The sequence below is a fragment of the Salmo salar genome, chromosome ssa10 (assembly GCF_905237065.1).
Source record: "Salmo salar chromosome ssa10, Ssal_v3.1, whole genome shotgun sequence".
Lineage (NCBI taxonomy): Eukaryota > Metazoa > Chordata > Actinopteri > Salmoniformes > Salmonidae > Salmo > Salmo salar.
The window spans coordinates 79,182,599-79,316,264 of NC_059451.1; the positions used below are offsets into that span (position 1 = coordinate 79,182,599).

At 42.9% G+C, this 133,666-nt stretch overlaps 3 protein-coding genes and 2 long non-coding RNA genes across 8 annotated transcripts; 2 read left to right on the top strand and 3 right to left on the bottom strand.

Annotated features, from left to right (window-relative positions):
• Nucleotides 1-4,855: 4,855 nt before the first annotated feature.
• Nucleotides 4,856-23,737, bottom strand: LOC106561002 (mixed lineage kinase domain-like protein). Its single transcript, XM_014124525.2, has 11 exons — nt 23,616-23,737; nt 11,836-12,279; nt 11,529-11,615; nt 10,920-11,097; nt 10,726-10,826; nt 7,519-7,654; nt 6,402-6,486; nt 6,063-6,202; nt 5,850-5,899; nt 5,529-5,669; nt 4,856-5,401 (listed from the first exon to the last, which is right to left on the bottom strand). The coding sequence occupies exons 2-11, from the start codon at nt 12,275-12,277 to the stop codon at nt 5,352-5,354; spliced, it is 1,410 nt and encodes a 469-aa protein (XP_013980000.2). The 5' UTR covers nt 12,278-12,279; nt 23,616-23,737; the 3' UTR covers nt 4,856-5,351.
• Nucleotides 23,738-32,479: 8,742 nt separating this feature from the next.
• Nucleotides 32,480-44,568, bottom strand: mlkl (Mixed lineage kinase domain-like protein). Its single transcript, NM_001140293.1, is given in 11 exon segments — nt 32,480-33,554; nt 35,068-35,208; nt 35,382-35,431; nt 38,057-38,196; nt 38,309-38,393; nt 41,013-41,148; nt 41,308-41,408; nt 41,500-41,677; nt 41,963-42,070; nt 42,318-42,767; nt 44,540-44,568. Coding segments are annotated over 10 exon segments (1,437 nt in total). The 5' UTR covers nt 42,766-42,767; nt 44,540-44,568; the 3' UTR covers nt 32,480-33,504.
• A 7,095-nt stretch (nt 44,569-51,663) lies between these two features.
• LOC106561001 (uncharacterized) lies at nt 51,664-78,354 on the bottom strand. Of its 4 annotated transcripts, XM_045688128.1 has the most exons (5): nt 78,082-78,353; nt 65,179-66,788; nt 61,999-64,887; nt 61,831-61,893; nt 59,946-61,604 (listed from the first exon to the last, which is right to left on the bottom strand). In XM_045688128.1, the coding sequence occupies exons 1-5, from the start codon at nt 78,099-78,101 to the stop codon at nt 61,483-61,485; spliced, it is 4,704 nt and encodes a 1,567-aa protein (XP_045544084.1). In that variant the 5' UTR covers nt 78,102-78,353; the 3' UTR covers nt 59,946-61,482. The 4 variants fall into 4 exon arrangements, with proteins under 4 accessions (XP_045544082.1, XP_045544084.1, XP_013979999.2 ...); XM_045688126.1 differs by lacking the exon at nt 59,946-61,604 and adding an exon at nt 51,664-52,678 and having other exon boundaries at nt 61,999-66,788; nt 78,082-78,354; XM_014124524.2 differs by having other exon boundaries at nt 59,946-61,515; nt 61,999-66,788; nt 78,082-78,354.
• A 36-nt stretch (nt 78,355-78,390) lies between these two features.
• LOC123724449 (uncharacterized) lies at nt 78,391-82,205 on the top strand. Its single transcript, XR_006756999.1, has 3 exons — nt 78,391-79,960; nt 80,510-80,586; nt 80,665-82,205. It is a non-coding gene; the product is annotated as an uncharacterized lncRNA (long non-coding RNA).
• A 32,792-nt stretch (nt 82,206-114,997) lies between these two features.
• Nucleotides 114,998-117,639, top strand: LOC123724450 (uncharacterized). The gene is made up of 3 exons (XR_006757000.1): nt 114,998-115,326; nt 115,686-115,839; nt 116,539-117,639. It is a non-coding gene; the product is annotated as an uncharacterized lncRNA (long non-coding RNA).
• Nucleotides 117,640-133,666: the final 16,027 nt, after the last annotated feature.

The following is a 133,666-nucleotide window of genomic DNA, read 5'->3' on the forward strand; positions in this document are numbered from 1 at the left end:
ATTTAGTTCCGCATTGACTTGTTTTTTACATGTAAGCTATGATCTTATCAACCAAACACATCTACAACTTTTTTCATTCACCCCATTGTGTTACAATAATGATTTACAAAAAAAATAAGTAAATAGTTAATTGCATATTATGTCATTGTTGATTCGATTCTTTTTCATTATTTAGGCTATTTTCTCAACTGTGATCCACTTGCTTTTTGGTTTATAGGTATGCTCTGCTAGTCCTAAATCCAGACATAATCCATACATATGTGATTGTTATAAAGGGTCTACATTGTGGGGGAACAAACATATGTGTTCCTGGGAGGGTGAGCTTTCAGGAATGGGTCACAATAAATATGCTAGAAGCGATAGAAACCAGGATGTATTTCCCAGAAACTAATAGTGTATATCAATGGTAACTCACGTTATCATGGTTCTATGATACGTGGCCCATTCTGGGGACTGAGAATAAAATACTTTGCACAACACATACATTTAGATTATTATTTCAAGTAGAGTTGTAAAACTACCTGTAATTTATCAAAGGTTCTTGTTCTCTACAGTTTAACATTATGGTAGAAAATTTCAAGATTATGTTTTAATACTGTTTATGCATCAAATAGCTTTGATGAGTACTCTCTCATCTGTGTGAGTGTGACTGAGTTGGGCCTCTGGGGCTTGGCGCTGGCAATTGATTTATGATGGCTCGGTGATAAAACCTACAGCCTGCATTCCATAGAATGAGTTGGTGTTTCTGTGAGGTACCAGGGATTAGATGTCTCGTGTGGACAGTTGATGGGTGGAACCTTGTCTTTGGGGCCAAACCCTGATTTCTATACAATTAGAACAATCTTCATAGCAAATTTTATCTGGCTGGGGTGTTATTTCTTTCTCACATACAAAACCTCACCTTTGACAAATTCTACACATCTGTTGTGTGTCACGTGCTCAGAAGGATGTGCTTAGTCTATGAAGGTTGTAACCCAACTCTGCTCGTTGTTTTTCTCAACGGTCACCTCCTGGGGTGGTTGTCGACGGCTCCATTACTGCAGTAATTAACTAATAAAGGTCAGTTGTTTTGAAGAAATCTAAAAGTCTCTCTCCTTTGGTTAGAATAATTTCCATGACAACATAAACAATATTTCCCACCCCTCTAAAAACACACTTTTGGATTATAAACATGTAAATAATAAAAAAAGGATGACTAAAATAGCCAATGTATCTTATACATCATAACACAAGGGGGAAATTTCTGTTCAAATGTTGCATATGCATTTTTTAGTACCTAGGTATTGTCATATTCGTCGTATGGAGTGGACCAAAACGCAGCGGGTATGTGAATGCTCATCTTCCTTTTATTGAAGAAAAACCAAACAAACCACTTACACAAAACAAACGACGAAAACAGTCCTGTAAGGTGCTCAGACTATACACGGAAACAACCACCCACAAACACAAGAGAAAATAAACCCACTTAAATATGGCCTCCAATTAGAAGCAACAACAACCAGCTGTCTCTAATTGGAGGTCGTTCCCAAAACTAACATAGATATAGAAAAACTAGAAAACCCACATTGAAATAGAAAACATAGAACATAAACCAAAACCCCGAAACACACTAAACAAACACCCCCTGCCACGCCCTGACCACACTACAATAACAAACAACCCCTTTTACTGGTCAGGACGTGACAGGTATTGTGCTATATGTCAGAATGTCAAATAAAAAACGATATTGTATACATTAGAAATATTGTTTTGTCCAAAAAATATAAATATAATAATAATGTTTAACCTGCACCTGTATACAGACGATACAGTTGTGTACTCTATCGCCTACCCTGCTGATCAGGCTCTATCTGAACTACAGTATGCTTTCATTATTTTGCAGAAAACCTTTATTGACCTTAAATTATTATTGAAAATGTGTAAAACGAAGTATATGTTGTTTTCTAGAGTGCACAAACATGATTCTAATGATTGAAGTGTGTGTACCTAGTATGGTGTATTTGTATAGACGTTCAGCTGTCTTTAAAAAAAACATATTGATGAGTTAGTTACGTAGGTCAATGAATTGCTCTCTTTGCCTTTATAAAGCTCTTTGACATACTGTAAACTCCCTCTGTAACTAACTTCTACAATAACCATTAAACGTACGAGTCGGAGTTATCATACACCGTCTCAGGGATTGCTAGCTCTGGAAATTCCTTTGGTCTGTACAGAGTTAGGAAAATCAGCTCTTTGCACCTTACTTGTGGAATAATCTCCAAGCTTCTCTAAGCATTGATGTTTTGGTGACTCTAGGTTAATTCAGACTGCTGAATGAGGACTGTTACAATTTACTTACAAAACCTTTAAATGAGTTCATGAAACCATTCAGTCATGGATGTATGTAAACATATTTAATAACTATTGCTTGCTACAGATGACTACTGTTGTACATTGAATAGCCATTCATCACTGTTACACCTTCTTGATGTGATAGTTCCCTATGTCTGTACATGTTTATAATCCACATAGTGTGAATAGTGGTTTCCATAAAGTTATTACCCCCCTAAACCTGAATCTGAAACTACATTTATGATCTTTCTTACCACTATTACTTTGAGGTTCTAATCCACCTCTTTCAAAATCCCCACAGTGAACAAATCTTTAACATTCATGAACCTTCAATATATTTATCCCTAAACTACCAACAATAACTATTGTCTATTGTTATTCTCAATGACCTTACTGCCAATATGAACGTTTTATAGGTCGCTAAATACAATGTTAGAGCTGGTTTTTATGTCTTTGGTTATGCAAACATTTGTTTATTAGATTATATTTCTCATTAAGAATAATGTTGTTTTAATTCTATATGGGTCTTGCCTTGCTTTGGTCATGTGTTCTCTTATGGGTCAATGATTTTAATTACAATATAGCAATAATGTTCTTGCCTTGATTACTTAGAAGTGCATGTGGTCCCACCCCTCCCATGAGTGCCCAGGTTTATATTTGGTAGCCCATATAGAGTCAGGATGTAAGGCTTACTTAGTGATGGCAAATGTTAGGAAGATCTGGTTGTTGTAACATTTAAAAAAAATAATAATAATTCACATACGTTTTATTTGGGTATTTTTCATTTAGCGTGTTGAATGCCTCCAGCCAATGGAAGCTCAGTGCATGTGTAACCTTTATTTAACTAGGCAAGTCAGTTAAGAACAAATTCTTATTTACAATGACGGTCTACCCCGGCCAAACCCGGACGATGTTGGGCCAATTGTGCGCCACCCTATGGGACTCCCAATCGTGGCCGGATGTGATGCAGCCTGGATTCGCACCAGGTACTGCAGTGACCACCTCTTGCACTGAGATGCAGTGTCTTAGACATTGTACAAAGAAACATAATGCAATTCAACCATTGATGGATGGTGACAAAAATAATGACATTGTCATGTTAAGGTTTTCAATGCATGTGGCTGTGCATTATATGATGCCTGAATAGGAAAGAGGATCTGATCATGCCTACTGGTATTCTGGATCAATTCTTGATCCAAAAAGACACACAGCTGTTTTGGGGTTAATTCCACATCTGCTTGCATTGCTTGGTAGTGTATTCGCATGGTATGTGTCACGTCCTGACCATAGTAAGTTGTTATTTTCTATGGTAGAGTAGGTCAGGGCGTGACGGGGGTGTTTGTCTATGTTTTGTATTTCTATGTTCAGGTCTCCAGTTCGCCTCCATAGTCCGGTACACCCTGTGCTTCCTTCCCGAACTCGCCCTGAGGTGCGTGTTACCAATCTGGCGCCACCTAGGCCAGTTCCCCGCATCAGACCTCCAGTGTGCATGCCCAGTCCGGAGTGTCCTGTTCCTGCTCCCCTCACTCGCCCTGAGGTGCGTGTTACCAGTCTGGCGCCACCTAGGCCAGTCCCACGCATCAGACCTCCAGTGCGCATGCCCAGTCCGGAGTGTCCTGTTCCTGCTCCCTGCACTTGTCCTGAGGTGGGGGGTTACCAGTCTGGCGCCACCCATGCCAGTACCATGCATCAGGATTCCAGTGCACATTTCCAGTCCAGAGCTTCCGGCGACAGTTCCCCATCCAGAGCTTCCGGCGACAGTTCCCCGTCCAGAGCTTCCGGCGACAGTTCCCCGTCCAGAGCTTCCGGCGACAGTTCCCCGTCCAGAGCTTCCGGCGACAGTTCCCCGTCCAGAGCTTCCGGTGACGTTTTTTAGTCCGGAACCTACTGAGACGGCCTACAGTCCGGAACCTACTGAGACGGTCTACAGTCCGGAACCTACTGAGACGGCCTACAGTCCGGAACCTATTGAGACGGATCTCAGCCCGGAACCTCCAGCGACACTCTCCAGTCCGGAGCCTCCGGCGACGCTCCCCAGCCCGGAGCCTCCGGCGACATTCCCCAGCCCGTTCCCCAGCCTCCGGCGACACTCCCCAGCCCGGAGCCTCCGGCAACGCTCCCCAGCCCGGAGCCTTCGGCGGCGGTCCGCAGCCCGGAGCCTTCGGCGGCGGTCCGCAGCCCGGAGCCTTCGGGCGGCGGTCCGCAGCCCGGAGCCTTCGGACGGCGGTCCGCAGCCCGGAGCCTTCGGACGGCGGTCCGCAGCCCGGAGCCTTCGGACGGCGGTCCGCAGCCCGGAGCCTTCGGACGGCGGTCCGCAGCCCGGAGCCTTCGGACGGCGGTCCGCAGCCCGGAGCCTTCGGACGGCGGTCCGCAGCCCGGAGCCTTCGGACGGCGGTCCGCAGCCCGGAGCCTTCGGACGGCGGTCCGCATCCCGGAGCCTTCGGACGGCGGTCCGCAGCCCGGAGCCTTCGGCGGAGCCTTCGGCGGCGTCCAGTCTTTGCTCTTTTCGCCATTACCATGCTAATGATTTCAAATTGGATTTATTTGTATCTGTTAAGACACTGAATACATGTTTAGTATATTTACTACATTTAGTATGTTGTTTTTTCTCTGTGGAGTAAGTTCATTTTAAGTTATGTGACTTGTTTTATGTAGATACAACATTTCAATGTCAACACACAGCAACCAAAAACCGGATCTAATTTGCATATTCATATTGAGTTTGCAGCAAACAATAGAATGTTCACCACAAGTTTTCCAGGATTCTTTGCCAGAAGTTCACGCGTTGCCGCAAATTTACAGCAACAGTTTGCCCAAAAACTAATTTGCATTTGAAAATATGAGTTTGCTGCAAATTTGCAACAAACTGGCCGAAGGTTTGCCAGAAACAAAGGTTTTAGGCAAGGGGTTGGTTGGTCTTCCTTTGACCTGGGGAGTGGGGATGATAGCGCTTCATGTTTTTTCTCTTCTCCAGCCATGTTTCTGAGAACTCTGAAGATGGAGATGAACCTCTGTGTTTGTTAGTCCTCCTCTAACTGCTCCACCACATTGCGCAGCTTGTCAACCAACACTGTGGAACAGAGAAAGCTGATTAGGAAACAATAACTCAGAGGACAAATAGGAATCCATATCGAACAGCTAAATGAAATGTATGTTCCTGCACATTCATTATATGCCATTTAGTTGTGTTGCATTACCTCCCGCTGTCGGCCTGTAGAAGCTGTCGTAGGAGCGACAGTAGTTGATCAGTTCTCCCAACTGTTTAGGGCAGTCTTTAGGAAGAGGTTCAGTATATTTTTCTTTATACACCCTCTGATACACATCTTTGTGTGAGCAGTCTGATCAGAAGAACAAGAGAACAGACATTGAATGATATATTTCTAAATATGACAGAGCAACTACTGCATGCTTACAGCGAGAGAGAAAACCCAACCATACCATTTTCAGATATACAGTATCACTGTTATTGCTGATAGTGTTTGTTACACACAGCATTTCAATTAATGGAGTTGACACACCTTTGAAGGGAATCTTGCCGGTTGCGATCTCCCAAAGGACAATGCCAAAACTGCAACGAACACAACAATTTAAACAGAGTGAACTGAGAGTATACTTAGGGCCTGCATTACACCAACAGAGAACATTTGAACATAAAAAAATATTTCTGTGATTATGACATTCATTCATTTACAAAAGTGGAGAGTGTGTTGTAAGTGTGCTTGGAAGCAGACCTGTACATCTCACAAGCTTTGTTGTAGGGATGGTTGACACTCTCAAGCTGCTGAGGGGAGCTGTAGCACAAGGAGCTCCTCTTCCTGTCCTCAGTCCTCTTCAATGACGTCTCTGTTTGGGCCAGCTCAAAACCTGCCAGCTGACCACACACACACGCACAACAGAACCCAAAACAATTACATTGCGATAGAGTACTGCAACACTGTAAACATGGAACATCAACTACACATCTTCAAAACAACCTCTGCCTCTATTTAGCAGTGGCCTTACTTTCTGGGTCTATCGCTTAGTGGTGCCAACACATATGGCTGTGTAGAGGACTGCATTGAACCTCATACCTTCACTCTGTACCCAGCATCTACCAGGAACTTGCTGCTGTTGATGCATCCATGCACTTTAAACTTCTCCTCCGACTGGTGCAATCTATAGTGATAGAGATATTAGCTAGTCTTGACAGGGTAGCTCAATGTGATTAGGGTACACTTTCTAGTGCTGTGAACTTTGGTGAGAGAGGTACAGGGCACAGATCCAGTATACCTATTGTTTTAGTGAAGATGAAGCAGCACATACTAATAATGGTGGACATATGTTTTAGTAGGTGGATTGTAGACACATGAACAGGAATTTAACGTTCCTCTTTCGAATATGGCCAAATTGTACCTGCCGTGTTACCTGTGACACTTGGCCATGGCATGGCTATTAGAGGTGCGACATTATTAGCCAGCTATTGGCGTTGCTTTCCACCGCTCTGGTGAAGCCCTTTCGTGTGTGTACAGGACACATGACTTTCTACTTTTGGAGAGGTAGCGGGGTAGAGATTAGAAAGGGAAAGTACCCGACAGAGACATTATTCAAATAAAAGATTAGACTATAGATCGATTCGTTATTGTATCGACTTAACACATTTATGGCAACAATATGATAGAGGTGGTGCTCTTTGTGTCATATGCAATAGGTGTTGTGACTGGTTTACTTGTGTAGGGCACAGGGTAAAGACATTCATTTCTATGTTTGTATACCTGTAGAGGCCCTGTGCTGCATCCAGACTCATGACAATAAACATCAACCTGTTACCTGTAGAGGCCCTGTGGCATCCAGACTCATGACAATAAACATCAACCTGCTACCTGTAGAGACCCTGTGCTGCATCCAGACTCATGACAATAAACATCAACCTGCTACCTGTAGAGGCCCTGTGCTGCATCCAGACTCATGACAATAAACATCAACCTGTTACCTGTAGAGACCCTGTGCTGCATCCAGACTCATGACAATAAACATCAACCTGTTACCTGTAGAGGCCCTGTGCTGCATCCAGACTCATGACAATAAACATCAACCTGTTACCTGTAGAGACCCTGTGGCATCCAGACTCATGACAATAAACATCAACCTGCTACCTGTAGAGGCCCTGTGCTGCATCCAGACTCATGACAATAAACATCAACCTGCTACCTGTAGAGGCCCTGTGCTGCATCCAGACTCATGCGAGCCTTTCTGTCCCAGGGCAGCTTCCTTTGGGAATCCAGCACCTCTCTCAGACTGCCCTTCTCACAAAACTCCATGACAATGAAGTAGTTTGGATTGGGTCCTGCGGGACAACCACGGTAGAGAAGAGGATTATTAAATGCAACAAGGGCACATCATCATCCCATTTTGATATCATATTCTGAAATCACATGGTGATTTGGTGAATGGCGCTGGAAAGGATGGCTGACGTTTTACGTGCTCCCAACCAATTGTGCTATTTTGTTAGTTTTTTTCGTGTTATTTGTAACTTATTTTTTTACTTATTTTGTACATAATGTTGCTGCTACTGTCTCTTATGACCGAAAATAACTTCTGGGCATCAGAACAGCGATTACCTACCTCGAACTGGAAGAATATTTTTTCTTTAACTAGTCCGAAGCGAAGGAAATACTGCTTGTTCGGGAACGGGCCCCCGGAGAAAAAGGGGGCGGAGGTCGGCTGCCTTCTGAGAATTCGTAGGCGAGTGAGAAAACTCCCACTGCCATCCGTTCAGTTGTTCAACGTGCAATCATTGGAAAATAAAATGGATGACCTACTATCAAGATTATACTACAAACGGGACATTAAAAACTGTAATAACTTATGTTTCACCGAGTCGTGGCTGAACGACGACATGGATAATATAGAGCTGGTGGGATTTTCCATGCACTGGCAGGACAGAGAAGCTACGTCTGGTAAGACGAGGGGTGGGTGTGTGTGTCTATTTGTCAATAACAGCTGGTGGGCGATGTCCAATATTAAAGACGTCCCGAGGTATTGCTTGCCTGAGGCAGAGTACCTTATGATAAGCTGTAGACAACACTATCTACCAAGAGAGTTCTCATCTATTGTTAGTGGTGTGTATGGGAGGCGAAGTCAGGTGCAGGAGAGCAGAGTGTAGTAACAGGCGCACTTTTAATTCCGGTCCAAAATGATAGCACATAAGTACATAAACATGCCCAAAAAACACGGAGCATGAACAAAAGTATGGTGCATGACAAATACCCACATAACATAAAACAATTTCAGAGGGGAACAGAGGACTAAATACATTCAGTGTGATTAGGGAATGAAAACCAGGTGTGTATGGAACAAGACAAAACTAATGGTAATATGAAAAATGGAGCGGCGATGGCTAGAAAGCCGGTGACGTCGATCGCTGAACGCCGCCCGAACAAGGAGAGGAGCCGACTTCGGCGGAAGTCGTGACATCTATATTATTCGTAGCCGTCTATTTACCACCACAAACAGATGCTGGCACTAAGACCGCATTCAACCAGCTGTAGGCCATAAGCAAACAAGAAAATGCTCATACAGAAGCGGCGCTCCTAGTGGCTGGGGACATTAATGCAGGCATGGGCAACCAGAGGAAAGAAACTCTAGACCACCTTTACTCCACACACAGAGATGCATACAAAGCTCTCCCCCGCCCTCTATTTGGCAAATCTGACCATAATTCTATCCTCCCGATTCCTGCTTACAAGAAAAAACTAAAGCAGGAAGTACCAGTGACTCGCTCAATACGGAAGTGGTCAGATGACGCAGATGCTACGCTACAGGACTGTTTTGCTAGCACAGACTGGCACAGACAGGAATATGTTCCTGGATTCATCCAATATGTTCCCGGGATTCATCCATGGCATTGAGGAGTATACCATCTCAGTCCTTGGCTTCATAAATAAGTGCATTGACGACGTCGTCCCCACAGTGACCGTACGTACATATCCCAACCAGAAGCCATGGATTACAGGCAACATCCGCATCGAGCTAAAGGCTAGAGCTGCTGCTTTCAAGGAGCGGAACACTAATCCAGACGCTTGTAAAAAATCCCGCTATGCCCTCAGACGAACCATCAAACAAACAAAGCGTCATGGGCTGATCGTGGACTACAGGAAATTGTGGGCTGAACAGGTCCCCATTAACATCGACGGGGCTGTAGTGGAGCGGGTCAAGTGTTTCAAGTTCCTTGGTGTCCACATTACCAATGAACTATCATGGTCCAAACACAGCAAGACAGTCTTGAAGAGGGCCCGACAACACCTTTTCCCCCTCAGGAGACTAAAAAGATTGGCATGGGTCCCCAGATCCTCAAAAAGTTATACAGCTGCACCATCGAGCGTGTCCTGACCGGTTGCATCACCGCCTGGTATGGTAACTGCTCGGCATCTGATCATAAGGCGCTACATAGGGTAATGCGTACGGCCCAGTACATCACTGGGGCCAATCTTCCTGCTATCTAAGACCTATATACTAAGCAGTGTCAGAGGAAAGCCCCAAACATTGTCAGACTCCAGTCACCCAAGTTATAGACTGTTTTCTCTGCTACCGCACGGCAAGCGGTACTGGAGCACCAAGTCTAGGACCAAAAGGCTCCTTAACAGCTTCTACCTCCAAGCCATAAGACTGCTGAACAATTAATCAAATGGCCACCGGATTATTTACATTGACACCACCCCATTTGTTTTTTACACTGCTGCTACTCACTGTTTATTATCTATTCATAGTCACTTCACCCCTACCTACATGTACAAATGACCTCGACTATCCTGTACCCCATCACATTGACTCGGTACCGGTACCGCCTGTATATAGCCTTTTTATTGTTATTTTATTGTGTTACTTTTTATTTTATTTTTTACTTTAGTTTATTTGGTAAATATGCACTGTTGGTTAAGGGCCTGTAAGTAAGCATTTCACGGTAAGGTCTACACATGTTGTATTCGACACAGGTGACAAATAAAGTTTTGATTTGATATCATGTCCTGATTACTTTGCTCATTATACAGCAACTGTACTTCGCTATGCACATTGCTGCACATATGCGGTTGCCAATTTTCCCTCTGCCACTGACTGACTGCATATGTAGTTCCACTCCATTGCACACCATGGACTGTACATTTGTTTATACATCCATACCATGTACAATTATTCATTTTTGTTGTTGTTGCTGTTCATAGTATACAGACTGTATGTGGATTCATGTAAATTCTTCATCTATATTCTGCTTGTTTATTCTGTTTACTGTGGCAGCACCATTTCACAAAATCAAATTCCGGGTGTACATGGTGAATAAAGGTGATTCTGATTGTATCCAGTCTCCTATTTGTTCAGAAACTACAGTATTTCACATACTGCAAAAAGAAGCTCACTCACCGCTCTCTTCCTGGACACAGATCCCAAACATTCGCAGGATGTTTGGTGACTCAAAGCGTTTCATAGTCTCCACTTCCTTTTTAAAGATGCTTCTCACCTGACTGTGTGGGACAAACATAACCCATTAAACAAATATGTTTAGCACCGAAGCTGATATTACAAGAACTCTCTGAGACGTCTTGTATGCTATATACCTCAGGCTTGTGCTCCTTGAGTAGGTGTATCTTTTGATGGCCACTGTGAATTTGTTGTACTCTCCTTTGAATATCTCTGAATTGTCATTTTTGATGAAGGGCTCTTTGGGCAGGTTGTAGATCAGCTCCTCTGGCTTGATCTCTCTTATGTCTTGATCTAAAATCCTTGGCTTCTTTACTGTCAATGGGAAACACACAACAAAGTCAATGAGATAGCAAGTCATACGAGACTTAGGAACATAACACATCAATAACACAGATAACTAAAGGTCCAACAGGAAAACACACCATCATGCAAAATACAGTGAGACCATGCTTTCCTGGTGTAGGATGTAAACTATGCTGTGTTTTGTAGTTTGTATGAGTTTGTATGAGTGAAACTTGAGTGCTTGTAGTATCAAACAAAAATGGAGAAAGGTATAAACCACAAAGGAACGAAAACGCAAACAGACACACAGTCTCCTTTATCATCAGACGCTGGTCAAGGTCAACGAGAAATGAGAAACAGTTGCTCAGATTCCAAATTAAGTAGTACAGCTAGTAAACAAATAAAGACGAAACATTCTTAGTTTCATTAATTTGGACATTAATCTATAGAGGCTTACTTACAGGTTTCCAAAAAGGCTTTGATGTCTTTTGCATCTTCTTGGGTGGAGTCCACTTTCCCTAGCACTTCTTCCACTTTCTCATGTAGCACTGTGGGATAAATATGCACAATGTCACTTGCTTGAAATTGCCCCCAATCAAGCCACATATACACACACACACACACACACACACACACGGTGTAGTCAGCAGGATCAGTGACTGGCCATAAAACAGCCCAGACCTCCTGGCAGTGACCACAGTACACATATACAGGGAGGCTACATGATTAAGACCTTGCACTAAAAAGTGCATGGTAGAAGTGTCTCACATTTCTGCAGCTCCAGATGATCTATCTCCCTGTCCGCCTTATCCTCTCTCCATCGCGTCTCCTCGTTGAATCTCTGCTGTAGCTGCTCTCTGTGATCCACCTGCAGGGCTAGCGACAGCACCTGAGCTGAATCGTACAAGCGCATGGTCAAACTCTCAAACTCTTCTCCCTGCTTGTAGGCCTTCAAGACGCGGTTCATGTATTTTGCGCTAGCGTATTTCTCAACCATGTCCTGGGCATTTTCCAGGGTGAGTTTGAGCTCACGCAGGCTGTTCTCCACAGGGGCAGGGTCTTCCCCCAGCCCCTTTACCATACTCACCGTATCTGCCAAGACATTTACGCGCTGGGCCAAACGCTGACAGCGCTTTTTATTGGCTTTCACTTCAGCACATAAAGAATAGAGCTTCTTCGCTATGCCCAATATGGGCTTTATGATGTCCATGGCTGGGGAGAGAGGAGAAGAGACAAAGGTTTAGAAATGCATTAGACAAGTTTTCCCCCCAAACATATGTCTGAGAATGTCTCTAGCTACAGTATACATTTTGGGGGATTTTTTTAAGGGGGTAGATCATCTTCAATATTGCAAATAGATTGTGGCTTCTATCAATGTAATTGTCTGAATCATTTCCAATCCCCCATATATACTTTTTATAAATATATATTTTCCTTGAATAATTTCCCTTAACCCCACCTCCCCTCCCCAAATTGGAGTAAACTAATGTACAACAGCACATAGGCTTATACATCCAGCTTATACATACTATATACATTTTACGGACACAGTATATTTGACATTAGTTATCTTTTGTTTGTTTTTAGTCCCATCCTTCAGCTGCCATAAACCCCTCCCATCTATCTCTGAACACTATCCAGGTAATATTTGCCATATATTTCTCAACTGAGCTGTGACGTTTCACAAAATGTCTGAACCTTTCTATTCTCATAGTTTCTACATATTGTAAATTAAAAATAAACATTTTTGCTAAGAGTATTATTATTTTATTGATCAATTGACTATGACTTTTCAAATCACCCAGCAGTGCTATTTGCAGAGTTAGCGCCAGGTAAACAATTCTTCAGCCATTCCTGAACCTGCGACCAAAAACAAGCTACTTATGGACAGTACCAAAACAAATGATCTAACGATTCTGTCTCTTCGCAGCAAAATCTGCACAGCTGGGATTGTTGTATACCCCATACAGTGCATTCGGAAAGTATTCACACCCCTTCACTTTTTCCACATTTTGTTACGTTACAGCCTTATTCTAAAATGTGTATAGATTGGTAAGGGGGAAAAAAACAATCTATACACAATACCCATAATGACAAAACAAAAACAGGTTTTTAGAAATGTTTGTACATTTTATTAAAGTTAAAAAACAGAAATATCACATTTACATAAGTATTCAGACCCTCCACTCCGTACCTTTGGCAGCAAGTACAGCCTCAAGTCTTCTTGGGTATGATGCTACAAGCTTGGCACACCTGTATTTGGGGAGTTTCTCCCATTCTTCTCTGCATATCCTCTCAAGCTCTGTCAGGTTGGATGGGGAGCGTCGCTGCACAGCTATTTTCAGGTCTCACCAGAGATGTTCGATCGGGTTCAAGTCCGGGCTCTGGCTGGGCCACTCAAAGACATTCAGAGACTTGTCCAGAGCCACTCCTGTGTTGTCTTGGCTGTGTGCTTAAGGTAATTGTCCTGTTTGAATGTGAACCTTCACCCCAGTCTGAGGTCCTGAATGCTCTGGAGCAGGTTTTCTTCAAGGATCTCTCTGTACTTTGCTCCGTTCATCTTTCCCTCGATCCTGACTAATCTCCCAGTACCTGCCGCTGAAAAATATCCCCACCTCCCTGACCAAGGCCCTTCTCCCCCGATTGCTCAGTTTGGCCGTGCGGCCAGCTCTAGGAAGAGTCTTGGTGGTTCCAAACTTTTTCCCTTTAACTCTAGGAAGAGTCTTGGTGGTTCCGAACTTTTTCCCTTTAACTCTAGGAAGAGTCTTGGTGGTTCCGAACTTTGTCCATTTAAAAATGGAGGCCACTGTGTTCTTGGGGATCTTCAATGCTGCAGAAATGTTTTGAAACCCTTCCCCAGATCTGTGAATCGACACAGATCTCCCAAGTGGTGCAGCGATCTAAGGCACTGCATCTCAGTGCTAGAGGCGTCACTACAGACCCTGGTTCAATTCCAGGCTGTATCACAACCGGCTGTGATTGGGAGCCCCATAGGTTGGGGCACAATTGGCCCAGCGTCGTCCAGGGTCAGGGTTTTGTCGGTGGTAGGCCATCATTGTAAATCAGAATTAGTTCTTAACTGACTTGCCTAGTTAAATAAAGGTTAAAATATCTCTGAGTTCTATGGACATTTCCTTTGACCTCATGGCTTGGTTATTGCTGACTTGCACTGTTAATTGTGGGACCTTAAATAGACAGGGGTGTGTCTTTCCAAATCATGTTCAATCAAAAGTTTCTAAACCATACCATATTTCCTATAGTGTCACCATAATATTTCAATTGAAGAAGTTTGTTGTTCATAATCATTAGGATATTTTAGCACTCCACAGTACATCCTAAATTCCCCCCAGGCTTCAGATGTGAGCTAAACAGTGCAATTGCACTTAAGATGCATTTTAAAGTTAGAATTTAGAAAGATAACTTATAATTTCCAAACATTTAGGTCAGTTGTATGCATCTGATTTTCGATCTATTAACATCAAGAGTTGCATTAAATAGGCTTACTGATGCATTTGGCAATATTAAATTCATACACACAAAACATAAACAAAAGCATTCACTGTGAAACTTGATAGGCTGCATGTTTTTTTTACTTATTTTTTATTTAACCTTTATTTAACATGTAGGCTATTCATATTTTTTTATGTAGGCTATTCATATATAGCTTATGCGCATCACTTAGTTCAATGTATGGAATCAGTTATTGTTTTCTTGCCCAAACCGCGAGCATCACCTGTCAAACTCAGACAATTCTCTCAAAACAGAGGGATGTCGATTCGCACGGGTCTATTATCAGAATACATTGGAGTTCGCCAATACAACAGTAGGTTATTCTGGCTGGAATTGTTACTCTCCTGCCATGTACAAATTACTGACATTGCAGTTTCAGACCGGACTAAAATTACAGACGTGGTGTTTTGTGCTCGTGCACATAATTACATTACCTGACCTCCCACAGTAAAACGAATCCTGTCCGAATAGGGCACAATAGGGCCTGACCTATAGCCAGGACCGATATTTGCCATTCTGCCGCCATAGGCGAGACCACAAAATGACGCCCACCACAAAAATAGTATAGTACCAGTAAGCAAAATTACATTGAAAATACGTCTAAAATATGTATTTTCCAGACGTTGAAGTTAGATTAAATTTAGGTTCTGAATGAAAGGTGAAAATGTATTTTACGTATGGTTAAAATACATTGGCATCGTTTTACGGACGTTGAAAAATACGTATTTTACGGATGTTGAAATCAGGTTCATTTTCAGTTCTGAGTGAAGGTTGAAAATACTTATTTTCCTGGTGTTGAAAATAGGTATTTCACAGACGTTGACATTTTTGGGGGATGTTGGGGGGGATACCTTAAGGGGTCCTAAATATCAAAATCAAATAGTTAAGTGATCCTTGTTATGACCATCTTAAAACAATTCCAGATGTTAGCTTCTTAAACACAACTTCTGTTAATGATAGTAATGACACAACATTTATGACGCCCTGTGCGAGGAATCTAAAATAGGATGAGGCATTTATTTTGAATTAAGTATACAGTTGAAGTCAGAAGTTTACAAACACTTAGGTTGGAGTCATTAAAACTCGTTTTTCAACCACTCCACAAATTTCTTGTTAACAAACTATAGTTTGGGCAAGTCGGTTAGGACATCTACTTTGTGAATGACACAAGTAATTTTTCAAACAATTGATAACAGACAGATTATTTCACTTATAATTCACTGTATCACAATTCCAGTGGGTCAGAAGTTTACATACACTAAGTTGACTGTGCATTTAAACAGCTTGGAAATTCCAGAAAATGATGTCATGGCTTTAGAAGCTTCTGATAGGCTAATTGACATAATTTGAGTCAATTGGAGGTGTACCTGTGGATGTATTTCAAGGCCTACCTTCAAACTCAGTGCCTCTTTGCTTGACATCAAGCGAAAATCAAAAGAAATCAGCCAAGACCTCAGAAAAAGTCAGTCTGGTTGATCCTTGGGAGCAATTTCCAAATGCCAGAAGGTACCACGTTCATCTGTACAAACAGTAGTACGCAAGTATAAACACCATGGGACCACGCAGCTGCCATACCGGTCAGGAAGGAGACGTGTTCTGTCTCCTAGAGATGAACGTACTTTGGTGCAAAAAGTGCAAATCAATCCCAGAACCACAGCAAAGGACCTTGTGAAGATGCTGGAGGAAACAGGTACAAAAGTATCCATATCCACAGTAAAACGAGTCCTATATCGACATAACCTGAAAGGGCGCTCAGCAAGGAAGAAGCCACTGCTCCAAAACCGCCATAAAAAAGCCAGACTACGGTTTGCAACTGCACATGGGTTCAAAGATCGTACTTTTTGGAGAAATGTCCTCTGGTCTGATGAAACAGAAATAGAACTGTTTGGCCATAATGACCGGGGGAGGCTTGCAAGCCGAAGAACACCATCCCAACCGTGAAGCACGGGGGTGGCAGCATCATGTTGTGGGGGTGCTTTGCTGCAGGAGGGACTGGTGCACGTCACAAAATAGATGGCATCATGAGGGAGGAAAATAATGTGGACATATTGAAGCAACATCTCAAGACATCAGTCAGGAAGTTAAATCTGAAATAATTTATTCTCTCTACTATTATTCTGACATTTCACATTCTTAAAATAAAGTGGTGATCCTAACTGACCTAAGACAGGGAATTTTTACTAGAATTAAATGTCAGGAATTGTGAAGAACGGAGTTTAAATGTATTTGGCTAAGGTGTATGTAAACTTCTGACTTCAACTGTTTGTGTATATATATATATATATATATATATATATAAAAAACACACACATACATATATAAACACATATATAGCTACTGCTCCACTAAAGAAATCTCGGTCGTCCAACAGTCGTCCAATCAGCCCTAAAATCTACAGCGCTACATGGACTTGCTCCTATCTATCTCACCGATTTGGTCCTGCTGTACATACCTACACATACACTGCGGTCACAAGACCCAGGCCTCCGTCCATAGAATTTCGATGCAAACAGCGGGAGGCAGGGCTTTCTCCTATAGAGCTCAATTTTTATGGAATGGTCTGCATATCCATGTGAGAGATGCAGACTCGGTCTCGATCTTTAAGTCTTTACTGAAGACTCATATTTTCAGTAGGTCCTATAATTGAGTGTAGTCTGGCCCTGGAAGGTGAACGGCAAGGTCCTGGAATGACGAACCGCCCTTGCTGTCTCTGCCTGGCTGGCTCCCCTCTCTCCACTGGGATTCTCTGCCTCTGATTACGGGGGCTGAGGCACACTGGCTCACTTGTGCTCTTCCTTGCGGTCCCTAGGAGGTGTGTCATATTGTGCTAGACATTTTTTGCGCTATACTCGACTTGAGTGGGTTGAGTCACTGATGTGATCTTCCTGTTCTATCTTGTGCCCCCTCAGGCTCATGCGGTGGAGGAGATATTCGTGGGCTATACTCAGTCTTGTCTCAGGGTAGAAAGTTGGTGGTCTTTTGATATCTCTCTAGTGGTGTGGGGCTGTGCTTTGGCAAAGTGGGTGGGGTTACATCCTGCCTGATTGGCCCTGTCCGTGGTATCGTCAGATGGGCCACAGTGTCCCCCGACTCCTCCTGTCTCAGCCTCCAGTATTTATTCTGCTCTAGTCTATGTACCAGGGGGTTAGGGTCAGTCTGTTTTATCTGATATAATTCTCCTGTCTTATCTGGTGTCCTGGTGTCCTCTCTCCCTCCCCTCCCGGAGGACCTGAGCCTTAGGACCATACCTCAGGACGACCTGGCCTGATCACTCCTGACCGTTCCCAGTTCACCTGGTCGTGCTGCTGCTCCAGTTTCAACTGTTCTGCCTGTGGCTATGGATCCCTGACCTGTTCACCGGACGTGCTACGTTGTCCCGGACCTGCTGTTTTTGACTCTCCCTCTCTCTCTCGCCCCCTCTCGCTCTCTCTCTACCGCACCTGCTGTCTCGACCTCTGAATGCTCGGCTATGAAAAGCCAACTGACATTTACTCCTGAGGTGCTGACCTGTTGCACCCTCTACAACCGCTGGAATTATTATTTATTATTAATCTGGCCTTAATGGCCATGTACTCTTAAAATCTACACCTGGCACAGCCAGAAGAGGACTGGCTACCCCTCAGAGCCTGGGTCCTCTCTAGGTTTCTTCCTAGGGAGTTTTTCCTAGCCACCGTGCTTCTACATCTGCATTGCTTGCTGTTTGGGGTTTCAGGCTGGGTTTCTGTGTAAGAACATTGTGACATCTGCTCATGTAAAAAGGGCTTTATAAATACATTTGATTGAGTTCTGCCACATTTATGAACCTATTTAAAGCATGACATATGGTTATAGATGATTTTTAACACATTTATATAGCGTTTACGAAGGCTTTATGAAGCCTTTATAAGCTGTACGTCATTTAATGCGGGACCCTATATAAGATACTGTAAAACTTCACATTTAAACGTATGCTGATATAGACCCACTCATATCAATGGTAATTGCATACCACTTGCAGAAACAAGTTTGATGACCTTCATACTGTATGGTACAATAACTCTTTTAGAGGTTTTTTTTATCAGCTACATCCACCTTCACATGGGTGAGATTGAGAATCTGTGTCAACTTGGTGACTGCTGTAGTAAACTGTTAACTAATGTAGTAATGGTGAAAGGTAAGTCCATAGAGAATGCCGTCATTGTAAATATATACTTTGTTCAACTGACTCGCCTAGAATTTGTTCAGCTGACTTGCCTAGTTAAATACAAGTTAAATAAAATTAAAATAAAATATAAAAGGTCCTTGGGATGTCAGTCTCAGTAATACATTGGTGTTGAGTATCTCATACTGTAACACCATTACGAGATGTGCAGAGTTACTCAACCAGTATAGTACACCTGAAATACTCTATTATCTCGTATACACATGAACACTTTACTTGTGCAAATACTTATGAGATCTTCAAATTGGTGGGGGGGGGCTAGATACATAAAGTGCTTTAATATCTAAATGGTAAAACAGATATGAAACATTTGACCTCTAATCCAAAATGCTGAAGTATAGAGCCAAATTAAAAGTTTTAGCTTCACTGTCCAGATAAATACGGAGGGGGGCGTGTATATAAATATTTTAAATAATTCACAGAATTTTGGTAAGAATGTGCCCAAAAAGTTGTCAGAATGACTGATTTCTGAAGATGACACGATCAATAATTGCAATATCTAATCTTCAAACATGTAAAATGGATATGCAGATGTGAGTATTCGTAGATAAGATGATTAAAATTATATACAAAGTTATCTTATAACCTATACAACGTTATCCCATTATCCTATTCAAATTTCATAAAACAGAGGATTAAAAACTTGCTGCATTCCATAGGAATACCAATACATTTTAACCTAATATCTTGATGAGAGCAGCAAACCATTACACATAGCTATTCTAAATTAAGATGTATTCTTACTATGGGGCCATAGCAGATTGGTCTGTTACTAGAATGCCAAAAATATAGATTAATATAAGTGGTCTCAACAGGTGTCACACCCTGATCTGTTTCACCTGTGTTTGTCTCCACCCAGCTCCAGGTGTCATCCATCTTCCCCATTATCCCCTGTGTATTTATACCTGTGTTCTCTGTTTGTCTGTTACCAGTTCGTTTTGTTTCATGAAACCTACCAGCGTTTTTTTCCGCTGGTCCTGTCTGTTCTTGCTCCTGTTTTCTAGTCCTTCCCGGTTTTGACTGTTTTGCCTGCCCTGACTCTGAACCTGCCTGCCATTCTATACCTTGCCCCACCTCACTGGATAATTGACCCCTGCCTGCCCTGACCCTGAGACTGCCTGCCGTTTTGGACCTTTTACACCCTCTCTGGATTAATTACCTCTGCCTGCCTTAGACCTGTCATTTGCCTGCCCCTGTACTAGAAATAAACTTTTGTTTCTTTGACACTGTCTGAATCTGGGTCATACCTAAATCCTGATAACAGGTCCAACATTGGATTTGATAACATTGTAATGGAATGTACGAGGCAGGTTTATAGTTCTCAAAATTAAAACAGTTAATAGGATAACATTTTAATCAGTGCACATTCATTACTATTTTCATGTATAAACACATGATTGAAGATTAAATATAGCAAAAAAGGATCAAAGCATACTCAGAAAACACAGATTCTGACAGCTTTATTCTGACAGGACACATTCTTACCACATTTCTGTGAATAATTTAACATCTTTATATACCTCTGTCACGTCCTGACCATAGTAAGATGTTATTTCCTATGGTAGAGTAGGTCAGGGCGTGACAGGGGGTGTTTTTCTATGTTTTGTATTTCTATGTTTATGTTCTAGTTTTGTATTTCTATGTTGGTTTTGTTTGGGATGATCTCCAATTAGAGGCAGCTGGTCCTCGTTGTCTCTAATTGGAGATCAATTAGAGATCTCTCTATGACAACCATGACAGAATCTCCCACAACCAAAGGACCAAGCAGCGCGGTCAGGAGGACTTTATTAAGCAGCGTGCCCAGGAGGAGATGGCATCCTGGTCGCTGGAGGAGTTGGAGAAAAGGATAGACTGGACTTGGGAGCAGGTATTGGAGAGATACAACAGCCTGCCGGGGAAGCAGGTGGAGGCAGCGAGGGAGTCACAGCAACGACGGAAGCCCGAGAGGCGGGGGGGCACACGGGGAGATTGGCAGAGCCAGGGTGGAGACCTGAGCCAACTCCCCGTGCTTACCTTGGGGAGCGAGTGACGAAGCAAGCACCGTGTTATGCGTGTTATTCGTGTTATTCACAGCCCGGTGTGATCTGTGCCCGCGCCCTGCATTTGCCGAGCTCGGTTGAGCATTCAGCCAGGAAGGGTGGTGCCAGCTCAGCGCTCCTGGTCTCCAGTTCGCCTTCTCGGTCCAGGATATCCTGCGCCGGCGCTGCGCACTGTGTCGCCAGTGCGTATTCACAGCCCAGTTCGTCCTGTGCCAGCTCCCCGCGTTTGCCGGGCGAAAGTAAGCATCCAGCCAGGACGGGTTGTGCCAGCTCTACGCTCGAGACCTCCAGTGCGCCTCCACGGTCCAGTATATCCTGTGCCTGCCCCACGTACCCGGTCTCCAGTGAGTCTATCCAGCCTGGTACGCCCTGTTCCTGCTTCCCGCACTTGCCCTGAGGTGCGTGTTACCAGTCTGGTGCCACCTATGCCAGCCCCACGCATCAGGCCTCCAGTGCACCTGCTCAGTCCGGGGTGTCCTGTTCCTGCTCCCCTCACTCGCCCTGAGTTGCGTGTTACTAGTCTGGCGCCACCTATGCCAGCCCCACGCATCAGGCCTCCAGTGCACGTTCCCAGTCCAGAGCTTCCGACGACAGTTCCCAGGCCAGAGCTTCCGGCGACAGTTCCCAGTCCAGAGCTTCCGGCGACAGTTCCCAGTCCGGAACCTCCTGAGACGGCCCGCAGCCCGGAACCTCCTGAGACGGCCCGCAGCCCGGAACCTCCTGAGACGGCCCGCAGCCCGGAACCTCCTGAGACGGCCCGCAGCCCGGAACCTCCTGAGACGGCCCGCAGCCCGGAACCTCCTGAGACGGCCCGCAGCCCGGAACCTCCTGAGACGGCCCGCAGCCCGGAACCTCCTGAGACGGCCCGCAGCCCGGAGTCTTCAGCGACGGCCCGGAGTCTTCAGCAGCGGCCCGCAGCCCGGTGTCTTCAGCGGCGGCCCGCAGCCCGGAGTCTTCAGCGGCGGCCCGCAGCCCGGAGTCTTCAGCGGCGGCCCGCAGCTCGGAGTCTTCAGCGGCGGCCCGCAGCCCGGAGTCTTCAGCGGCGGCCCGCAGCCCGGAGTCTTCAGCGGCGGCCCGCAGCCCGGAGTCTTCAGCGGCGGCCCGCAGCCCGGAGTCTTCAGCGGCGGCCCGCTGCCCAGAACCTCCAGCGACGATCCACAGTCCGATTCCTCCTCCGACGATCCATGGTTCGGTGGTACAGAAGCAGAGGGATCAGCGGGCGGAGCGGGGGTTACACCCCGAACTGGAGCCGCCTCTTCTGTGGGAGGATCCGAGGGATGAGAAGGTTATGGGTACTGCACCAAAGCCGCCATAGATAATAGTTACCCACCCCACACTGCCCTCACTTTATTTTGGGGGGGGGGGTTGTTGTTGTTTTGTTTAGGTGCGGTCGGAGTCCGCACCTTTGGGGGGGTACTGTCACGTCCTGACCATAGTAAGATGTTATTTTCTATGGTAGAGTAGGTCAGGGCGTGACAGGGGGTGTTTTTCTATGTTCATGTTCTAGTTTTGTATTTCTATGTTGGTTTTGTTTGGGATGATCTCCAATTAGAGGCAGCTGGTCCTCGTTGTCTCTAATTGGAGATCATACTTAAGTAGGGTTTTTTTCCACGTGGGTTTGAGGGAGATTAGTTTTGAGTAGTGTCTGTTTCACCTCTGCGTCACGGTTTTTTTTTTTTTGTCATTCAAGTTTATTTATGTATTGCGTAGTTTCACAGTATAAATAAAATGTGGAACGACACACGCGCTGCACTTTGGTCCGCTCCTCTCTACGACAACCGTGACAACCTGGTACACTGGACTCATTTGGTTGTGTATTCTGCATCACTATGTACATTTTAAGATATTACTGGGCATACTACAATAATATTTCATGCTGGTATGGTCAGATGAGAACAGAGTTGTTTGGCGGCCATATCGGAAAAAGGCTTCTGTGGGGTTAATGCGTGGATCCTGTGTTGGTCCTATATCTCAAAATATTTCTAAAACCCTGTTCTAGCTGTGTGTGTGAAAAGTTATGATTAACGGGTGAGCAATAACTTGTTGTATACTGACATTGTTTGTCATAGGGTAAAATCCCTATGGGAAAACTGTATGGGATAGAGGGATGAAAGAAAGAGTGGTAACACAGAGAAAGCTACTGTGGAAGAGGAACATTTAATTTGGTATCTTATATGGCCTGAAGAAGGGACAGATCATAATTTTCTTCTTAATTTCTGTAAGATTGCTCTGTTCTCTGCTATGCTCTCAATCGTGTGTCCTTGGCATGATTTGTCTGTTGCCTATGGGACTGCTAACTAGGGATAAGCAGAAGTACCTGACTCATACGAATGGCATGTGAAACACCCCACCCATCCTGGGTCTGTATAAAATGTCTGTGAGAACTAAGAGCGAGTTGAATTGGTTTTCCCGTGCATATTTAAATAAAGCTTCTGTATATTGAGACTGGAATGTCTTACAGGTGTTTTTTCCACCACACTACCATATTGCTGCAATGCTATAGCACATTTCCCAAAATCACTATGAGATATCGTCACCCCAACTGAGCCCGATGGCCCAAATTTGGGAGCCTTGCTCAGGGATTTATGAGGAATGATTTGAACAGAATGCATTGCTCTCAACAGCAGGAAGCAGGCTTTAGGATACCCATACAGGTTCGCCATCAAGTATACAGTTAATTTGAACTTTTAAGTACAGTTAGTATAACAGTTCAGCGACAGAAAAGATCACACGCATCACAAGCAGTTACTGTTCTCTGTTCAACCTAAAATCTATTGTAAGTTTGAAATGAAACATACCTTGAGAGACTGTTGTTGTTGGTGCAGACTTCAATGACCTTTGAAACTAAAAGGAGATCACACCCTTTATGTTCACCGACACTGGTTTGTCTTGAGCTCCACCTACAACACCACTACAACTTACAATAGGCTACAGCTGTGCACTTCCTCGGTTTATTGCAGGTCAGGTCTGCTTATCTAATTTCTTTCTTAACAATAGTGATTGCCTGCTAAAAATACGGTATAGCATGCCATGTACCTACTTGGTTCAACAAGGGACCCCAAATGACCAAATATTTAAATAAATATATTTTGTCCAATCGATCAAAAGTGATGAAATATGTCAAACATGGCACTGAGTGTGCAGTGGGAAGGTGACAGTGGTGTAAAGTACTTACAGTGGCTTGCGAAATTATTCACCGCCCTTGGCATGTTTCCTATTTTGTTGCATTGCAACCTAGAATTAAAATACATTTTTGGGAGGTTTGTATCATTTGATTTACACAATATGCCTACCACTTTGAAAATGCAAAATATTTTTTATTGTGAAACAAACAACAAATAAGACAAAAAAATAAAGATATACTTCAGCGTGCATAACTATTCAGCCCCCCCAAGTCAATACTTTGTAGAGCCACCTTTTGCAGCAATTACAGCTTCACGTCTCTTGGGGTATGTCTCTATAAGCTTGGCATATCTAGCCACTGGGATTTTTTGCCCATTCTTCAAGGCAAAACTGCTCCAGCTCCTTCAAGTTCGATGGGTTCTGCTGGTGTACAGCAATATTTAAGTCATACCACAGATTCTCAATTGGATTGCGGTCTGGGCTTTGACTAGGCCATTCCAAGACATTTAAAAATGTCCCCTTAAACCACTCGAGTGTTGCTTTAGCAGTATGCTTAGGGTCATTGTCCTGCTGGAAGGTGAACCTCCGTTCCAGTCTCAAATCTCTGGGAGACTGAAACAGGTTTCCCTCAAGAATTTCCCTGTATTTAGCACCATCCATCATTCCATCAATTCTGACCAGTTTCCCAGTCCCTGCCGATAAAAAACATCCCCACAGCATGATGCTTCACTGTGGGGATGTGGATCTCGGGGTGATGAGAAGTGTTCGGTTTGCAACAGACATAGCGTTTTCCTTGATGGGCAAAAAGCACATTTTTTGGTCTCATCTGACCAGAGTACATTCTTCCATATGTTTGGGGAGTCTCCCACATGCCCTTTGGGGAACACCAAACGAGTTTGCAAATAAAACATTTTAAGCAATGTTTTTTTTCTGGCCCCTTTTTTCTGGCCACTCTTCGATCAGGTCACTGACCACCTCCCTGTATTGTCTCATCGTCATGAGTGATCAGGCCTGCCATTCTGTACCTGTTGACACTGCCCTGGATTACTGACCACTGCCTGCCCTGAACCTGAGCCTGCCTGCCGTTCTGTACCTTACGGACTCTGCCCTGGATTACTGACCTCTGCCTGCCCTTGACCTGTCGTTTGCCTGCCCCGTTTTGTAAATAAACATTTGTTATTTCAAACTGTCTGCATCGGGGTCTTATCCTGAGGTCTGATATATATATATATATATATATATATATATATATATATATATACACACACACACACATGTACATATATATATACTGCTCAAAAAAATAAAGGGAACACTTAATCAACACATCCTAGATCTGAATGAAAGAAATAATCTTATTAAATACTTTTTTCTTTACATAGTTGAATGTGCTGACAACAGAATCACACAAAAATAATCAATGGAAATCCAATTTATCAACCCATGGAGGTCTGGATTTGGAGTCACACTCAAAATTAAAGTGGAAAACCACACTACAGGCTGATCCAACTTTGATGTAATGTCCTTAAAACAAGTCAAAATGAGGCTCAGTAGTGTGTGTGGCCTCCACGTGCCTGTATGACCTCCCTACAATGCCTGGGCATGCTCCTGATGAGGTGGCGGATGGTCTCCTGAGGGATGTCCTCCCAGACCTTGATTAAAGCATCCGCCAACTCCTGGGCAGTCTGTGGTGCAACGTGGCGTTGGTGGATGGAGTGAGACATGATGTCCCAGATGGACATGATGTCCCAGGAACTGCTGACACACTCCAGCCACGAGGTCAAGCATTGTCTTGCATTAGGAGGAACCCAGGGCCAACCGCACCAGCATATGGTCTCACAAGGGGTCTGAGGATCTCATCTCGGTACCTAATGGCAGTCAGGCTACCTCTGGCGAGCACATGGAGGGCTGAGCGTCCCCCCAAAGAAATGCCACCCTACACCATGACTGACCCACCGCCAAACCGGTCATGCTGGAGGATGTTGCAGGCAGCAGAACGTTCTCCACGGCGTCTCCAGACTCTGTCACGTCTGTCACATGTGCTCAGTGTGAACCTGCTTTCATCTGTGAAGAGCACAGGGCGCCAGTGGCGAATTTGCCAATCTTGGTGTTCTCTGGCAAATGCCAAACGTCCTGCACGGTGTTGGGCTGTAAGCACTACCCCCACCTGTGGACGTCGGGCCCTTATACCACCCTCATGGAGTCTGTTTCTGACCGTTTGAGCAGACACATGCACATTTGTGGCCTGCTGGAGGTCATTTTGCAGGGCTCTGGCAGTGCTTCTCCTGCTCCTCCTTGCACAAAGGCGGAGGTAGCGGTCCTGCTGCTGGGTTGTTGCCCTCCTACGGCCTCCTCCACGTCTCCTGATGTACTGGCCTGTCTCCTGGTAGCGCCTCCATGCTCTGGACACTACGCTGACAGACACAGCAAACCTTCTTGCCACAGCTCGCATTGATGTGCCATCCTGGATGAGCTGCACTACCTGAGCCACTTGTGTGGGTTGTAGACTCCGTCTCATGCAACCACTAGAGTGAAAGCACCGCCAGCATTCAAAAGTGACCAAAACATCAGCCAGGAAGCATAGGAACTGAGAAGTGGTCTGTGGTTACCACCTGCAGAACCACTACTTTATTGGGGGTGTCTTGCTAATTGCCTATCATTTCCACCTGTTGTCTATTCCATTTGCACATCAGCATGTGAAATGTATTGTCAATCAGTGTTGCTTCCTAAGTGGACAGTTTGATTTCACAGAAGTGTGATTGACTTGGAGTTACATTGTGTTGTTTAAGTGTTCCCTTTATTTTTTTGAGCAGCGTATACACACACACACACACACACACACACACACACACACACACACACACACACACACACACACACACACACACACACACACACACACAGTTGAAGTCAGAGGTTTACATACACCTTAGCCAAATACATTTAAACTCCGTTTTTCACAATTCCTGACATTTAATCCTCGTAAAAATTCAATTTTAGGTCAGTTAGGATCACCAATTTATTTTAAGAATATGAAATGTCAGAATAATAGCAGAGAGAATGATTTATTTCAGCTTTTATTTCTTTCATCACATTCTCCGTGGGTCAGAAGTTTACATACACTCAATTAGTATTTGGTAGCATTGCCTTTAAATTGTTTAACTTGGGTCAAACGTTTCGGGTAGCCTTCCACAAGCTTCCCACAATAAGATGGATGGATTTTGGCCCGTTCCTCCTGACAGAGCTGGTGTAACGGAGTCAGGTTTGTAGGCCTCCACGCTCGCACACACTTTTTCAGTTCAGCTCACAAATTTTGGAAGTATGCTTGGGGTCATTGTCCAGTTGTAACACATATTTGCGACCAATCTTTAACTTCGGACTGATGTCTTGAGATGTTGCTTCAATATAGCCACATAATTTAGCTTCCTCATGATGCCATCTATTTTGTGAAGTGCACCAGTCCCTCCTGCAGTAAGGTACCCCCACAACATGATGCTGCCACCCCCATGCTTCACGGTTGAGATGGTGATTTTCAGCTTGCAAGCCTCCCCCTTTTTCCTCCAAACACAACGATGGTCATCATGACCAACCAGTTCTATTTTTGTTTCATCTGACCAGAGAACATTTCTCCAAAAAGTACAATCTTTGTCGCCATGTTCAGTTACAAACCGTAGTCTGGCTTTTTTGGCGGTTTTGGAGCAGAGGCTTCTTCCATGCTGAGCGGCCTTTCAGGGTATGTCGATATAGGACTTGTTTTACTGTGGATATAGATACTTTTGTACCTGTTTCCTCCAGCATCTTCACAAGGTCCTTTGCTGTTGTTCTGGGATTGATTTGCACTTTTCGCACCAAAGTACTCTCTAGGAGACAGAACGCGTCTCCTTCCTGAGCGGTATAACGGCTGCGTGGTCCCATGGTGTTTATACTTGCGTACTACTATTTGTGCAGATAGAAAGGTGGTAATTGCTCGCAAGGATGAACCAGACTTGTGGAGGTCTACAATTTTTTTTCTGAGGTCTGGCTAATTTCTTTTGATTTTCCCATGATGTCAAGCAAAGAGGCACTGAGTTTGAAGGTAGGCCTTGAAATACATCCACAGGTACACCTCCAATTAACTCGAATGATGTCAATTAGCCTATCAGAAGCTTCTAAAGCCATGACATCATTTTCTGGAATTTTCCAAGCTGTTTAAAGGCACAGTCAACTTAGTGTATGTAAACTTCTGACCCACTGGAATTGTGATACTGTGAAGTGAAATAATCGGTCTTAACAATTGTTGGAAAAATTACTTGTGTGATGCAAAGTAGATGTCCTAACCGACTTGCAAAAACTAAATTTGTGAAGTGGTTGAAAAACAAGTTTAATTGACTCCAACCTAAGTGTATGTAAACTTCCGACTTCAACTTTGTGTGTATATATATACACACACACACACACACACACACACACATACATACATACATACATACATACATATACACAAAAAATATATAAAAACAATTTGAGTTTTTTTTATATCTCCTAGATTTAGATTTATTTTTTGACTGTCCTTTTTGCCATTTATGAATGTGTTATTAATGTTTTTTTGTGGGCTTTAGTAGTAAAGGCCAAAATCAATATTTTATCAAATCATTTTTAATATATTTTTTTATACCTAAAGGGATACCAGAAATTACAAATCAAATAGCTAAATTATCCATAGTATGACCACCTTCAAACAGTGTATACATGAACCGGAGCACACGACTTGACAAGTAATTTACAGTTGACCAATCACCCCAAATGCAAGCCTACTGCCTAGCCTAACTGTAGCGCAAAGCTCAACAGGGTTGCCAGATTTGGAGAAACCATTTTAGGGGTGGGTCCCTGGGGGGGTAGAAGTGGGGAAAGGTATTGTGGGGGGATATGATGCAGGAAATATTACTATGATGGGGGATTTATCAATAAATCAATAAAAAAATGTACTTTCTGAACTGGCAACCCAGAGTAACAATAGTTACAATCTAAGTCAGTCAAGTGAACCATCCCTTCACCTCGTTTTGTTATAACATCTTTGGTCTGACAGACGTTTATGTGACAACATGAATGAATTGTATGATGTGAACAAACATGGTGCCACACATAGCTGGCATTTAGCTTAGCATTAGCTCATTATCTGAATGTATGATTGGTTACCAGTACTTGAAAACATGAATAAAATACAGTAAATACATTATCCTCCGTACATACTGTACATACGGGTTGCTACAGTAAAGACGACACCATGATATACAGAAACTAATGATAACATAATAAGGCACTTACTTTGATAGGAATGCACACGTCCAAAGTTAATATTATTAAAAAACTATAAAGAAGGCAATGCGGGCGCTAGACGGAAAATGCGCGAGTGCGGAAAAGTTTGTAAGTTCTGTTCTGATTGGAGATGTGCAAATGCCTGCATACTGGATCTGGGAAACACTGGGGAAGTGTTTGGGTTCTCACTGAAGAGAAAAGTTTGTCTGGCTCAGTAAAGCCTCAAACATACATTTTCCAAAAAAGTTAAATGGGCAACTTTTATGTGAATTCACGTGGAAGCGGAACACACCTCAATTCAAACTGTTAGAAAATAAAACTTGTCAATTTCAAATTATTTTCTAACAAGTTGAAACATAACTATCTATAGGCTAACAGGCAGCGTGCCTTGGTTGGAGGGCAGCGCGGTTAACTGTCCTATTGAGTAACAATCACAACTTACGCTGGGGCGACCATTAGAGATATTTGGAACTCACAAGTGAAAAGGTTAAAAACCTTACTCACGTCGGCCTCGGAGGGCAAGATCACCCAGTCCCCTGGGTTAACGGTTGCCCTTGTGCACGGCTCGGTATTGTTTTTGTCAAAGCATACATAAAAAGCATTGAGTTCATCTGGTAGAGGGGCATCGTTGGGCAGATCACGACTGGATCTTCCTTTGTAATCCATAATGGATTGTAGCCCCTGTCACTTGCGTCGCAGCCCGTGTAATAGGCTTCCACTTTGTTCCTATATTGTCCTTTTCCTTGTTTGATGGCTCCGCAGAGGTCGTAGCGGAACTCCTTGTACTTGTTTGTGTCCTCAGCCATATCCTCGGGGTTGGCGGCGATAGTCCTGTTTGCGGTAGCCCTGCAATTTAGTTTAGCGCCAACCTCAGTGTTAATCCAGGGCTTTTGATTGGGGAAGCAGCAAACCTGCACTGTGGGGACAACGTCGCCGATGCATTTCCTAATGAAGCTGGTGACGGAGGTGGTTAGCTCATCGATGCTATCGGCGGAGTCCCGGAACATATTCCAGTCAGTGCTAGAAAAGCAGTCTTGTAGCATAGCCTCCGATACGGAGGACCATTTCTCAACGGAGCCAGTCACGGATACTTCCTGTTTGAGCTTCTGCTTTTAGACAGGAAGCAGGAGTATAGATATGATATGATTTGCAGAAGCGGGACGAGAGAAGGCCTTGTATGCTTGCTTGTGGGTAGAGTAACAGGGGCTTAGGACTTTATCGCCCCTAGTGGTGAAGGAGACGTGTTGATGGAAATTAGTCATTACGTGTCGCAGCCCGTGTAATAGGCTTCTACTTGGAATTGAAATCACTGGCAACAAGGAAAGCTGCCTCCGGGTGCATGGTTTCCTGCTTGTTTATAGCCTCATACAGTTAAGTGCCAGCAGTCACGATAACAGATGAAAACTCTCTCGGGAGGTAGAAGGGTCGACATTTGACCATCAGGTATTTCAAAATGGGTATTGATGGGTCAAGACTTCCACTGCACTAGTCAGCACACCATTTGCTGAAGATACATACCCCTTCCCCTCTTGATTTCCAGTCATACAGTACAGTGCCATCATCCTCTAATAACAACTAATAACCCAATAGTCTCAACCCACCTCCTCTCTCCAGCAAGCTATCTTGAGTAACCCTGGAGTATCACAGGGCAAGAGAGTATTTGATCTGGTGTGTGGCTCGGAGACTCAGCTAGTATTGCGTTGCCACACCTCCAAATTCCCATTGTTATCACAGAAACCTGGTTCGCAATGAGGCTAAGCCTCAGATATAGATATTGGTGGCAGGTAACCTAGCAATTATAATGTTGGGCAAGTAACCAAAAGGTTGCTAGTTCAAACCCTTGAGCTGACAAGGTGAAACATCTGTTGATGTGCCCTTGAGCAAGGCACTTAACCCTAATTGCTCCATGGTCGCAGTTGAATGGCATACCCTGGCCGTAACTCCTCTCCAAGTGTGTCTCAGAGAGAATGTACAGTGCCTTCAGAAAGTATTCACACCCCTTGACCTTTTCCACAATTTGTTGTGTTACAGCCTGATTTTAAAATGGATTAGACGGAGATGTTTGTCATCACTGGCCTACACACGATACCCCATGATGTCAAAGTGGAATTATGTTATTCAAAAATGAAAAGCTGAAATGTCGAGTCAATAAGTATTCAACTCCTTTCTTATAGCAAGTCTAAATAAGTTCAGGAGTAAAGATCTGTTTAACAAGTCACATAATAATTTGTTTAACATGAATTTTGAATGTCTACCTCATCTCTGTACCCCACACACAATTATCTGTAAGGTCCCTCAGTTGAGCAGTGAATTTCAAAACGATTCAACCAAAGACCAGGGAGGTTTTCCAATGCCTCGCAAAGAAGGGCACCTGTTGGTAGATGGGTAAAAAAAAAAAACATACATTAAATATCTCTTTGAGCATGGTGAAGTTATTAATTATACTTTAGTGGTGTATCAATACACCCAGTTACTACAAAGATACAGGCGTCCTTCCTAACTCAGTTGCCAGAGAGGAAGGAAACCGCTCAGGGATTTCACCATGAGGCCAATGGTGATTTTAAAACAGTTAGAGTTTAATGTCTGTGATAGGAGATAATGGAGGATGGATCAACATCATTGTAGTTACTCCACAATACTAACCAAATTGACAGAGTGAAGAATAAAAGTCTTCCAAAACATACATCCTGTTTGCAATAAGGCACTAAAGTAAAACTCCAGGGTCGCCATTGGAGTTTGGGATAATGGGATATGCAAAAAAAACACTGGACAAATATAAGCACCCACCACATTATTATAGCTGCGAAGCTCAGCGGTGCTTCTCATGTAGTAGCCAATGATGTCGACCCTGGTAAAGTATTCTGCATGCTTCCCAGCCGGAAGTGTTCTTGCATATATTATGATTACATATTGTGATGTTATGATAACATTTTGTGATGTTTTTTGTTCGTTTTGGACTTCGGTGAGTTTTTTTCCCCCAGTTGTTCGGGAACACAAGATTTCTTCTGGAGGCAAGCCAAAGTCTACGCCCCTTCATCGGTGATTAGTCAACTTTGTCATTCAACGAGAGACGACTCATTTTCTTGCTAATCTTTTCATTGAAAAATACTGCACCAAACATATTAGTTAGATGTAAAATTGCGTGACTAAGACCTCCTCAGCAAAAACATCAAAATTAATGACAGATTTCTTGAGTCATCTTAGATTAATTCTGACTATTACGCGCAAGGAGTCAGGAAACACGTGCAGTTAATGAGTTTAATAATAATGAACAATACAAAACAAGAGAAGCACCTGACATGGAAACATAAACAATACTACCTGACGACTATTAACAGAAGATTACTATATAAAAAGGGTGAGTAATGAAGTCCAGGTGTGACTGATGAGATGCAGGTGTGCGTAATGAGGTTTGCCTGGTGTGTGTAAAGATGGGTTGCCAGGACTGGTGGTTAGTAAACTGGCGACGTCGAGCGCCAGTAGAGGTGACAGAAGTTTATACTGACTATAGCGTCTCAAAATGGACAAACAGTACTATTGCTGTTTTTTTCTTGGTTTTCCAAGTGAATTTTCACCTAAAATGACATACCCAAATCTAACTGCCTGTAGCTCAGGCACTGAAGCAAGGATATGCATATTCTTGATACCATTTCAAAGGCAACACTTAAGTTTGTGGAAATGTGAAAGGAATGTAGGAGAATAACACATTAGATCTGGTAAAAGATAATACGAAGAAAAAGTTTTGTATGTTTTTGTACTATCATCTTTGAAATGCAAGAGAAAGGCCATCACGTGCAATTTAGATTTTGTATGTAGCAGTGCATGTACAAAGTTTCAGACTGAGCCAATGAATCATTGCGTTTCTGTTCAAAATTAAGTATCAAGAGTGCCGAAATGTGCCAAATTTGTTTATTAATAACTTTTCATGTTCAAAATTGTGCACTCGCCTCAAACAATAGCATGGTATTCTTTCACTGTAATAGCTACTGTAAATCGGCCAGTGCAGTTAGATTAACAAGAATTTATGCTTTCTGACAATATCAGATATGTCTATGTCCTGGGAAATTGTCTTGTTACTTACAACCTCATGCTAATCGCATTAGCCTACATTAGCTCAACCGTCCCATGGATGGGACACCGATCCAGAAGTTATTTTAAATCCCATAAAGAATGAGACAGTAAATTGGTCTTCCTTTGACCTGGGGTTGATAACCGGTCTTGCTTGTCCTCTTTTCGGGGGAGTACTCTGGGGATGGAAACCTCTGTTTGTTAGTCCTCCTCTAGCTGCTCAACCACTTTGCGGAGCTTGTCCACTAACACTGTGGAACAGAAAAAACTTGATTACTCAATCTGTCCTAGGTATGATAACCTCTTAATGATGATTATAAGGATGGAAATAAGAACTGGATAACTGAGGACAAATAGGAATCAACATGGACAGATGAAATTGTATCTAGGCCTACAGTAGATTATACAGTGCCCTCTGTAATGATTGGGACAGTGAAGCATTGTCTCTTCTTTTGGCTCTATACTCCAACAGTTTGGATTTACAGACTGTCAGCTTTAATTTGATGGTATTTTCATCAATATCAGGCAAACTGTTTAGAAATTACAGCACTTTTTGTCCATAGTACCCCCATTTCAGGGCACCAAAAGTATTGAGACAAATTCACTTGTATTAAAGTAGTAAAATGTTAAGTATTTGGTTCCATATTCATAGCATGCAGTGAATACATCAATCAAGTTGGTATATTTGTGCGTCTAACTTTCTCACTCACCATTATTCACGATAAATTCATGATCATGGTAGCATCCACAATGTAGAAGTGTTCAGAAACATTCTATTCTTATGTACAATAAAAAGGGACTCAAAATGACAATGCATTATTTACCATTCATTTCTATTGAGTACAAAATAATCTGAAACACAACCAAAACAAACAGCAAACGCATCCAACAAATGTGTAGAGTCACAAGCTTCATGCAGTCATTGCATGCTAGGAATATGGGACCAAATACTTAACTTTTTACTACATCAATACACATACAGCAAGTGAATTTGTCCCAATACTTTTGGTGCCCTAAAAAATGGGGGGGGTTCACCTAATATGGATGAATACCCTCAAATTAAAGCAGACAGTCTGCACTTTAACCCGTTAGGTTCTGAACAGAGTAAAAACTCAGACGATTAGAAAAAGCTAAAATTAAGTTTATTCACCCACTGGGTCATATAGCTTGCAAAGACATGTCTACACAAGCATATATATTTATACCTTCCTACTAGGCGGAGTCAACTCCTTGCACATCTAGACAGCCAATACATCTCGGTTGCTAATCAGGAACTTAATTGGTTCCTCTCACTGGTGTAGTCCTGGCCCTGCCTTTGAGTGTGGAAGTATGTGGGTGTGAGACAGGACTGTTCCTTCTCACTTCATCTGACTTGACCTCGGACCGAATTCTTTGCGTCTCCCTAATCCTCGACTGTCCTACTTTATCAGTGACTTAAACCTGACTGTTGCCTTCCCCTCAATCCTTAGGAGCCATGAGATTTAATAATAACATGTTGACAGAATGTAAACTTTCTGCACTCCCTCGTCAAAGGCCGTAACTTTCCATAGACTTAGTTCTTATCCATCCTCCATTGACCCCAACATATACATTCCTTACACATGTACAGTAATCAATAAGTTCTAGTCTGGTAACATGAATAAGTATATTTCAAGCTAGAATCCAACACCCGGGAGTAAAGAAGAAAGACTGCATCACTGTTCCAATAATTAAGGAGGGCACTTTATGTCTAGGCCTATTAGTTGTGTGTGTTGAAGGTATTACCTCCTGCCGTTGGCCTTTGGAAGCTGTCATAGGAGCGGCAGTCGTTGATCAGTTCCCCCAACTGTTTAGGGCAGTCTTTAGGAAGAGGTTCAGTATATTTGTCTTTACACACCTTCTGATACACATCGTTGTGTGAGCAGTCTGATCAGAAGTACAAGAGAAAACAGAAATGTAATGATACATTTCTAAATATGACAGAGCAAGCATATGCTTAGGAGGGAAAGAAAACCCAAGCATGCTATTTTCAGATATACAGTGTCATTGATATTGCTTATAGTGTTTGTTACACACAGCATTGTCGCTAATTGACACACCTCTGAAGGGAATCTCGCGGGTTGCAATCTCCCAAAGGACAATGCCAAAACTGCAAAGAACACAACACTTTTAAACAGAGGGAAATTGCAGTAGACTGAGACCTGAGGGGCCTACATTAGAACAACAGAGACCATTTCAACATAAAAAAAATTGCGTTGCCTTCAGAAAGTGTTCATACCCCTTAGCACAATGTGGAATAAGTTACAGCTCGAATTCAAAATTGATTAAATATATTATTTCGCTCAAACTACACACAATACCCCATTATGACAAAGTGAAAACATGTTTTTAGTTCATTAACATAAGTATTCAGACCCCTGAGTCAATGTTAGAATCTCCTCTGGCAGTGATTACAGCTGTGAGTCTTTCTGGGTAAGTCTAAGAGATTTGCACACCTGAATTGTACAATATTTGCACATTATCTGAAAAGTTCTTCAAGCTCTGTCAAGTTGGTTCTTGATCATTGCTAGAACGACATTTTAAAGTCTTGCCATAGATTTAAGGCGATGTAAGTCAAAATTGTAACTAGGCCACTCAGGAACATTCAATGTCGTCATAGTAAGCAACTCCAGTGTTAATTTTGCCTTGAGTTTTAGGTTATTGTCCAGCTGAAAGGTGAATTTGTCTCCGAGTGTCTGTTGGAAAGAAAGCAGGTTTTCCTCTACACTCTTATAAAAAAAACTTTTAAAAAAAAAGGTTCCATAAAGGGTTTTTCAGCTGTCCCCATAGGATAACCATTTTTGGGGTCCAGGAAGAACCCTTTTTGGTTCTAGATAGCAATTTTTTTTCCTAAGAGTGTAGGATTTTGCCTATGCTTAGCTCTAGTCTTTTTTTTTTACTCCCTAGTCCTTGCTGATGACAAGCATACCCATAACCAAGGGTTGGAACCAGTTCAGGAAACAGAACCAAAAAATAACTGAGGAACAGAGCCTGAAACTAAAGTGATCTAGACAGTTCCGGAACAGAACCATTATTTTAAAAGCATGGGAACCAGTTAATAATGTTATTTTACGCTCCAGGCAAGCTTCCTACAAAATGTCAGTGTGTGTGTTTCTTTTATTATGATTAAACCATGATGTTACAGCAAAATACAATTTGCTCTCAACAACTTTACTATGCAGATTAAATTGCTTACCCGCTCCATAGTACATTTACGTCATTTAGCAGACGCCCTTATCCAGAGCGACTTACAAATTGGTGCATTCACCTTAAGCTGCTCTATCTGCACTGATTGGTTTAGTAATTTAATGTCGAGCTAAATGTAAAAATGTAAATAAATTCATAACTTCATTTTTCTGGTCGGAACAGTAACGTAACACAAATAATGGTTCTGTTCAGAACAAAACGATTGGAAAATGATTTTGGTTCCAACCGCTGCCCATAACATGCTTGCAAATATGGAGTGGTACTCAGTGATGTGTTTTGTTGGATTTGCCCCCAAACATAACATTTTGTATTCAGGATATAAAGTTCATTTCTTTGTCACATTCTTTACTTTAGTGCCTTATTGCATACAGGATGCATGTTTTGGAATATTTGGATTCTATACAGGCTTCCTTCTTTTTACTCTGTCATTTAGTTTAGTATTGTGAAGTAACTACAATGTTGTTGATCCAGCCTCAGTTCTCTCCAATCACAGTCACTAAGCTCTGCAACTGTTTTAAAGTTAACATTGGCCTCGTGATGAAATCCCTTTGCGGTTTTCTTCCCCTTCGCAACGGAATTAGGAAGGACACCTGTATCTTTGTGTCACGACTACTGCCCGAAGTCGGTTCCTCTCCTTGTTCGGGCGGTGTTCGGCGGTCAACGGTCTTCTAGCTATCGCCAATCCATTTTTCATGTTCTATTTGTTTTGTCTTGTTTTTTCACACACATCTGGTTTCAATTCCCTAATTACATGTTGTATATTTTCCCTCATGTCCTTGTCGGGAATTGTTTATTTTGTAAGTACTCGTGCTGTGCGTTACTGCTGCGCAACGGGTTTTATTCCCATGTGTTTGTTGTTTTGTATGCCGTTAGTTTTAGATATTAAACTGCTCCGGCTATTCACCAAGTTCTGCTCTCCTGCGTTTGACTTACCCTGCCACCAGTTACGCACCCCTTACACCATCCAAAGTGTAATTAATAACTTCACCATGCTCAAAGAGATATTCTGTTTCATTTTTTACCCTTCTACCAATAGATGCCTTTCTTTGCGAGGCATTGAAAAACCTCCCTGGTCTTTGTCGTTGAATCAGTGTTTGAAATTCACTGCTCGACTGAGGGACTTTACAGATAATTGTATATGTGGAGCACAGAGATGAGGTAGTCATTAGTCATGTTAAACACAATCATTGCACACAGATCGAGTCCATGTAACTTTTTAAGTGACTAGTAAAGCAAATTTTTACTCCTGAACTTTAGGTTTGCCATAACAAAGGGGTTGAATACTTATTGACTCAAGACATTTCAGCTTTGATACATTTCTAACACAATTCCACTTTGACATTACGGGGTATTGTGCGCATGCCAGTGACACAAAATCTCAATTTAATCCATTTTAAATTCTGTAACACGACAACATGTGGAAAAAGTCAAGGGATGTGAATACTTTCTAAACGGTACTATAATGAGTTTGTGATTTTATATTCATGGTTCAATGGTTGAGAGTGTAGTATTTTGACTTGAAGCTGACCTGTACATCTCACATTCCTTGTTGTATTTATGATTAATACTCTCAAGCTGCTGAGGGGAGCTGTAGTAGAAAGAGCTTCTACTGCTATCCTTAGTCCTCTTCAATGACGTCTCAGTTTTGGCCAGCTCAAAACCTCCCAGCTAACCATGTACAACAAAGGACAGAAAATTACATCCAGATAGAGTACTTAACCTATCACTTTGTAGTGTCAAACACACATGGATGTGTACAGGACTGCATTGAACCTCATACCTTCACTCTGTACCCAGCATCTACCAGGAACATGCTGCTGTTGATGCATCCATGCACTTTAAACTTCTCCTCTGACTGGTGCAATCTACAATTAGAGAGGGATTCACTAGTCATGACAGCTCAAAGTGATTAGGATACACTTTCTTTTATGTGAACTTTTGTGAGAGAGGCGCAGAACACTGATACAATGTACCCACTATTTTAGAGAAGATGAAACGCCACAGCATACTGTATAGTACTGGTGGATAGAAGTTTAAGTGGTTGAATCATAAGCTGCATGAATAGTTTCCAACGGAAAAGCATTCCTCATGAAGCGGGTTGAGAGAATGCCAAGAGCGTGCAAAGCTGTCATCAAGGCAAAGAGTCGCTACCTTGAAGAACCTCATATATAAAATGTTTGATTTGTTTAACCCTTTTTTGGTTACTACATGATAACATATGTGTTATTTCATAGTTTTGATGTCTTCACTATTATTCTACAATGTAGAAAATAGTAAAAAGAAAACACTTTGCATTCTCTCAACCAGCTTCATTAGGTAGTCATCTGGAATGCATTTCAATTAACAGGTTTGCTTTATTAAAAGTTCATTTGTGGAAACTCTTTCCTTCTTAATGCATTTGAGCCAATCAGATGTGTTGCGACAAGGTAGGGTGGTATACAGAAGATAGCCCTATTTGGTAAAAGACCAAGTCCATATTATAGCAGGAACAGATCAAATAAGCAAAGAGAAATGACAGTCTATCATTACTTTAAGACATGAAGGTCAGTCAATACGGAACATTTCAAGAACTTTGAAAGATTCTTCAAGTGCAGTCGCAAAAACCATCAAGCGCAATGATGAAACTGGCTCTCATGAGAACCGCCACAGGAATGGAAGACCCACAGTTACCTCTGCTGTAGAAGATAAGTTCATTAGTTACCAGCCTCAGAAATTGCAGCCCAAATAACTGCTTCACAGAGTTCAAGTAACAAACATCTCAACTGTTCAGAGGAGACCGTGTGAATCAGGCCTTCATGGTCAAATTGCTGCAAAGAAACCACTACTAAAAGGACACCAATAAGAACAGACTTGCTTGAGCCAAGAAACACAGCAATGGGTATTAGACCGGTGGAAATCTGTCCTTTGGTCTGATGAGTCCAAATGTTGTATTTTTGGTTCAAATTGCCGTGTCTTTGTGAGACGCGGTGTGGGTAAACGGATGATCTACGCATGTGAATTTCCCCCATAAAGCATGGAGGACGTGGTGTCATGGTGTGGGGGTGCTTTGCTGGTGACACGGTCTGTGATTTATTTAGAATTCAAGGTACACTTAACCAGCATGGCTACCACAGCATTCTGCAGCGATACACCATCCCATCTGGTTTGGGCTTAGTGGGACTATCATTTGTTTTTCAACAGGACAATGACGCAACACACCCCCAGGCTGTGTAAGGGCTATTTTACCAAGAAGGAGAGTGATGGCGTGCTGCATCAGATGACCTGGCCTCCAACAATCCCCCAACCTCAACCCAATTAAGATGATTTGGGATGAGTCGGACAGCAGAGTGAAGGAAAAGCAGCCACTAAGTGCTCAGCATATGTGGGAACTCCTTCAAGACCGTTGGAAAAGCATTCCAGGTGAAGCTGGTTGAGAGAATGCCAAGAGTGTGCAAAGTTTTCATCAAGGCAAAGGGTGGCTACTTTGAAGAATCTAAAATGTATTTTTATTTGTTTAACACTTTTTTGGTTACTACATGAATCCATGTGTGTTATTTAATAGTTTTGATGTCTTCACTAATATTCTACAATGTAGAAAATAGTAAAAATAAAGAAACTCATGAATGAGAAGGTTTTCTAAAACTTTTGACCGGTAGTGTATATGAATGAAAGAAAGAGAGCGAGCAAGCGAAAGAGAAAGACTTATTCAACTAAATAAAAAATGTATGATAGACCGATTCCTTAGTTAAAATTGTATCAATATAACACATTTATGGCAAAGATATGATAGAGATGGTGCTCCGTGCATCATGTCATGTGTAATAGGTGTACTGTCTGGTTTCATGTGTGTGGGCACACATTTCTATAGTGGTACTGTACAAATGTAGGTAGGTTGGCATTTATTGTCATGAATTTTGCCCTGGAGGCAGCTCTGCAGTGGTCACTAGCTGGAACAGCCACAAAGACATTAAATCAGATTTTAAACCTAACCTTAACCACACTACTAAACCTAATGCCTAAAAAAAATACCTTCAATCAAGACCAAAAAGCAGCTTGCACATCTAGCCCATCATTACTGCCTTCAGGTCAAGATTCATGACAATAAACATCAACCTTCTACCTGTAGAAGCCCTGTGCTGCATCCAGACTCATGACAATAAACATCAACCTGTTACCTGTAGAGACCCTGTGCTGCATCCAGACTCATGACAATAAACATCAACCTGTTACCTGTAGAGACCCTGTGCTGCATCCAGACTCATGACAATAAACATCAACCTGTTACCTGTAGAGACCCTGTGCTGCATCCAGACTCATGACAATAAACATCAACCTGTTACCTGTAGAGACCCTGTGCTGCATCCAGACTCATGACAATAAACATCAACCTGTTACCTGTAGAGGCCCTGTGCTGCATCCAGACTCATGACAATAAACATCAACCTGCTACCTGTAGAGGCCCTGTGCTGCATCCAGACTCATGACAATAAACATCAACCTGCTACCTGTAGAGGCCCCGTGCTGCACCCAGACTCATGCGAGCCTTTCTGTCCCAGGGTAGCTTCCTTTGGGAATCCAGAACCTCTCTCAGACTGCCCTTCTCACAAAACTCCATGACAATGAGGAAGTTTGGATTGGGTCCTATAGGACAACAAGGGTAGAGAAGATCATTATTAAATGCAACAAGGGCACATCATCACATTTTGAAATATACTGCAATCACATGGTGATTTGATCCTGTCCTATATTTCTTCAGCAATTACTACACATACTGTAAAACAAATACAGACGCTTACTCACCGTTCTCTTCCTGGACACAGATCCCAAACATTCGCAGGATGTTTGGTGACTCAAAGCGTTTCATAGTCTCCACTTCCTTTTTAAAGATGCTTCTCACCTGACTGTGTGGGACAAACATAACCCATTAAACAAATATGTTTAGCACCGAAGCTGATATTACAAGAACTCTGAGAAGTCTTGTATGCTATATACCTCAGGCTTGTGCTCCTTGAGTAGGCGTATCTTTTGATGGCCACTGTGAATTTGTTGTACTCTCCTTTGAATATTTCAAAGTTGTCATTTTTGATGAAGGGCTCTTTGGGCACATCGTAGATCAGCTCCTCTGGCTTGATCTCTCTGATGTCTTCATGAAAAATACTGGGCTTCATTACTGTCAATGGGAAACACACAACAAAGTCACTGAGATGGCAAGTCACATAGGCACATCAAACCAATAACACAGAGAACTGAAGGCATCACAGCACATCGTCACGCAAAATACAGTGTGGACGGAGAGACCATGGGATGCTGGCCTGATGTAGGATGCAAAACTGTGCTGATAGGACATACTCACAGTCTCCTTTATCATCAGGCGCAGGTTGAAATCAGTAAGAAATTAGAAACAGCAACAGTTACAAGTACAGTTTGTAATGACAATCTATAGAGGCTTACTTACAGGTTTCCAACATGGCTTTGATGTCTTTCACATCTTTTTCGGTGGAGTCCACTTTCTCGTGCACTGTGTCCACACTTTGCTTTGTGTCCTCTGCCAGAGACCGTAGCACTGTGGGACATAACAGTAACACACACACACACACACACACACACACACACACACACACACACACACACACACACACACACACACACACACACACACACACACACACACACACACACACACACACACACACACACACAAATTTGGCGTAGTCAGCAGGATCAACAACTGGAGCTTTCCCTACCTGCTCATACAGAGAGGCCATTTGATTATGACCTTGCACTGAAACGGCATGGTAGAGCTGTCTCACATTTCTGCAGCTCCAGGTGATCACTCTTCCTGTCAGCCTCATCCTCTCTCCATCGTGTTGTCTCTCGAGCCTCCTGAACTAGCTTGTCACTCTGATCCACCTGCAGGGCTAGCGACAGCCCCTGAGCCGCATCATTCAGACGCTCATTTAAACTCCCAAAATCATCTCCCTGGTCGTAGGCCTTCAGGATGCGCTCCAGGTAGCTGGCGCAGGCGTATTTCTTAACCACGTCCTGGGCATTTTCCAGGGTGAGTTTGAGCTCACATAGGACATTCTTCACAAGGGAAGGCTTTTGCCCCAGTCCCTTCACCTTGACTTCTCTCACCAGCTCTTCCAAGGCTTTTATGCGCTGGGCCAAACGCTGACAGCGCTTCTTATTGGCTTTCACTTCCCCACATAGAGAGTAAAGCTTCTCCGCTATGCCCAAGATGGGATCTATGATGTCCATGGCTGGAGGGAAAAGAGTGGATTAGGAAATGCATTAGACAAGGTTTTCCCAAACCATAGCTCTGAGAAAGTCTATCAACCATAGCAGTACACTAACCTGTCGAACTGACCATGTTGTTGACAGCACCAAACTAGTTCAATAATTCATGTTGAACGCTGTGTTGTCATGTGTTGCTGCCTTGCTATGTTGTCTTACATCTCTCTTTATGTAGTGTTGTTGTCTCTTGTCATGTGTGTTTGTCCTATATTTATATTTAAAATAAATAAGGCCTCCTTATGTGTTTGAGGAGGCCTTTTGGTAGGCCGTCATCGTAAATAAGAATTTGTTCTTAACTGACTTGCCTAATTATATACAACAAATAAAAAAATACAGTCATACAAGTTCTGGGGACGTCTCTCTCACTTCAGCTAGACATTATATGTGCCGATTGTGTGTGTGTGTGCGCAGGGAAGGCATTGTTACCACCTAATTACATAAATAATATAATCTGAAATGGGTACATCAGGTTTTCTGGTCATTTTTAACCTTAACTTCTTATTTCCATAGCTACTTTGGCACTGAGTAATGTCAGTTAATGTCTTTCGAACATTAGTCTGGTAGAGGAAGGGAAACTTGCTTATCCCTGAAACACATCCGATGTGAGACTAATGTGCAGTTTTTAAGTTCTTGTGATAGCTGAGGGAAGTTTATTTCATTTGGCCTTGATTTTTAAGTAATGTTCAGTTGAGCAATCAATGACAAATGAACAGCAGCAGTTATGACAAACAATAAGGTCTGATTTCCCAGACCCAGGTTAAGCCAAGTCCTGGACTACAATGCACTTTCAATGGGTATTCAATGAAGAAAATTGCTGGTGATGGCATGGATATGATGTAGCTACCCCTTTGTGTTGGCTGGCAACCCCTGCTTAGGATCATTCAAAGCAATAGCATCTGTCTTAGCCATTCCAAAATCACAGAACTGTATAATTCTACAACCTAAACTGTTTTTCTATTGCCTCTAGGAGGCAACTGAATAACAAGTGCTGACAAGGAAATAATTCGTAAGCAGCTAATTTCAACAGACTGCCTTGCTCTCGAGAACCCAAGGGGGTTTACAGCTTTCCCGTATTGGGTTCTCAGCTCAATCTCTGCGAACTACTTTACCTCCATATCACATCAAAAATAATTTCACAAAAGCTAAATATACACTTACTGTAAACTGTTTTAACACAGTTGCAGCTGACAGTATTTTTCAGTTACACACAGGTGATCATACAGGGATGATTTCTGTATTTTGAAAGTTACATATCTTGAAAACTTGATTGCTGACAAGCTAAACATTTTGGGACTGTCAAGTCAACAACGGACTAAAGAAACAAATACAAAAATATAGTTTTTGGGTGGATTGCAAGCGAGGCGTACAGACGTTAAGACAGAGCATCTGTGCAGCGTCGGGGGAATTTCCCTCAGGCGGCAGACAGCTTCGTGAATAGACGGTATATATTTACCGTCTATTGAATGGGCTATAGAGCCCCCATATCACTAGTATGAGTCACATCTGTCGATTGGTTGTAGTATGAAATGTTTCACACTTGCCAGCATCTATCAATGACAACCAGAAGTTCTCGCCTTTCAGAGGAGACAGACACGCTAGTGAGAACTTTTGATGAATGGTTTGAGCAAAAGGCATTGTTCTCAAAAGCAGGAAGTAGGCTATAAGACAAATCACACAAAACAAGCATTTGTTAATGTTCTCAACCTAAAACCTATTGTACGTTTGAAATGGAAAATACCTTGAGAGACTGTTGTTGGTGCTGTGACTCTGACATCTGAAACCGAAAGGAGATCGCACCCTTAGAATGCACAGGTTTCTATGGACCTCCTCCTACACCCCTACCGCTCACAGAAGAGCTTCTTATTTTTCTTCTGTGGGTTTTATGGCAAACTACACTCAAAAAGTTGTATTGCCACCACCAACTGGACGGTTTGAAAAAAATACAAAATAATGATGAGATAAAAAAAAAATCCATACGTAATCCACCCTAATAAACATAGTACATTGCCAAAGCAAACAAAACTCCCACTTCTTCCTTTTAGTTCTCCATATCTCCCCTCTCAGGCTTTAGAGGGTGGTACAGCTTGTGCCAATGTTGCATGTAACTCCTTCGCTGAGAAATCTTTCAGCCCCAGGAACCTCTCCGCCGCAATCACTATGATTTCTATCTTCCTGGACCTTCTCTCCACATTGGCAGTGCCATTGATTACCATAGCTATAAATGCCACAAAGTCCACCTTCCTAACCTTTAAAATGTCAGGATCCTGCTGGTGAAAGGCAACCCCTGCATCCTGCAGTGTATGCCTATCCACTACCTTGGACTCTTCATCTCGGCTTCTCCCTTCTGCAAACACTTGCTACATGATCAACATCGTTACAATTATCACACTGCATTGGTCTTGGGATAAATTCTCTGACTCTGTAGTTTATATACCCCATCAGCACTTGAGTAGGGAGAGACTGCATATCAAAAAACAAAAGAACAGTTAGACTTCACTTTTTCACCATACGATTCAACCGACGTGCTTCAATCACTCCAGGAATATATATCTTCAAAATCAGATACTGAACAGTCAGCAGCTATATAATTGGTAGACGCGTTTTTTAATGCTTGCTGTGTGATTTGCTGGCTAAGTAGATAGCTAAATATCCAGTGGTGGAAAAAGTACCCAATTGTCAAACTTGAGTAAAAGTAAAAATACCCTAGCACAAAATGACTCAAGTAAAAGTGAAAGTCACCCAGTAAAATACTACTTGAGAAAAAGTCTAAAAGTATTTGGTTTTAAATATACTTAACAGGGCTGTCAACTTTTGAAGAAAGAAAATCTCACTTTAAGGTATGTGAATTTCCTTGCCCCCTAGCACAACCCCTAGATGGGGTAGGTGTGTCTATTTGTCAATAACTGCTGGTGTGCGATGTCTAATATTAAAAAGTCTTGAGGTATTGCTCGCCTGAGGTAGAATACCTCATGATAAGCTATAGCCATCTATTTACCACCACAAACCGATGCTCGCCCTAAGACCGCACTCAACGAGCTGTATAAGGCCATAAGCAAACAAGAAAATGCTCATCCAGAAGCGGCGCTCTTAGTGGCCGGGGACTTTATTTCAGGCAAACTTAAATCCCTTTTACCTCATTTCTACCAGCATGTCACATGTGCAACCGGAGGAAAAAAACTCTAGACCACCTTTACTCCACACACAGAGACGCATACAAAGCTCAACCAGTTCTCCCCATTAAGCAATGGGTCGGAGTCAGAGGTCGAGCCTTCTCTGGTCTCTCCTCCTCCTGTTACGGGGTCTGAGACTCCGAAGCCTCCCACCATTAGCTCTGAAAAATTGAAAACCCTAGTCATTGGCGACTCCATTACCTGCAGTATTAGACTTAAAAAGAATCATCCAGCGATCATGCACTGTTTACCAGGGGGCGGGGCTACCGACGTTAAGGCTAATCTGAAGATGGTGCTGGCTAAGGCTAAAACTGGCGAGTATAGAGAGCATAGGGATATTGTTATCCATGTCGGCCCCAACGATGTTAGGATGAAACAGTCAGATGTTGCCAAGCGCAACATAGCTTCAGCGTGTAAATCAGCTAGAAAGATGTGTCGGCATTGAGTAATTGTCTCTGGCCACCTCCCAGTTAGGGGGAGTGATGAGCTTCTCAGCAGAGTCTCACAACTCAATCACTGGTTGAAAACTGTTTTCTGCCCCTCCAGAAAGATAGAATTTGTAGATAATTGGCCCTCTTTCTGGGACTCACCCACAAACAGGACCAAGCCTGGCCTGCTGAGGAGTGACAGACTCTATCCTAGCTGGACGGGTGCTCTCATCTTATCTACGAACATAGACAGGGCTCTAACTCCGCTAGCTCCACAATGAAATAGGGTGCAGGCCAGGCAGCAGGCTGTTAGCCAGCCTGCCAGCTTAGTCTGCCACTAGCACAGTCAGTGTAGTCAGCTCAGCTATCCCCATTGAGACTGCATCTGTGCCTCGATCTAGGTTGGGCAAAACTAAACATGGCAGTGTTCGCCTTAGCAATCTCACTGAAATAAAGACCTCCATTCCTGCCATTGTTGAAAGAAATTGTGATATCTCACATCTCAAAATAGGGCTAGTTAATGTTAGATCCCTCACTTCCATGGCAGTTATAGTCAATGAACTAGTCACTGATCATAATCTTGATGTGATTGGCCTGACTGAAACATGGCTTAAGCCTGATGAATTTACTATGTTAAATGAAGCCTCACCTCCTGGTTACACTAGTGACCATATCCCCCGCGCATCCTGCAAACTCACTAAAAGTGACAGTAATAAAGCCTCTCTTGAAAATGCCAAACCTTGACACAGAAAATATAAAAAACTATTGGCCTATATCGAATCTCCCATTCCTGTAAATTGTTTTTGAAAAAGCTGTTGCGCAGCAACTCACTGCCATACTAAAGACAAACAATGTATACGAAACGCTTCAGTCTAGTTTTAGATCCCATCATAGCACTGAGACTGCACTTGTGAAGGTGGTAAATTACCTTTTAATGGCATCAGACCGAGGCTCTGCATCTGTCCTCGTGCTCCTAGACCTTAGTGCTGCTTTATACCATCGATCACCACATTCTTTTGGAGAGATTGGAAACCCAAATTGGCCTGGTTTAGATCTTATCTGTCGGAAAGATATCAGTTTGTCTTAGTAGATGGTTTGTCCTCTGACAAATCAACTGTAAATTTCGGTGTTCCTCAAGGCTCTGTTTTAGGACAACTATAGTTTTCACTATATATTTTACCTCTTGGTGATGTCATTCAGAAACATAATGTCAACTTTCATGGCTATGCGGATGACACACAGCTGTACATTTCAATGAAACATGGTGAAGCCCCAAAATTGCCGTCCCTGGATGCCTGTGTTTCAGCCATAAGGAACTGCATGGCAGCAAATGTTCTACTTTTAAACTCAAACAAAACAGAGATGCTAGTTCTAGGTCCCAAGAAACAAAGAGATCTTCTGTTGAATCTGACAATTAATCTTGATGGTTATACAGTCATCTCTAATAAAACTGTGAAGGACCTCGGCGTTACTCTGGACCCTGATCTCTCTTTTGACGAACATATCAAGACTGTTTCAAGGACAGCTTTTTTCCATCTTCATAAAATTGAAAAAAATCTGAAACTTTCTGTCCAGAAATGATGCAGAAGAATGTATCTATGCTTTTGTAAATTCTAGGTTAGACTACTGCAATGCTCTACTTTCCTGCTACCCAGATAAAGCACTAAATAAACTTCAGTCAGTGCTAAACACGGCTGCTAGAATCTTGACTAGAACCAAAAAATGTGATCATATTACTCCAGTGCTAGCCTCTCTACACTGGTTTCCTGTTAAGGCTAGGGCTGATTTCAAGGTTTTACTGCTAACATACAAAGCGTTACATGTGCTTGCTCCTACCTATCTTTCTGATTTGTCCTGCCGTACATACCTACACGTACGCTACGGTCACAAGACGCAGGCCTCCTTACAGTCCCTGGAATTTCTAAGCAAACAGCTGGAGGCAGGGCTTTCTCCTACAGAGCTCCATTTTTATGGAATGGTCTGCCTATCCATGTGAGAGACGTAAACTCAGTCTCGACCTTTAAGTCTTTATTGAAGACTCATCTCTTCAGTAGGTCCTATGATTGAGTGTAGTCTGTCCCAGGAGTGTGAAGGTGAACGGAAAGGCACTGGAGCAACGAACCGCCCTTGCTGTCTCTGCCTCGCTGGTTCCCCTCTCTCCACTGGGATTCTCTGCCTCAAACCCTGTCACAGGGCCTGAGTCACTGGCTTACTGGTGCTCTTCCATGCTGTCCCTAGGAGGGGTGCGTCACTTGAGTGGGTTGAGTCACTGATGTGATCTTCCTGTCTGGGTTGGCACCCCCCCTTGTGTTCGTGCCATGAGGAGATCTTCGTGGGCTATACTCGGCCTTGTCTCAGGATAGTAAGTTGGTGGTTGAAGATATCCCTCTCGTGGTGTGGGGGCTGTGCTTCGGCAATGTGGGTGGGGTTATATCGTGCCTGTTTGGCCCTGTCCGGTTGTATCGTCGGGCGGGGCCACAGTGTCTCCCGACCCCTCCCGTCTCAGCCTCCAGTATTTATGCTGCAATAGTCTATGTGTCGGGGGGGCTAGGGTCAGTCTGTTATATCTGGTATATTTCACCTGTCTTACCTGGTGTCCTGTGTGAATTTAAGTATGCTCTCTCTAATTCTCTCACTAATTTCTCTCTCTCTCTCTTTCTTTCTTTCTTTCTTTCTTTCTTTCTTTCTTTCTTTCTTTCTTTCTTTCTTTCTTTCTTTCTTTCTCTCAGAGGACCTGAGCCCTAGGACCATGCCTCAGGACTACCTGGCCTGATGACTCTTTGCTGTCCCCAGTCCACCTGGTCATGCTGCTGTTCCAGTTTCAACTGTTCTGCCTGCGGCTATTGAACCCTGACCTGTTCACCGGACGTGCTACCTGTCCCAGACCTGCTGTTTTCAAGTCTCTAGAGACAGCAGGAGCGGTACAGATACTCTGAATGATCGGCTATGAAAAGCCAACTGACATTTACTCCTGAGGTGCTGACCTGTTGCACCCTCTACAACCACTGTGATTATTATTAATTGAACCTGCTGGTCATCTATGAACATTTGAACATCTTGGCCATGTTCTATTATAATCTCCAACCGGCACAGCCAGAAGAGGACTGGCCACCCCTCATAGCCTGGTTCCTATCTAGGTTTCTTCCTAGGTTCTGGCCTTTCTAGGGAGTTTTTCCTAGCCACCGTGCTTTTACACCTGCATTACTTGCTGTTTGGGGTTTTACGCTGGGTTTCTGTACAGCACTTTGTGACATCAGCTGATGTAAGAAGGGCTTTATAAATACATTTGATTGATTGATTGACAAAATTATTTTCATAGTTACAAATCAGGTCACCCTACCAAACTTCCCTGCCTTTCGTTGTCACAACCTAAATGTCAATCACCAGTCGAGGGGACTAATGCAAGTGTGGATTAAATCTGTTTTAGTGTTTTAGTACATGCTGTCAAAAGACTGCATTCTGCAATAGGAGTAAAATAAATCTTATTTTGTTGACAATTGTACATAAAACACTATTTTTACAGTTTTATAAACTCAGCAGAGGAAGTTCTCGCTCTCCATTCAGCTCCACTCTTATCTTGAGGAGTGTTTCTTTAAAATATCCAACATATCAAGCAAGTATTTTTATATTCCACAAGTGTAATATATGGAGCTATACACCTTTAATGATAGTCCATAACTCCCATGTTTAACAGCCAATCAGTATCACTCTTGAGGTTGAAGGTCAAGGGGATATGTAAATGAGCGGTCTTGCAGTTTGAAGTGAGCAGTGTTAATTCTTACCATGCTTCAGATTCTGGCAGTCCGATGGACGAATCTGGGTTTGGCGGATACAAGGAGAATGCTACCTGCCCAAATGCACAGCCCCAGACAATTATTTCTCCTCCACCAAACTTTACGGTTGGCACAATGCATTCGGGCAGGTAGCGTTCTTCTGGCATCCGCCAAACCCAGATTTGTCCATTGGACTGCCAGATGGTGAAGCGTGAGTCATCACCCCAGAGAACATTTTGTGATAGAAATTAATTATTTACCTGATTTATTTGATATTAATGGTGAACGATTCATATTTAACAATAGTAAGACATTTATGTTCTAATAATGCTGTGTTTTTATGGTCTCCACTCTAGTTTCCTGCAGCTAATCTGGGTGTATGGTCTCTAGAGATGGCTTGAGCTGACAAATGAGTTAAAGACTGCATTCTATAGACAAGATGTGGTGGGTGTAACCGAGATAGAGATAGCCAGGAAGAGTTTAGAACAATCCTTCATTGTCTCTAAATCCTCCTGGCATCTGTGAAACTTAGCCAGGGTGGGGTTAAGACCACAACCCCTATGCACATAACGACAGAACATAATTTAAGTCGTAGAGCGCTATGTAATTGTATTACATCACATTGTCATATTGTGTTGTACAGTAAAGTACTGTATTGTAATTGTATTGACCACCTCTGTTTACAATACAATATAGTAAAAACATGAGCTGTTGCACACTAGATAATGTTGGCAGATGTGCTGACAAACAATAGTAAACGGTGTAAAACACTTTACAAAGTATATACAAACTATATTTTTAAACACAGATATGGTTACTTTTGGTAGTTAATAAGTACAAGGGCAAGACACAGATGCAGACACGGGAGGCAGATGGTTTGAGTCTGATATTTATTATAATCCAAGGGACAGGCAAAAAGTCATAACAAGGTCAGAGACCAGGAGGTACAGAGTGGCAGGCAGGCTCGAGATCAAGGCAGGCAGTATGGGCAGGCAGTATGGTCAGGCAGGCGGGTTCAGAGTCAAGGCAGGCAAGTGTCAAAACGAGGACTGCAAAAGAGAGATAAGAAATAGCAGGAGCATGGAAAAGAACACTGGTTGACTTGACAAGATGAACTGGCAACAGACAAACAGGGAACACTGGAATAAATACCCAGGGACTAATAGGGAAAACGGGTTACACCTGGAGGTGGGTGGAGACAATCACAAAGACAGGTGAAACAGATCAGGGCGTGACAAATAAGTACCCTCTGTGTAACGATCGTCTGACAAAGGGGACCAAGATACAGCGTGGTAAGTGCTCATATTAACTTTAATGACACTTGAAATAAAACAAGAAAATGAAAGCCAACAGTTCTGCCAGGTGAATACACAAGACAGAAAACAACTACCCACAAAACCTCAAAGGAAAACAGGCTGCATAAGTATGGCTCCCAATCAGCGACAACTATGTACAGCTGTCCCTGATTGAGACCCATACCAGGCCAAAACAAAGAAATACAAAGCATAGAAAAAAGGACATAGAATGCCCACCCTAGTCACACCCTGGCCTAACCAAAATGGAGAATAAAACCCTCTCTATGGCCAGAGCGTGACAGTCTGAGGTGATTTCTGATCACGTTAGGCTGCGTTTCATTAGATTTTTTATGTCAGTTTGATCGCGGGGGAGGCACTAGTAATGTCTGCAGGTTTCGGTTTGGCTATTTGTTTCAAGTGTATTAGTCTAAATAAATCTCTTTGCCAAAATTCGTCATCTCTCCTATTCGACTAGTAGTTCTGAAATGTTTATTGCTTGTCTACATTTTACTCCCTCCTATGTTTAATATAACACACATACATTATTAATTTTGGTTGCCTATCCTGATGTGAAGTTTGTTCTATAGAAAATATTTCACTCTAATGTGTCACAGAAAGTATTTGACTCTAGCCACAAAATTAAGGAAATTAGAAGGGGGGGGATTTCGGCAAGGCCATTTTCTTGCCTGCTGAAATTCTCCCCTCCCCTTCTGTCTTGGGACTGCAAGGCCTGGCACACTAAAGAATCATTTTCGTAGCTCATCATTTTGGTAGCTGACCAGTAGTGTGTGCCACAGAAAGAAAAATTAGAGTATAAAGAAACATTAACATTTATTTTAGAAACATTTTGTAATGTTTAAAATAAAGATAATACACAAATATTATCACCCAATAACACAAAAACATCACAGAAAGTTAAGTTCGTTAACAAACATTAAATAAGAAATACAAATTTTGATCTTTGCATAATAAGATATAAAATTACAATAAATCAAATATAAAAAGACAATAACAAAAACAAATATTGGAAAGCGACAACAGCTTGACTGAACATTTAGTCCACTTTTTATGGAAAGTTTTCCAGGTGATACCGTCGCCTGGAACTCAAGCCTAACCTAGTCCTGACAGGCAGCGCAGACATAATCCTCCAATGATGGGATGGTTTTCATACAGGACTGGTGGAACCATCCTGGGCAGCGGTCACAACCAATCTGAAATTTATAATGAAAAATGTTAATACACTGCTCAAAAAAATAAAGGGAACACTTAAACAACACAATGTAACTCCAAGTCAATCACACTTCTGTGAAATCAAACTGTCCACTTAGGAAGCAACACTGATTGACAATACATTTCACATGCTGATGTGCAAATGGAATAGACAACAGGTGGAAATGATAGGCAATTAGCAAGACACCCCCAATAAAGGAGTGGTTCTGCAGGTGGTAACCACAGACCACTTCTCAGTTCCTATGCTTCCTGGCTGATGTTTTGGTCACTTTTGAATGCTGGCGGTGCTTTCACTCTAGTGGTTGCATGAGACGGAGTCTACAACCCACACAAGTGGCTCAGGTAGTGCAGCTCATCCAGGATGGCACATCAATGCGAGCTGTGGCAAGAAGGTTTGCTGTGTCTGTCAGCGTAGTGTCCAGAGCATGGAGGCGCTACCAGGAGACAGGCCAGTACATCAGGAGACGTGGAGGAGGTCGTAGGAGGGCAACAACCCAGCAGCAGGACCGCTACCTCCGCCTTGGTGCAAGGAGGAGCAGGAGGAGCACTGCCAGAGCCCTGCAAAATGACCTCCAGCAGGCCACAAATGTGCATGTGTCTGCTCAAATGGTCAGAAACAGACTCCATGAGGGTGGTATGAGGGCCCGACATCCACAGGTGGGGGTTGTGCTTACAGCCCAACACCGTGCAGGATGTTTGGCATTTGCTAGAGAACACCAAGATTGGCAAATTCGCCACTGGCGCCCTGTGCTCTCCACAGATTAAAGCAGGTTCACACTGAGCACGTGACAGACGTGGCAGAGTCTGGAGACGCCGTGGAGAACGTTCTGCTGCCTGCAACATCCTCCAGCATGACCGGTTTGGCGGTGGGTCAGTCATGGTGTGGGGTGGCATTTCTTTGGGGGGCCGCACAGCCCTCCATGTGCTCGCCAGAGGTAGCCTGACTGCCATTAGGTACCGAGATGCGATCCTCAGACCCCTTGTGAGACCATATGCTGGTGCGGTTGGCCCTGGGTTCCTCCTAATGCAAGACAATGCTAGACCTCATGTGGCTGGAGTGTGTCAGCAGTTCCTGCAAGAGGAAGGCATTGATGCTATGGACTGGCCTGCCCGTTCCCCAGACCTGAATCCAATTGAGCACATCTGGGACATCATGTCTCACTCCATCCACCAACGCCACGTTGAACCACAGACTGTCCAGGAGTTGGCGGATGCTTTAGTCCAGGTCTGGCAGGAGATCCCGCAGGAGACCATCCGCCACCTCATTAGGAGCATGCCCAGGTGTTGTAGGGAGGTCATACAGGCACGTGGAGGCCACACACACTACTGAGCCTCATTTTGACTTGTTTTAAGGACATTCCATCAAAGTTGGATCAGCCTGTAGTGTGGTTGTCCACTTTAATTTTGAGTGTGACTCCAAATCCCGACCTCCATGGGTTGATAAATTGGATTTCCATTGATTATTTTTGTGATTTTGTTGTCAGCACATTCAACTATGTAAAGAAAAAAGTATTTAATAAGATTATTTCTTTCATTCAGATCTAGGATGTGTTGTTTAAGTGTTCCCTTTATTTTTTTGAGCAGTATATTTAAAACATTAAATACATTTTCTTGAATTACAATTATTATTTCATTATCAGACAAAGCAGATGATACTACCTCTAGAAATATTACTGCTTATACAAATTCGTACTCGTAAAAATGTGCCTTTAGAAGAGAACAAGCAATTACCCAGTCTTCCTCATTATTGTCCACCTCCCCACAAAAGTGGCACATTTGGCTCAGGTCATCTAGCAAAACATAATGTCAAGTAATCTATACATCTTTACATTTATTTTTCTGAGCAAACAGGGAACAAGGGAATAGTAAAGGTTTCTTGTAACATAAATATTTAAATACATGTTTTAGTGGCCATCTAGTCAGAAGTTGGATCAAAGATAACCTTGAAAGATCCATATAAATGTTTATTTATCTCCAATTATTTTAAATTAGAAATTGAACATACCAGTGTTTTGGAGGAGAGTGACTGCTATTTCTTCTCTCATGATGTTAACATCTTTGTCTGTATTTAAAAAGACAATTTAGTCCTCCTTCAGAGCACATTTGTCACGACTTCAGCCGAAGTCGGTTCCTCTCCTTGTTCGGGCGGCGCTCGACGGTCGGCGTCGCCGCTCTACTAGCCATCGCCGATCCACTTTTCATTTTCCATTTGTTTTGTCTTTGTTTCTGCACACCTGTTTTTCATTCCCCTAATTCTTTTTCATGTATTTAACCCTCTGTTTCCCCCATGGTGTTGTGCGGGATTGTCTTATGTCATGTTCGGTATGTTGGTGACTGGTTATTTCGACGGGTGCTGTTTATTTATTTATACAATTTCATCCTTCCTTATGACATAGTCCCGACACATCTAGATTTGCTACCCAAGGTGGCTGGTCTTCTTGTTCTGTATCTATGGATGCGACCCAGATGTTCATTCTAAATATTCCATTGCCATACTGGCCGTAAACGTTCTTATCCCTTGCTTGCTAGCTAGCCAACTACGTCTAATTTACAGTCACGTCAAAAAGTGCAGCCAGAATAACAACAAAGTAGCTGCCCTTGCATTTGCTTAAGCTGTTTTCTAGTGACATTTATTTGGAACATTCATAACAATGAGCTAATGGCATAGAAAATGTGCTCACTCGTCAGGTCACTGTTCAGAGAAGCTAGCCAACAACACAGCTAAATCAATCACTTCAAACTGAAGCTGGAAAGACTGCAAACTAGCTGCACTTCGTTTACCGAGGTAAAGACAGTTTCAGGTTGGATATTCGACGGATATTCGGCTAGTTTTCCTTACGTTCACCGACAGCAGTTAGGGACTGTCAATATGGTGACAAATCACATTTTTCAAATGTCAATAGCTCTTTTTAAAACCATTACTCCTAAAACTCTCCTAAAACTTTCTAAACTGGTTGTAGCTAACCCGATGGCGTAGACAATACTGCCCCATTGTCATATCCATTCTGGATAAAATCATAGCTGAAAAATGCCTCTATGAATGTGTATACTGTATGTGGGAACATCTTATGTCCGTCCTACATGTAGTGTTGATACATGGAATATTCCTCAACTGCATATCATAAATTGCTATAGCAAATAGAACTATTATGTTCAACAACTGACATTTTCAGATATTATTTTGACAAACACACTTTGGTGCTTACAATTCATTCTCTAATGTCATAGAGTTGATGGTTCACTGTCATCTGTGATCTTTGTGATATGACTTTAATTAAGCACGTACTGATGAAACTGTCACTTAATATTTTTTTGTTAAAGTCTACAAACGCTCTACATTTATTCACTCTGTGATAGGGTTGAATCCTATATGCTACTTCTATTATTGTCCTGTAAATGGTTCAGTGCCTATAATCTAGGCTGTGTGTAGAATGGGGCATAAAGGAAATTTCCTCTACTAGATTATAGTGATAAGGAAATCGGCATACAGTTTTGGCCTGTGTATTCATTTGCTTATAACTAATCAGAATTCCATTATGTTTACATAAAAAAGAGAATACTTCAAAATGAGAAGATCCTGCCAAGGAAAAGACGACTGGGTGGACATAAAGTGGAAAGGAGGGAAATAACTCACACCATGCAGCACGACACCTTCAGCTGAGGGGTCTTTGTAATGCAGGTTTGATAGTTATATTTTCAATAATGAATGGTTATATCACGTCCTGACCAGTAAAGGGGTTATTTGGTATTATAGTTTGGTCAGGACGTGGCAGGGGGTATTTGTTTTATATGGTTTTGAGTGTGGGTTTGTTTAGAGGGGCGTTTGATTTATGTATTCCGGGGTTTTTGGTTTAGTTCTATGTTGTATAGTTCTATGTTTGTTCTAGGGTATTTAGATCTATGTTTAGGTAATTGGGATTGGGGCCTTCAATTGGAGGCAGCTGGTTATCGTTGCCTCTGATTGAAGGTCCTATATTTAGGAGTATGTTTGTTATGGGGATTGGGAGGTTGTTCTTAGCACTGCTGTATTTAGCATGCAAGACTGTTAGTTTGTTTTCTTGTTTTGTTTAAGTGTTCACTAATAAAGTTAAGATGAGCACTCGACCCGCTGCGCCTTGGTTCACTTACTACGACGATCGTGACAGGTTAGCTGTTAGGTGACAATTAGGTCAAAAACTCTATTTTATTTTTGGGGTGTAGATGGCCAAGGAAGTTGCACAGAACTTCCCCAACATCCCCTCCCAAATTGATATAGAACCTTCACAAAAACACATGGAGCAACTGCAAAAAGAAATGGCTGAGGATATATTAAAAATGTATGTTATGACATTTAATTCAAAGTAAATGTAAATTCTTTATTTTTATGTAGTTGTGTGGGACAGCCATATGTTCAGTTCATACCTATGATTTCAGAGTTCAACAAAGCCAACAACTGCTTCATGTGTGCCACTGATAAAGAACCTGGATGTGGCCCAAAGACTGACTGGGTTAGTAACTTTATTTAACATGTTTATAATCTTTTGACAACAGTGACAGCATGTAAGACAATGTATAATATAACACAATGGATGGCTAATTTGTCATACTGCATTGATATTTGATATTTATAACATGTTATGCTTTATTTTGCATGCCAACGGTGGTTCCATGTGCTGTAACTAGGAATGAAGACGAGTTCAGAGTGAAGAACACAAACTGGAAGATCTGTCTTTGTTGTTGAAAATGTATGCTATACCCCATCCACAAGAGGCTCTGAAATGTACATCAACCAGGGATAAAGAGAAAGTTAACACTGTGAAATATGTTGTACTTATTTGAAGTAAAGTGTTGACATGTTGGAAAATATTAAAGGTCTACAATTTCTGTTTAATATGTCAATATTACATTTTTATTCATAGATTTTTCTGGCCATCATTACTGTGGTTAAATGTTCAGTATATGTATTGACCAGCAAACCCATTGCAGCCTACCTCACTAGCTCACTCTCCATCCCTGCTTTTGTGATGACCCTCCCACTCTGTCTGCCGTATTCTCTCTCTTTGTTCTTGTTTCCTTATTAGGATGCCGGTGGGCGGAGTTGGAAGGGTCGTCAGCTACATGGGAAACACCTGGATCCGGGTGTGTCCCAGGATAAAGGCACCTCTTCCACAGTCATTGGGGAGACTCTCTCCACGCAGACACCTTGTTGTTTTTGGTTGTGCTAGTTGTGGTATCTAATAAATATATATTTTTGATACTCCTTGTCTCCACGTTGTCTCCCTTTTGTTGCGAACTTTGAGCAGGTTCGTAACACTTTGGACAATTAATAACATGACTCTCGTACTTTGCCATTTTCATTTATGGTTGACCAAGGAGCTATTGAAAGTTAGAAAAATGTATGTAAAAACGTGTGAGATGAAAATTGACAAACTAAAGGATGTGCAATGTGAAGGCCAACTGAGTGGACATTCTGAACCTTATTTGAGTCCAGTAGGTCACATGACCAAGGAGCTATTGACATTTTTAAGTTTGAAAAATTCATGTAAAAACGCGAGAGATGAAAAACGGACAAACTAAAGGGTATGAAATGTGTAGGCCCACTGACTGGACATTCTGAACCTTATTTGAAGCCAGTAGGTCACATGACCAAGGAGCTATTGAAATGAGAAATTTTGAAAAATGAATGTAAAAACCTGTGAGATGAAAATGAACAAATCAAAGGTTGTGCAATATAGAAGGGTAGTCAGTGGACATTCTGAACCTTGTGTCATGTAGGTCACATGAGCAATTGAAATTCAAATGTAAAAAGTTTGTACTTTGTTTACACTCCATTACTAATTCAACTAGTAATACAAAATGCTGCTCACATTTCCACGTTTATTAGCTTTGGAAAGCAAATTAATGACCAAATCGTGAAAATAAGACCTGTGCAATTTTTCCAACATCTTGACACTTATTTGGAGTCTGTGGCTCGAAAGCTATTGAGGTTTGAAAGCACGAATATCCGTTGAATATCCAACTTAACTGTTTTTACCTTGGTACTTCGTTTCACCTTTTTTCGACATTTCTTTGTATATATCCATAAAAATTAAAGCAGCCGATTGATGATTTAGACAGGCAGCGTTTCTCAGCCAGTCTGTCTATTCCCGACTCCGGACAAATTCATTACCATGGTACAGTTGGAGCATAAACAAAGGAATGTTCGGGTGTCGTGTGAGCATTGTTGTGGAAAATTGTCTTAAGAATATAATACTCTTGCAAGAACTTGTGAATTTAATACAGACTTTAATACAGAGTAGCAAAGCCGAGCTGGTCCATGGAACAACTTCCCTGAGCATCGGCTCTTCTTTTATGCACATACAGCATATGGGTACATCCCCTATGTTAATGCAATTACTCCTCTTAGTCTTTCCGCCACCATTATCTTCCAACTCCTCTGACATAGTATACATGCAATATTAAATCACATGGTTACTTTGGATACAGTACATTTCATGTGTCTTAGTAAAAAAAAAAAAAAAATCTTTCCATGTGTTCAATATCTTTGAGATCAGCACCAGTCCATGCGAGAAATTGCCAAGAAACTGAAAATCTCGTACAACGCTGTGTAATACTCCCTTCACAGAACAGCGCAAACTGGCTCTAACCAGAATGGAAAGAGGAGTGGAGGCCCCGGTGCACAACTGAGTAAGAGGACAAGTACATTAGAGTGTCTAGTTTGAGAAACAGACGTCTCAAGTCATCAACTGGCAGCTTCATTAAATAGTACCCGCAAAACACCAGTCTCAACGTCAACAGTGAAGAGGCGACTCCGGGATGCTGGCCTTCTAGGCAGAGTTCCTCTGTCCAGTGTCTGTTCTTTTGCCCATCTGAATCTTTTATTTTTATTGGCCAGTCTGAGATATGGCTTTTTCTTTGCAACTCTGCCTAGGCCAGTATCCTGGAGTCGCCTCTTCACTGTTGACGTTGAGACTGGTGTTTAAAGATGATTAACTTTGAAACAAAAGTACAAACCTCACACACATGGTTATGGGCTTTAAAAAAAATAAAAAAATACACCTGTACCATGTCAGATATTTAGAATTTCAGATTAGAAATGTATTACATTTTGAGTTTGCATCCCAATACTACACTTTATATGGTCTATATAGCCTTCTTTTAACCATAAAAAGGGTTAGCATTCACACCTAACCAGACACGTCTGGTAAGAATGTACCCTGCCTGTCTTACTTTAGTCCCCTATAAAATCAACAAGAGCCAAGTGAAGGATGCTGCTGACAATATATTTTTAAGTGTACAAAAATATTTAGAAACAAATAACATACACCAACATAAAGAAATAACACTAGGTCGAACAAACATATGAAAATATAATGTAAATGCACCAGGTCAGTGGTTACTACAAACATACAGGTTTCCTGGTATATGCATCCAGAATACTGCAATGGAACCTTGTTTCAGCTGGCTTAGTATCTCTAAATCATACAATACTGTTCATCCCGTGTAAACAAACGGAATCGGTTTAAACTCCAGAAAAATATCTATTGGTAAGGTACCCACTTGTTATAAGATTGTAAAAGGGAACGGTAGAGAGGTGGGCAGAATGATAACTTACAAATTCATACAAACCGCAGTGAATTTGGCATAGTTCACATTCTGTGATACAGTAAACATGAGGTTTGCATAAAATACTGTTTACCCCCCAAAAATGTCAGACAACACTGACAAGAAAATAAACATTAAAATACAGCAATCCAATGACACACAAAAAACTTTAGGGTTTTTTAAATTAGATGAAGTTTCGCAATGTTGCCTGTGATGGGGTCATGATAGGGGCTGCACCAAATGTTTGATGTATTATAATAATTGGTTATGCTTATGTTGTATTAATAGAAGGGGAAGGGTTATAAGACCTGTCCCCCCTTACATTTATAGGGTCCTAGACTACAAATGAACAATATATATATGCATTATAAGGTGTAATATTGTTCCACAGTTATTTTATAGTCTGCTTCTTATAAGAAACGGTCTGAGAGCTGTGTGAGTTATTGCAGTCAAAACAGGGTGTCTGAGAAAGCGCCTCAAAGATAAAAGAGATTCATAGACACAGAACCCTGCAGGGGAGTGAAAGAGATAAGAGACTAGTCAGACATACCACCATAAATCAACTTGGGGAGTGGACATGTACTGCTGAGCCTTTAGAAAACACTGGAACTCAACATTATGTGTAAAGCTGTGTATGCATGGGCTTGGTCTCATGAGTAGAGGGTAATGACGTAGGCATTTACATCACTAGGGGTTGACTGCAAGCATATTAAAAGCAACTTGGACTTTTCCTATTTAGCAGAACACAGGAGAGACATCAGTTGTATGTGTGATGTTTGATCTTTGACTTCGGTCTACAGCTGTATTTTGATGAAAATTGTTCTAATTTATAAGTGCACATTGAGTGTTCCTTATTTGTTAAGTAAATAATGGAGCCAAGAAAAGTGGAACCAACACCTGTCAGGCCTGAGGTAGAGAGGACACTGTCAGATAAATTCTCAGTCACTTAAGAATGTAAACAATAACTACAGTAAATAATAACTGTATTATGAGCTGCCCAACCTTGCCACAATGAGGTCAATTTCTGCATTCCCAAAGAATATACATTGGTTATGAATATTTGTCATTAAAAACAAAAATTGTACATATATTTCCATGGGAAACAAGTTACAAGAATCAGATTGTCATGCGACAGTCCTCACTCCACTCCCCCAGTCCATAACTGGAGACAATACAATTTGTCGTGGGTTAGCTGCCAGGCCTACTTCTTCTGCTTGAATTTCTTCTGAAACTTCTGGAAGGTGGTGGAGGAAGACTTGGGAACTTTAGTGGTCAAAGAGGTGAGAGGACAATATCTCTTCTGAATGCCAACAGACCATACACCTAAATGGAGTAATAATTCATTCGTAACAATAAATGTTACAACAAATAAAACAAAAACCTACATCCTCATATTTGACAGAAAGGAATACATGGAGATGGGGAACAAACTGAATAGATACAAGAAATGCTTTCCTTACAAAGATATGGAAAATGCAATGTAGGTAGCGGACACATTACATACAGTACATTTTCAACACATGGTTGAATAGACGGCATGCTTTATTACCTTGGGATTTTTGGACTATCGTCTGAGGACTCTCAGCCTTCGCAGCAACCGGACCAGCCATGTCTGATGGGAAAAGTGTTTCAATGTGAAAAGAGCAGGAATACATGTCTAATTACAGGTAACATTAACTGAAATAAGAGCAAATGTGTTGGTGTTGGTATTACTTACCATTCATTGAACCTGTCTGTGTCGGAGGGTCCATGACGTCTTTGAAGTTGAACGACTCCGGCAGCACACTAAACATAAGACTGTTCTGCTCATGAGGCAAAGGAGCTGGGTTTCCGATCTCATATTTACTTTGTTCCACTAGATCAGGGATACTGGATGGCACTGCCTCAATCCTAGATTTCTTTGGTCCGAGTTTCAGGCCGTTTAAGATTCTTTCTCTTTCAACACGCCGCAAAGTCTGCTTGGCCTTTACAGTTCTTTCTGGTTTGGCTCGCCTTTCAGAGGATAATGCACCTCTATCTGTGTTGGTGAGGGCAACAGTCTTTTTGGCCATTTCAGCACAAATAATCTTTGGAGCAAAGCCTCTTCTGTTTTGTAGTTTTGACACTTTGCCCCTGGACTTTGTCTTTGTCGGGATAAAACTATTATTCCACTCGTTTAAGATCCATTGTTTGATTGGGCTTTCCGCTGGAGGACTGGTCCAGGAGTTGACATTCACACTGAGGGTTATAGGAGGTGCTGGAGCATTGTCTGCAAAAGGTCTTGCTCGAGAAGTATTATGGTCCTTGCGTTGGTCAGTTGTTAAAGCCCCATTTTTCCTCTGGAGCGCGGAACCAAACAAGGCTAGACTTACTGTGCCAACCCTCCAAATGTTGTTCCCAATTCCATGTTCTGTTGGCTTCTGGAGATTGCTACCTTTTGAATGTTTCTCTTCTTCCAAAGATTTAGAAGTAGTTGTATTGGGGGGCTCAAAAACATCATCATCAGTCAAGTTGACCTCAGGAACGAGTTGAAAGGAGGGACCTAATCCATCCCTCATTTTCCTTTGCTTTCTTGGGACAGGCAAATTTGAATGCGGACTTTCAACACATCTTCTCTTGAGTCCAACCCCTTTTTGTTTAACCTTGTAGCTACAATTTGTTTTAGGAGAGAGATGTTTGTGACATCTTTGTGCCAAGGAAAGTGATGTAAGGAAACCGATTTTGTCTGTTGGTTGGGGTTGCAGATTAGAAGTAGGAATGGGAACTGTAGGAACGACTTCACTACCTCTAGGGTTTCCTTCTTCCAAAATGACACCAAGTTCTTGTACACATTCTATACGTTTCTGGAACAGACCTGGTAGTTTCTGCTTTGGCTGTACATCGTCCCAAACTATCTCCGATATTGGGGTGTCTACTTTAATAAAGTCTTCATAACGGGAGAAGACCTCTTCAATTTCAACAATGTTTGTGTGGTTGATGGGGAGTTGCAGTGCTGGGGCTTTTGACAAAGGCAAGCTCTTCACCCAATTTGTGTATATGCGAGCAGTCTCAGATTTGCTATCAGACAAAACAATTGTTTGGCATTCTTGAATGCCTGTAGATTTCCAAGATTGAGGATTCAAATTTTTTACAGGATTCTCTTCCCTCTTTTCTTCTGCTGTGCCATTTGATTTAGACAATTGCAGGCATTCCCTTTGTTCTGCTTTTGTTGTGTTGGGTTCAACAGACAATGTTACCTCAACCAACGGCGTCGCATTCACAGTGGCCTTTGCTGAACCCAATTTAGTCTCGTATTGGCATTTGCAGGACGAAGAATTGGTGGACCCACTGAACACTGCCATCCAACGAGAGAGGCAACAGTAATCTTCTGATTGGGCATCCCCTTTGTTTTCGAGTTTTAAATCAGTCAACTTCACATCTACCCTCTCAGATGACTTATCCTCCACTGAGTAATCTTTCAACTCAATCAGCTCCGCGTCCATTTCCATTGGCAATTCCAACAGGTCTTCTTCATTCACTTTATCTTGTGGTAGCTGCCCACTGAAAAACATCAAAGCTTCTTCTGGTGTCAGCACGTTGATCTCCAGGGAGGAAAATGGGTCACTAAAAATGATACCTGCCTCTCTCTTAACCAGTGAGAGGGTCTGGGTGGAACCGTGTACCAAACCTGACCCTTGAATTTCTTTAGCATCAGAATCAGAGGGTGTTGGTCTCTTCGTCTGAGCCACCTCAGTCTGCATGTCATTGGCAGAGTCCGCAGATTTTTCATTTTCGGTACAAATCAGTTTTGTTTGTTCATCTCCTCTATGAAGAGTCTTTTGGTCATATCTTAGTGACCATGGGAATCCAAACTCCTTGTCTATGTCATCAAGCTGCTTATTTGTGTTCAACCACGATGACTCTTGCGCTGGGAACTCGGGGTGAACAGAATCATGTTTAAGAATGGCACATTTCTCTTCAACTTGACCCCAGTTTTTGCGCCTGGCTTGTGAAAATATGACAGACTGTGATGACATATCGTCATCGTCGCCACACACAGATCTAACCTCTTCCATTATATTTTGTAACATACCAGATCTTGCAGCATCCATAAGCTTTGGCCCATCTCCGTCCCAATAGAGGCTTAGTATTTTGCTTTCAACTGGTGTGGCAGTGCATTTTTGACTTTGCACAGTATCTACCAACTCCTTCAATTTACCAAGGGTCCATTTGATTACAGGAATGGAGGACAATTCAAAAATGTCCTCATCGGAATCGACTTTTTCATTCGTTTCCTCACTCAATTGGTTAACATGCACATGAGTGGTCATTTCTGTGTCAGCTAACTCTTTTCTCTGAGTGGCTTGACATTCCACATTAGGTAATGGTTGAGAATCAAATTTCTCTGCACATAACCCGTTTGATAATGACCGTTGAGGCTTAAAACATGAATATATCTTGGCCATTTCAACATCAGAAGTTTCTGAACCCTTGGTCAATGTTTTATCAGCCCCTGATTCTAGTCTGATCTTGGGGACCTCTTGTTCAGATTCATTTGTCAAAGAAGCAGATAGAATAAGGGTTGTTTGGGCTTGTGATGGACTTTGGTCACAAGATTCTTCCCCAGGGTTGCTCACATTTTTGACACCTGTTAAGAAAGACATACCTTGGGTAGTCAAGGAGATTTTATCAGCCACATTTAGAGGTGTGTTTGTCTGCATACACTGCGATAGTGGTTGTACAACTGCAACGGCCTTCTGTGTCGTAAGAACAGAGGGGGCATTACTTGCAGATGATCCTTGCAGGACCAGAGCACTTTCATTAGGTTTATCTCCTATGAAAATAAAATTTTCTGTTCTAAATCCATTTCCACTTTTGTCCTCTGTTACTGTTATGTAATAGCCCTGTCTTATGGGGTGTGACGGAGTCACAGACTCACAGTTTTGCTGGCCTGAAGACAGCATACCATGGTTTGGCACAGATGAAGATGGTCCAGTGTTGGATAACTGAACATAGGTGTTTTTTGGCTTGTAATGTAGGGTAGGGGCTGCACCTTGGTTAGGCACGTGTTGCAGAAAATGCGCTCCTGCCCCAACCACATGTTCCGTCTTGTTCAGCACGGGTCCATGGGAGTGCTGGCCTGGGTATGGTGGAGGCGCGGACTTACGCTTGTGCTGGACTGGGTATGGTGGAGGCGCGGTCTCACGGTTGTGCTGGACTGAGGGCTGTATACTATAGTTTGGCACAGATGAAGATGGTCCAGCGTTGCCTACCAGAACATTGGTGCAGTCTGGCTTGTAATGTAGGGTAGGGCATGTGCCTTGGATATGGAGCCTAGGATGAGAGGCATAGTGTGCATTATTTCCAATGGGCCCTGCCTGACTGTTATTATTTGCACAATAAGATGGGAGTCTGTTCTGTTGTGGTGGGATGGGAAAGCTTTTAGGGCAGATGGGGACATGTCTTGGAGAATTATTAAAAGGAGGGTTATACATAACATTGTACTGAGGATTCTGGCTAATGTTATGCATTGGCATTGACTGCCCCACTGTAGCATTTGATACATTGACCTGGTTGTTGCTGCCAGTGAGAAGTTGAGAGGGATACATTTGACTGTGGTTTGATGAGCCAGTGTGGACAGGTGCTCCATGTTGGTGCACCCTGTTCATCTCAGCCCTGCTGTCATTGTTCTGATTTTGAAGTAAATACAACAGTTGGTTATATGTTGTCTCCTGTCCACTTTGCAAAGAGTTTGGTGTTTGTGGGTTTCCCTGATGAGGAGCTTGAACTGCTATCCTTCTTGAATCCTGCCCACTCACTACAGTCAATTTATGATTTACATGGTTGGGGCTCCTACCCATTGCAAGAGAAGCAGAGGTACCACTGGAGGCCCCCTCTTGTCTGCCAAGTACAAGCTGCTGACTGCCACTCACTGGGCTTAGATGATACATAACATTTGTATTCAGTGGTGCATTAATATGAGGGGGGCAGTGAATGGTTGGACCCTGACCATCCTTTACGAGCCTCTGTGGATTGTTTTTTTTAACACCCAAAAACCTCTGTCCCTGCTGAAAAGTGGGCTGAGCTGCACTGTTAACCCTTCCGGGCAAGGTGTGACGGTTTCCACTTTGTGATGTAACACCAGTTGATTGAGCAGCCGCTGCATTGTTAGTCCAGAGTGATGTCAAAAGGGGACTAGTACCCGTTAGAACTTGCTCTTTGGTGGGTGAATGCTGAGATGAGTTTATGTACACCATTGAAGCCTGTTGATTCAGGTTCGGTCCACTCCAGTAACCTCCACTGGTTACTTGTCCGCTGTGTGGTAGGCATCGACCACCTTCTATATACAGGACAGCTGGTCTGACTGGCCCATATTGACGAGAATAGCTGCAAGGAATCTCACTCATCTGACCACTGGTAACTTGGGGACTTGATGATTGTCCAGCGACGGATCGATCCAGTCCACTTTGGGTCCAGGTATAGGTCTGCATTCTCCTTGTCTCATCAGTGTCGCCTACTGCCTTGTAGTATTTCAGAATTAAACCATTTCTGAAAAAAAAACGGGGGAAAAAAAACGTGATTAACAGGGCAACACACACACACACACAGTAACCAACATAGCCTGTATCAAAAATAATGGTATAGATTTAAAGTATGGCAATCTGGAACTACAAAGCCCTCATCATATTCTCTGGCAGCATAGTCTTATGACAGATAGGCTAGTGTGGGAGATCATTCGATGTCACCTAGTGCATTTGCTGTTTCTGAGCAAAACTCATGCCAATGATTACATTAGCTAATGTACATAACTACATTTGCTAATGTACATGACTACATTAGCTAATGCCCATAACTACATTTGTTACACCTGGACATACTAATGTCAGGTGAACATGGAAACAGGATGGTAACAAAATGACCAATACGTGAAACATATGTATACAATAAATGTATTATTTTTTGTATCACATAAAAGGTCCTGCCACCATTATAATTTAACTCAAAGCAGATGTGGGCGTGAAAAAGCAAGAACTGGGACTGAAAGATAAATGGTGGAGAAAGGACAAGGGGAGTTATTTCATTTGCATATGGGGAGTACCCATATGCGTTATGTAAGGATGTAATGCTATAAAGGGAAAGCTCTGTGCTGAGAAACACGGTTGTTCCATGGAATAGCACGACTTCGCTACTTTGTAATAAAGCCTAAATTGAATTTACAAGTTCCAGTAAAGGTGTAATATTTGAGTCAATATTCCACAACACTAGCTGATATGTTTTACCAGTGGAGTACACTACACTATGAATCAGGTTTGAGGAGTTAGTGAGGTAACTTTGGTCAACTCCGAGATCAAATCGGGATAACCGGTCTGATAGATCTGACTCAACATGCAATAAACATACAGTGCATTCGGAAAATATTCAGACACCTTGACTTTTTCCACGTTACAGCCTTACTCTATAATGGATTCAATAGTTTTTTCCCCCCACAATCTACACACAATACCCCATAATGACAAAGCGAACAGGTTTGGACATTTTTGCAAATGTATTATAAAAAAAAAAAAAAATATGAAATACCTTATTTACACAAGTATTCAGAACCTTTGCTATGAGACTCGAAATTGAGCTCAGATGCATCCTGTTTGCATTGATCATCCTTGACATATTTCTACAACTTGATTGGAGTCCACCTGTGGTACCTTCAATTGATTGGACATGATTTGGAAAGGCGCACGCACACACACAGAGAGCATGTCAGAACAAAAAACTAAGGCATGAGGTCAAAGGAATTGTACGTAGAAAGGATTGTGTCGAGGCACAGATCTGGGGAAGGGTACCCAAACATTTCTGCAGCATTGAAGGTCTCCAAGAACACAGTGGCCTCCATCATTCTTAAATGGAAAAAGTTTGGAAACATCAAGACTCTTCTTAGAGCTGGCAGTCTGGCCAAACTGAGCAATCAGGGGAGAAGGGCCTTGGTCAGGGAGGTGACAAAGAACCCGATGGTCACTCTGACAGAGCTATAGACTTCCTTTGTGGAGATGGGAGAACCTTCCAGAAGAACATCCATCTCCGCAGCACTCCACCAATCAGGCCAATCAGTTGCCAGACGGAAGCCAGTCCATAGTAAAAAGAGGTACATGACAGCACGCTTGAAGTTTGCCAAAAGGCACCTAAAGACTCTCAGACCATGAGAAACAAGATTCTCTGGTCTGATGAAACCAAGATTTAACTCTTTGGCCTGAATGCCAAGCATCACGTCTGGAGTAAAGGCACCGCTCATCACCTGGCCAATACCATCCCCATGGTAGTGGCAGCAACATGCTGTGGGGATGTTTTTCAGCAGCAGGGACTGGGAGACTAGTCAGGATCGAGGGAAAGATGAACGGAGCAAAGTACAGAGAGATCCTTGATGAAAATCTGCTCCAGAGTGCTCAGGATCTCAGACTGGGGCGAATGATCACGTTCCAAAAGGACAACGACCCTAAGCACACAGCCAAGACAATGCAGGAGTGGCTTCGGGACAAGTATCTGAATGTCCTTGAGTGGCCCAGCCAAAGCCCGAACGAACATCTCTGGAGAGACCTGAAAATAGATGTGCAGCAACGCACCCTATCAAACCTGACAGTGCTTGAGAGGATCTGCAGAGAAGAATGGGAGAAACTCCAAATACAGGTGTGCCAAGCTTGTAGCAAAAGTTGACACACCTACTCATTCAAGGGTTTTTATTTTTAATATTTTCTACATTGTAGAATAATAATGACGACATCAAAACTATGAAATAACAAAATTGTTAAACAATTCAAAATATATTTTATATTATAAAGTAGCCACCCTTTGTATTTATGATAGAACCCCAAGAGTGTGCAAAGCTCTCAACCAGCTTCATGAGGAATGCTTTCCCAACAGTTTTGAAGGAGTTAGGGTTAGCCTAGTGTTTAGAGTGTTGGACTAGTAACCGAAAGGTAGCAAGATCGAATCCCCGAGCTGACAAGGTAAAAATTTGCGTTCTGCCCCTGAACAAGGTAGTTAACCTACTGTTCCTAGGCAACCATTGAAAATAAGAATTTGTTCTTAACTGACTTGCCTAGTTAAATAAAGGTAAAAAAATAAATAAAAAAATATGCTGAGCACTTGACTGCTTTTCCTTCACTCTGCGGTCCAACTCATCCCAAAACATCTCAATTGGGTTGAGGTCAGGTGATTCTGGAGGCCAGGTCATCTGATATATCACTCCATCACTCTCCTTCTTGGTCAAATATCCCTTACACAGCCTGGGGGTGTGTTTTGGGTCATTGTCCTGTTGAAAAACAGATGGTCCCACTAAGCGCAAACCAGATGGGATGGCGTATCGCTGCAGAAGGCTGTGGTAGCCATTCTGGTTAAGTGTGCCTTGAATTCTAAATAAATCACTGACAGCGTCAACAGCAAAGCACCCCCACATCATGTATGTTATGTAAACATGAAACTGTATAAAAGGAGTGTGCTGAGACTGGAAAGATCAGTTGGTCCATGGGCCAGCTCTGCTTGTTACTTTGTAATAAAGTCTATTTGAATTCACATGTTCCAGTATCTGAGAAATATTATTGGACAAATATTTTCACGACACTAGTCGGAAGGTATAAAATTGTGCTTGTGTGACATGTACAGTTGAAATCGGAAGTTTACATACACTTAGGTTGGAGTCGTTAAAACTCATTTTTTAACCACTCCACAAATTTCTTGTTAACCTGTCTGGGCTAGGGGGCAGTATTTTCACGGCCGGATAAAAAAAACGTACACGATTTAAACTGGTTACTACTCTTGCCCAGAAATGAGAATATGCATATTATGAGTAGATTTGGATAGAAAACACTCTGAAGTTTCTAAAACTGTTTGAATGGTGTCTGTGAGTATAACAGAACTCATATGGCAGGCAAAAACCTGAGACAATTCCAAGCAGGAAGTGGCCCGTCTGAGAATTTGTAGTTCTTCTTTTGATTCTCTATCGAAACTACAGTATCTCTGGGGTTACGTAGCACTTTCTAAGGCTTCCATTGGCTCTCTAAAGCCTTCAGAAAGCGGATTGAGGCGTCTCCTGTCTCTGGGCAGAGTATAGTAGCTCAGTTTCTCAGTGGTCTGCCTGGTGACAAAGAGATTGGATATGCGCATTCACAAGACCACGCTGTTTCTTCTTTTCCTCTTTGAATGAATACACTATTGTCCAGTTGGAATATTGATACAGATCTATCTAATATTGATACAGATCTATTTTTAATTAAGTCCCACAAAAAACACAACAAAGCGCCTATGCACTCTGTCATTAGAAACATATTCCAGTGTCTGCCCGTCTGCTGAAAATCTTTGCCTATGAGTGTGCGCGTGCGTAGGCTACCTGCCCCTCCCGAAGCGTAAGCAACAGTACTGATGTTACAAGCGTGATTCAGAAGATAGAGTTTAAATTATTTATGAATGGATTAACTTTTTCTATGCTAGTTCAGGATATTATTGTTCTCATTTCACATTAGATGCATTAACAAGAAGAAAAAAAAAAAAAATTTAATTCTGGTACTGCTCTGCACACACAAGCTTTTTAGCTAGCTAGCTCTAGTCCAGCGTTAAGCCAACTAAAGTTCCTCCATATGTAACAGTGTAGGTTCCGTCCCTCTCTTCGCCCCAACCTGGGCTCGAACCAGGGACCCTTGCACACATCAACAACTGACACCCCACGAAGCATCGTTACCCATCGCGCCACAAAAGCCGCGGCCCTTGCAACGCAAGGGGCAACCCTACTTCAAGTCTCAGAGCGAGTGACGTCACCGATTGAAACGCTATTAGTGCGCACCACCGCTAACTAACTAGCCATTTCACATCGGTTACACATAGAAGCCGATCCTCCGTAGGTATAATTCTGTGGGCCTAATTCAGATATTTAAAACAAAATGTTGGTCACATCTTGTGCCCTACACTCATCTGTAAATCACACATGTAAACATCTAAACTTGTCCGCTTCAGAGCTCTCCAGCTTGTAGTCCTAAAACACAGAAATTAGTTCTCTGGTTCATTCAGACATGATGATGGGAAACCGAGGCTTTCTGAAGCCTTTGGGTCTTTTACCAAATTGTGCCAAAAAACGGTTTATTACTCTGAGCTTTTAACATAATGCACATTTGTGACATGTGCTGGTCAGCATTGAAAAGCAGTGTGATGTTCATATAGAGGTTTTTGTTACACAGTAGTCATCAAATCTCCATGGCACGGCAGCTAGTCGCAGGTCTTAGTAGCCTACTATCAGTTACCATACAAGTTCACACCTTCCACTGTGAATCTATGGCATTATTTAGGATGCTTAAGACAGAAAATTGTATTGACTAAATAAAACTAAATTGTTGGAACAACAATGCGCAGAAAGTGTGGTTTAACAAAACGATTTTCAAAATAATATGCAGTCGCCAGGATTCGACCTTGTTCCCTAGTTCTGGTCCCTGAGTACCTAGCTGTGTTCGAATACTCAAACTAACCTCACTATTTGAAATGTAAATTGAGTATGTAGTATGCTTATTGGTCATAGTATGGATATAGTTAGTATGCCAAAAGTTCCCGGATGTCGTACTAAATATGTCAAAATACGAAGTATACAAGCAGTGGACACTACTTCCGTGCTTTATGGGCCCATAACGCAATTCATAAAATGGCCGTGGCTTCGCGGTTTCAGATTTGAAGACAACGGCAGAAAATATGCAGCCGATTTCAACAAGAGAGGATACAAACTCATTGCTTTAACAAATTATGACAAATGTTAAAATGTTGAGCAATGTAATAAAGTAAATTACATTTCAAATAAGTTAAGTTACACTTTGTTGTTGGCTGACAATTTGTTAGCTACACCATCCTTACAAACCGCATAGCATTACAGCAGTATGTACCGGTATGTTACCTGTATGTACTTAGTTACCTAAGGTTAGTTGGCTACTAATACATTGAACTTGCTAGGCAGTATATTAACTAACTACCCAACGTTTAGACTTAATTATTCGCATCATTCTTAGCTAAGCGGTATAGTTGTTGTGCGATCTCAAAGGACATTGTTAATTCTGGCTATCTACTCAGGTTTCAGAGCACTCTCATCTGAGTGTGCCAGAACACAGAATAACTGATGAATTTACGAACGTGCAACACCCGTTGAATATGGCCGGTGTCAGTAAACGTCGCCAAAAAAAAAGCATGAATTACTAACTAGCCATTTCACATCGGTTACACCAGCAACACAATTACAGTAACCAACACTCTGGATAGCATGAAAACAGCCTAACCAGCTCTGCTAGGGTGAGTAAAATGGTGAGAACACCTCACTCTGACATTTGTGTCTGGAAGTATCTAGCCAACATTAGCCAGTTACAATGGCAGTCAAGCACTCAAGCTAAGGTCAGAACGCTCAGATCAACCCTACGAATGGACAATCTGACAAAGCTCTGAATTTATGAACGCTCAGAGCGCACTCTGAGAGCTCTCTGGCACTTCAGATTCGAACACACCCAAAATTGTAAAATGTCTAGCTAGTCATTTGTTATGCTAACAAGCTAGCAAGAGGTTGCATAGCAACAGCATCAACTTCTGGTAGACAGACGAAGCGCTAGTACACTCAACTGAAACGATACCGTTTGTTTACAGTATACTAAAATGAACTAATAGTATGTAGTATATACTCATTATGTAGTATACAGTATGTTATTATGGATATCTGAACACAGCTCCTGACTACCTGCTCAGCTATCGTTCAGGTGACGCTACATGAAAAGAAATCCTAACTACATTGTACAGTGTCCGTTAGAGGATCGATGTTTGAAAGCCACTTTGAATCGAAGAAAGCACCAAACCACAGCGAAATCAGTGGGATCTTGCCACAGTTTGAAAAACCGTGACAATGTTACTTTGAAACGAGCATTGGTACATTGTGTCGGATCAGTAGTGCTTCGAAAACTGTTGGCGCTCCGGAATCAATCGTCCAATCACTAGGAAAATTAATAGGGCATTGGGATAAACGCCAAAAATAAGGTCTGAAGGTTAACATAGACCTAGGAGATCTTGTACATTTTGTTCTAAGAGATAATGTCAATCAACATGACCTTTATCATTTATGAAGCCTTTGTGCTTTTAAAAAAATGTATATAAATGCTTCAAAATAAACATTAGCTGATTAAGATTATCTCACAGAACAAAGCACGTAAGACCACAGATCTTATTTATCAGCGTTTATCTAAAAACAGCCTTAATTTCCCCATAAGTTTTGTCCAAAGAACTATGGACGGAGTTGAGGCGTCAGCATGCTTCAGTTTGGCTAGCGCCTAGATAACAAGAAATCTGTCATTAATGCTTAAAAACATTGAGACCTGTCCGTTAACACAGGACTAGTAAAGGCCTAGTGCCCTACTTTTGTGGGGAAAAATGTTAACTGAATATATTTGTATTCAAGTGTTTAACAGCATTTGTTACTTGAGTCTGATAATTATCTGTACAAAACAGCTAATACTTGTGGAATATAAAAATACTTGCTTGATATGTTTTCCAGTTTCCTGAAATACTTTGCAAATGAAACTTATCCTTTTGCAAACGTATTAACTTATCCTGAGTAATTTACAGTGGTGAGCAGTGCTCGACTTTGGCCAGAGCGCCATACCGGCACAGCAACTTTTTTAGGAATTGCATATTTGTTCCTCTATAAAAACGAACAAAAGTAGCCTTTGGCTGGCCTAGATTCACACATAGACAAAAAAGGTTGATCAAAGCGAAATGAAGATGGGATCTGCATTGAATAGCAATGGAGAGTGGACATTAATTCCCTGATTCCACTTTTCAGGTTTATTTGCCGCCAGTCTGAATCTGAGTGATCGCAGGCTGTTCGAGATTGCACATATTGAAAATCCGTCAGCCAATGCCCATGATGCGCTGTTTCAAACTGTAAAATTAGGGTTTGTAAGGTCATGAAAAGTCATATATAATTTTTGTTAATGTAATTCATGAAGGCACGCTTTTATATCAATCACTTAAAAAGCTACATATCAGCCATTATCGGAATGACCCTTCAGTGCGTGTCTGTGTGTGCTGCGTGGGTGCCAGTGGGCAGTTGCCTGAGGAGAGAGTGCAGCATTTCAGCAGCAGGTATAAAATAATGACAGACTAACTAGATAGCCAATCCAAAACATTACTTGTAGCAGTTCTCACTAGTTAGCTAAGCATTAATGTCGTTGTTGCTTTTCCACCGGCACTGTAGAGCCTAAATAAATCTACACCGTTGGAAAGCTGGGATTCCTGTATTAAACAGTAGCCATGTAAATGCGACAACATAAAAAAATATATATGATAAAAATAGCCTAATTGGCCAAACTTGATGTGCATTGATCTCCTGTCGTGGAAATTCAACACAGGGACACTATTTTCTATTGTGTTATTGACTGTACATTTGTTTATTGTGTAACTCTGTTGTTGTTTTTTGTGTCGCACTGCCTTGCTTTATCTTGGCCAGATCGCTGTAGTAAATGAGAACTTGTTCTCAACTGGCTTACCTGGTTAAATAAAACTCAGTCAATTTTAAATGAATCAGTCTTTATTGTCGGCAATCTGGAGAGGTGTAAGAGTAAAATTACAAGATGTTATAATATTGTTTATTTGTCAAATCAGGTTTGATGAGTACTCTCTCATCTGTGTCTGTGGGTTGAGTTGGCCCTCTGGGGCTTGAACTGACAGTTGACCTGATGATAAAACCTAAAGACCACATTCCAGAGACAAGATGTGGTGGGTGTAACTGAGATAGCCTGGAGGAATAGAACAAAACCCTTATTGTGTCTAATCATTCTTGCATCTGGGAAACAGCACCGGGTGCAGATGACCACAGGATGGCTTGTGGTGCCCCTGATCAGCATTGGAAGGGTGGAACCAGTCATGTCTAAGCATTTTTAGTGTCAGCTATATAAGAACTCTGCATTGTCTGTAAAGGTTAAGCTCTCGGCAACACACTCAAGAGTGTGGTGTCGACGGCTTCATGATAGCAATAATTAATCGATATTAAATAAAGATGATTGTTTGAAGAAATGACAGTCTCTCTCAGTATGAATATCCATGACAGAGGTTGTGGGTATTTTCCAGTATCTATACTGTTTTCTTAGAAGTAGTAAGCAGAATCAATATAGGGTTAACCATTAGACATGTGTAAGCAGAATGAAAGCAGAATCCATATGATTGTGCAAAGCTGGATCAACACAGGCCTAGTCATTCTGGGTCATACCTGGTCTTGTGAAGGCCATTGGACAGACACATTAGTTAATCAGTTACAGGCACAATTAGACACGCACCTGCATTAGGAGTGCACGCCACCAATAGAATCTACGCCAATAAGAGAATGGAAACTAAGCTAAAATGAGTGCAAGGCAAAAAGATAAGGGTGGCCAAGGCTAAAGGGTATAAGTCACTCCACTTTATGTAAATGTTTATGTATGTTATGTAAGGGTAAAACTGTATAAAAGGAGAGTGCTGAGACTGAAAAGATCAGTTGTTCCATAGAACTGCTCGGCTTGTTACATTGTAATAAAGTCTATTTGAATTCACAAGTTCCGGTATCTGAGAAATATTATTGTCCTAATATTTATACGACAAGGTCACAGTCAAACTCAGATGCATAAAGTACCAGTCTGAAGTGAGCTCTAAAAAAGGCGTTCCTTACATACGGCTACATAAAAACATACATAAACATGATTCATTGGATTGGTTCCTACATGATGGCCTCTGTTTCCTATCTTAACTTAAAGAACATATTCATATTCTCAAGCCCTGGTCTAACCATATTGTCGCCTAAACATCAGCTGATCAACAGGACCTTAAGAAGAATTGAGCTTTTCAGGGCTGGATCAAAAGCCAAGCCTCCACACCCAGGAGCTCTCCAGATGGCATGGCGGGTTGACCACATGTGACTGACAGTGCAGTTCTACTTTGTGGGGGGTTAAGTGCCGTCAAGAGCACGAAGGCAGTAGATGGTAGGCCTACATTGCATTCAGAAAGTATTCAGACCCCTTGACTTTTTCCACATTTTGTTATGTTACAGCTTATGAAAAAATGTATTAAATAAAAATGTGTTTCCTCATCAATCTACACACAATACCCCATAATTACATTTTACATTTTAGTCATTTAGCAGACGCTCTTATCCACAAGCGACTTACATTAACCGTACATTTCATGCAAAACATTTTTTTTTTGTACTGGCCCCCCGTGGGAATCGAACCCATAACCCTGGCATTGCAAACACCATGCTCTACCAACTGAGCCACAAAGAAAAACAGTTTAGACAGTTTTGATAATTTGTGACTCACCACCTGGATTCAGTTTTATGTAGCAAAAATTGAAATGGTGTTTATTTACATTATATAAAAGTAGATTCTCAGAGCTACAAAATAGTACACCATACACTGCATTTGAGGAACAATGGGAAAGTAATTCTGCTTTGAAAGTTGATCAACTTGTAAACTCACTTTTGAGAAAAATCACCTTTGAATATTTTACTATCTAGTGAAGAGCTCTTTTGCTACACGCTGTCAGCATAACTCACACCCTCACCAGCTCTGCTGGCAACAATTTTGTCAGGTCGCGTCAATTCGAATCTGGTATCAGAACAAAATAGTCAGCACATAGTAACTTCTGATTTCTTTGTAGTTTAATTAATGCAAACACTTGAATGGTAAATATGTGGTTCGTATATACGGGCTCCCTGTAACACCACGCAGGGCAGACAGAGAACTGGAATGACATTACAAGTTCTTCTTTAAATACTTTGACAGACTTAGTTCGCTCTCCTTGAGGGCCTGTCATAGTAGAGGCTAGAATATGGTTTAGACTTATTCCAGCCTACCGTTGGCGTGCAGGTTGGTCCCAACCTCTAGACGCACTCCAGCTTCCTGGCGGATGTCTCAACTTGTGACTGCACAATGCACAGTCCTCTAAAACCCTTACACCCCCCGCGTATACCTTTCACCCATATCCTGTTATTGCTATTATTCTACAGAAAATCCTGTTTCTACATCATCAGCATTCTATCCACATGACCCACCATCACATGAGCAACTTCCTCTTAACATATAGCTGTACTCAATTATCTATAGTTTATATACTCATTATTATAGCATCTGTGTTATATTATATAGGTTATGCAAACAAATTGTTATATTATATGGGATATGCACTCAAATAGTTGGTCAAACCCTAACAATTTCATTAGGTTTTTTGGAGACGTTTACTGACACCGGTCATATTCAACATGTGTTGTACATGTCACGTTAGTTAACGAGCCAGCCAGCCAGCCAGCCAGCCAAAGTTAGCTAGTTAAACAATAAACAGTGGCAACAATGCCACAGTGCTGGGAGCTAACTAACCATTTTCAATGTTAGCGAGCTAACATTAGGCTCTAACTTGAACAGCACACGGCTCTGGGAAACGAATAATAACGTCAGCTAACGTTAGCTAGCTAGTTATCAGTACACTTTAGCTTAAGACATATAGTTTGCTAGCTAGGTAAACAAAGTGTAAGTTCACACACATCACGTTAGCTAACGAGCCAGCCAGCGAACGTTAGCTAGTTAAACAACAATGAACAGTGCCAACAATGCCATAGTGATGGGAGTTAACCAACCATGTTCAATGTTAGCTAGCTAACATTAGGCTCTAACTAAAACAGCAAACGACTCTGGGATAATAACATCAGCTAGGGAGACAACCAGCTAACGTTAGCTGGCTAACAGTACACTAGCTTGAAATGAAACCACTTTCTGTCAAAATGAGAAAACGTGTAATATCTGACAATGTAACGTTAGCTTACCTGTATACATCATAGTGCATGGACGCGTTGTGTCGAATAAATATTGGTTCAATAATATCTCAGATACCGGAGCTTGTGAGTTCATTACAGACTTAATTACAAAGTAACAAGCCGAGATGGTCCATGGAGCAACTGCCAGTCCCAGACTCAGAGACCTCTGTATATACAGCTTCAGTCTGGCATAACATACATAGTCACTCCTCTTTATCTAAATGATCCACACCGTTTAGTATTCAGACCTTTTGCACAATGTAGCAACGCCCACTTCCGCTCAACTTCCTACCACCCGATATATAGCTTCCTCTCCCGATCGCGTCCTGTCAGCCTGTTTGTAGCCATACTAGCCTCGTTTTATCTTTATCTCAGTATATTAATATAATCATATTTCTATAGTGTTTTTTAATCATTCTTGTTGAAAATTCTGCTTATCCGTTCAGTTAGTGATTTTTGTAATTCGATTATTGTGTCAAGGCGCTTGCAAGAGCTGCCAAAGATAACAGTGACGGATGTACATCGTCTGGCCAAGACAAGTAGCAAAGCACCGACCTCCAAGTTGGAAAAAGGATTCAAACTTTGTATTCAGTTACCTTTTCAACTATGAAGGTAACTTAAGTATAGCCAAGTTGCCTATCAGACCAGACAAGGACGTTTACTGAAAGCTGTAACGTAGTTTAAGACATGCCTTTTACAGTAGATAGCTAACATTATGATTGCTCATTATTTTTATTCCAAACCGTTTCGAACAGGGACAAAGTGACGAGAGGTCAGCGTAAGGGCTTGCTGCTACAGGTCCATGAGGAAAAATGAGAAACCACACAGTTTGAGTATAGTGTGAAAAGTCAGCTGTTTGTGACACACTATATGCCGGTTACACAGTCAGAGATGAAGCCTAGTCTTAGACTAAGAAGTTTCTGTCAATGGAGATCTGCATTAAGAGGCATTGCTTTGTCTAGGACTAGGCTTAACCCATGTCTATGAAACCGTTCTTAGTGTAGTAATTGTTCAGTTGTCTTTGTCGTTGAAATATTCAGTCAATAATATTTCTCAAATATCGGAGCCTGTGAGTTAAAATAGACTTTATTACAAAGTAATAAAAGCCGAGCTGGTTCATGAAGAAACTGCCTTCCCAGCCTTGGCACACACTTGTTATACAGTTTTCATCCTTACGTCACACACATAGTAACTCCTCTTTATGTTAATGATTCATCCACTCTGGCATGTAGCCACCATTATCTTTTTGCCTTGCACTAATTTTAGCTTGACTTCACATTAGGGCATAGATTCCATTGCTGGTGTAACCATAGCAACAGTAAATATTAGGCCATAACAATAGTACAAAAATAAACAGACATGCAGACTCCCAAGACAGGTGCATGTCTAATGGTGCCTAATGACCTAGACACACATATAGAGTGCACTTATTCTGCTTACTACTCTAAGATGTCACACATGGACTGGAAAGTTTCCAATATCTTCCTTGCTGTTGATGTAAGCTCTGTTATGTTGGACGCATAAGATCAAATTTAAACAAGGGCATATACCCTTAATAGAAAAGTTTAAACCTGTATTGCTGTAATTAATTTAGTGGCTGTTGCATGTTGCGCCAGTCACTTCTGTTTGCTGGTCGTGACTCATGTTGAGGGATTTTATAGTCTAATCATTTTCTTTTTATATCCCCACATATGTTGTACTGAAGCCCTCTGAGCCAGTAACAATGACACAACATCACTGTTCATGTGTTGCTGGCACTGCATTATGCAACCACACAGTTGCATTACTATTCCAGTCTGCACACTATTCCCAAATGGGAACACTAGTCGTCCCACCTGTGCACAGCTGCACAGAGGCCGAGCAGCAGTGGTATAAGCCAAGGACTATGGTATGTTTTAATAGCTGTACCACATATCAACATTTACATTTACATTTAAGTCATTTAGCAGACGCTCTTATCCAGAGCGACTTACAAAATGGTGCATTCACCTTATGATATCCAGTGGAACAACCACTTTACAATAGTGCATCTAAATCTTTTAAGGGGGGGTTAGAAGGATTACTTTATCCTATCCTAGGTATTCCTTAAAGAGGTGGGGTTTCAGGTGTCTCCGGAAGGTGGTGATTGACTCCGCTGTCCTGGCGTCGTGAGGGAGCTTGTTCCACCATTGGGGTGCCAGAGCAGCGAACAGTTTTGACTGGGCTGAGCGGGAACTGTGCTTCCTCAGAGGTAGGGGGGCCAGCAGGCCAGTGGTGGATGAACGCAGTGCCCTTGTTTGGGTGTAGGGCCTGATCAGAGCCTGAAGGTATGGAGGTGCCGTTCCCTTCAACATCATATGGTTATAATCACATCATAATGCTAATAAATGATTTAATGAAAACTTAAATCGTCTCATGATTAGATTTAGAATAGTGCCCTTGTACTGTCTTTTTACAGGGTCTGCAACCTGGGCCCATAGACAAAATGACCATCACCGAGCCCACCAAAAATCGCATGGCAGAAGGAGGGATTAGGTGAGTATTCCCTAATAGCCAGTATAGTAGGTAGTAGCTGCTATTACACTTTGACTATATGAATGTTTTTAATTTCAGGTGGTTTCAAGTACATTGTTTAGATTGGGAAACCACAGCGGCTGCTTTGCAGAAGTACACTCTACAGTGCCCTTCTTGGAACGCTCCCTGACCTCTCAGTTCTCCAGATAGAAGAGGCATACAAAAGCTTTGACCCTCTATCCAAGCCATTGATCTGCAGCATGGGGATGTCTGCTGAAAAGCTTTTAGTCGACTCCCACTTTGGAAAGGTACAGGTGGGGAGCCTTCTGTCTTACCAGCAGCCTCCAATCACAACGTGACACATAGTTCACCATAAGGAGACACCACCATTCCCTTCACTGCCCGGAGAGCAACTTTCAAGGCTGCACATTTATGCTCAGTGAAGAACACCAGCTTCACATAGTCTCTTCAGGTGAGAGAATGCATAGAGTCCCAGTGGTGTTCTCACTAATTAGAGAGAAGGGTGACTGGTACTACTTATGTGTACATGCAAAAGTTCTTAGGCAGGAAAGACTAAATATAAAGGGGCATGCTCCTTTATCTTTCAATTAATGAAAGAGAAACAAACCAACAAATCTGTCTGCAATTAATTAATGAATCATTTAAAATAATTCAGTTACATTTTTCTGTTCTCGTCACTGTAATTAAAAACTCTTTGTAGCATTTTGTTTGGAGTATAAGCAGAGGTGTTTATTATCAATAAATGGACTACGGGGTGTTAGACAATGTGGATGGTCACAGTAAAAAAAGGAAAGATGCATTGCAGTAGTAGCTCATTGCTTCTTGGCCCATGCCTTCACAAGAGGCCCACACCGGTTGTTTTGTGAGAAGGCAAGCTACAGCCCAGATGCATTTGATGCTTCCCATCAGTGACATAAGGATCTCTTGGACATGGTAATATTCCACTGGAATAGCAAAGGTACTGCTCCCTTCTTCAGATGTCAACAACCACTAGAAGGTTCAATGAAAACTTCTTAATTTCCTAACTTTCAATAAAGATGCCGCACCAACTAATAACGTTAACGTCATTAGCACTAACGTTAGCTAGGTACTGGTAGCTAACGTTTACTGGCTAAAGAGACAAAAAAAGACAGAACACAATCGAATTACAAAAATCACCAACTGAACGGATATACAGAATTTTCAACAAGAATTATTAAAAAAAAACGCTATAGAAATATGATTGTATTAATATACTGAGGTAATGATAAAACGAGCGACTTCGAGGCTAGTATGGCTACAATCAGGTTGACAGGACAAGATCGGATAGGAAGTTGAGCAGAAGTGGAGCGTTGCTACGTTGTTCAAAGAATGATTGCCATTTCTTCAAACAAACTCTCTCCCACTTGATTAGAATTTTCCACCACAAGGTTCACCTTCCAACAGGACATCAACCCTAAGCACACAGGCAAGACAACGAAGGAGAGGATTCATGACAAGTTTCTGAATGTCCTGAGTTGCCCAGCCAGAGTCTGGACTTGAACCCATTTGAACATCTCTGGAGAGAACTGAAAATAGCTGTGCAGCAACGCTCCCCATCCAGCCTGACAGAGCTTGAGAGGATCTGCAGAGAAGAATGGGAGAAACTCCCCAAATACAGGTGTGCCAAGCTTGTAGCGTCATACCCAAGAAGACTCGAGGCTGTAATCGCTGCCAAAGGTGCTTCAACAAAGTACTGAGTAAAGGGTTGGAATACTTATGTAAATGTGATTTAAGTTTTGTAATTTTACTACATTTGCAAAAAAAAATGGAACTTGTTTTTGCTTTGTCATTATGGGGTATTGTGTGTAGATTTTTTTTCCCTCAATTTAATTATTTTTAGAATGAGGCTGTAACATAACAAAATGTGGAAAAAGTCAAGGGGTCTGAATACTTTCCGAATGCACCGTACATGGGATCAGGCACAGCAGCCTTCCAGTGTCAATAATGGTTACTTTTTCCATGTAAGCTATAAGTCATGAAAATTAAATTAAGTCATAGAAAAATGTTTATGAACCCTTAACAGTGAATTATCAAAGGTCTCTACAGCATAATGTCATTTGTGAATGTCGGTGAACAACTGAGCCACATCATCATATTGTAATTACTTCGCTACTATGGCCTATTTATTGCCTTACCTCCTCACGCCATTTGCACCCACTGTATATAGACTTTCTTTTTTTCTATTGTGTTATTGACTGTACGCTTGTTTATTCCATGTGTAACTCTGTGTTGTTTGTGTCGCACTGCTTTGCTTTATCTTAGCCAGGTCGCAGTTGTAAATGAGAACTTGTTCTCAACTAGCCTACTGATAGAGGAATTTAAATGTTAAGGCAGGGGCGGAAATCCCGGGGGGGACACGACCCCCCATCCTGGGAAAAATATGATTTGTCCCCCCCAATATATCACTGAAACATAACTATGTAATTTAAATAATATTAATAATACGCAATGAAAGCAATTGTGCTGATTATAGACACTTAATAGCGTGTTTTTAAGTTTCAAAAGATTGCGACCCCCCCACCCTTTGCCTCACAATGGTTTGATCCACTGCCAGTTCCTTAGTTGGCAAGGTAACAGAGGGGTCGTGTCTACTGTCTGAAAGGCACTCAATGAACGTAACTGACTTAAGGTTAATCCAGTCAATCGCGCACACACACTAGCTGAATATGCAGAGCTAGCGCGCAAATATTAACTATTAAGCTAGGTAGTACCTATTCCATTTATGTGGCGTCGTCAAAGATGGAATCTTTGCTATCGTCAATTTATTCCAAGATCAGCATGCAGATGATGTAAGTTAGTGCGTCAAAGTCCCTGTGATAAGGTTAGCGATAAACTGAAGTCCAAACTGAACTACACTCTCTTCTACCAATGTCTTAAATATATTTAATGGTCTCGTTGCAAAAGCTAAATTGTCGCAAGGGAACTTTTATTTATTTATTTTATTTCACCTTTATTTAACCCGGGTAGCAAAGATTATAGCAAACACCACTGAAACTGAATTGGTGCTCGCTAGCTTTGCAAATTCAGCTATTGTTGGAAGCCAGCCAATATGAAACAAACTATTACAATTACAAAAGGTTGCAGCATATGTTGTGTAAATGGTGCATACAGCTGTCAACTCTTGTCATTTTAATCCGTTTCACATTTGCTAGCTACCTTTTAGATCGAAGCCCAAATAGAATGATAGAAGATGATAGAAGCCCATCTCCTACTGTAAATAACCTACAGACTGTGTGTGTGTGTAGCCAGCCAGCCAGCCAGCCAGGTAGAAAAATGGCAGAAAAATAAAAGACGGACATCAGAGTATTTTTCAATACACCAAAGTAAGAACTCTAGTAGCCTAATATCTCAAAGACTAGTTGATAAAATGTTCATAAGAAAGAAATGAAATTCTAATGGAAATGTTTCACAATGATGTCATTAGGCAGAGCAGGCAACAGATGGCACACAGAGAGCAGAGTTGGGGACAGATATACAGGGACAGACTGGCAGAGACAGGGAGTCTCAGGTAAGTTTGTTGAGTCTTTGTTTGGCAACATTATGAAAGGTTCTCAATTTTTTTTACTTGTAAAATAGGAACATAATTGGAAAATGCCATGGATACTGTAATAAAGATAATCTAACGTTTTACCTAATGATATATAAGGAGGGCATTTGCACAACATGTTTCACAACAGCACACAACAAAATTCCAGAGACATATTGAGCAACCAAGTGATACCAATCACGACCACACCCAGAGGACAGATGGCAGACTTAAGAACTCACACAAAAATGTCAAGACATGAAGGCGCCCTAGCCACACGAACTGACCACTGGTGTAAAGAACAACATTCCATGAATATCGCAAGCACCCAGACACGAATTACCAGAAATACACACACACACACACACACACTTAGGTGTGTTGGACTCCGAGGACAAAGGACACTGCCAAGGGCCAATGGGAAGTTGACACCACCTGGAGAATGGACCGTCCACCGTCCACTCATCGACCAGTCAGGAGAGAGGACCTACTAGACTCAACGTCAACACACTGTTATTTCATTGTATAAATTGGATGTACACTATGTTTCGGGGCTCTCTCTTCTGCTAGTTCCCTAAGAGCTAAACGAACGAGCCTGTGCACGCTCAGCCAAATATCTTTGTCTCATAATAAACTGCCTTACTATATACTGAATCCACCTGGTCCATCGTCTTGACTTGGTTTCCTTCTCAAATAACTAATCATCAACAAAATTGGTAGCAGAGGATGGTTTCATACTTCTGAAATTCGGTCCATTTAGTGGTTGATGTGAGAGGAGAGAAGTTTGGGACAATTTCGCAAGGACGGGTGACCTGTTCGCAGGAGACATCGGCGATTCTGCCCGCCCCAGGAAACTGATCAACGAGCTCGACTATATAAGGTAAGCAGAGCCTGTTAAAACAAAATCTGCATATTGTAATATAGTTTTATTCAAATTCTGATCAGTAGTACTGGGAGTGAGTATGAATTGTTGTCTAAATTGTAATAAATGTAATTAAAATGTTAAGGCCGAACACAAAGATATTTGACTGAATAGATTTTAAGTTATTTAAGAGCCTGTGTGCCGTCCTGTGTGGACCCGTCCTGTGTGGACCCGTCCTGTGTGGACCCGTCCTGTGTGGACCCGGCCTGTGTGGGCCCATCATTGATAGAATATATCTGTTGACTTGGGGGACGACTGACGTGGCAACCAGTTGAGTCCACCCATATTATTCAGATCAATTAAAAGTAGATAAAGAGTCTGTGTGACATACTTTTGATAGCATAATCATTTGTGACATTGGAGGACGGCTGGAGTGGCAACCTGCCGGGACCACCAATGAAAAGTCGGATGAATTTAAAAATAAAATAATATTGTTATAACTGTTTAGCTATGTCCCGGATGTCAGCGAACTATTCTCTGCCCGGTAGATTGTATAGGTGACACAATTTGTTATATTGTATTTGTGATATCTGATGGAACTTTATCTTAAGGGTCCAATAATTATTCTCTGTCTGGTAAATGGGTGCGAAATAAGGGTTTGTTCCATGAGACATAAACAACTAAGTCGATAACCGATTAGGACTGAAACAATTCTGAAATAAAGTAGAGGGGCCGCCGTGCTGTCGGGATTGGGGTGTATTAGACAAACCATTTGGCAATTATTAACACTTTGTTTACGAGGGTGAGGCACCAGAGTTAAGTCGGTGTCCGCACCGAGAATACATCGCTGGTCCCAACCAGCGACGGGCTAAGTTTACAAAGCTAGAGGGACTAAATTGTAAAACATAATGGCAATAAGCCAACCAATTAAACTTAAATTTTGTGAATTTTTGGATAAAAAAATACAGGATAGAGCAGGAGGTAAGGAACAATATAAGGCAATACGGAAAGTGTGGGAGGAAGTAAAGTTGAGATGGACACAGGCAGGATACTTTAGCGGGGGGGCTCCGACTAAAGGCCAATTGATGGAGATGGAGGCAGGTTTAAAGGAGGGAGTTAAAAAAAGCACAGAAAATGAAAAGGAAAGAAATAAAACGTATATGTTTAAAAAAGAAGGAACCAAGAACAGAGAGAAGGCGGAGGCAGAGTTGAGAATAGGGACCTGGGCGATAGAGGAGACTAGAAGGGCACTCCCTTATAAAAAACCAGACATGATGGGGATTGTGACTTCTACAGAGACCGACTCAAACACAGGACCAAAACAAGATGGAGAGACCCCCCTGCCGACGACCCGGTTATATCCGGAACTACCAACCGAACCACCACCCTACACTCAAGGGCCCACAGTGGGGGGGAAGTCGTTGAACCCTTTCAGAACGGGACCATTCACCCCGCCACCTGCTGTACAGGCTCCGGTATTCGCCGTAAAGGGTGGAGAATTAATGGGGTCCGTCACAATGGGTGTAAAGGGTGGACACTTGGTCTGCGAGGAAGTTGAAGAAGAAGGAGAGGGAAGTGAAGGAACCTCCTCCCTCATGACCATGCCGGGAGGAAAATACAGCTCAACCCCAAGACCGTTCACTCCTGACTTCAACCCACAACACTATGTGAGATGTGGGTTCACTTCCCCAAAGACTAGTTTGGTATCCCGTAACTCGCACGACAATCTACCAAGCGAGAATGAAGAAGGAGGAACGAGTCACACCCCCAGAGACATGGAGATCGACAACCTACGAAGGGAGGTGAATGAGTCACTAGCCCTGGCGAAATCCCTGATTGAAAAATCTGAAAAGGAAGGAGGAACTTTCCATGTGGAGGGGGTGATGACTGGAAAGATAACGGACCTGGTTGACCCGGTCAGAAAGTCAGTCCGTCTGGAGAACCTAAGGGCTCAGGGAGTGACTTCAAGGACAGACTGGGATCAGAACGGGGGTTATAGCTCCGCCATGCAGCTACCACTCAGGCCCACAACAGACCCCCGATTCGAAGAGTACCAGCCATGGAAAATGACAGATCTCACCACCCTGATGGAACAACTGCCTAGCCTTCATGGAGGGGCTTCTGCGTGGCTACTCCAGCTCCAGACACTTACCTCTGGTCTGCGCCTGTGCCTGGGAGACATGAAGGCTCTACTGGCCAGGGCAACAGACCATGTGACCATGTCCTCATTGGTAAAGGAAGCAGATCTGGACAAAGCCCCTCCCACGGCACCACTGGAGGACATTCGTCAGGCACTATGGGGTGTGTTGCGTCGGGCATATCCAACTGAGAAGAACCATGCAACCCTGTCCTCTTTTACCATCACTCCGGGGGAACAACCTGCGGCTTACTTGGACAGGGCAAAAACAACATGGAGGACTGTGCATGAGGAACCATATGACCACACTGAAACCACGCTCAGCATGTGGAAAGAGATGGTGGTGAATGGGTGCCCTGGAGAAGTGAAAGTGAAACTCAGGAACACTGTGGGACTGATGGCACTTCCCCTGCCACAGTTCAACTCTCACACTCACCACCACCTCACCCAATACTACAAAGACAAGGGGGGCGCGGACACTCAAGTCCAGTCCCTTCAAGTACAACTACTGAAATTGCAATTGAAAGAAGCCCAGAAGGGTGATAAAAAAAAACAGATGATGGAAAAACCAGAAGATTTGTCTCAGGTCATCGAGAAAACCGTAACACAGATGATGCAGCAACAGCAGACTCAGCCGACTCCCGTCGCCGAGGGGGTCCCTCAAGTGATGCAGCCCATGCCCCAACCCATGCCTATGGCAGCCCCAGGGATCTACCCACCACCACAGCTGGGTTATCCAACACCATGGATGACTCAGCCGGCCTATCCAACACAGTGGCGAGGGGGTCAATGGAGGGGGGGAGGTATGCAATGCTACAATTGCAGACAACATGGGCATATGGCTCGAAACTGCCCGCAGGCACTGACCCAATCTACTCAACAATGGCTGGCTAACAGAGGAAGCTCTCAGTTCATGGGTAGGGGAAGAGGTGGGCCCCGCCCACAACGTTACCCTGGACCACAGCCTCATCCTGCATATAATCACGCCAACCCGGATCCCGGTCAACAATCGTCCAGCTTCCAGGGTATGGCTGATGAATACGCACCATGGCCATGAAGATGCCCACCACCACCTGACGGGGGAGGACGGGAGCTCTTTCCACTCCACACTGAACCCACTGTTCTGTGTGAAGTTGAGGGAGTAACCCATCAATTTCTAGTTGACACTGGCTGTACATACTCCGCAATCCGATCCCGTCAACAACTATCTTCGGAATTCATTCAGGTGGTGGGGGTGACTGGTAACCCCGAAGCTCAAAAGAAAACAGTTCCCTTAACCTTCTCGTGGGGAAGTATGATGCATACTCATCAGTTCTTGTACTGCCCTAACTGTCCAATCAATCTGTTGGGAAGGGACCTCTTGTGCAAACTACAATGCTCCATATATCTTACACACAATGGGGTAGAAGTCACCACGGGCCCCGTTCCCTCCACCATGGCCAAACCGGTTAAAGTCCTCATGCTTCCAATTTTACCAGCCCCTGTCCTGTCGGCTACACAAGAAATCTATTGGCTTAAGTGTGTCCAGACAGGAATAGGGACCCCACGCATCCAGTTCCAATTTAATCAGCTGAAACCAAGAATCTACACGCTACATCCATACAAGACACCACTGGCAGAGGTACACTGTACCCTGAACGTCACAGAAAATGACGACAACCCATACACAGATGACTGGGATGAAAACATGATGCCCCTCACGCCTACCATTAGGTGCTGCACCATTGTTTGTGGACAAGAGGGGGTAGCAGCCCCAGTCATATTACAACCTCACCTGAAGTCCTGGTATCTGTTGGGAGCAGAGTCCGCACCACACGTCACACTTGCTGTCGGAAACGGCTTTGAGGCCCGAAGTCTGGGTCCAATGATAAGACGTGCATCCAAACTTCAGTGGGAACCTACATCTACTCCGGGCATAAATAAGACTACAACCGAGAACGTGGGGAATCTGCAAGCCTGAACGCCTCACCCTACCAAGACACCATGGTAAACCCTACACAGATCACCCATCAACTGCGGCACTGCTCTCAACAGTAGACGAAAAGATTTGGACAACCTCCCCATTTGACGTCGGACAACTCCAGGTGGAGCCAGTTACCATCACTCTGCAGGACCCAGGACAGCAGCCTGTTTTCCGGACTCAGTACCGTTTGAAGCCCGAACAGATCACCGGGATCAAACCAACTATTGAAGGACTGCTAGGTGCAAGAGTAATCTACGCAACCGTCTCTGCATGGAACACACCGATTCTGCCTGTGCTGAAGGCAGGAGGAGAAACCCACCGGATGGTCCAAGACTTCCGAGCAGTAAATGACGTTACTGTACCAATTGACCTTCCTGTACCAGATCCTCATATTACCCTGAGGAACCTGTCTCCGAAACACCAGTACTTCAGTGTTGTGGATCTGGCCAATGCGTTTTTCAGCATTCCGTTGGATGTGGCATCTCAACCACTCTTTGCGTTTACATACGAGAACCAACAGTATACGTATTCCGTTTTACCACAGGGTTACAGGTGTTCACCTGGAATCTTCAATCACATCCTGAAAACACACCTGGGAGAACTGAAGATTCCAGACGGGGTGGTTCTTATCCAGTACGTGGACGACCTACTCTTGGCTGCCCCAACCTCCGACCTCTGTCTCCAGATGACTAAGACTCTGCTGGACTTCCTTGCAACGAAAGGATACAAAGTCAAAAGAAGCAAAGTCCAGACCTGTCGCAGAACTGTGCTCTTCCTCGGAAGGGAGATATCAGGAGAGGGGGGCGGGGCTTTCCAAAGGCCACGGAGACTCTATCCTCCACCACCCTCGACCTCTGACGGTCTCGGGCATGCTCTCATTTTTAGGGCTTACTGGATACAGTCGAACTCACATCCCTGTCTACACAGCAAGAACTGAGCCTATGAGAGAAATGGTTCGACAATCGGGTGCAAGGAATCTGCACGCCTCTCTAGCCTGGACGCCGGAAGCTTCCGATGCATTCGCGCTTTTGAAAACAGACCTATCCGTGGCCGCAGCTCTCACTGCTCCTGACTACAAGTCCAAGTTCCATCTGGATGTTTCTGAAAAGGAAGGATTTACATCGTCCATCTTGTTTCAGAAACAAGAGGGGGAAAGGAGAGTCTTGATGTACCACTCGTCAAAACTGGACCACATCGAATTAGGACAAACAACATGCTCAAGGTATGTGGCAGCTGTGGCAAAAGCCATAGAGAAGACAGCCCACATAGTGATGTGCCACCCGTTGGAAATCCACACCCACCATGGAGTGGCAGCATACTTGAAAAGTAAGGAGTTCACGTTCAGTTCTGAAAGAAAAAACAAAATACAGAACAAATGCACCCAATCACACATCACATTTGTCAACACAGACAAGAACATGGCAGATGCACTCAACACAGAGGAAGGCTTACCTCACTCGTACTCTTGCTACTAGGCTGATCACCACCGCTATTGACCCTGGTCAGGCTGATAGGGGCATAATGTTTCCTTTGCTTCAGTTGGAAGACACTGAACCCGAGTATGCATTTGAATAGTTTAGAATTCTCGCTTGCCATGCGGGAGGCCCGTTGTTCGGATCCCAGCCCATGCACCATGGGACTAAAATGTAAGAAGATACAGGTGGAGTTAATTTTAAATTAACAGGGAAGGTGCACATTAAACACAGTTGTGTATAATGGCAGGGTATTCCTAACAAACAGAATGGGTAGGTTTGCAGACAAACTGAAGGGGTTTTAACGTTTTAAGCAATCTTGGGTCAAATTGGTTAAACAGTACGTTAAAATATGGGGTTTCATAGATTGAAGTACAGTATTGTATAAAAGGGTAGCGCATGTTCAATTAAGTTTAAAACTAATGATTGGGGGGAATACAATGGAAGTATAAGCATTTTTAGGTTTTGTTTGTAGGTAACTTTTGGGTTTCTGAATCGGTGAAGTATGAGGAAATGCTGACCAAATGGTTATTTTATGGAATATGGAGCGCTTAGCTCTTTGGGGAAAAATTCCTAGGGACAGGATATATTAAAGGGGTAGACACACATGACATTTTAAAGTTTTATTTTCGGAGTTTTAATTAAACACGTGAAATTCTTTTGATAGGGAATGTTCTGGGAACTTGAGATACAAAATGTAGATAAGGTTATTAGCTTTCATTTGTCTAATGTAGTAAGAAAGAAAAAACGGTTCTGAAAAGGCGGTATGACTTTTTGACTCCACTGGTGACTTTTCCTTTTGTGGTCTGATCAGCCGCAATGAAAAGCCATTGGATGATGAATTTAAGGTCATTTGGAGAACTGATAATTATGATGAAGTTAAAGTTCTTAGACACAATTGATAATTTGAACCAATGAGAAGACAAAATGACGAAAAGGGTACAATAATTTTTCTTTGGGGAGTAATTTAGATTAGTCATTTTGATCTGATAATGTTACGTGAATATAATTTGGTAAAAAGGGGTGTTTAAAAATAACAAATAAGCATAGCAAATGGGTAGAAGTGTTCCCAACTTACTTGGTGGACAAGAATATGGTATAAAAAAATAAATTAAAAAAAGAAAAGAAAAATGAAGACAAGATATTATCCCTAGTGTTGATACTGGGATCTATCTCTTTAATTGATGGATGACATTTTAGCTAATTAGGTAGAGCCTATAGAATGCCAGAGTTAGAGATACCAGAACAGGTAGACATAGAAGTGAAGAAATACTAGCAGAACACATGAGAAGACTGTTTTTTAACCAAACCCGTATGTCCAAGATTTTGTGTCCAACAGGTGAATTACAAGAGAAGGTGATTCACTCAATCCAACCAGGAGACTGGGTGTGGATCCAGTCCCTGAGGAGAAAAGCAGGGAAGCAGCCCCGTGGGGAAGGCCCATACCAGGTTCTGTTAAACCATTGCCTTTGCCATTAGAAAAGATGAGAGAGTCACTTGGGTCCACGTTACCCACTGCAAGGAGGTATGTACTCATATGACCACTGCTGATCACACACAGAGTTAGGAGAAGAACCGATACCAACAGGGTCCGGGGGTTACCTCCTTAACGAAGATTCCCTATCCCGACCGTTCATCACTGTGTGTGCTCCTAGAGGTGTGAGTATGGGGTGGTACCAAGCAGAGAGACTAAGGGCAGGAGAGGGTTGACGGTTTTTGGGAAGAGTAGAGACTCTGAGCTGCATCATAGTCTAATCTTTCTGATACATTCAGATCCAACACCTACGGGTACTAAACATAGGTTACCGTTGTCATTGAGAAGAAGTAAAAGATAAACTATATAATACACTGATGAGTGACGTACAGAATAAGGAATCAAAGAAGATCAAGATGTAGAATTGAAGGTAAACATTAAACAATTTCCTGGGGAAGCAGACAACTTTACAGGAATTGGGGTTGGCCAGATTGTACTCAGCCAACCCACCTCGGTTCACCTAAATTCCGGATGAATACCAGTGTTATAGATACAAGAATGGTACCGAGAACTAAGATGATTTTAATGGCTGAAAGTAATCGTTAATGTGACTAACTTAGGTTTGAGAGATGAATAGAACATTCTTAACCTCACAGCACCTATAACTGATGAAGGGTGGGCTAGTACCAGCAAAGGACGCATACGACAGAAATTACCACAAAGGGTGGTTAGGAATTGCGCCCTGGGGTTATTGGTCTAACCAGTTCGAGTTAGTCATCAGAGGCCAGTTATAGGAGGCTAAAGTAGGCACAGGAGGAGTTTTGACCAGGATGGGAGTAGCTTTACAAGATGGATGCTATTGGCATCCTCAGGGAAGTTCCAGATGAATACAAAGCTATGAATCAAATATGTGAAGGCTTTAACACTACATTATTTTGGTGGTTAACAATAAATAATAATGGGGATTGAATTAATGACATCTTTTAATCAACAGAGATTCATGAATGAAACAGGGGATGCAGTAAAGAGGTTCTCTGACCAATTATCCGCCACCTCCCTCATGACCTGGTAAAATAGACTGACTCTAGATAGGTTACAGGCAAAGAGGATGGTGTAGGTAGAATGATTAGGTTCATTGCTGTACGTACATTTTTGATAACACAGATCATGTTTGGGAAATGGAAAAGTGTTGCAAGAACTGTAATATGGGCTGCTTTCACCTGTATGAGTGTGTTTGGGTTGTGTGGTTGTTGTTTGGTCCCGTGTGCAAGAGGTTTAATCACCAGAACTCTAGAGAGATGGATAACGGAGCAGATGGTGAGCTACGGACCGAGTCAAAGTTCAGATCAATGAGACGACAAGTACCTACCGCCGAGCAAGCCTGTTTCCCTTTTCCTTTGTCACGTCTTGCAGACGTGAAGAGGGGGATTTGTAATAAAGATAATCTAACGTTTTACCCAATGATATATAAGGAGGGCATTTGCACAACATGTTTCACAACAGCACACAACAAAATTCCAGAGACATATTGAGCAACCAAGTGATACCAATCACGACCACACCCAGAGGACAGATGGCAGACTTAAGAACTCACACAAAAATGTCAAGACATGAAGGCGCCCTAGCCACACGAACTGACCACTGGTGTAAAGAACAACATTCCATGAATATCGCAAGCACCCAGACACGAATTACCAGAAATACACACACACACACACACTTAGGTGGGTTGGACTCCGAGGACAAAGAACACTGCCAAGGGCCAATGGGAAGTTGACACCACCTGGAGAATGGACCGTCCCTCCACTCATCGACCAGTCAGGAGAGCGGACCTACCAGACTCAACGTCAACACACTGTTATTTCATTGTATAAATTAAACGCACACTATGTTTCGGGGCTCTCTCTTCTGCTAGTTCCCTAAGAGCTAAACGAACGAGCCCGTGCACGCTCAGCCAAATATCTTTGTCTCATAATAAACTGCCTTACTATATACTGAATCCACCTGGTCCATCGTCTTGACTTGGTTTCCTTCTCAAATAACTAATCATCAACAATACCCGCACTCTCAACTTAAACTGGTGACTGAACTAAGATTTGTTAAAGGCAATGGTATTGCTGTTGTGTAGTTTTGGGTACCGGTAGTTAGGAGTACGGCAAACACCTTATTTCTTTGGTTCCTGTAATAAAGATAATCTAACGTTTTACCTAATGATATATAAGGAGGGCATTTGCACAACATGCTTCACAACAGCACACAACAAAACTCCAAAGACATATTGAGCAACCAACTGATACCAATCACGACCACACCCAGAGACAGATGGCTGACTTAAGCACTCACACAAACATGTCAAGACATGAAAGCGCCCTAGCCACAAGAACTGACCACTGGTGTAAAAAACAACATTCCATGAATATCGCAACCACCCAGACACGAATTAGCAGAAACACACACACACACACACACACACTTAGGTGGGTTGGACTCCGAGGACAAAGGACACTGCCAAGGGCCAATGGGAAGTCGACACCACCCGGAGAATGGACCGTCCCTCCACTCATCGACCAGTCAGGAGAGAGGACCTACTAGACTCAACCTACGTCTACACACTGTTATTTCATTGTATAAATTAAACGCACACTATGTTTCGGGGCTCTCTTCTGCTAGTTCCCTATGAGCTAAACGAAGGAGTCCGTGCACGCTTTGCCAAATATCTTTGTCTCATAATAAACTGCCTTACTATAAACTGAATCCACCCGGTCCAGCATCTTGACTTGGTCTCCTTCTCAAGTAACTGATCATCAACATTCCTCAATATACATTTACCATATTACAATGTAGGCTATGTGTTACAGCACTACTTTTGGTGTCCCCCTCAGGAATTGCTGTTGAGAAAATTTCATGTAATTGTCCCCTCCAAAGTTGATATCAGATTTTCGCCCCTGTGTTAAGGTAATGACTAAAGTATTCCACCCCGAAACTGTACAACTGTGTGAAATGTACTGTGTGAAATGTATTAGAATCCTAAAACTATAATCTGATGATGTGTGTAGTTTTAGTCAGAATTAGAACTAGGACATTTTGTTCCGTTTTAGCTATGTAAGCAGGGTGCAAGTGTGAAACAAATGATAAGAGGAACTATTAACAGACAAGTTGTGCAACTGTGAAACCAATAACAGGACGATTCTGTCCCCACCCAGGGAATGGAGAAACAAAGAGGCTTGTAGAGCTTGGTGAAATATGGTAACTATGTATGGGTCTAGTGGAAAAATACTGTCTGAGCAGGGAGTAGCCTATGATAAGAAAATGTGTGTGTGTGTGTATAAAAAGACTGGCTCTGCACTAGGGGGGCAGAGCGCTCTCTGAATAAAGAACTGATCATTTGTATGCTGAGACTCTATCTGTTTCTTAATACTGGAGATGTACAACCTCCAGGATACAGATAGAGTTATCAAATAGTTTAGTTAGAACATTGAGATAGAAATTCTTGTGACACCTACCTGGTTAAATAAAGGTGAAATAAAAAATAAAAAAATATTTAAAAAATCACAAACCACTTGATGTCTTAATGTACTCAATTACTGTATTGAACATTATTTTTCTTCATGGTGATGGAAAGTCTACAGGTACAAACCTAGATGACCAGCCTATGTACAATACAGTAATGTACATTTACATTAAGTGGTTTGTATGGATGGTAAATTAATACTGCACAAAAAGTGGTTGTTTTCCATGTTATTTGATCAAGAAAAATATATAATTTAATGTGGATGTTTTGGGTCTTTGCCCATAACTTTGAAACTTTTGATGTAAATTTTTAAGGAAAGGGTTTTGTTCTTTCTGGAATCCATTAGAATGATGTTATCAGAGAAAAGGGACAAGGCAACAGCCCTTACAATTCCAACTATTGAATCCTGCAAGATACAACTACCTTTTTTTCCAAAGAGGAGATGCTGAAAAAAACAATGTGGCCCTTGCTGCAGGTGTATATCGATCGGTCCACTAATACAGAACTAGTAAAGGCCACTTTTGTAGTGCACTTGACCTTTAATTAGAAAATATTTAATCCATCTGTTTAAGAAAAGAGTCAAATAAATGGAAATTATATACATAGATGTGAATAAGCCATTTGTAACTTATTATTATTTATTTTTTTACACAATACAGTTGTCGCTAAGTATTGTGTCATTACCACCAAATTACATTATAACTTATTTTTTTTTAAGTTTGTGTACTTGGTCACCATGGAGGGAGATTCAAATGTTGATTTCCCGGGAAATTATATAAAAATGAAAGGTATATGACTTGAGAAGATAATCATTTTATTGTACGTCATTACCAAATAGACAATAATGTTATCAAATTGCTAGTTTAAAAAAATGTATGTTTTAATAGTGTATTTAGGATACATTCTATGCTAGCACTTCAACTGGAGTTAACATAGAAATCTCTTCTATTTATGACCGAATACTGTAAAAATGTAATTCCCACCATAATGAACTGTGATGGTAAGGACAAAATGTATTAGTTCATACATTTTAACTTACCTTAAGCCCTGAAAAGACAAACATTACATATGATCATGGTTAACTTGAAATCCAACACTTATTTGCTCAATAAAACCATAAAATTATGGATTATGTTAGGATGATTGAGTGATTTTGATGTCTATTTATGTGACTTACTATGGTTACTGACTTCAATGATGAATGTTTTATTTTTCTAAATCAACCAAGGACAGGACAAGGACATACACTATGCAAAAGTATGTGGACACCCCTTCAAATTAGTGGATTCGGCTATTTCATTGCTGAAAGGTGTATAGAATCGAGCACACAGCCATGCGATTTCCATAGACAAACACTGGCAGTAGAATGGCCCGTACTGAAGTGCTCAGTGACTTTCAACTGGCACCGTCATAGGATGCCACCTTTCCAACAAGTCAGTTCGTCAAATTTCGGCCCTGCTAGAGCTGCCCCGGGCAACTGCAAATGCTTTTATTATGAAGTGGAAACGTCTAGGAGCAACAACAGCTCAGCCGCCAAGTGGTAGGCCAGACAGGCTCAGAACGGGACCACTGAGTGCTGAAGCGTGTAAAAATCGTCTGTCCTCGGTTGCATCACTCACTACCGAGTTCCAAACTGCCTCTAGAAACAACGTCAGCACAATAACCGTTCGCCGGGAGCTTCATGAAATGGCTTTCCATGGCCGAGCAGCCGCACACAAGCATAAGATCACCATGCGCAATGCCAAATGTCTGCTGGAGTAGTGTGAAGCTAGCCGCCATTGGACTCTGGAGCAGTGGATACACTTTCTCTGGAGTGATGAATTACGCTTCACCATCCGACAGACTAATCTGTGTTTGGAGGATGCCATGAAAACGTGTCGTGGAAATTCAGTACTGAGAGAGACTTGGTCTTCAAACAATCATCTTTATTTAATATTGATGAATTATTGCAATAATGAAACTGTCATCCCAACAGTCTTGAATGTTAGGCTGAGCCTCCCCTTTACAGACAATGCACAGTTTATATAACTAATATCCAGAATGCTTGGTTCCACCCCTCCCATATAGATTGGGGGGCACCATATGCCACTTTGGGTTCATCCTCTGCTCATCTGCCTCTGGTGCTGTCTCCCAGATGCCAGTATAATTAGTAATACTGAGGTCTTTGTTCTGTTTCTTCAGGCTATCTCTCTCAGTTACAACCACCCCACATCCTGTCCATGGAATACATCTCATCTCCCTTAGTGCACCACTGATCATAGAATGGAATGTGTCTGTAAAGTTTTATCACCCTCTAGTAAAACCCATTTCCTCAGTGCCCAGACTAGCTGCAGGAAGCTAGAATGGACACCATAAAAACTCAGCCTTAGCAGGCCAGTCTTACTCTTAGTTAAATATATAATCGTTTACTATGATTATCAAACAAATCAGGTAAGTATGTAATTTTTCTATCACTAACGCAACCTGCCCGAATCCATAGCACCAACTGTAAAGTTTGATGGAGGAGGAATAATGGTCTGAAGCTGTTTTCATGGTTCGGGCTAGGCCCCTTCGTTCCAGTGAATGGAAACCTTAACATTACAGCATACAATGACATTTTAGACAATTCTGGGCTTCCAACTTTGTGGCAACAGTTTGGGGAGGGCCCTTTCATGTTTCAGCATGACAATGCCCCCGTGCACAAAGTTAGGTCCATACAGAAATGGTTTGTCGAGATCGGTGTGGAATAACTTGACTGGCCTGCACAGAGCCCTGACGTCAACCCCATCAAACACCTTTGGGATGAATTGGAACGCCGACTGCGAGCCAGGCCTAATCGTCCAACATCAGTGCCCGACCTCACTAATGCTCTTGTGGCTGAATGGAAGCAAGTCCCCATAACAATGTTCCAACATCTAGTGGAAAGCCTTCCCAGGAGAGTGGAGGTTTTTAAAACAGCAAATCCATCTCACAACTTTCTCAGTGAGAACAAAAGGAGGCTATAGAAAATCAACCAAAGAAACAGAAGATCAACTATCCAGAAAATTGTGGTTATGGAGTCATACCTGTAAAGGAACACACCACCACATTCACCTGAAGTCTTACTGCTACAGAATGATGACATAACTGCCCCTCAAATGACTCTACATCTATGCGATTGTTTTGGCCCATGCACAAACCGTGATAATTCAACAAACAGAGGCAGACAAAGCACAAACTTCCACTTCCACAGCCATCTCCTAGCACAATACAGCCCATTGCAGACATACATGAGGGACTGATTTGAAAGTCGTGTTGTGAAATATGATGAAGACCCTTACCCTCGTATTATACAAGATGTTGATGCAGAGCGCTGCACTTTACTCAAGACAATGAGTTGTGTGGGAGCCAACTGATTCTTTTGGCCAATGAGAGAGGACATTGTATGGTACCAACCAGAGAATGTGCTTGAGCTTCTCCCTGAGCCTCATCCAGCGACAAAACAGTATATGATGCTTGATGGCGCAGTCTGGGAGGAAATTCTCTCTCTCGTTAAGCAATAGAGTGCATTAAAGGCAAACCTAATCTTGAGTGAGCACACACCTGTCTCATGAGTCTGAATCAATAGACTGCAGCCAGTGAACAATCATTTGTTTAATGTCAACCAGTTTCCAACACTACATGCATTTCTGCCTAATGCATTGAATCCCAGAATTGTTCCAAAAGATGCTTAAGTTATTGAGGCATCAATTTTATTTTGTTTGGTTTTGAATGGTGTGTTCTATGTCTTCAATAAAATTACAACTGTGATATTAAAATGTTTAATGGTACTTTTCTTCAGTTGTTTTGTATGAAATGTCATTTCCACCACTGTCATTACCACAGCGCTAAGTCATTACCATCATGGTACAGGAAAAGGTATATTAAATTACAATTGATATTGATGATTTTTCCCATGTCTGAACCTTGCATGCTTGTTATTAAGAATTCCTAAAATAATGTAAAATATTGAGATTGATGTGGTAAATACATGTTTCTGAATATCATCCAGGCATATATGGGTATTTAGACATGACAATGATGAATACATATAATTAAGACAACTTCAAAATAGTAAAGAAATATGATTTAAAAAATAATAATGTAATATAAAATACCTTAGGCACAATTTCTGTAATTTCCTTTTCAACTAAAATAGCTAATTTTATGTGGTGGTAATGACGTTTCCCCTCTAGGATTTGGGGGAACCGATAAAAATCTTTATATTCTTAAATAGTATGGTCTCAGCCACTATTAGATCTTGTTTGCAGACAGAGTGAAGAAAGTATTCAGATTTTTCAGTACCTTGAGAACTTTCCAGTACCTATACTGTTTTCTTAGAAGTAGTAATCAGAATCGATATAGGGCTAACCATGAGTCAATACAGGCTTAACAGTTCTGGGTCATCTCTGGTCTTGTGAAGGCCATTGGACAGGCACATTGGTTAATCATTTATAGGCACCATAGGCCTGGACTTGTGAAGGCCATTGGACAGGCATGTTGGTTAATCATTTATAGGCACCATAGGCCTGGACTTGTGAAGGCCATTGGACAGGCATATTGGTTAATAATTTATAGGCACCATTAGACATGCACCTGTATTAACAGCTGCATGTCTAATGGTGCCTATAAATGATTAACCAATGTACCTGTCCGTTGAAGTCGGAAGTTTACATACACTTAGGTTGGAGTCATTAAAACTCGTTTTTCAACTACCCCACATGTCCTGTTAAGAAACTATAGTTTTGGCAAGTCGGTTAGGACATCTACTTTGTGCATCACACAAGTAATTTTTCCAACAATTGTTTACAGACAGAATATTTCACTTATAATTCACTGTATCACAATTCCAGTGGGTCAGAAGTTTACATACACTAAGTTGACTGTGCCTTTAAACAGCTTGGAAAATTAAAAAAATTATGGCATGGCTTTAGAAGCTTCTGATAGGCTCATTGCCATCATTTGAGTCGATTGGAGGTGTACCTGTGGATGTATTTCAAGGCTTATCTTCAAAGTCAGTGACTCTTTTCTTGACATCATGGGAAAATCAAAAGAAATCTGCCAAGACCTCAGAAAATAAATTGTAGACCTCCACAAGCCTGGTTCATCCTTGGGAGCAATTTCCAAACGCCTGAAGGTACCACGTTCATCTGTACAAACAATAGTACGCAAGTATAAACACCATGGGGCCACGCAGCCGTCATACCGCTCAGGAAGGCGACACGTTCTGTCTCCTGGAGATGAACGTACTTTGTAGCGAAAAAGTGCAAATCAATCCCAGAACAACAGCAAAGGATCTTGCGAAGATGCTGGAGGAAACAGGTACTAAAGCATCTATATCCACAGTAAAACAAGTCATATATCGAGATAACCTGAAAGACCGCTCAGCAAGGAAGAAGCCACTGCTCCAAAACAGCCATAAAAAAGCCAGACTACGGTTTGCACAATGGAACGAAGATCGTACTTTTTGGAGAAATGTCCTCTGGTCTGATGAAACAAAAATAGAAATGTTTGGCCATAATGACCATGGTTATGTTTGGAGGAAAAAAGGGGGAGGCTTGCAAGCAGAGGAACACCATCCCAACCGTGAAGCACAGGGGTGGCAGCATCATGTCGTGGGGGTGCTTTGCTGCAGGACGGATTGGTGCACTTCACAAAATAGATGGCATCATGAGGCAGGAAAATTATGTGGATATAATGAAACAAAATCTCAAGACATCAGTCAGAAAGTTAAAGCTTGGTCACAAATGGGTCTTCCAAATGGACAATGACCCCAAGCATACTTCCAAAGTTGTGGCAAAATGGCTTAAGGACAACAAAGTCAAGGTATTGGAGTGGCTATCACAAAGCCCTGACCTCCATTCCATAGATAATTTGTAAGCCGAACTGAAAAAGCATGTACGAGCAAGGAGGCCTCAGTTACACCAGCTCTGTCAGGAGGAATGGGCCAAAATTCACCCAACTTATTGTGGGAAGCTTGTGGAAGGCTACCCAAAATGTTTGAGCCAAGTTAAACAATTTAAAGGCAATGCTACCAAATACTAATTGAGTGTATGTAAACTTCTGACCCACTGGGGATGTGACGAAATAAATAAAAGCTGAAATAAATAAAAGTAACAAGCCGAGCTGGTCCATGGATCAACATTTCCCAGCCTCAGCACACTCCTTTTATACAGTTTCATCCTTACATCACATACATAGTCACTCTATGCAAATGATCGACTCTTTCTGGCTTCGTGCCACTATTGTTTTCCCACCCTAAGTTCTTCTTTGAGGGAGAAGCCCCTGACTGCAGTGTGCAGTTCGGGGCCGGGCTCAATGTGGGCGGAGTCAGGGGTACTTGCTTTGAGGCGGGCTTTTTCCCGCCTCTACAAATCATTTAACGCTCTACAAATCACTGAACCGATTATATTGGTGGCGCAACTGTGGCAGTTTGGTTAAAAACATAATAGGGGCCCCTACCAGGCTGTAGTCATAAGTACATTCATTATATTGATTATGACATTTCTTATCCAGGCGTGCATCTGGATTACAATGTGTGTCTATTTTCTTTGTATATTGGCTTTTCGTATGCTATACAGGTGTGGTTACAGTATGTTCCATGTACTTCTGTTGTAACAAAACGTCTCGATTAGACCGACAGTTTTTTCTGTACACCAGAAGTACATTCATTTCCAATGGTACTCTGCGTTTGCCTTACAGCAATGCGTTGCACAGGAAGTTGCAGTTCGTTCTGTCCCACTCTGCACGTGACGTCATGGACTTCGAATTTTGGGCATATCATATCTGTTTTGGCCTCTTTTTCCCCCCAAAAATGTCCTCCCAAATTCGTACAAATTTAGCCTAAGATCAGCTGGACACCTTGATCACACAAAATGTTATGCAGCATCATCTGGATATGTGTGCAACAAAAGGTCAACATTCACCTTCAAATCAAATGTATTTATTAAGCCCTTCTTACATCAGCTGATATCTCAAAGTATTGTACAGAAACACAGCCTAAAACCCCAAACAGCAAGCAATGCAGGTGTAGAAGCACGGTGGCTAGGAAAAACTCCCTAGAAAGACCAGAACCTAGGAAGAAACCTAGAGAGGAACCAGGCTATGAGGGGTGGCCAGTCCTCTTCTGGCTGTGCCGGGTGGAGATTATAACAGAACATGGCCTAGAAGTTCAAATGTTCATAGATGACCAGCAGGGTCAAATAATAATAATCACAGTGGTTGTCGAGGGTGCAATAGGTCAGCACCTCAGGAGTAAATGTCAGTTGGCTTTTCATAGCCGATCATTCAGAGTATCTCTACCGCTCCTGCTGTCTCTAGAGAGTTGAAAACAGCAGGTCTCGGACAGGTAGCACGTCCGGTGAACAGGTCACAAGGTTCCATAGCCGCAGGCAGAACAGTTGAAACTGGAGCAGCAGCAGGGTGGACTGGGGACAGCAAGGAGTCATCAGGCCAGGTAGTCCTGAGGCATGGTCCTAGGGCTTAGGTCCGCCAAGAGAAAGAAAGAAAGAAAAAGAGAGAGAATTAGAGAGAGAATTGGAGAGAACATACTTAAATTCACACAGGACACCGGATAAGACAGGAGAAATACTCAAGATATAACAGACTGACCATAGCCCCCTGACAAAAACTATTGCAGCATATATACTGGAGACTGAGACAGAAGGGGTCGGGAGACACTGTGGCACGTCCGACAATACCCCCAGACAGGGCCAAACAGGCAGGATATAACCCCACCCACTTTGCCAAAGTACAGCCCTACACCACTAGAGGGATATCTTCAACCACCAACTTGCCATCCTGAGACAAGGCCGAGTATAGCCCACGAAGATCTCCCCTATGGCACGAACCTGAGGGGGGCCGCCGACCCGGACAGGAAGATCACGTCAGTGACTCAACCCACTCAAGTGACGCACCCCTCCCAGTGACGGCATGGAAGAGCACCAGTAAGCCAGTGACTCAGTCTCTGTAATAGCGTTTGAGGCAGAGAATCCCAATCGGGGAACCGGCAAGGCAGAGACAGCAATGGCGGTTAGATGCTCCAGTGCCTTTCCGTTCACCTTCACACTCCTGGGCCAGACTACACTCAATCATAGGACCTACTGAAGAGATGAGTCTTCAATAAAGACTTAAAGGTTGAGACCGAGTCTGCATCTCTCACATGGATAGGCAGACCATTCCATAAAAATGGAGCTCTATGGGAGAAAGCCCTGCCTCCAGCTGTTTGCTTAGAAATTTTAAGGACAGTAAGGAGGCCTGCGTCTTGTGACCGTAGCGTACGTGTAGGGCAGGACCAAATCGGAAAAATAGGTAGGAGCAAGCACATGTAATGCTTTGTAGGTTAGCAGTAAAACCTTGAAATCAGCCCTAGCCTTAACAGAAAACCAGTGTAGAGAGGCTAGCACTGGAGTAATATGAGGACATTTTTTGGTTCTAGTCAAGATTCTAGCAGCCGTGTTTAGCACTAACTGAAGTTTATTTAGTGCTTTATCCGGGTAGCAGGAAAGTAGAGCATTGCAGTAGTCTAATCCAGAAGTGACAAAAGCATGGATACATGTTTCTGCATCATTTTGGACAGAAAGTTTCAGATCTTTGCAATGTTACATAGAAGGAAAAAAGCTGTCCTTGAAAAATTCTTGATATCTTCGTCAAAAGAGAGATCAGGGTCCAGAGTAACGCCGAGGTCCTTCACAGTTTTACTTGAGATGACTGTACAACCATCAAGATTAATTGTCAGATTTAAAAGATCTCTTTGTTACTTCTGACCTAGAACTAGCATCTCTGTTTTGTCCGAGTTTAAAAGTAGAACATTTGCCACCACGCACTTCCTTATGTCTGAAACACAGGCTTCCAGGGAGGAGCATTTTGGAGCATCACTATGTTTCATCGGAATGTACAGCTGTGTGTCGTCCGCATAGCAGTGAAAGTTAACATTATGTTTCCGAATGACATCACCAAGAGGTAAAATATATAGTGAAAACAATAGTGGTCCTAAAATGGAACCTTGAGGAACACCGAAATGTACAGTTGATTTGTCAGAGGACAAACCATCTACAGAGACAAACTGATATCTTTCCGACAGATAAGATCTAAAGCAGGCCAGAAGTGCAGACCATTTTGGGTTTCCGATCTCTCCAAAAGAATGTGGTGATTGATGGTATCAAAAGCAGCTCTAAGGTCTAGGAGCACGAGGACAGATGCAGAGCCTCGGTCTGATGCCATTAAAAGGTAATTTACCACCTTCACAAGTGCAGTCTCAGTGCTATGATGGGGTCTAAAACCAGACTGAAGCGTTTCGTATACATTCTTTGCCTTCAGGAAGGCAGTGAGTTGCTGCGCTACAGCTTTTTCAAAAAGTTTTGAGAGGAGTGGGAGATTCGATATACGCCGATAGTGTTTTATATTTTTTGGGTCAAGGTTTGCCTTTTTCAGAAGAGGCTTTGTTAGTGCCACTTTTAGTGAGTTTGGTACACAGCCGGTGAATAGGGAGGAGTTTATTATGTTCAACATAGGAGGGCCAAGCACAGGAAGGAGCTCTTTCAGTAGTTTTGTTGGAATAAGGTCCAGTATGCAGCTTGAAGGTTTAGAGGCCAAGACTATTTTCATCAATGTGTCAACAGATAATAGTATTAAAAAACTTGAGTGTCTCCCTTGATCCGAGGTCCTGGCAGTGTTGTGCAGACTCAAGACAACAGAATTTTGGAGAAATACTGTCACGATTCCCACCGACGGTGGCGCCCCCTCCTGCTCGGGTGGCACTCGGCGGTCGTCGTAACCGGCCTATTAGCTGCCACTGTTTCCCTTTTTTGTTTTCCCCATGTTTGTGATTGTGTGCACCTGTTCTTAGTGGGGGTGATTAGCGGGGCTATTAGTGTTAGCTGGTCCGCTTGTTCATTGTGCGGGATTATTTTCCTGTTGTGCTTGGGTTTACGCTTGTGCGTTTGTTTTTGCGCCGCATGTTATTTCCCCTGTGTTTGGGACACATTATTTTGTGTGCGCATTATTTCGCTGTTTGGGGTGGCTTGTGTGTGCTCACCTGTTGCAACTATTAAAAGCCACTACCCTGTGCTCGCTGCTTCCTGCGTTTGATTCCTCACTACGACGCCCGAGCCTTACAGAATCCCGCACCAAGATACTATGGAATCAGCAGGAGCAGCGGCCAACCCCCTTCCGTCGATGGAGGAACGCGTACTCCACCACACTACTGTCCTCCACCGAATCGGATCCGCAATGGACCAGATGATGGAGAGGATGGACCGATGGGAGAGGAGTGGTCTCCTCTCTCCACCTCCGGCTCCTCCGACGCAGCCACCTCCGCCTCCCACTGCATCTGGCTCTGGCGCGCTTCGTCTGTCGCTCCCGAGGGAGTATGATGGATCGGCGGTTGGGTGCCAGGGATTTCTGCACCAGCTCGAGCTGTACCTGGCCACCGTCAGACCTGCTCCCTCGGTAGAGGAGAGCGTGAGTGCCCTCGTTTCCTGCCTGACGGGCCGAGCTCTGGAGTGGGCAAATGCTGTCTGGAATGATCCATGCTGTCTGGAATGGTCACCCGCAGCTTTCGGGCCGTGTTCGACCACCCTCCGGAAGGAAGAGCGGCGGGTGAGCGGCTGTTCCACCTCAGGCAGGAGACGAGGAGTGCACAGGACTTCGCGCTGGAGTTCAGGACCTTGGCTGCTGGGGCGGGGTGGAACGACAGGGCCTTATAGCCCATTACCGGTGTAGTCTCCGGGCGGACGTCCGCAGGGAGCTAGCCTGTCGAGACACCACTCTATCCCTTGATGAGCTCATAGGTATGTCCATCCGTCTGGACAATCTGCTGGCTGCCCGCGGGCGTTCGGAAAGGGTCCACCTCCGTTCCACCTCCATGCACCCCCGCCCCTACTCCTATGGAAGTAGGGGGGGCTGTGCCAAGGGGCACCGGAGGAGGTGGCTCCTCCTGCACCAGCTGTGGTCGGAGAGGACACACGGCCGACCGGTGCTGGAGGAGCCAGTCTGGGAGTCGAGAGGGCAGGCAGAACACTTCTCGGTCACCCCAGGTGAGTCAGCACCAGATTCACCCAGAACCCCCTGTTGGTCACGTATTCTTACCTATTTTGTTTTCTGATTTTTTCCCCTCTTCCCAGCATAGTGCGCTAGTCGATTCAGGCGCAGCTGGGAACTTTATGGATCGCGGACTTGCCATTAAGCTGGGCATTCCACGAGTGCCGATAGATTCCCCCTTCCCCGTGCACTCCCTAGATAGCCGACCATTAGGGTCAGGGATAGTCAGGGAGTCTACGGTTCCACTGGACATGGTAACGCAGGGGAATCATAAGGAACGGATTTGTTTTTTCCTTATTGATTCGCCTGCGTTTCCGGTGGTGCTGGGGGTCCCCTGGCTGGCTGATCACAATCCCTGGATTTCGTGGAAACGGGGTTCTCCAGGGGTGGTCAGAGGAGTGTTCAGGGAAGTGTCTAGGAGTTTCCATAGGTGCCACGTCGGTGGCGAGTCCAGACCAGGTGTCCACCGTGCGCATTCCCGCTGAATACGCCGATTTGGCGATCGCTTTCTGTAAAAAGAGGGCGACCAAATTACCACCTCATCGACAGGGGGATTGTGCGATAGATCTCCAGGTTAACGCTACGCTTCCCAAGAGTCACGTGTACCCCTTGTCACAGGAGGAGACGGTGGCTATGGAGACATATGTCACGGAATCCCTGGGACAGGGGTACATTCGGCCCTCCATCTCACCCGCCTCCTCGAGTTTCTTTTTTGTGAAGAAAAAGGAGGGAGGTCTGCGTCCGTGCATTGATTACAGAGGTCTAAATGCGATCACGGTGGGGTTTAGTTACCCGCTACCTCTAATTGCTACGGCGGTGGAATCATTTCACGGAGCAAAGTTCTTCACAAAACTGGATCTCAGGAGCGTGTATAACCTGGTGCGTATCAAGGATGGAGACGAGTGGAAAACCGCATTTAGTACCACATCGGGCCATTATGAGTACCTCGTTATGCCGTATGGGTTGAAGAATGCTCCAGCCGTCTTTCAATCCTTTGTAGACGAGATTCTCAGGGACCTGCACGGGCAGGGCGTGATTGTCTATATCGATGATATTCTGATATATTCCGCCACCCGCTCCGCGCATGTGTCCCTGGTACGCAAGGTGCTTGGTAGACTGCTGGAGTATGACCTATACGTTAAGGCTGAGAAATGTGTGTTTTCCAAACAAGCCGTTTCTTTCCTGGGTTATCGCATTTCCACCACGGGGGTGGTGATGGAGTGTGACCGCGTTAAGGCCGTGCGTAATTGGCCGACTCCAACCACGGTGAAGGAAGTGCAGCGGTTCTTAGGCTTTGCCAATTACTACCGGAGGTTTATCCGGCGTTTTGGCCAGGTAGCGGCTCCCATTACCTCACTGCTGAAGGGGGGGGCGGTGCGTTTGCGGTGGTCGACGGAGGCGGACGGAGCCTTCAAGAAGTTGAAGACGCTGTTCACCGACGCACCCGTGTTGGCGCACCCGGACCCGTCTCAAGCATTCATAGTGGAGGTGGACGCATCCGAGGCTGGGGTGGGTGCCGTGCTATCACAGCGCTCGAGTACGCCACTGAAACTCTGCCCCTGCGCTTTCTTTTCAAAGAAGCTCAGTTCGGCGGAGCGTAACTATGATGTGGGGGACAGGGAGTTGCTAGTGGTGGTAAAAGCCTTGAGGGTGTGGCGACACTGGCTTGAGGGGGCTAAGCACCCCTCTCTCATCTGGACCGACCACCGAAATCTGGAGTACATCCGGGCAGCTAGGAGACTGAATCCGCGTCAGGCAAGGTGGGCCATGTTCTTCGCCCGGTTTAGGTTTACGATCTCCTATAGACCAGGCTCCCTGAACACGAGGGCCGACGCGCTGTCCCGTCTTTATGACACAGAGGACCGGCCCATCGATCCAGCTCCCATCATTCCAGCGTCTAGGCTGGTGGCACCGGTGGTATGGGAGGTGGACGCGGACATCGAGCGGGCATTAGTATTGGAACCTGCGCCTGCACAGTGTCCCGTGGGTTGCATGTACGTGCTGCTCGGTGTTCATGATCTATTGATTCGGTGGGCGCACACGCTACCCACTTTGGGTCATCCTGGTGTTGCGAGGACAGTGCGGAGTCTCAGGGGGAAGTACTGGTGGCCCACCTTGGCTAAGGACGTGAGGTTCTATGTCTCTTCTTGTTTGGTGTGCGCCCAGAGTAAGGCTCCTAGGCATCTCCCGAGAGGGAAGTTACAGCCCCTCCCCGTTCCGCAACGGCCATGGTCGCACCTGTCTGTAGACTTCTTGACAGATCTCCCCCCGTCTCAGGGGAACACTACGATTCTGGTGGTTGTGGATCGGTTTTCAAAGTCCTGCCGTCTCCTCCCGTTGCCCGGTCTCCCTACGGCCCTGCAGACTGCGGAGGCCCTATTTACCCACGTCTTCCGGCACTACGGGGTGCCGGAGGACATTGTCTCTGATCGAGGTTCCCAGTTCACATCCAGGGTCTGGAAAGCGTTTATGGAGCGGCTGGGGGTCTCGGTCAGTTTGACCTCCGGTTATCACCCCGAGAGTAATGGGCAGGCGGAGAGGGTAAACCAGGAGGTGGGCAGGTTTCTGAGGTCGTATTGCCAGGACCGGCCAGGGGAGTGGGCGAGGTACATTCCTTGGGCGGAGTTAGCCCAGAACTCACTTCGTCACTCCTCTACTAACATGTCACCCTTTCAGTGTGTTTTGGGTTACCAGCCGGTCCTGGCACCATGGCACCAGAGCCAGACCGAGGCTCCTGCGGTGGAGGACTGGGTACAGCGCTCCAAGGAGACCTGGAGAGCCGTCCAGGAATCCCTGAAGCAAGCCAGTGGACGGCAGAAGAGGAGCGCTGACCGCCACCGCAGTGAGGCCCCCGTATTCGTACCGGGTCTGGCTCTCGACCCGGAACCTGCCCCTCCGCGTGCCCTGCCGGAAGCTGGGGCCGCAGTGTGTGGGGCCCTTTAAAGTCCTGAGGAGGATAAACGAGGTGTGTTATCGGTTACAACTCCCTTCCTATTACCGTATTAACCCCTCGTTTCATGTGTCTCTCCTCAGGCCGGTGGTAGCTGGTCCCCTGCAGGAAGGTGAAGTGCTGGAGGTCCCTCCGCCCCCTCTGGACATCGGGGGGTCCCCGGCGTACAGCATACGGGCCATTCTGGACTCAAGACGCCGGGTGAGGGGCCTGCAGTACCTCGTAGACTGGGAGGGGTATGGTCCGGAGGAGAGGTGCTGGGTGCCGGCGGAGGACGTCTTGGACCCATCCATGTTGAGGGATTTCCATCGCCTCCGTCCGGATCGCCCTGAGCCTCGCCCTCTGGGTCGTCCTCGAGGCCGGTGTCGGCGCGCTGCAGGAGCCACGTGTCAGGAGGGGGGTACTGTCACGATTCCCACCGACGGTGGCGCCCTCTCCTGGACGGCTCTCTGCGTTTGATTCCTCACTACGATGCCCGAGCCTTACAAATACGCAGATTTAAAGAGGAGTCCGTAATTTGCTTTCTAATGATCATGATCTTTTCGTCAAAGAAGTTCATGAATTTATCACGGCAGAAGTGAAAGCCATCCTCTCTTGGGGAATGCTGCTTTTTAGTTAGATTTGCGACAGTATAAAAAATACATTTTGGATTGTTCTTATTTTCCTCAATTAAGTTAGAAAAATAGGATGATCGAGCAGCAGTGAGGGCTCTTCGATACTGCACCGTACTGTCTTTCCAAGCCAATCGGAAGACTTCCAGTTTGGTGTAGCGCTATTTCCGTTCCAATTTTCTGGAAGCTTGCTTCAGGGCTCAGGTATTTTCTGTATACCAGGGAGCTAGTTTCTTATGACAAATGTTTTTTGTTTTTAGGGGTGCGACTGCATCTAGGGTATTGCGCAAGGTTAAATTGAGTTCCTATGTTAGGTGGTTAACTGATTTTTGTACTCTGACGTCCTTGGTTTGGTGGAGGGAGTCTGGAAAGGCATCTAGGAATCTTTGGGTTGTCCGAGAATTTATAGCACAGCTTTTGATGATCCTTGGTTGAGGTCTGAGCAGATTATTTGTTGCGATTGCAAACGTAATAAAATGGTGGTCCGATAGTCCAGGATTATGAGGAAAAACATTAAGATCCACAACATTTATTCCATGGGACAATAGTAGGTCCAGAGTATGACTGTGGCAGTGAGTAGGTCCAAAACCCACTGAGTCGATGATGGCTCCGAAAGCCTTTTGGAGTGGGTCTGTGGACTTTTCCATGTGAATATTAAAGTCACCAAAAATGTGAATATTATCTGCCATGACTACAAGGTCCGATAGGAATTCAGGGAACTCCGTGAGGAACGCTGTATACGGCCCAGAAGGCCTGTAAACAGTAGCTATAAAAAGTGATTGAGTAGGCTGCATAGATTTCATGACTACATTTACATTTTAAGTCATTTAGCAGACGCTCTTATCCAGAGCGACTTACAAATTGGTGCATTCACCTTATAATATCCAGTGGAACAACCACTTTACAATAGTGCATCTAAATCTTTAAGGGGGGGTTAGAAGGATTACTTTATCCTATCCTAGGTATTCCTTAAAGAGGTGGGGTTTCAGGTGTCTCCGGAAGGTGGTGATTTACTCCGCTGTCCTGTCCTAGAAACTCAAAAGATGAAAACGCAGTCATTTCTTTTTGTAAATTGAAATTTGCTATCGTAAATGTTAGCAACACCTCCGACTATGCGGGATGTGCGGGGGATATGGTCACTAGTGTAACCAGGAGGAGAGGCCTCATTTAACACAGTAAATTCATCAGGCTTAAGCCATGTTTCAGTCAGGCCAATCACATCAAGATTATGATCAGTTCATTGACTATAACTGCCATGGAAGTGAGGGATCTAACATTAACTAGTCCTATTTTGAGATGTGAGATATCACAATCTTTTTCAATAATGACAGGAATGGAGGTCTTTATTCCAGTGAGATTGCTAAAGCGAACACTGCCATGTTTAGTTTTGCCCAACCTAGATCGCGGCACAGACACGGTCTCAATGGGGATAGCTGAGCTGACTACACTGACTGTGCTAGTGGCAGACCATCCAGTGAGGCACCCAGGATCCCAGACCCAAAGCCCAAAGCCCTGACTCCTGCACACCATCCCTGTAGCCATTTTGAATGCCTTGATGCCCTGCTCTTCATTATCTGTGCCCCACTCAGACAACACCCCATCCAACGGCTGAACACCTTGAAATGCATTCGTTGTAAGAAATGTTCTATATAAATAAAGTTTGATATGATTGATGACATTACAGCTGTAGAATATTTAATCAACTGTAATTTTCACATGAGGACAAGTGCAGTTTTTCCATAAACTTTTAATTGATAACTTGGGATTAATCACTTGACATATCAACAGCAAAACCAAAAAAAGTACTTCCTAAAAGTGTGTATAACCAGACACATGGAAGCAGAAATTGGTCCCTTATTTCCTTGTAATGTTGGCTGACCTTCACTCAGACCAGCTATACTGAAATAATGATACGGAGATAGTCATTCATATCATTTAAATCTGTCAGTGGTTTTAACCAATAAAACATGGTCCCCCTCTTTTTACCACCCGCCCATCAAAACAGAAAAAAAAGTTTAATGAATCGAATTAAACACAAACGCAGTTGTCTGTGACATACCGCCATTTTTATGGCTGTTGATGGACTGCACTGAGGGGAGACGTAAGAAAAACGGGCTGCAGTTAAATCGCAGACTTAACGAACGGATTCTCTAAATCAAGACTGTGTGAATGCATGTACCACTCCGAATAAATAAATACTGTGCCTTTGAAGATTTGTCTCTGGTTATGAAACTACAATACAGGCTGGATATTTACACAGTCAATTTTGAATGTCAATCGATTTTTTTTAAATCATTCTCATCAATGACAACATTCTAAAACTGAGTTATCACTCATCGAAGTCTGGTATCCGGGGTAATGTGGTTAATGATTATATAATTGATTAAGTGGCTCTTTCCTTGTAGAATGTTGACCGCTGTATTGAAAACATTGTTTTGCTAAGATACTTAAACTTATCTTAATAGCTACACTCACAGACACAGGATAAACTTTATCCGTCATGGTGGCACTGACCAAACCGGTAAGTTTCCCCTCACTATAGCTGCACTTCTTATAGTGGTCTTCTCCCCTTTTAATGCTTTTATACTCATCCTTAAAACATGTCATAAGGTCTGAAATAGACACCAAAAGCAACATATTGTACAAAAAATTATCTAAGCTAAGTAATTAAAAAAAATGGGGGGGGGGATCTACTGATCTGCTAACTTGCGTAGGCAGTGGCTAGCTAAGACAGAGAAAGGGGAGAAAATTAATGGATTGGGCACAAAGGTCTCTGATCGCGCTGGTGAAAGGTAGATGACCGTGTCAGCAAGAGATGACTTGCAGAAGCTTCATGCAGGAATTTGTAGTCTTGAGGTCTTCTCTGTTGCTAATTAGAGTTTCGAATGTTTGATAGTCATTTGAGGAGGTGACAATGTTGAAAAAACGTGCCTAGTCCGAGAGAGAATTACATGGCTATCAAAACGTCACGCCAGGGTAAGCCTACACTAAAACCATATGAAGTAGTTCTAAAATCCCCTACAAAAAAATGAATGGAGAAAAAACTATTGGAACCATTACCGGGTTTTACCGCTAGATTGTATGGGTATTATGATCCGTCCACTGTGCGGTCTATTGGCCATTCACGCCACTTGTTCTTAGAAGCCACACAGCACAGGGAGAACTTTCAAGAAGTTAAGGACAAGCAAGAGTGGGGACTGTAAGTACACATTTTTATCAGAATATTATTTGAAACATTATCTGTTCAGGTTGCAAACGCTTGTTTTCTCTAGACTTTTCTCTAGATTGCAGTTGCTAGCTAGCAAGCTAACTAACTAGCTAATTTTGCAACAGAAAGAAGTGGATAGCTAAATATCTTTGGCTAGAAACAAGGCAGGAAAGCATAGCTAACTGATTTGCTAACTATCTAATTTGCTGTATGGGTAAACTAGCTATCTAACTAGCAAACAAAAAGATTATTTCTCTCAAATTGTGTGCACAAATTTGCTTATATCCCTGTTAGTGAGCGTTTCTCCTTTGCTAAGATAATCCATCCACCTGACAGGTGTGACATATCATGAAGCTGATTAAACAGCATGATCATTACACAGGTGCACCTTGTGCTGAGGACAATAAAAGGCCACTAAAATGTGCAGTTTTGCCACACACTGATGTCTCTAGAATTTTGGCCCATCCCTCCTGACAGAGCTGGTGTAACTGAATCAGGTTTGTTGGCCTCCTTGCTCGCACACACTTTTTCAGTTCTGCCCACAATTTTTCTATGAGATTGAGGTCAGGGCTTTGTGATGGCTACTCCAATACCTTGACTTTGTTGTCCTTAAGCCATTTTGCCACAACTTTGGAAGTATGTTTGGGGTCATTGTCCATTTGTAAGACCAATTTGCGACCAAGCTTTAACTTCCTGACTGATGTCTTGAGATGTTGCTTCAATATGTCCACATAATTTTCCGTCCTCATGATGCCATAGATTTTGTGAAGTGTACCAGTCCCTCCTGCCGCAAAGCACCCCCACAACATGATGCTGCCACCCCGTGCTTTACAGTTGGGATGGTGTTCTTTGGCTTGCAAGCCTCCCACTTTTTCCTCCAAACATAACGATGGTCATTATGGCCAAACAGTTCTATTTTTGTTTCATCAGACCAGAGGACATTTCTCCATGTGTAGTCTGGATTTTTTATGGCTGTTTTGGAGCAGTGGCTTCTTCCTTGCTGAGTGGCCATTCAGATTATGTCGATATAGGACTCGTTTTACTGTGGATATAGATACTTTGTACCTGTTTCCTCCAGCATCTTCGCAAGGTCCTTTGCTGTTGTTCTGGGATTGATTTGCACTTTTCACACCAAAGTACATTCATCTCCAGGAGACAGAACGCATCTCCTTCCTGAGCGGTATGACGGCTACGTGGTCCTGTAGGGGGTGGGTCCCAAAGACCCTCCCCATTATTGATTAAGGGGACCTTAAGATTCATATGTTTTGCTGCAGGCCTTATAATAAGAAACTGCTGCTATGTGTCTAAAAACTCTGCCACTATACGTTGCACAAGCTATCTATATTAGTCTTTGTGGTTAAGCCCTGGCTGTTGCGAGTGTGTGCTTGCAGGCTAGGTCTGAGTCAGACCGAAACTAGATAAAGAGAAGTAACCACTGTCTGGTTTTTATATTTTGATCTTGTTAGACAGTGGACAATTCTAATAAATTCAGAGAAGCTTCTGTACTAGGTTGCCTTATAAGGTAGCCTCAGTTTATTGATACACACATGCATTGACGTAGGTGATCAGACCACTAGGGAGTGATCACATGTATAAAATCAGCTGTGCCCTGAGGTGGGGTGCAGAACTTACTCTGAAACATGCGTGCTGTGTTTTTGTTGTCAACTTCTGTCTGCAATTGCATTAAATAAAGGTTTGATTGATTTACTTAAAGAAGATATTGCCTGACTGCTGATTTCACCAATAAGCCAAAGATTGACAAGGGAGAAGGAACATACCACGACAGTCCCATGGTGTTTATACTTGCATACTATTGTTTGTACAAATGAACGTGGTACCTTCAGGCATTTCGAAATTGCTCCCAAGGATCAACCAGACTTGTGGATGTCTACAATTGTTTTTCTGAAGTCTTGGCAGATTTCTTTTGATTTTCCCATGATGTCAAGCAAAGAGGCACTGAGTTTGAAGGTAGGCCTTGAAATACATCCACAGATACACCTCCAATTGACTCAAATGATGGCAATTAGCCTATCAGAAGCATCTAAAGCCATGACATAATTTTATGGAATTTTCCAAGCTGTTTAAAGGCACAGTCAACTTAGTGTATGTAAACTTCTGACCCACTGGAATTGTGATACAGTCATTATAAGTGAAATAATCTGTCTGTTAACAATTGTTGGAAAAATGACTTGTGTCATGCACAAAGTAGATGTCCTAACCGACTTGCCAAAACTATAGTTTGTTAACAATAAATGTGTGGAGTGGTTGAAAAATGAGTTTTAATGAGTCCAACCTAAGTCTATGTAAACTTCCGACTTCAACTGTAGATTGCTGGATGATACGGTACAATTAATTGCATACAAGGTTCATAGTCTGTGTCTTGAGATAACACCCAAGGATGAAAATGAAAGAGACGGAATGGAGATCAGCATCACATGGGCATAGAATGGAGTGGATGGACAGTTCTTTCCCCAGTCTTAGGTTGGTGTGAATTATTAAACATGTACTTTTTCTCTTTCCTTTTGAAGTCAATATGTTTTTAGGTTTTGTGGAACATAAGAGTGATCATTGTTCCAGAGGAGGGATTGATGTATATTGACTAATTGATTTGAGAATGTTTTAGTATGTTTATAACTGTAGAAGTGCATTAGGAGTAGTGACTATTGTGTATTGGGTTAGATGGAATGATACCACTCTATATATATTGTTACAGGAGGACCGCTAACTGTGCACAATGTAGGAACTATTATGAAGTTAAATTGAACATTTCACATACCCAGATCATGGTGAAAGTAGCAGAGATGGTGTTGGTATTTCAGACTCTATTGTCAACTTTCAAGAAACCTGTGACTCAAAGTTTTATTAGGTTGGATATTATTCCAACATCATTAATCTCTTTCCCAATTTCTAACAGCCGACGAACACTTGACAGATTACATGCAATAGTTATTCTGAGGCTATAGTCATGGGCCATGTTCGTAGTAGCAGGGGTTACTTTAGTAGCATTGTTGGGATATCATTTTATGAGGCCTCATGCCACATGGCTTGGTAGCTGGTAAATGGGAGAACGATGGGAGTCCCGGGGGCTGTTATTCACGTCACAAATTAGAGATCTGTCCATAATGGGAGAGTCTATGTTGTCAGGAAATGACTCATGTGTTGCAGTGTGTATATTCCCAGGTGGAAGCGGCACATGAGGAGCAGGGGATAACCGATGGCACGGGCGGAATTCTGGAGATTGAGTATACATCAAGATACCAGGCGGGGGTGTTGGGACAGCGTTGGTCTGGTCCACACACAGTACTCCTTACAGCACCTGCAGCGGTAAAGATCGTCACGCCGCTCCTCGGTGGGTGCATAGTTCTCACGTGAAGTGGGGTCCAGCTGCATAATGGGTGTGCTTGAAGACGTCATGACAGAGGAAGCGGAGCTAATGAGAGAAAGAAAGACTAGATTCACTGTAGATAGACAGATGGGTTGGGTCTGGGAGCTACTTTAAACACCATAGTTGGGTTGGGTTAGCTGCTTTATTGGTTAATGCATCATATGAAAGGATCGATTTTGGGGTAATTGTACTCTAAACAACATTTTGGAGGCATTGATGTGAAAGTCAAGCCATGGTTGAAGCCGTTTTAGGTTTGGTATATAAAGACCCGGTATTCTCTGTATGATTCAAGCGCTCGGTCCGACAGTCAAGGCTGTTGGGCTGACGGTTTCATCATTGCATAAAGATGATTGTTTGAAGAAATGACCAAGTCTCTCTCAGTACTGAATTTCCATGGCAACAGCCAATATATCTCTGTTGCTAGTCAGGAACTTAATTGGTTCCTCTCGCTGGTGTAGTCATTGTGTGTGTTATAGGACTGTTCCATCTCACTTCATCTTACCTGACCTCAGGCCGAATTCCTCGCTCCTCCCAACTCCAAGGCTGTCCTACCTTATCAGTGACTGAAACCAGACTGTTGCCCTTTGCCTCCCGCCTTAGAATCCATGAGATTTAACAATAACATATTTGACAGAATGTAAACTTCCTGCCTCCCCCTCTTGTCTCACTCAGTAACTTTCCATACACTTAGTTCTTATCCACCCTCCATTTACCAGCATATACAGTACCAGTCAAAAGTTTGGACACCTACTCATTCCAGGGTTTTTCTTTATTTTTACTATTTTCTACATTGTAGAATAATAGTGAAGACTTCAAAACTATGAAATAACACATATGGAATCCTGAAGTAACCAAAAAAGTGTTAAATATACTGCTCAAAAAAATAAAGGGAACACTTAAACAACACATCCTAGATCTGAATGAAAGAAATAATCTTATTAAATACTTTTTTCTTTACATAGTTGAATGTGCTGACAACAAAATCACACAAAAATAATCAATGGAAATCCAATTTATCAACCCATGGAGGTCTGGATTTGGAGTCGCACTCAAAATTAAAGTGGAAAACCACACTACAGGCTGATCCAACTTTGATATAATGTCCTTAAAACAAGTCAAAATGAGGCTCAGTAGTGTGTGTGGCCTCCACGTGCCTGTATGACCTCCCTACAACGCCTGGGCATGCTCCTGATGAGGTGGCGGATGGTCTCCTGGAGGGATCTCCTCCCAGACCAGGACTAAAGCATCCGCCAACTCCTGGACAGTCTGTGGTGCAACGTGGCGTTGGTGGATGGAGTGAGACATGATGTCCCAGATGTGCTCAATTGGATTCAGGTCTGGGGAACGGGCGGGCCAGTCCATAGCATCAATGCCTTCCTCTTGCAGGAACTGCTGACACACTCCAGCCACATGAGGTCTAGCATTGTCTTGCATTAGGAGGAACCCAGGGCCAACTGCACCAGCATATGGTCTCACAAGGGGTCTGAGGATCTCATCTCGCTACCTAATGGCAGTCAAGCTACCTCTGGCGAGCACATGGAGTGCTGTGCGGCCCCCCAAAGAAATGCCACCCCACACCATGACTGACCCACCGCCAAACCGGTCATGCTGGAGGATGTTGCAGGCAGCAGAACGTTCTCCACGGCATCTCCAGACTCTGTCACGTCTGTCACGTGCTCAGTGTGAACCTGCTTTCATCTGTGAAGAGCACAGGGCGCCAGTGGCGAATTTGCCAATCTTGGTGTTCTCTGGCAAATGCCAAACGCCCTGCACGGTGTTGGGCTGTAAGCACAACCCCCACATGTGGACGTCGGGCCCTCATACCACCCTCATGGAGTCTGTTTCTGACCGTTTGAGCAGACACATGCACATTTGTGGCTTGCTGGAGGTCATTTTGCAGGGCTCTGGCAGTGCTTCTCCTGCTCCTCCTTGCACAAAGGCGGAGGTAGCGGTCCTGCTGCTGGGTTGTTGCCCTCCTACGGCCTCCTCCACGTCTCCTGATGTACTGGCCTGTCTCCTGGTAGCGCCTCCATGCTCTGGACACTACGCTGACAGACACAGCAAACCTTCTTGCCACAGCTTGCATTGATGTGCTATCCTGGATGAGCTGCACTGCCTGAGCCACTTGTGTGGGTTGTAGACTCCGTCTCATGCTACCACTAGAGTGAAAGCACCGCCAGCATTCAAAAGTGACCAAAGCATCAGCCAGGAAGCATAGGAACTGAGAAGTGGTCTGTGGTCCCCACCTGCAGAACCACTCCTTTATTGGGGGTGTCTTGCTAATTGCCTATAATTTCCACCTATTGTCTATTCCATTTGCACAACAGCATGTGAAATTTATTGTCAATCAGTGTTGATTCCTAAGTGGACAGTTTGATTTCACAGAAGTGTGATTGACTTGGAGTTACATTGTGTTGTTTAAGTGTTCCCTTTATTTTTTTGAGCAGTGTATATCAAAATATATTTTATATTGTTCAAAGTTGCCACCCTTTGCCTTGATGACAGCTTTGCACACTTGGCATTCTCTCAACTAGCTTCATGAAGTATTCACCTGGAATGCATTTCAATTAACAAGTGTGCCTTGTTAAAAGTTCATTTGTGGAATTTCTTTCCTTCTTAATGCATTTTACTCAATCAGTTGTGTTGTGACAAGGTAGGCGTGCTAAAAGACCAAGTCCATCTTATGACAAGAACAGCTCAAATTAAAAAGGGAAACAATAGTCTATCATTACTTTAAGTTATGGAGGTCAGTCAATGCGGACATTTCAAGAACTTTGAAATTTTCTTCAAGTGCAGTCGCAAAAAAATGTTTTGGTGTTATTACCATTTGGATATCAGAGTGACGGTAAATCACCACCTAACTGAGGACCTAAATGTAACCTCTTCGCTATAGGGGGCAGTATTTTCACGGCTGGATGAAAATCGTACCCAATTTAATCTGGTTACTACTCCTAGAATATGCATATAATTAGTAGATTTGGATAGAAAACACTCTAAAGTTTCTAAAACTGTTTGAATGGTGTCTGTGAGTATAACAGAACTCATATGGCAGGCCAAAACCTGAGAAGATTCCATACAGGAAGTGCCCTGTCTGACAATTTGTTGTCCTTCTGTTGCATCTCTATCATAAATACAGCATCTGTGCTGTAACGTGACATTTTCTAAGGCTTCCATTGGCTCTCTAAAGCCGCCAGAAAGTGGAATGGGGTGTCTGCTGTCTCTGGGCGAAGAACAGCAGGAGAGTTTGTAAATGGTCAGCCTGGGGACAGTGAGACTGGAGATGCGCGGTCACGAGACTACTCCATTTTTTTCTTTCAGCCTTTGAATGAATACAACTTTGCCCGGTTGGAATATTATCGCTATTTTACGAGAAAAATAGCATAAAAATTGATTTTAAACAGCGTTTGACATGCTTCTAAGTACGGTAATGGAATATTTAGATTTTTTTTTTGTCACGAAATGCGCGCGCGTCACCCTTCGGATAGTGACCTGAACGCACGAACAAAACGGAGCTATTTGAATATAACTATGGATTATTTGGAACCAAAACAACATTTGTGTAACGGCCGTCGTCAAAATGAGACCAAGGTGCAGCGGAGGATGTGTTCATCTTGAAAGATTTTAATGGACCGAATGAACACTTACAAAATAAACCAAAAACGACCAGCAACAGTTCTGTCAGGTTACCAAAACTGAACAGAAAACATTCACCCACAAAACCCAAAGGAAAAACAGGCTGCCTAAGTATGACTCCCAATCAGCAACAACGATGTACAGCTGTTCCTGATTGGGAGCCATACCCGGCCAAAACAAAGCAATCCCAAACATAGAAAAACAGACATAGAATGCCCACCAAATCACACCCTGACCAAACCTAAATAGAGACATAAAAAGGATCTCTCAGGTCAGGGCGTGACAATTTGTTGTTGAAGTAGAAGTCCTGGGAGTGCATTCTGACGAAGAACAGCAAAGGTAATCCAATTTTTCTAATAGTAATTCTGAGTTTAGTGAGCCCCAAACTTGGTGGGTGTCAAAATAGCTAGCCGTGATGGCCGAGCTATGTACTCAGAATATTGCAAAATGTGCTTTCGCCGAAAAGCTATTTTCAAATCTGACACCGCGATTGCATAAAGGAGTTCTGTATCTATAATTCTTAAAATAATTGTTATGTAATTTGTGAACATTTATCATGAGTAATTTAGTAAACTCACCGGAAGTTTTCGGTGGTTATGCTAGTTCTGAACATCACATGCTAATGTAAAAAGCTGGTTTTTGATATAAATATGAACTTGATTGAACAAAACATGCATGTATTGTATAACATAATGTCCTAGGAGTGTCATCTGGTGAAGATCATCAAAGGTTAGTACTGCATTTAGCTGTGGTTTGGGTTTATGTGATATATATGCTTGCTTGGAAAATGGCTGTGTGATTATTTGTGTCTATGTACTCCCCTAACATAATCTAATGTTTTGCTTTCGCTGTAAAGCCTTTTTGAAATCGGACAATGTGGTTAGATTAACGAGAGTCTTATCTTTAAAATGGTGTAGAATAGTTGATTGTTTGAGAAAATTGAATTGTGGTAATTTAGTTGGTTTTTTATTTTGAGCCGTGCGATGCCATTGGCAGTTGGCTAGGGGTTCCGCAGGCGGAACGGGGTTCCGCTAGCGGAACGTCTGTCCTCAACAGGTTAACTTCTATGGGCTAGGTGGGACACAGCCAGTGAAATATCAGGGCGGCAAATTCAAAAACAACAAAATGTCATAATTCAACTTTCTCAAACATACAACTATTTTACACCATTTTAAAGATACACATTGTCCGATTTCAAAAAGGCTTTACAGCGAAAGCAAAACATTAGATTATGTTAGGAGAGTACATAGACAAAAATAATCACACAGCCATTTTCCAAGCAAGGACATGTGTCAATAAAACCCAAAACACTGCTAAATGAAGCACTAACCTTTGACGATCTTCATCAGATGACACTCCTACAACATTATGTTACACAATACATGTATGTTTTGTTCGATAAAGTTCATATTTATATCCAAAAACAGCATTTTACATTGGCGCGTGATGTTCAGAAAATGTATTCCCACCAAAACGTCCGGTGAATGTGCACATCAATTTACAAAAATACTCATCATAAACGTTGACAAAATATATAACAATTATTTAAAGAATTATAGATGGACTTCTCCTGGAGGCAACCGCTGTGTCAGATTTTAAAATAGCTTTATGGAGAAAGCACATTTTTAATATTCTGAGTACATAGCTCAGCCATCACGGTGAGCTATTCAGACACCCGCCAAGTTCGGGGCAACCTAAACTCAGAATTAGTATTAGAAATATTCTCTTACCTTTGCTGATCTTCATCAGAATGCACTCCCAGGACTGCTACTTCTACAAGAAATGTTGTTTTTGTTCCAAATAATCCATATTTATGTACAAATACCTCCATTTTGTTCGTACAGATCACTTATCCAAAGGCATAACGCGTGAGCGCAGAACGAGAGACGAAAAGTCTAAATGTTACATTACCGTACTTAGAAGCATGTCAAACGCTGTTTAAAATCAATCTTTATGGTATTTTTAACGTAAAATTGCGATAATATTCCAACCGGACAATAGCATATTCATTCAAGAAGAAAAAGAAGGAAAGGCGTGCGCGCGTGACCATGCATATCCAATCCCTTTGTTGCCAGGCAGACCACTCAGTGAATGAGCTCCTATACTCTGCCCAGTGACAGGAAAATGCTCAAACCACTTTCTGAAGGCTTTAGACAGCCAATGGAATCCTTAGGAAGTGCAACGTCACCCCACAGACACTGTAGCTTCGATAGAGAATCAAAAGAAGAACTACAATTCTCAGACTTTCCACTTCCTGCTTGAATTCTTCTCAGGTTTTTACCTGCCATATGAGTTCTGTTATACTCACAGACACCATTCAAACAGTTTTAGAAACTTCAGAGTGTTTTCTATCCAAATCTACTAATAATATGCATATTCTAGTTTCTGGGCCAGAGTAGTAACCTGTTTAAATTGGGTACGTTTTTCATCCATCCGTGAAAATACTGCCCCCTAGCCCAGACAGGTTAAACAATAATGTTCTCATACCCTACATTGCTCATCTCATATGTATATACTGTACGCTATACCATCTACTGCATCTTGCCATCTTGATGTAATGTATCACTAGCGACTTTAAACAATGTCACTTCATATAATGTTTTCATACCCTGCATTGCTCATCTCATATGTATATACTGTACTCTATACCATCTACTGCATCTTGCCTATGCCGTTCGGCCATCACTCATGTATTTATTTTTATGTACATATTCATATTCATTCCTTTACACTTGTGTGTATAAGGTAGTTGATGTGAAATTGTTAGGTTATATTACTTGTTAGATATTACCGCATGGTCGGAACTAGAAGCACAAGCATTTCGCTACACTTGCATTAACACCTGCTAACCATGTGTATGTGACAAATAAATGTGATTTGATTTGACAACCAGAGCATCATTGCAGCTAGGACAGTGGTAGACAGTGTCCAGAAACTCATTCTTGAAGAACGGGTATATGCAGCAGTCCACCACACACCTCGAGAATGACAGAGATGTGAGTTATTAGTTTCGTCATTACAACAGGGTACCACAGAAATTACAACAATTAAGTCGAGAAGAAGGGTCTAAGAACCCACCTCACCCCATAAGTAAGAACAAGGCAGTCATTGACATTGCAAGGGAGCCGGACCTATAGCGATTTACAGGCGTGTCATATTTCTGACAATTAGGGCAGAAAACTAAATGGAGACAGAGAGGGGAAAGGGATAAATAGTGCAGCAAAGCGCCATTCACCCAGGTAACAGTAACAGACACATTCAAAGCAAGGCAAGCTACCGCAATGGTAAGCAATGAATAAGGTGAGTGCAGCTGATAAGGCACACCCACCACACACATCACCGTCCTGTAGATATGACTCCTGAGTTGACATAGTATCAACACTTTCGGCTGAATCAACTGTGGAATGTGATGAGCCGAAAGAATCGTTTCCAGAGTCCCCATCGACCATAGTTGCGATTGAAATATAATCAAAGGGACGTATAGCCAACAGAAGTGCTACGAGCGTGTTAGAAGAAAGGTTATGCTGCAGAGATGTATAGATAGAGAACACTACCCTCCGTAGCCTCAGCCTACTATCACCCTTACTGTCAAGCTGACTACTAAAGTTCACTGTCACAGCGTAGCTCATGCCACAGTTGAGGCGCTTTATATACAAGCATGTCCACTGAAGTGTATAGATATACATGCAAACAGCACACGGTACATCAGCTCACATCAGCCAACACCACATAAACCGCTCCCAGAGAGCCAAGAGTCTACAGGCCATTGCCAGGAATGTACTTAAAGCCTCCAGACCTCACACACGGGGGTACTATCAGTCCATTAGCCATACACACAGAAGGAACACTGTGTACTGCTGGCCGTGGCCTAATGCGGACATTGGTTAGAAGTTTTCAATATAGACAATGTAAAACTCTGAACAGCTCTTAGTGTACAGGAGGGTCACAGGGAGCGATGTGATGAAGCATATAAAGGTTAAAGGCTACAGTGCCCTGTAACTGAGGGCTCATCTCCCTTCTCACAGGGCTATTTACTGACAGCCTGCTCAACAAACCGTTTCATAGGTTACTAATCCAAGTCCTAGTCAAGGCAACAAGGAGTAAAGAACGTTAACCAGTGTAAACTATTATCTCAGGCAACAGCAAACTCCGCCCGGTTAGTGTCTCTGACAGCAACTCCCTTCGCTTTCTAAACAAACCCTTAGGACAACCTAAGCTTACCCCATATCCTATCCTATCCTACCCTCATAACCCCGCCATCCACCTCAGGAAACCACAGACTTTACTAAGGCTATGGCAGCCTGGTACGACTGCCTCCTCTTGAAGAACAGGACCCTGACAGATTACGAGAAGGAAAAGCTGGACCGCGTCAACGTGAGATCCGTCAGCGACGACGGTGTCGATGTGACGATAGGCCCAAAGGACAGTGTCTTCACCAGACCCATGTAGGTGCCGTTGACGCACTACCACCATCTCGACGCCCTATTAGCCATCATGGCGTGCGACGTCTACCCGAGAGTGGGAAGTTTGTACGACTATCCCGTGAGACACGTTCACAGTGGAGCAGGGACGCCACTCCACCACGCATCACAATCCCCTGTCAAGTCAGGGAGGAGAGGAGAAGAGTAAGGAAAGTATAGATACGATAAGGCTAAAAGTGAATATTACCATCCTATTCACACTACACCCACAAGTGGAAAGACCATGTTCCACTCTGGACCTGTGCCCCATAGCCTTAGGCGGTCAGGGAGCACAGCCATTGCTGGAACAGCCAACCCTCACGACATTGACGCGACCGCCAGCTACCAAGAACTGAGCCTCATTTCGATCGTTACACCTTGGCCGTACAGCATGTATGTACTACGGTGATGAAAAACAATATGAATAAATAGCTCAACAGTCCATCTCACAGATCCGTGTCTGTTATTACACTGACTATGTATCGACACCCCTACACCTGTCTCTCCCTCATTACTATGCAAGGCATACCTCGCAGTGTTTCATATCCCACATTGGATAGGCTTTGCACTCCCATCACTTACAGAGACGAGTGGTAGCACTATGCATCAATTTCCCAAATCTATTGTCAGGTCCAAGTTAGTGTTTACATTGGGAGGGGAATTTAGCATATACCCCCCTGACAGAGATACGGTAAATTAGTCAGCCCTGCCAAGCAACTCCCGAATGCACTCTGTGAGACTGTGATATGTGGTGACTTGGATAGAGTAGCATATTGTAGCCTAGGTCAGTTGCATATATTGTAGGCGCAGAGACATTTAGACAGAGAGTAGGCACAGAGGCATGTAGGCAGAGAGTAGGACAGTGTTTAGGAGAGACACCACAATAGCCATGGGTGAGAAAAAGCCGGACACGCTTCATATCACAGGCCTTGTGTTAGGTGGCCGAATGCCACTGTTATCCCACGTTCATCTATCACCCGGTTCCTGTGCTGTACACACAACCTACCAAAGGTCCTGGTACATGACACCTATTTCATGTGCTGCATCCGAATGAACAGTGAGGAACGGACCCTTACCCGCAATTCAACAGCACCCCTGTGGAAGCCAAGTGCAGCGACTATTACCTAGATCGGATAAAGCAGGACATGAGACCAACAGTAAGGGGAGACGATGGGAAAGCACATGCCGAAGCACACCGGGTGTGCGGCTGCTCAGGATGAGTGTTATGCTCACCTGCCACCGTGTTCCTAACCAACAGATATGTTATTGATATAGTTTTAGAAGAGTTTGAGAAAGAGGTAGTTAATAAGGGCAGACTGTGCGAACGCACACAGTGGCCTGTCCCCGGAATGTGGACGCTGTGAGTTCTGAGTCAGGACGTTCCACTAGTGTCCACCCGGGGGTAGTGTAGTTTAATATAAGTGAAATGTGTTTGTGTATAAAGAAAATTAAAGAAAAAAATCTTTGTCCAGTACTAGGTGAGAAATCGCTGTTTTGATGTCCAGAAGCTCTTTTCGGTCATAAGAGACAGTAGCAGCAACATTATGTACAAAATGAGTTACAAACAATGCAAAAAAAATTACAAAATAGCACAGTTGGTTCGGAGCCTCCGTAAAATGGCGGCCATCCCCTCCGGCGCCATTACAATCTCTCCCTATCCCAGTCTGCTGTCCCCGCTTGCTTCAAGATGTCCACCATTGTTCCTGTACCCAAGAAAGCAAAGGTAACTGTACAAAATGACTATCGCCCCATAGCACTCACTTCTGTCATCATGAAGTGCTTTGAGAGGCTAGTTAAGGATCATATCACCTCTACCTTACCTGACACCCTAGACCCAGTTAAATTTGCTTACCGCCCCAATAGATCCACAGATGATGCAATCGCCATCGCAGTGCACACTGCCCTATCCCATCTGGACAAGAGGAATACCTATGTAAGAATGCTGTTCATTTACTATAGCTCAGCATTCAACACCATAGTACCCACCAAGCTCATCATTAAGCTTGGGGCCCTGAGTCTGAACCCCGCCCTGTGCCACTGGGTCCTGGACTTCCTGACGGGCCACCCCAAGGTGGTGAAGGTGGGAAACAACACCTCCACTTCGCTAATCCTCAACACAGGGGCCCCACAAGGGTGTGTGCTCAGCCCCCTTCTGTACTCCCTGTTCACCCATTACTACGTGTTCACGCACGCCTCCAACTCAATCATCAAGTTTGTGGATGACACAAAAGTAGTAGGCCTGATTACCAACAATGACGAGACAGCCTACAGGGAGGAGGTGAGGGCCCTGGGAGAGTGGTGCCAGGAAAATAACATCTCACTCAACGTCAACAAAACAAAGGAGCTGATCGTGGACTTCAGGAAACAGCAGAGGGAGCATTCCCCTATCCACATCGACGGTACCGCAGGGGAGGAGGTGGAAAGCTTCAAGTTCCTCGGCGTACACATCACTGATGATCTGAAATGGTCCACCCATACAGACAGTGTGGTCAAGAAGGCCCAACAGCGCCTCTTCAATCTTAGTATTAATTTGGCTTGGCCCCTAAAACCCTCACAAACTTTTACAGATGCACAATTGAGAGCATCCAGTCGGGCTGTATCACCGCTTGGTACGACAACTGCACCGCCCGCAACTGCAGGGCTCTCCAGAGGGTGGTGCGTTCTGCCCAACACATCACTGGGAGCAAACTACCTGCCCTCCAGGACACCTACAGCACGAGATGTCACAGGAAGGTGTGAGAGATAACTCAATGTAACTAGGTGCAGTTGCCATATGAGAAGACATCAGGACAATAATTACATTGGCCAGATGCAGAAATGATGTCACCTAGTGCATTTGCTGTTTCTGAGTAGAATAACATGCCAAAGATTACATTAAGCTAATGCACATAAGTAGATTAGCCAAGACCATAATTACATTTGTTACATCTGGACATACTAATGTCAGGAGAACATAGGAAGGAGAATGGTAGCAAAATGACTAACATGTGAAACATAAGCATACAATAAATGTATTTTTTGCATTACGTACGGGGTCCTGCTACCATTATAATCTAACTCGAAGCAGATGTGGCTGTTATTGGGCGTGAACAAGCAAAGAACTCAGACTGAAAGATAATGGTGGCAAAATACAAGGGGAGTGATTTCATTTACATATGGGATGTACCCATATGCTGTATGTCTATAAGAGCAGAGCTCTTTGCTCAGAAACGTTGGTTGTTCCGCGGATCAGCACGGCTTTGCTTCTTTGTATTAAAGCCTATATTGAATTCGCAAGTTCTTGTAAGAGTGTTATATTTCTGAGGCAATATTCCACCACAAAGGCCAAAAAGATCAAGGACATCAACCACCTGAGCCACGGCCTGTTCACCCTGCTATCACCCAGAAAGGGAGGTCAGTACAGGTGCATCAAAGCTGGGACGAGAAACTGAAAAACAGCTTCTATCTCAAGGCCATCAGATTGTTAAATAGCCATCACGAGCCGGCTTCCACCCGGTAACGGCTACCCTGCACCTTAGAGGCTGCTGCCATATATACAGAGACTTGGAATCACTGGTCACTTTAATAATGGAACACTAGTCACTTTAATAATGTTTAAATAATGTTTACATACTGCTTTACTCATCTCATATGTATGTACTGTATTTTATTCTACTGTATTTTAGTCAATGCCACTCCGACATTGCTCAATCTAATATCTTTATAGTTCTTTATTCCATTATTTTACTTTTAGATGTGTGTATTGTTGAGAATTGTTCGATACTACTGCACTTTTGGAGCTAGGAACACCAGCATTTCGCTACACCTGCAATAACAAATATGTGTATGTGACCAACAAAATTTGATTTGACTAAGCTATGGTGTGACTTGCAAGATAAAGAGGAAGTGAGACTGGCAGAAAACAGTCCCATATATCTATAGACGAGCTGACTGCAACCGCACCGGAACAAACCAAGCTACTGTTGAGCTTTACTCTTCGTGAACTGCAAACAACTGTGCTGTCAAATAAGGAACCTTGATGTGAATCATGTGTTGTTTTCTTGAGCAATAAAAGTTCTGTGTGGCTCAATCGGTAGATCTAGAGCAGTGGTCCCCAAACTTTTCATAGTCCCGTACCTCTAGGAAGAGTCTTGGTGGTTACAAACGTCTTCCATTTAAGAATTATGGAGGCCACTGTGTTTGTTCTTGGGGACTTTCAATGCTGCAGAAATGTTTTGGTACACTTCCCCAGATATGTGCCTCAACACAATCCTGTCTCTGAGCTCTGACATGCACTGTCAACTGTGGGACCTTATATAGACAGGTGTGTGCCTTTCCAAATCACGTCCAATCAATTTAATTTACCACAGGTGGACTCCAATCCAGTTGTAGAAACATCTCAAGGATGATCAATGGAAACAGGATGTACCTGAACTCAATTTCGAGTTTCATAGCAAAGGGTCTGAATACTTTTGTAAATAAGGTCTTTCTGTTTTTTATGATAATAAACATAGCCTAAATGCATTGTACCTTAAAGCAAACAAACATCTACTTCTTAACCATTTTACAATATTACTTTAAACACCCTTTAACATTTCCCAATGTTTTCAACCTTCAACATATTTAGCCTTTAATTACTATTTTAATAAATTCCAGTTCCAAATAATTTCTTGAAACGTATTTTCTAGGGTCAATGTCAATTTTCTCTCAATGTTCATTCTTCTTTGTGCTCCATGTGTGTGTAAGTGAAACTTCTTAAGTGTGTGGATGTGAGAGTGGGGCCTTCCTATTCATGCTTTATGCCACTACAATGTCATAGAAAACTAGGCCTTAGCCTGTCATTCTTGACAACACCTTAAACATCATCATTATCACTCTATCCCCTCACCATTATGACAGGTTGACTGTCCCTCTAGACACTTTCCAAACGGATCGTTCCTGCTTTGAATATTCAGATGTGATCTGACCAGACCTGATATCAACTATTATATAATGTTGGAACAGTTTTTACGCCCAAGGAAAGGGAAAACAGTTCCTATTTTTTGGTTGTTTTGATCACCGCTGAACACAGGCAGCTGGGGTATCCATCCTCCTTTACTCCACACTGTGGATTGTGTGAGAGAAAAATCAGGTAAATACATCTTGTTTTGACATTTAACAATTATACCCTTAACAGTAGTAAGACATTTATGTTCTACTAATGCTGTGTTTTTATGGTCTCCACTCTAGTTCCCTGCAGCTAATCTGGGTGTATGTGTAACAGATGGATATCGTACTCTCCTTGCGTTGTGTTTTCTCCTAATAAATCACATCAGCCAATGGTCCCAGTTGAGCATCATTTATTTCTGTTGTTAAATGGGAAACAGTACGTTAGTTGTGCAGGGCTTAACAATATTGATGGCTGTCGATGGCAAAATCCCTTGCATCACATTTTCATACTGGGCGAACAAAATACAAAAATACAATACAAAATATAACATGTGTAAATACCTGTTGTTAAATGGGAAACAGCACGTTAGTTGTGCAGGGCTTAACGATATTGATGGCTGTCGATGGCAAAATCTGTAGCATGAAGACAACTGTGTTAGCAGTGGGTTTATGTGACCATTACATCGGTGTATGCTAGCTAACACTTATTTACAGCAATCATATGCCAAAGCACATCCCAGAAAGCCCCTCAATCCCTAACAGGTACCATATACCCACACATGTATAAATCAGTAACGTGCAGCAAACTTCTACACATTGTAAAATAGAAAATAGAAAACAGTATTCAGAACGTGACCTACCCCTTGCATCACATTTTCATACTGGGAAGACCTGATCTCCCCCTAGCTGCAAGCGGGGCCAATCACAACACGCCTTATTGTCATCAGAGTTGAACCAACCAATAAGAATGCTTGAACATTAAATACATATTTCTTTAGAGGCAAGTGGAAACATAACCAACCCTGTTACATATGGTTACTAGAGATGGCTTGTGCTGACAATTGATTTCAGCCTGTATTCCATAGACAAGATCTGGTGGGTGTAACCGAGATAGAGATAGCCTGGAGGAATGTAACAAAATCATCATTGCTCCTAATCATCCTGGCATTTGGCAAACTAAGCCGGGTTGGGGGTTAAAACAAAACCGGTTGCAGATAACCACAAGATGAACCCAAAGTGGCTTATGATGCCCTCCGATCTGCTTGGGAGGGGTGGAACCAGCCATGACAAAGCATTTTTAGCATCAGCTATATAAGAACCAAGATTCCTCTTTAAGGGTACACTCTCGGCAACACACACTTCAGAGTCATCGACCAGCTTCATTATTGCAATAATTAATCAATGTTAAATAAAGACTGATTGTTTGAAATTGTCCAAGTCTCTCTCAGTATACATACATTTCCACAACAATTGCCACATGCTTTTCCCACCTCAAAGTGGGATATGTACACATTTGAATTCCAATCTATCCCACTCACTATGTAAACACTTTTAGTAAGACTGACATGTATAACTACAGTTGAAGTCAGAAGTTTACATACACCTTAGCCAAATACATTTCAACTCAGTTTTTCACAATTCCTGACATTTAATCCTAGTACAAATTCCGTGTCTTAGGTCAATTAGGATCACCACTTTATTTTAAGAATGTGAAATGTCAGAATAATAGTAGAGAGAATGATTTATTTCAGCTTTTATTTCTTTCATCACATTCCCATTGGGTCAGAAGTTAACATACACACAATTATTATTTGGTAGCATTGCCTTTAAATTGTTTAACTTGGGTCAAATGTTTTGGGTAGCCTTCCACAAGTTTCCCACAATAAGTTGGGTGATTCCTCCTGACAGAGCTGGTATAACTGAGTCAGGTTTGTAGGCCTCCTTGCTCACGCACGCTTTTTCAGTTCTGCCTACAAACTTTCTATAGGATTGAGGTCAGGGTTTTGTGATGGCCACTCCAATACCTTGACTTTGTCATTAAGCCATTTTGCCACAACTTTGGAAGTATGCTTGGGGTCATTGTCCATTTGGAAGACACATTTGCGACCAAGCTTTAACTTCCTGACTGATGTCTTGAGATGTTGCTTCAATATATCCACATCATTTTCCTCCCTCATGATGCGATCTATTTTGTGAAGTGCACCAGTCCCTCCTGCAGCAAAGCACCCCCACAACATGATGCTGCCACCCCCGTGCTCACGGTTGGGATGGTGTTCTTTGGCTTGCAAGCATCCCCCTTCTCCTCCAAAAATAACGATGGTCATTATGGCCAAACAGTTATATTTTTGTTGTTTCATCAGACCAGAGGACATTTCTCCAAAAAGTACGATCTTTATCCCATTGCGCAGTTGCAAACCGTAGTCTAGCTTTTTTATGCCGATTTTGGAGCAGTGTCTTCCTCCTTGCTGAGCGGCCTTTCAGGTTATGTCGTTAAAGGACTCATTTTACTGTGTATATAGATAGTTTGTACCTGTTTCCTCCAGCATCTTCACAAGGGCCTTTGCTGTTGTTCTGGGATTGATTTGCACTTTTCGCACCAAAGTACGTTCATCTCTAGGAGACAGAGCGCATCTCCTTCCTGAGCGGTATGACGGCTGCATGGTCCCATGGTGTTTATACTTGCGTATTATTGTTTGTACAGATGAACGTGGTAGCTTCAGGCGTTTGGAAATTGCTCCGAAGGATGAACCAGACTTGTGGAGGTCCACAATTTTTTTTCTGAGGTTTTGGCTGATTTCTTTTGATTTTCCCATGATGTCAAGGAAAGAGGCACTGAGTTTGAAGGTCGGCCTTGAAATACATCCACAGGTACACCTCCAATTTACTCAAATGATGTCAATTAGCCTATCAGAAGCTTCTAAAGCCATAACATCATTTTCTGGAATTTTCAAGCTGTTTAAAGGCACAGGCAACTTAGTGTATATGTAAACTTCTGACCCACTGGAATTGTGATACAGTGAATTATAAGTGAAATAATCTGTCTGTAAACAATTGTTGGAAAAATTACTTGTGTGATGCACAAAGTAGATGTCCTAACCGACTTGCCAAAACTATAGTTTGTTAACAAGAAATTTGTGGAGTGGTTGAAAAACGAGTTTTAATGACTCCAACGTAAGTGTATGCAAACTTACATTTACGTCATTTAGCAGACGCTCTTATCCAGAGCGACTTACAAAATGGTGCATTCACCTTATGATATCCAGTGGAACAACCACTTTACAATAGTGCATCTAAATCTTTTAAGGGGGGGGGTTAGAAGGATTACTTTATCCTATCCTAGGTATTCCTTAAAGAGGTGGGGTTTCAGGTGTCTCCGGAAGGTGGTGATTGACTCCGCTGTCCTGGCGTCGTGAGGGAGCTTGTTCCACCATTGGGGTGCCAGAGCAGCGAACAGTTTTGACTGGGCTGAGCGGGAACTGTGCTTCCTCAGAGGTAGGGGGGCCAGCAGGCCAGTGGTGGATGAACGCAGTGCCCTTGTTTGGGTGTAGGGCCTGATCAGAGCCTGAAGGTATGGAGGTGCCGTTCCCTTCACAGCTCCGTAGGCAATCACCATGGTCTTGTAGCGGATGCGAGCTTCAACTGGAAGCCAGTGGAGAGAGCGGAGGAGCGGGGTGACGTGAGAGAACTTGGGAAGGTTGAACACCAGACGGGCTGCGGCGTTCTGGATGAGTTGTAGGGGTTTAATGGCACAGGAAGGGAGCCCAGCCAACAGCGAGTTGCAGTAATCCAGACGGGAGATGACAAGTGCCTGGATTAGGACCTGCGCCGCTTCCTGTGTGAGGCAGGGTCGTACTCTGCGAATGTTGTAGAGCATGAACCTACAGGATCGGGTCACCGCCTTGATGTTAGTGGAGAACGACAG

Bases quoted from the DNA above. Each gene is read 5' to 3' on its own strand.
- LOC106561002 (XM_014124525.2), bottom strand. From the start codon at position 12,277: ATGGACATCATAAAGCCCATATTGGGCATAGCGAAGAAGCTCTATTCT. The intron at 7,655-10,725 runs GTGAGTGAGCTT...GTTGTCCCGCAG, and splicing joins CTGTGTCCAGGAAGAGAGCG to GACCCAATCCAAACTACTTC. The intron at 6,203-6,401 runs GTATGAGGTTCA...GTGTGTGGTCAG, and splicing joins ATGCTGGGTACAGAGTGAAG to CTGGCAGGTTTTGAGCTGGC.
- LOC106561001 (XM_014124523.2), bottom strand. From the start codon at position 78,101: ATGCACTATGATGTATACAG. The intron at 61,894-61,998 runs GTAAGTAATACC...TTTTCCCATCAG, and splicing joins ACAGACAGGTTCAATGAATG to ACATGGCTGGTCCGGTTGCT. The intron at 61,605-61,830 runs GTAATAAAGCAT...TACTCCATTTAG, and splicing joins GATAGTCCAAAAATCCCAAG to GTGTATGGTCTGTTGGCATT.